The 144,179-nt window shown below is 32.8% G+C and overlaps 9 protein-coding genes, 6 long non-coding RNA genes and 6 pseudogenes across 24 annotated transcripts; 10 read left to right on the top strand and 11 right to left on the bottom strand.

Moving 5' to 3' along the window:
* Window positions 1-6,010: 6,010 nt before the first annotated feature.
* On the bottom strand, window positions 6,011-8,983 carry LOC146911935 (uncharacterized). Its single transcript, XR_015014921.1, has 4 exons — window positions 8,928-8,983; window positions 7,861-7,952; window positions 7,473-7,504; window positions 6,011-6,289 (listed from the first exon to the last, which is right to left on the bottom strand). It is a non-coding gene; the product is annotated as an uncharacterized LOC146911935 (long non-coding RNA).
* Window positions 8,984-35,850: 26,867 nt separating this feature from the next.
* On the bottom strand, window positions 35,851-37,306 carry LOC146911934 (uncharacterized). The gene is made up of 2 exons (XR_015014393.1): window positions 36,987-37,306; window positions 35,851-36,863 (listed from the first exon to the last, which is right to left on the bottom strand). It is a non-coding gene; the product is annotated as an uncharacterized LOC146911934 (long non-coding RNA).
* Window positions 37,307-39,904: 2,598 nt separating this feature from the next.
* LOC146911933 (uncharacterized) lies at window positions 39,905-41,656 on the bottom strand. Its single transcript, XM_085718325.1, has 3 exons — window positions 41,051-41,656; window positions 40,527-40,917; window positions 39,905-40,284 (listed from the first exon to the last, which is right to left on the bottom strand). The coding sequence occupies exons 1-3, from the start codon at window positions 41,105-41,107 to the stop codon at window positions 40,274-40,276; spliced, it is 459 nt and encodes a 152-aa protein (XP_085574451.1). The 5' UTR covers window positions 41,108-41,656; the 3' UTR covers window positions 39,905-40,273.
* Window positions 39,905-62,409, bottom strand: LOC146911929 (uncharacterized). Of its 3 annotated transcripts, none has more exons than XR_015014909.1 (5): window positions 61,751-62,408; window positions 61,409-61,657; window positions 60,932-61,285; window positions 60,617-60,679; window positions 39,905-40,261 (listed from the first exon to the last, which is right to left on the bottom strand). It is a non-coding gene; the product is annotated as an uncharacterized LOC146911929 (long non-coding RNA). The 3 variants fall into 3 exon arrangements; XR_015014910.1 differs by lacking the exon at window positions 39,905-40,261 and adding an exon at window positions 60,287-60,574 and having other exon boundaries at window positions 60,635-60,679; window positions 61,751-62,409; XR_015014908.1 differs by lacking the exon at window positions 39,905-40,261 and having other exon boundaries at window positions 60,287-60,679; window positions 61,751-62,407.
* On the top strand, window positions 43,081-46,639 carry LOC146911932 (PKS-NRPS hybrid synthetase cheA-like). The gene has a single exon (XM_085718324.1). The coding sequence runs from the start codon at window positions 43,190-43,192 to the stop codon at window positions 45,638-45,640; it is 2,451 nt and encodes an 816-aa protein (XP_085574450.1). The 5' UTR covers window positions 43,081-43,189; the 3' UTR covers window positions 45,641-46,639.
* On the top strand, window positions 48,602-49,678 carry LOC146911931 (noroxomaritidine synthase-like; annotated as a pseudogene).
* On the bottom strand, window positions 49,402-51,671 carry LOC146911930 (sirohydrochlorin ferrochelatase, chloroplastic-like; annotated as a pseudogene). Its single transcript, XR_015014911.1, has 5 exons — window positions 51,216-51,671; window positions 51,068-51,128; window positions 50,404-50,515; window positions 50,102-50,194; window positions 49,402-49,838 (listed from the first exon to the last, which is right to left on the bottom strand). The product of XR_015014911.1 is annotated as a sirohydrochlorin ferrochelatase, chloroplastic-like (transcript).
* A 1,073-nt stretch (window positions 62,410-63,482) lies between the features above and the next one.
* Window positions 63,483-65,456, top strand: LOC146911928 (protein FAR-RED ELONGATED HYPOCOTYL 3-like; annotated as a pseudogene).
* A 1,022-nt stretch (window positions 65,457-66,478) lies between these two features.
* Window positions 66,479-68,249, bottom strand: LOC146911927 (uncharacterized). The gene is made up of 4 exons (XR_015014907.1): window positions 67,587-68,249; window positions 67,256-67,493; window positions 66,779-67,132; window positions 66,479-66,528 (listed from the first exon to the last, which is right to left on the bottom strand). It is a non-coding gene; the product is annotated as an uncharacterized LOC146911927 (long non-coding RNA).
* Window positions 68,250-69,125: 876 nt separating this feature from the next.
* On the top strand, window positions 69,126-72,434 carry LOC146911926 (uncharacterized; annotated as a pseudogene).
* Window positions 72,435-74,820: 2,386 nt separating this feature from the next.
* LOC146911924 (sirohydrochlorin ferrochelatase, chloroplastic-like) lies at window positions 74,821-85,368 on the bottom strand (annotated as a pseudogene). The gene is made up of 5 exons (XR_015014903.1): window positions 85,055-85,368; window positions 84,905-84,966; window positions 83,947-84,057; window positions 77,720-77,812; window positions 74,821-75,506 (listed from the first exon to the last, which is right to left on the bottom strand). The product of XR_015014903.1 is annotated as a sirohydrochlorin ferrochelatase, chloroplastic-like (transcript).
* LOC146911925 (uncharacterized) lies at window positions 78,385-82,440 on the top strand. 2 transcript variants are annotated; one of them, XR_015014904.1, is made up of 3 exons: window positions 78,385-78,735; window positions 81,567-81,667; window positions 82,063-82,440. It is a non-coding gene; the product is annotated as an uncharacterized LOC146911925 (long non-coding RNA). The 2 variants fall into 2 exon arrangements; XR_015014905.1 differs by lacking the exon at window positions 78,385-78,735 and adding an exon at window positions 78,781-79,491.
* A 17-nt stretch (window positions 85,369-85,385) lies between the features above and the next one.
* LOC146911922 (uncharacterized) lies at window positions 85,386-94,725 on the top strand. The gene is made up of 2 exons (XR_015014906.1): window positions 85,386-85,562; window positions 93,885-94,725. It is a non-coding gene; the product is annotated as an uncharacterized LOC146911922 (long non-coding RNA).
* Window positions 87,774-91,309, bottom strand: LOC146911923 (sirohydrochlorin ferrochelatase, chloroplastic-like). The gene is made up of 4 exons (XM_085718323.1): window positions 90,880-91,309; window positions 90,731-90,792; window positions 90,010-90,120; window positions 87,774-89,914 (listed from the first exon to the last, which is right to left on the bottom strand). The coding sequence occupies exons 1-4, from the start codon at window positions 91,109-91,111 to the stop codon at window positions 89,888-89,890; spliced, it is 432 nt and encodes a 143-aa protein (XP_085574449.1). The 5' UTR covers window positions 91,112-91,309; the 3' UTR covers window positions 87,774-89,887.
* LOC146911921 (sirohydrochlorin ferrochelatase, chloroplastic-like) lies at window positions 93,966-97,694 on the bottom strand. Its single transcript, XM_085718321.1, has 6 exons — window positions 97,536-97,694; window positions 97,241-97,428; window positions 97,090-97,151; window positions 96,020-96,130; window positions 95,813-95,905; window positions 93,966-94,763 (listed from the first exon to the last, which is right to left on the bottom strand). Exons 1-6 carry the CDS (start codon window positions 97,577-97,579, stop codon window positions 94,659-94,661), a joined length of 603 nt encoding a protein of 200 aa, XP_085574447.1. The 5' UTR covers window positions 97,580-97,694; the 3' UTR covers window positions 93,966-94,658.
* A 7,921-nt stretch (window positions 97,695-105,615) lies between these two features.
* LOC146911920 (putative germin-like protein 2-1) lies at window positions 105,616-106,676 on the top strand. Its single transcript, XM_085718317.1, has 2 exons — window positions 105,616-105,782; window positions 105,955-106,676. Exons 1-2 carry the CDS (start codon window positions 105,665-105,667, stop codon window positions 106,497-106,499), a joined length of 663 nt encoding a protein of 220 aa, XP_085574443.1. The 5' UTR covers window positions 105,616-105,664; the 3' UTR covers window positions 106,500-106,676.
* Window positions 106,677-107,401: 725 nt separating this feature from the next.
* Window positions 107,402-108,631, bottom strand: LOC146911919 (germin-like protein subfamily 1 member 10 pseudogene; annotated as a pseudogene).
* Window positions 108,632-116,648: 8,017 nt separating this feature from the next.
* Window positions 116,649-117,740, bottom strand: LOC146911918 (putative germin-like protein 2-1). The gene is made up of 2 exons (XM_085718314.1): window positions 117,559-117,740; window positions 116,649-117,365 (listed from the first exon to the last, which is right to left on the bottom strand). Exons 1-2 carry the CDS (start codon window positions 117,674-117,676, stop codon window positions 116,821-116,823), a joined length of 663 nt encoding a protein of 220 aa, XP_085574440.1. The 5' UTR covers window positions 117,677-117,740; the 3' UTR covers window positions 116,649-116,820.
* Window positions 117,741-119,573: 1,833 nt separating this feature from the next.
* Window positions 119,574-120,661, top strand: LOC146911917 (putative germin-like protein 2-1). Its single transcript, XM_085718315.1, has 2 exons — window positions 119,574-119,769; window positions 119,946-120,661. The coding sequence occupies exons 1-2, from the start codon at window positions 119,652-119,654 to the stop codon at window positions 120,488-120,490; spliced, it is 663 nt and encodes a 220-aa protein (XP_085574441.1). The 5' UTR covers window positions 119,574-119,651; the 3' UTR covers window positions 120,491-120,661.
* Window positions 120,662-123,018: 2,357 nt separating this feature from the next.
* LOC146911916 (DEAD-box ATP-dependent RNA helicase 21-like) lies at window positions 123,019-128,389 on the top strand. 5 transcript variants are annotated; one of them, XR_015014895.1, is made up of 5 exons: window positions 123,019-123,111; window positions 124,056-126,137; window positions 127,656-127,740; window positions 127,883-127,984; window positions 128,085-128,389. XR_015014895.1 is itself a non-coding variant. In XM_085718312.1 (3 exons), exon 2 carries the CDS (start codon window positions 124,081-124,083, stop codon window positions 126,094-126,096), a length of 2,016 nt encoding a protein of 671 aa, XP_085574438.1. In that variant the 5' UTR covers window positions 123,019-123,111; window positions 124,056-124,080; the 3' UTR covers window positions 126,097-126,137; window positions 128,085-128,389. The 5 variants fall into 5 exon arrangements, 2 of the variants coding, with proteins under 2 accessions (XP_085574438.1, XP_085574437.1); XR_015014897.1 differs by having other exon boundaries at window positions 127,958-127,984; window positions 128,085-128,264; XR_015014896.1 differs by lacking the exon at window positions 127,883-127,984.
* A 1,006-nt stretch (window positions 128,390-129,395) lies between these two features.
* On the top strand, window positions 129,396-130,412 carry LOC146911915 (putative germin-like protein 2-1). The gene is made up of 2 exons (XM_085718313.1): window positions 129,396-129,583; window positions 129,753-130,412. The coding sequence occupies exons 1-2, from the start codon at window positions 129,466-129,468 to the stop codon at window positions 130,295-130,297; spliced, it is 663 nt and encodes a 220-aa protein (XP_085574439.1). The 5' UTR covers window positions 129,396-129,465; the 3' UTR covers window positions 130,298-130,412.
* The last annotated feature ends 13,767 nt before the right edge of the window (window positions 130,413-144,179 follow it).

Here is a 144,179-nt window from a genome sequence, read left to right as displayed (position 1 = left end):
ATAAATGCTGCTAGACTATAGACTAATTGCGTTTGAGGGAATTAATATTGTTTGAGAAAGATAATTTGATTGAACTGAAAGAGACACGAGTAGATGATGTTGGTAAAAGAGACATCGATTTACTGGGTTGGTTGAAGGTGAAAATGGTGTATCTCTCTGAGATTGAATATGAAGATTATTATTATTATTATTTTGATTTTGAGTTATTTTATTTTATTTTTTAATAAAAAAAAAATCAATGTTTGACAGTGTTGATGAAAAATGGTTGTAAACATTGTGCGACTTAAATAACCTATTTAAAAATTAAAAAAACTTAAAATTAACCCATTATTTTTTTGTCAAATTTAAAACCAAAAATGTATTTGGCATATTTATATCTTGAAAACCTATTTGTTACGTTTAACATATATAATTGATATATGGAAAAACCTGCATATCATTTTTGGTCTATTTATGATATATTTCCTTTCAATTGGTAGTTTTTTCTTATATATGCTCCTTAGTCTTAGGTACTTTTATTTTAATTTATTTAATGTATTTCAGATTCATCTTTGTTTTTGAAAGTAAAAAGAATAGTGTAATAAATAGGGTAGAGGATGTGGTACTTACTTCACTGAAAAGAAAGTGTAAAAAAATATATTAGATAATGAATACTTTAATAGAAATTGGTGGTGGTCCTGAGCACAGTCGGGATTAGTGGACGCTCAATTTTTTTAGCTATATATATGGTACGTAAAAATATTTAGAGGCAAACTATTTCTTTATAATGATATATGTTAATAGTTAAAGTAGTAACAATATTTAGTGCTTAGTTTTCTTTTTGGAGGATTCTATACTCATATATTTGCAAAAATGTTTTTTATTTTAAGCCAGTGTGCAAAAAGAAGAAAAAAAAGGAAAAGAAGAACTACAAAAGAGTTGATGAAGATAAGTAAGAGACCAAATAAATAATTAAACCTTAAATATCATTTTGCTCCCTTAGCTTATTTTAAAAGTTCAGTTTTATCCCTTAACTTTAAAACTGTTTAATATGGTTCCTTAACTTATGTTGAAATTTCAATTTTGTCTCTTAACTTATGCAAGTTAATGCAACTTCGTCTTTTAACTTATGAAAATCATCATATCCATCTATTGAGGGACCAAGTTGTATTAACTTACACAAGTTAAAGGACCAAATTGCAGTAACTTACATAAATTAAGGGACTAAATTGACCAATTTTATAGTTAAGGGGACCAAACTAAACCTTTAAAATATCATTTTTTATGCAATCTTTAAAATAAGTTAAGAGACCAAGTTGAAAGGTTTAAAGTTAAGGGACTAATATAAACTTTTAAAATAAGGTAAGGGACAAAAATGATATTTAAGCCAATAATTAACATTGTTGGTGGTCTTTGCTTAAATTCAAAGTGGTAGCTAATATAATTTATAATTTAACCGTAAAATAATATAACGTTGCAAAATTTTTGGCGTTTTTATTTAAAAATTTGATAGATAATAGATATGTAATATATAAATGTAATAGGATTTTAAACTTACAATCACTTTGTATTTTTAACGTATATATTATTCATTCTTACATGACATGCATGACTCAAAGAGCCATATTTAATAGATGAAGAACGACAAAGATAATATGTACTATTTGCAGTATATGTTGGTGGTTCATGCATATAGTCGGTTTTGTTGTTTGTGATTAAAATACATGCCTGCAACATTCATATTTAATTCATGAGAATGAGAAAAAAAATTAAATGTGTGTGATTTATCTAATATTTAAAATTGATTGTTTAATTTAAAATTAGTGATATATTAATTTTATCTTTATGATTTCTTCGAATAATAAAGCATGAATTCACCAAACTATACTAGGTTTCTAAAATATTTCTTTTTGTTGATTGACAATCAATGCACAGACTCAATTGCGAAACGAGACCCCCCCCCCCCCCCCCCCCCACACACACACACAGAGACTTGCTTCCTTTCCTGAGATCTTAGTTTTTTCTTGCTTCTGTTTTTCCTGCTTTTTTTCTGTTTTCTTTGCCTTTGTAACCAAAAAAAAATATTGTAAGAACTTGAATTTTGAGAATAAGTCAAAGCAACTTAAAATGGGAATAAGTCAAAGCAACTATGATCATAACTAAAACCTAACTACCTAATATGTAAGATAAATTGAGATGATTTGACAAGCTTTCTTGTAAAACAAGTTCATAAGTGCCTTGAAAATATGTTGGATTTTAGGTTAATTTGGCTTTAATTTAACCTAAGCTGACTTGATTTTCTTAGCCAAAACTTCCATATCATAGTTTCAATTAACGTTTAGTTTATGGAGACTAAATGAGATAAGAATTTAACATTGGCCTTACAAATATTAGAACTCTAATAAATTTACGAATATTTAAACATACGGAAGAACATTTTGATCACTCACGTAACTATAAATTTCATGTGTGATAACCAACCCAAATTATGTATTTCATCTTAAATCTTTGACAACATTGGATAAAATAAATTATTCCTTCTTGCATTGGCTCCAAAATTTCATTGAACGCAAGAATGGAACGCACCTCCAATTGATGGTTCTACAAATTCCTAAAAATTTATAAATATTATGAAGTATCAAGAATTTACTCTATAGTTATGCAAATTAAATTAAATGCAAAAACAAAGATAAGGCTAAGGCTAAATGCACGAAGAAATTCTTACAACTAAGTTGTCACATTTTGCACACTTCTTCCCTAGTCCACTTGTTAGCTAAGACTAATAATAATAAAGAAATCAAATTCTATCAACTCATGCATTTATCTACCATGATTAGACAAATTTCATATTAATTTTTTTTTTTACAACAAAATTTCATATTCTATCTTGATTTTACCATTACATGCATAACATGAAGAGAGAAAAAAAAAATCTACAAATTGAAGAAAATTACGATGTATATGAGCAGGCTCCACAATATTGTAGCCTTGTGTCTATACATCTCGACCAATTTATCTAAAATTCAAAAACAAGACAATTTAAATAAAATATTCATAGTGTATACATAGTGTACGTTATCTCTTGTTATGTGCATTCTACTTCTTATTTTTGGCTAGGAGCGAATGATCACATATGTTCCTGTACTAGTATTTCCACCCGTGCAACGCACGGGCGAACAAAGATTTTTTGTGGCGTTAACAAATTATTACCTTGAACGTATCACCAAAATAAAAACGTACAATGTATTTGTTAGACAAATCGGATTATGTTGTCATCATCATATTAAAGATGTCATCGTTTGACATATAGTTCAATTTAATCTAAAGCACTTACATATCCCTGATCAATGATAATTAATGACTACATATATTATAAGTGACACAAAAGTAGTTGACACTTTGAAGGGCAAATACAACATAGTTAGTGTTGTACATGGAATCTATATAGGACATATGAATCTGGCATTTAAAAATTACCTTTTTTCTTGTTACCAACTAAAATGAATGAACATAATTAGATGGAAAAAGTACATGTAAAAGATAAAAGTAGGTCAAAGGAAATAACATATATAAAATACATATAAGTCATTGACCACACAAAGATATTCAAACTACATATTACAGATATTCAAACTCATATTGCGGTGTTAACAAAAGTGTACTCTAAACATATCACCAAATTAAAAACATATAATGCAATTCTTAGACAAATCAAATGTTATTGTCATCATGAAACTAAAGACGTCATCCAACGACATATAGTTCAATTTAATTTAAAGCAATTACATAACCCTGACCAATAATGATTAAATGACTACATAAGTTATAAGTGACACAAAAAAGGAGTCGACACTTGGAAGAGCAATTAATCGAAAAAAAACCTTCATAAATATAGATGCATCATCCCTTATCTACAAAATTAAACAATGGTTTTAGGTGAAAGAGAGCAACTCTTATAATGTTGATTATGAATATAATAGAAAATTACAAAATATATGATGTAATTAATCGACTTCAAAAAATGTATATTCATAGAAATTAAAATGTAATATACCAAAATATAATTAACTCAAATTGGTTACATGAAACAACATTGGTTACTAAATATAAACTAAATACCTATAGCCCCCATGCTTAAAAAATATGAAATTTTGGACTTCAATCAAATACTTATAGCCCCCCATGTTTAGGGAATATAAAATTTTAAACTACCATCAAATACTTATAGCCCCCCATGCAGAAGAAATATTGATTGTTTTAGGTTAGCATTGAAATATATACATGATTTATGTCATATGCAGAGAGAGAAGAAGAAAGAGAGAGTGAGAGATTGAAAGTGTGGATATTTGAATTTTGAGTTTGAATTGTGGGTAAAGTTTGTCATATAATTTAATTGAATTATGAAGAAAAGACATGTTTACAACTACTATCTTGTTGGATTAATGGATTAATGGACTACAAAATAGGGAGTGTTTGCATATTATTGAGAGTGGAAGACTGAAAATAAACTATCTAGAGGAAGATTTAGTCTAAGTCTCCCGTGTAGTGTTTTACGTTCATAGAAGTTTGAAAGAGAGAAAAAAAACTGAAAAATGAAAAGAACTCGTTATAGGAAATACTTTTAAGTTTAAAATTCATTGAAGTTTTAATTACAATGAATAGCACCAAGTATATGCAAAACCATATAATATCTCTTTTAGAAGTTAGAAAACTGTTATGGAAAAACTAAATTGCAGTCAAAAACAATTTAGCTATGTTTATGAATCATAGATCAGAAATAAGGACTATAAGTGATAAAATAGATAGTAGTTCTTGAAAAGAAAAAAAAACCACAATGAAACAATAAAATTGAATCAGTGAAGAAAGATGATGTAAGCTAGAATCAAGGATGAAATTGTTAAATTCAATATAAACTATAGATCATTTTCGGCTAAACATGAGATTCATAAGCATATGACATGCTCACATATCATTTACAGTCTAATAAATATTTGGCTGATATTATTGGTATTAAACTTAACAATAAACTAATTTTTTTTGTTTGGATCAATGTGGATCTTATTCCTAATTGTCTATCGTATATTTAGTCAAGAACTTACATATAGACACATGCCTATATAGACACTTTCCACTCTAAATTTAATAAATGCGAATTAATTTGAATCAGTTCATAGAATGTTACTGTATATTTTGATAGAGCATTTGAAATGAAGCTAAAAATGGTCGTAATCCAATACTAATACAATTAGCATGCCTATTATTTTAATCCTCAAACATAATCTCTTAAACAAAAGAAAAATAAATTGGTCATACTCATAAGTCATAAGTGTGATTGTAGTCAAATTTCCCTTGTCCCACCAGTTTCAATAATAAAATCAGTCTAGTTAATGATTTGGTTTGAGCTTGTATCCTGTTTGAGAAACTTGGGTGGTATTGATAGACAAATTCATTTGATCTTATTTTCATTATCTGTCATTATAATAAGAGACTATAAGCAAAAACAATCCACTTATAAAAGTAGAAAATAGATGTTCAAACTCTAAAGCATATATGTTTTTCATACATTCACTTATGTCTAGCATAAATTTAGACATTGACATATAACTCTAAAGCATTTGTGTTCCAAATCAATGTTCTCTAGTTAGGACCATCCAAATTATCGATGGCAATGGGGAAAAAATCACGACACTATTTTAAAATTTGTGATAATAAACAACATTTTTTATAGAGTATAGAATGAATAGAAGAGAAACGTAATTACTAATTTCAACTAATGATCAAAATGTGTGTTAAATTAAAATGAGTGGTTCAATGTTGGTTTCTGCAGAATTAGTAACTAATAATAGAGACCCTGCCAATCCACTTTAGATATTTACACATATTACTTGATTACTCAATCAAAATATTATGTTCATTAAAAACCTTCTTTTGCAAAATTGGTATTCTCAATTCTGACCTATGAGTGTGGCGGCATGAATTCTGACCTATCAAGTTATCTATTCCCACACGAGATCCCATGCCATTATGAATATGAATCATAAAATTATTTACAAAGATGAGCAAAATACTCACAATCACTTTATCTAAAGTCTATAAATAACTAAATAATGTTAACTTGAATGTCTAATTCAACCCTCTTGTCAAAATAATAATAAATAAAATGAATATGATACGAATCAACTCTAAAAGTTTTTTTTTTATCTCCTACAATAGAATTAATCAAGAAAAGTCTTTGTTTGGCATTGCCCTTGAACTTTATCTCTTGGTCGCTCTGCTTGTTCTTTAGCTCCAACTTTATCTCAGATAAAGACTACAAAATAGGAATTCAATTGTGAACTTTTCTTAATATCTCCACAATCTACTAAGTGTATGTAACCTTTGTACTATGTTATTCTAAAACATACAACATATTTTTTTTAAACAAAAGGGAAAACTATGGATGGTTACAATACCTATCTTACTCTTTCAGATGGCCTTAAGCAAAACAAAAAACTTTAGTTCTCTTGTACTATATATTTGTCTTTCATAGCTTTTCTATATCCCATGGTAAATGGAAAATGAGTCGTTTCAATAAATAAATAAAAAGAAATTTGAGATAAAAAAATGCTTTGGAATTTAAAGTGGATTCAAAAACAATATGCTCATAGTTGAACCAAATTAAAAAAGAAACCAAGTTAGAGGCCAAACTTACTTGCACGTTTTCTACTTTATGCTCATAATGTCAATCTCTCTGTTGCATACATAAGACTAATGATAACCTCTCTTTGTCCAATGAAAACCTTGAAGAGAGTTATAAGACTATAACCTAATAATGCTATTATACCCAAAAGCCTTGAAATATTAATGGTAAACAGGTTAAAAATTTGATGCATAAGTCTTTAAGGAATATCAAAAGTCATATGAGATTGCCATTAAGAGCTAATAATATAACACATTATAAAAATGTAATAATAGAATTTTACAAAAGCTTAAGCTCATGACATTAGAAAGAAGAATCTTGTATGAGCAGTTTGAAATGTTTGGCATTATTAATGTTATACCATGTGAATCTTCGATCATAATTAAGTATTACTCCCTCCGTTCCTTTATAACTGTCACTTTTTCAGAATTTTTTTGTTTCTTATTAACTGTCACTTTCAAAGTTCAATGTAACATTAAATTGTGTTTTTCCTATAACGCCCTTAGTAATTTATTGTAGAGAGAGAAATATATGAAATATGATATTAAATAATTAAGGATATTATAGGCAAAACATAAGTTATTGTATCAAAAGTAGTGAAATACATTTAGTGTCTTGGTTTGTGTAAAAAGTCAAAATGTGACAATTATAAAGGAACAGAGGGAGTATAATCTAAGTTTTCAAAAAGAGAGACTTCAAATTTAACCTTCAAATTTACATACAATCAAGCAACAAATAAACAAAACCTAGTTCTGAATTCTCTTAGAACTATACATAGACGGACATTTTGTAGGCAACTGATCAAAAGACTTACCTCATTCCTAACCTTCATCAACAACTCTGAGCCTGCCAAGTAATATTAGAGAAAAACGTAATTTAGAATCTCAATTAATGAAATACAAATAGGAATATAATTGAAGCAAGACGAATCCTACTTAATACATATTGAGACATTTCCTCAAACATTTAGAGCGCTCACTATAACAATGAAAAAATTAAATGCAAAATGTAAATGAAATGCAAACCATTCATTTTTTACATCAAACACCATAATCGAAGAAGCACAATTCTGAAATAAAGAAATAATTAAAATAAAATCACATGATTGAGAACAAAACAAATTTCATTTTCATGAAAATAACATACCTTATGGAACAAAATTACCAGAGATCAAGATGTACGTACTAAAAATTTGCACGTACCTGAGTCATATCTAATAAACCCTTCATTTCCATTCCTTTGAATAAATCTACACATTCACGTAACTAACAAAATCAGTGTACTTCAGGATTTGCTGCAAAAAAAATGCATAAAATCAATACCAAAATACGAAAATCAATAACCTTATATTACTGGAGAAAATTTCAAATGATCATATAAAATTCACTTGAACATGTCTATGTTGTTCTCTTAAAAAACTACTCATAATCCTAGAAAATAATTCTGGATAATAAATAATTTTGCATTAGCAATGTTGATACCAAATTAATTTATTAGCTTATAAAAGATACACAGTAGTATATGATATGTAAACTCTACAAACAACCAAAAAATCAGAATCCCAAAAGAACAAAATATCAATGTATAGAACCAAAAATATCTCAAATTTTGAAGGATGCATCCATATAATTTTGAAAATTAGTATGCTTTATGAACAAACAAATATTGCACCTATAGTAGAGAAGCCTAAAAAACAGCAGAAAATGGCCACTCAATGACGTGCAAAGGTCACTCATTCAATCACTTATAGTTCTAAATCACTATAAACTAAAGCACCGATTTGCTCAAACTCAAGATGTACAACATTATATACAAATACCCATTTTAGATGGCATATGACTTGATTTTCTGTTGCACAATAGTTCAATTGAAGGGCTATGTCATTTCCTAACATTAAATTGATACTAAGACCAACCCCCACTTGCTTGGTATTGTAACTGTGATCTAGTAAAGTTGAACAGCTAAATTGCCATAATCACATAACTTATACAAAGGTTTCTATGCAACATTATTAGTATTACTTCAAAAGTGTTGAGAGTAACATAATTAAAGCTAAAAATCATAGTAACATTTCACATAGCATAAACTTAATCTCAATCAATTCACATTTCAAAGTACATGTTCATCAGAAAATAGATTTTCAAAAGTACACATTCATCAAAAGACTAATCTAAAAAAAAACCAAATCTCATATTCAACAAAAGACCAATCTAAAAAAATCATCAAATTACACATCCAACAGAAAATAGATAAAAGTAATTGTATATACCTTCAAGTAGTGATTATACCCACGCATATGTAGTTAAATCAAGACAATCCTTCTTGATATTTTGTAAAATTATTAATAGTTAATTCTTCAAAAAAAAAATTAAAAGTTAATTATTTTGTAAAATTATTTATAGTTTTAAATATATTCTGACGTGGCACTTGTTATTTAAAATAGAAAATGCCACATCATATATTAATGCACCACATCAGCACAAGTGGCAAGGGATGAGTTTAATTTCTGAATTTCACAAAATAGGGGGACTAAAATTGCTGATTTAAAAATAAGGGGACCAAAATTGAGAAATTTTAAAAATAGTAGGACCAAAACTGCAATTTAGCCTATAAAATATTAATAGAGTTTTAGGTGTAACATGATAAATTAAGGGTGTGACAGGAAAAAAGAATCTTAATAATTTGATAAATTAGTGATTAAATACTAAAGAGAAGGGTATTTTGGAAATTGTGATAATAAGAGGATTAATTAATAATAATAATTAAGGATTATTGAAGGGAAGGAAACTCTCTCTATGACCCGAGCCTCCCCCAATTCTACCATTTCCACTTATGGAAAGTTTGGCACGTGTAGGGTTTCAGAACTCAATCACCTTGTGACATCACACATATATAGTACTAGTGTATTTATAGCTTTAGGGCACAAATATGTACTTGATTTTCAAGCCATTGCTATTCACATTGCTTGAAAGATTATATATAGAATGGGTCATGTTAACTTGTGCCCTTAGGGCACATCTAAAAAAAGAATTAAAATATGTGTGTTGTATTGAAAAAATAAGTTTTTAACTTTTCAAGACATTGAATGCACAATCTTCAAAAATAAGTTTCTACATTTGGTTTCTAAACTTGTGCCTTAAGGGCACAAGTTAACATTTCCCATATAGAATTATTACAAATATAATAAATCAAGGAGAAATATTAATCTCAAACAAATGTAACTCATGGATAAAATAAAAAAGATAGTTAAAAAACTTATCGATTTGATTGAAGTGTACAAAGCACTAAGCTTAAAAGTAGTTTGTCACCACAAAACAACAATCATTTCTTGCTGGTATCACTTGTAAATTAACATAAACACAAAAACTTTTTTTTTGGAGTTGAAGAGAACTTAATTGCTAATTTACGCACATAAATATTCCTAAGTATAGAGCTTCGAGCCCAACACTCGTACCCACCCCTCCTTATAGTACCTTATTATTATTAGGATAACGTAGCAAAAGCTTTGGAATTACAATGGACAATTAAAGTGAAAAAAATAGATTCAAACTTTAAATTTGAAAACAGATCAATATCTTCCAGCAAATGCTTCAACTAATTCAACTTAAGATAGGTAAGTTTGAGTTAATATAAAAATGAAATAAATTAAGAGAATTTATACCTCAAGTCACTCGTGAAGTACAAGGGGTGCAGTGCTAGTGACAATGTATGACACATCAAGGTGTTGCTTTGCTGCCTCTGCACTCAAGGAAGGAATATCCTTCATGATGTGACCTTATTAGGATTATGTTTGAGCTTTCGAGATATTTTCAACGAGTTTGATTTTGATACGCAATTCATTTTAAAAGTTTTACACGATCAATCAATCATAATCAATCATATGCGTATAATCAATCATATGTGTTACTTTGTATGCGAATCTACATTGTTTTCCATGATTGAGAAAAGATGGATTGATAGTAATGCGGCGGGCACCTTGGTCAACGCAAAATTGAAAAGCAGTTTCAATTGTTGGTTCCACAAATTCTTGAAAATTTATAAATGTTAATTTCTCTGTCTCAAAATAATAGTCGTTTAAAGTTTGTGTACGATTTAAAAAAAATTAATTGTGTTGATTTTAATGATAAAATTAATATAATTTACTAAAATACATTTATTAATTGTAGTTAGTGGAGTAATTAAGTTGGATGAAATTTAATAAATAAAAGTATAATAATAGAAAAAAATAATAAATGCTGCATTTATATTTTAAAGTGACAATTATTTCGAGACAAAGAAAAAATATTAATGAGACAATTATTTTAAGACGGGGAGAGTATCATGTATCAAGAATTCGCTCTATAGTTATATACCGAAATAAAATGCAAAAGCAAAGATAAAGGCTAAAAACACCAAGAAACTTTGTTCTTTAGGTTTATAAGGTCAAGTCTCTTACGACTAAGTTGTCACGTTTTGGACACTTCGTCCTTAACCCACTTGTTAGCAAGATTAATAATTAAAAAATTCAAGTTCTATCTACCCAATTTTCTAAAGGCACTATAAATCAGATTTTAAATCAAGACAATGTTTGTATTGTTTGATCTATGTTATTGTGAAAAATCGTTGTCAAAACTCAAATTCAACTTCAAATGGAATCATATTTGCGGTTGTAGAGACTAAAGATATAAAAAGGTAGGGGTTCGAAACCATCACTTCTCCACATTTAATTATGTGAGCTGTAGTCATTAGACTACTTGACAAAAAAAAATCACAGTCGTAAATCAAGTTACTACAAACTCGATTGTGCTCATGTAGATAATACTTGGTGTTACCATTAAAATCATAGTCGCAAATTTAAGGATTCAAAAAAAGCTATGTACTACTAAAGTCTAAAACTTAGTCCTCGTGAGCTTAGCTCAGCTGGTTGGGACAATGCACAAAATATGCAAGGTCCGGGGTTTAAACCCCGGTCACTCCAAAAAAAAAAAATGTCTAAAACTTAAGCATTTATCTACCACCAGTAGACAAATTTCATGCTCTATCTATTGGTTTTACCCTTGTAAATATGGAGACAAAATTCTTTACAAATTGAAGAAAATTACATATGAGCAGGCTCCACAATCTTGTAGCCAGTTTTGCGTCTATACATCTCCACAAATTCATCTAAAATTCAAAAACAATTCACCTTTCCAAAATCAAAATTAAAATATTCCTTACAATTGAATAATTAATTTCATCAAACTATTATTTACTAAGATTGAGATTGAACTCATTGCGACGTGATGATCCACAACTATCACTGCATCATCAGGACCTAACAAATTCTTCATTTTTTTCCATAATTCAAATAAATTCTTCTCTCTTCACAATTGATCAAGTTTTCTCAAGATACTTTTATATTGATCAAATGAGTAGTAATCCCTTGCTCTTTTTTCTTAAGCTTCGAATTAGGTCTTCGTATATTATAGAGCTTACATATACATAATTTGTCATGCATAACAACCTAGTTGGAATTTTAGTTAAGGATTAAGATTCTTCTATAAATTGTAGAAAAAACTTTACTTTCTATTTTGGTGTTAAAAAATTTAGCTAAAGATTAGTGCAATTAAACCTAAAAACTTAGGTGTTTAAGACCTAGTACATTGAATCAAAACAAAGTCAATATATTAATATTGTATAAAGTTCACAAAAAATAAATATTAAGACCTGTTATGATTTTTTTAAGAAAGTTAGGCGGACCGTGGCTTGTGCAAGTCCCCTTTTAGATATGTCCTTGTTTAGACCCCTTAATTAAGTGGCCATATGTTTGATCTCTGACTCTTGAAAACTTTGTACAAGTTTTTTTTCTTGTGGTGGAACAATTTATCAATAACATTAGACTAATAATCATATTATAACGGTCACAAGTGTGATTTGAACTATATTTCTCGAGGTTACAAAATCAAACTCTAACCCTAAGCTGACACATCTTAAACTTTGCACTTATAATATGTTAACCCAAGAACAAATATACTTATAGAACAAAATATATTTGGTCAACGTAAAACTAAACATATGTAGTAAGAATTAAAACATTTTTTTGACAATTATTTAAAACATTAAATGTACAAAATATTATACTAATTTTGTTTTGTAGTGGGCTGAGTTTGAACTCATATTATGCATTGTCCCTGCCAACTGAATTATACTCACATGGACATTTTTGATAAGTGTTTAAAAGTGATATATTTCGCATAGGAGTTTAGGCGTTTTAGTGACTTGTTTTGCAAGATTCTCTATGGAAAACTCCAAATATTGTGTTAATATGTCATTTATGCTTTTGAGCCTTAGTCTACCCTTTTTGTGCAGGAAATTACAAGCAAGGAGCAAGAAATGTCAAAGTTCAAAGAAGCTACGCCATTAGCGTGTCCTACGCTATTGGCGTGATGAAGAAATGCCAAAGGTCAGAGGGATACGCCATTAGCGCACCTGGGGCGTGGATCTGGAGCACTCTTGAAGAGTACGCTAATAGCGTATTCTGAGCTATTAGCGTACAATGTCCAGAGAGCTACGCTATATGCGTACCTGGAGCGTGGAAGCAGAAGCTGGGTTTGAAGAGCTACGCTATTGGCGTATTTCACGCTATTAGCGTAAATGCTCCAGAGAGCCACGCTATTAGCGTGGCTGGAGCGTAGCAGCAGGGCAAGAACAACGTGGCAGGCTCCCATTGGCCAAATTATAGGCCGCCTTACCACGCTATTAGCGTGAGTTGCGCTATTAGCGCAGGTGCAAAAACACAGGCCATTTAAATAGCATTTTTACCTCTCTTTTAGGTATTCACTATTCCATTGAAACATTTTATACATTTCTAGAGAGAGGTTAGAGCTATTTCATAGAGAGAAACACAAAGCAAGTGATTAAGGAGTAGATTCAACCCTAGATTCATTGAGACATCAAGGATCTTGGCATGGAATCTTCATCTTTCCTTCATTCCTTGCATTAGTTTACATGTCTATATGTAACTAACCTTCTTTGTAGTATTGAGGTAACAATCAAGCTATTATGTAATCTTTTGATCTTTTAATATATAAGGTTCTAGCTTAATGATTCAATATTGTTGTTATTCTTGCTTTTAATGCTTTCAAAGAGATTCAAGATGATTTGGACACAAACCCTTGAATCTAGACCTAGAATAACAATCTATCTTATGTTATATCACTCTTGACAAGTTTGTAAACCTTTGATAATTACTTTTAATCAAGCTTTTAATGCTTTCGGATACTTAATCAGGCTGGACACGGTCGATTAAGTCATCCGATCGACTTTGTTATCGTTTAAGGAATTTGGACACGAATGTTTAAACGCTAACTTGGAAATAACGATATCGCTTTGGACACGAAGGATATTGTAGAAATGATTGTAATAATATTGGTTATAAAGCTAGAGTCTGTTAATCGATCGAGAGATTGCTGCTGTTATGCTTGCTCGTTATCTTATACCGCAAGCGAAATAGTTCGATCCCCTCTCGTTTTTACTTTAGTGTAATTTATGGATATAGTGTTACAAACAAACAAATTATATCCAAACCCTTAATATGAACGATTGTGTAAATGCTTATGATTAACGTAACTCCCTGTGGAAACGATCCTATATATACTCACGTGTACATAGTTATATGACATGTAGGAAAAATCTTACATCAAAATGGCGCCGTTGCCGGGGAGTAACGGAAAATTTTATCATAAGTATCGAAACAATTTTGTCATGTTAAGTCAATTTTGCACAAAATTCTTTCATGCATATACTTATACACATATATCATTCATTATTTTTTATGCTAACCACCTGGTATAGTCTTGGTGAACTTTGTTTATGCGAGGTACCGTTGATAAAGAAGACCTACAATTTGATCCTGAAATTGAGAAAACTGCTAGGTTACTTAGAAAGCAAGCAAAGGAAGCTAGGAGATTAGCCAGGCTGGCTCAGCCGGAATCTTTACTTTTTATTCCTTCTCCGTCAGGTTCGGTGCATACTATATCACTAGGTGATTCTTCATCACATTCTTCTGCACATTCATCTCCGAGGAGTGATCCAGAAGTAGTCATGGCTAATGAAGATGAGAATGCTCTACCTATGTGGGTTAGTCCGAGGAGGCTAGCTAATCTTGGCAACCGTAATGCCAAATCTTTTGAGCTGAAGTCGGGGTTGATTAACTTGATTACTCATAACCAGTTTACCGGTATGGATCATGAGGATCCATATAAGCATTTAACCAACTTCTATGTTACCGCCGGTACACTTGGTATGAAGGAAGATGAGGAAGAGGGTGTGTTTGTGCAATTGTTTCCTCATTCTTTGATCGGGAAGGCTAAGGAGTGGTATCTTGATCAACCAACTTCTTTGATGGAAAATTGGGGTGAGCTAGAGAAAGCATTTCAAGAAAGGTTCTTTCCGGAGGATAGGCATCTTGAGGCTAAAACTTCAATTACAACTTTTGCTCAAGGCCAAAGTGAGACTCTTTGTGAAGCTTGGGAGCGCTATAAATCATTGCTAAGGAATTGTCCAAAGCATGGTTTTGATAGCCAAATGCAACTATATCTTTTTCGTCAAGGGCTACAAGACATGTCCAAGACGATGCTAGATGCAAGTGCTGGAGGTTCTATTGCTTTGAAAAACCCAGCTGAAGCTGTCAAAATCATTAATCAAATGGCTCTCAACACAAGAAAATCCTCTCACAACCGGAATCCTAATCAAAGGAAAGTCGGTATTCTGGAACTAGAAGCAAATGATGCGGTCTTAGCTCAAAATAAGCTCCTCACTCAACAAATAGAAGCTATGCAAAAGGAGATGAGAGCTATGCCTAAACAAATTCTTGAATCTCTCAAGCAAGAAGGAGGAACCGCTCAAGTCTATACTTGTGGACTTTGTACGGGGGATCATCCCACCGGCTATTGTCCCGAGCCCGGTTCTTTTGAAGGGGAAGAGGTCAACTATGTGGGAAACCAACAAAGGCCTAACCAACCACAACAAGCCGGAACCTCACAACAAAATCCGGGTACTTCCAACTTCCAAGGAAGGTATCCGGCCAACCAACAGAGACCTTGGAGAACACCGTACAACAATAACTATCAATATCCACCATCAAACTACTACCAACAACCTTACCAACAACCATTCAATAATCAATACCAAAATCCACCACCAAATAACCCCCAACAACCGAATAATTCCCAAAGCACCGAGGAGGTCTTGAAACAATTCATGCAAGTGTCCATGGCTAACCAGAAAAACACCGACGCGTCCATCAAAGGCCTTGAAACGCAAGTTGGTCAGTTAGCTCAACAAATGGCTCAAGGTCCTCCGCAAGGTGGAGCTTTCACCGCTAACACTCAACCAAATCCTAAGGAGCACAACAAGGCATAGCAGTCAAAAGCTATAGCTACAAGGAGTGGGAGAGTAGTAGGTATAGGGGTAGGTGATGATATTGTTGTTGAAGAAAAGGATGATGAAGTTGTCAATGAGGAGGACAAAAAGTTGTTTGAGGAGGATAGTGTAGAGATAGAGGAGGAAGTGTATATAAAAAATAAAGAAGCATTAGTTGAAAAAGAAAAAAATCAAAAAAGAGATCTTGAGGTACAAGTGGAGATGGAGAGGAAGAATAAAGATGTGGGGGAAGATAAAGGGAAGAAACAAGTAGTTGAGAAGCAAGAGGTGGCTCAACGCTTACCATACCCACATGCTCCATCGAAGAAAGACAAAGAGCGGCAATACGCAAGGTTTCTTGAACTCTTCAAGAAGTTGCAAATTGATATACCATTCTCAGAAGCCTTGGAGCAAATGCCGGTCTATGCGAAGTTCATGAAAGATATCCTTTCCAAGAAAAGAAGAATCAACGATGAAGAGACGATCCAAATCGATGCCAATTGTAGTGCTATTATTCAAAGAACAATGCCAAAGAAAGAGCAAGATCCGGGAAGAGTCACTCTACCAGTAGCTATTGGCACAACACATGTAGGTAAAGCACTACTTGATCTTGGATCAAGCATCAATCTCATGCCTTTGTCCGTTGCCAAAAGAGTTGGTGACCTTTGTATAAAGCGGACTAGGATGATGTTGCAATTGGCCGACAAATCCTTTGCAAAACCATTAGGTATGGCCGAAGATGTTCTTGTAAAAGTGGACAAATTTATTTTTCCGGCTGATTTTGTGGTTATGGATGTCGAAGAAGATGAGGATGTGCCTATCTTAATGGGAAGGAATTTCATGCAAACGGCTCGGATGATGATTGATCTTGATGATAACATCATGAAGGTCAAGGTAAATGATGAAGAGGTTACCTTCAACATCCGAGAAGCTTTGAAGTACTCGAAAGACAAGGGTGCATGTTTCAAAATGGATGCAACCGAAGAAGTCATCTTGACTACTCGGAAGCAAATGCACAATAGAACACCCCTTGAGAGTGCTTTGGTGGACGCACTCAATGCTATTGATGAAGACGAAGCAAGTGCCATTGAAGAGTGTTTAAAGGAGCTAGATTCCTTGAAGGAGGTTCTTCCTAATCAAGCCATACTTGAAGATTTGAAAGAAGAATCCAAGGAAGAAGCCAAAGTTGATGACACCAAGGTAGAATTAAAAGTTTTACCATCTAATTTGAAATATGTTTTTCTTGAGAAAGATGGTACAAAACCGGTGATCATTAGTAGCTCCTTGTCCATCGATGAAGAAACAAAGTTGGTAGAGGTTCTCAAGGCCAACAAGGAAGCGATAGGGTGGAAGTTATCCGATTTGAAAGGGATAAGTCCATCTTATTGTATGCACAAGATCATGATGGAAGAAAACTTTAAACCGGTAGCACAACCGCAACGCCGCTTGAATCCAAACATGAAAGAGGTGGTGCGAAAGGAAGTAGTAAAGTTACTTGAAGCCGACATGATCTATCCTATCTCGGATAGTGCTTGGGTAAGCCCGGTTCAAGTAGTGCCCAAGAAAGGAGGAATGACGGTGATCACTAATGATAAAAATGAGTTGATCCCAACTAGAACCGTCACCGGATGGAGGATGTGTATAGATTATAGAAGACTCAATCAAGCAACAAGGAAGGATCACTTCCCCTTGCCCTTCATGGATCAAATGCTTGAAAGACTCTCCGGTCAATCCTTTTATTGCTTCCTAGATGGTTACTCCGGTTACAATCAAATCGCCATGAATCCAGATGATCACGAGAAGACGGCTTTCACTTGCCCCTTTGGTATTTTTGCTTATCGAAGAATGCCATTTGGCTTGTGTAATGCACCCGTAACTTTTCAACGGTGTGTTCAAGCAATCTTCTCCAAACTTATTGGTAAATGCATGGAGGTGTTCATGGATGATTTCTCGGTTTTCGGTTCGTCATTTGATACGTGTTTGAATAGCTTGGATACCGTGCTGAAGCGGTGTATTGAAACTAGCTTGGTGCTCAATTGGGAGAAATGTCACTTCATGGTTACCGAGGGTATTGTCCTTGGTCATAAGATTTCTTCAAGGGGTATCGAGGTAGACCAAGCAAAGGTCGATGTCATAGGAAAGCTTCCTCCACCGGTAAATGTCAAAGGTGTGCGGAGTTTTCTTGGTCATGCCGGTTTCTACCGGAGGTTCATCAAAGACTTCTCAAAGATTGCAAAGCCTATGAGCAACTTGCTCAACAAAGATAAGTCTTTTGTTTTTGATAATGAATGTCTTGATGCATTTGAATCTTTAAAAGAAAAGTTGACCACCGCACCAATAATCATTGCTCCTAATTGGGATTTAAATTTTGAATTAATGTGTGATGCAAGTGATTATGCTGTTGGTGCGGTCTTGGGTCAACGTAAGGACAAAATTTTTCATGCTATTCACTATGCAAGTAAGGTTTTAAATGAGGCACAAATTAATTATGCCACAACTGAAAAAGAGTTACTTGCAATAGTATATGCAATGGAGAAATTTCGTTCTTACTTTGTAGGTTCCAAAATTGTTGTTTATACTGACCATGCAGCTATCAAGTATCTCCTTACTAAGTCCGACTCAAAGCCTAGACTCATCCGGTGGATGTTGTTGCTTCAAGAGTTTGACTTAGAGATCAAGGATAAGAAAGGCACGGAGAATCTTGTAGCTGATCACCTTTCAAGGTTGACAAACAATGAGGTAACCAAGAATGAACCTGAGGTTCGTGAAGAATTTCCAGATGAACGGTTGCTAGCAATCAATGTGAGACCGTGGTTTGCCGACATGGTGAACTACAAAGCAACCGGGTTCATTCCGGAAGATTTTGAATGGCAACAACGCAAGAAGTTCCTTCATGATGCTAACCACTTTGTGTGGGATGAGCCTTATTTGTTCAAAATTGGAGCGGACAATCTCTTGCGTAGGTGTGTGGATGATGAAGAGGCAAAGAAGATCCTGTGGCAATGTCATAATTCGCCCTATGGAGGTCACTTCAACGGGGAGAGAACAGCCGCAAAGGTACTTCAATCCGGTTTCTATTGGCCAACTTTATTCAAAGATGCCAATTTACATTGCAAGTATTGTGATGAATGCCAAAGAACCGGATCAATGTCAAAGAGAAATGAGATGCCTCTACAACTCATCCTTGAAGTGGAAGTGTTTGATTGTTGGGGTATAGATTTTGTTGGCCCTTTTCCTTCATCATATTCAAATGAGTACATCTTGGTAGCTGTTGATTATGTTTCAAAGTGGGTGGAAGCCGTAGCATCGCCTAAAGCCGATAGCAAGACGGTAGTGAAGTTCCTAAAAAAGAATATTTTCACCCGGTTTGGTACACCAAGAGTTCTCATTAGTGATGGAGGGTCACACTTTTGCAACACACAACTTGCCAAGGCCCTAGATCATTATAGAGTCAAGCACAAAGTAGCATCACCGTATCATCCGCAAACGAATGGACAAGCCGAAGTTTCTAACCGGGAGGTCAAACGCATACTTGAGAAGACGGTCTCTACATCTCGGAAGGATTGGTCGGCTAAACTTGATGAAGCTTTGTGGGCATATAGGACTGCATACAAGTCTCCTATAGGCCTCACTCCTTTTCAAATGGTTTATGGCAAATCTTGTCATTTACCGGTCGAGCTCGAACATAAAGCCTTTTGGGCATTGAAGTTCCTAAACTTTGATCAAGAGAAGGCCGGTGAAAGAAGGAAAGTTCAAATGCATGAGCTTGAAGAATTGCGAAATCAAGCTTATGAATCTTCAAAGCTCTACAAAGAAAGGACCAAGAAGTATCATGACAAGAAGATCATTCTGAGACAATTCATGCCGGGACAAATGGTATTACTTTTCAATTCAAGACTGAGGTTGTTTCCGGGCAAATTGAAGTCTAAGTGGTCCGGACCTTTCATGGTTAAAGAGGTCAAACCGTACGGAGCTGTGGAACTTGAGGACCCAGTCACCAAAGCCAACTGGACTGTTAATGGGCAAAGGCTTAAGCCCTACTTCGGTGGTGAAATTGATCGGTGTTTGACGACGATTTCACTAATCGAGCCATGATTTCTTCAAAATGCGTCAAGCTAAGGACGTTAAACAAGCTCTTGCTGGGAGGCACACCCAGTTTTGTAAGTATTTTTATGTTTATTGCATATAGTGGTAGTACATATACATTTACAAGCAGAATGAAAAACTTTGAAAAACTGATCCTGAAGCCTCACGCTATTAGCGTATTTTTCGCTATTAGCGTGGGAGCTCCAGAGAGCTACGCTAATAGCGTGGTTTTGGCGTGAGGGAAAAATTTTTGTGGGCCCAAGGGGAGTAACTCCCCTTAACTTCCCACAACCCACTCCTCTTATTCCTTTTACGGTTTCATTCTTCCCTTTCTCACTCTCACACACAAAAACTTCTCTCACTCACACACTAACCCTAAAAATCAAAACCCTTTTCTTTTGGGTCAATTGGTTCCAAGCATTCATCTTTGCATCATTCATTCTATTGATTGCATCCAATCACTGCACTAACAGGTTTGATTCTCTTCCTATCTTTGTTCTTAAATTTGAAAAAAAAAAACCATGCTTTTGACATGATTAGAGATGGTTAGGTTAGGGTTAGAGTTTTGATTTGTGAATAGAGATTGTTCTTTAATGATAATAGTTGGAAAAGGAACAATAATCATAACCCACATGCAACAAACATTCATCTTTTGATTTTGACCCATTTTGTAAATTTGAAAAACAAGGGTTTTGAATGATTTGTGTGTCAATGTTGTGATTCTGATTCCTTTTCATGATTTTATTGTGTTTTAGAGACATAGGATGAAACCTAGGGTTGAAATATGCTGGGTTGTGCTGAGAAATTGCAGGAACAAAGATTTTGAAAATTTGAAAATTGCAGGAACGAAGAAGTACGCTATTAGCGAAATATACGCTAATAGCGCAACTTTTCCAGAAAAATTTCGCTAATAGCGTATCCTACGCTAATAGCGAAAGTTTCCCAGAAAAATTTCGCTATTAGCGTGACTGGCGCTATTAGCGTAGTTCTTCGTACTTGTCCAGATTTTCAAAATTTTTGATATTTTTAAATGACCAATTGTAGTTTGTGCTAATATTTTCTATGCAATATGTTGGTGTTTCCTGGTTTTGTTGCAGATGGCACCGAAAAATGTTGAAAAAACTACCGGGACTAAGCGTCCTAGAGGCAAAGGTGCCTCTTCCTCTGCTGCACCTGCAATCCCAAACCGTTTCCCCACCCCTGCCCACTCTGCCAGGTTTAAGAAGATGGCACAGTACAAAACCTGGCACGAGAAAACTTTTGACATTCATCCTAGTGGTGAGCATTCTGATATGCTCCACATTTTCACTGGTCGCAAATGGACCAAACTCCTCGTGCCCGCAACCGAGATTAACACCGACCTAATCAGGGAGTTCTATTGTAATGTTGTCCCTGATGCCTCACCCGCTACCTTTGCTGAGACTTTCTCTTGGACTTCTTACGTCCGAGGAAAGCAAATCCCTTTTGATAGGGATGCAATCAATGATTTCCTTGAAAATGCTTTAAACCTTGAGCCATCTGAGGACCCCACAATGCCCACCTTGTGTACCTATGCTAAGAGAAACGCTCAAGGAAATTGGAAATATCAGCAAATTGAGCGTGATATAATGAACAAGGGTAGGCTATTTGTCAAAAATGACAAGGGAGAGATTAGGCATGCACTTACCAAGGAGATGACAGCTACTGCCCGCTTAATTTTCCAATTCCTTGTCCACAATGCCCTTCCAAGAGCCCATACTTCCGATGCCCCAAAAGCCGTTCTACCACTCATCTGGTGCATTATGAAAGAAGTGCCTGTTGATATTGCTCGCATCATTGCTAATGAGATGAAGGCTGTGGCTTTGAAAGTAGCCACTGGTGCTAAGAAGGTGGCTTTGTTCTACCCGGGTTTGATTATGGGATTGCTGAAGGCCAATGGAGTGGCCATTACTGGACCCTATGATGAGGATATTGAGGGGGCCATTACTGACACTCATATTCGCACTTGGGAGAAAACAGAGCAGAGGGCAGCCCAATACCATTTCTCTGATGATGAAGGTGGCCCATCTGAGGCTGCTGGTTCTTTTGACTTTTCAGGTTTGCAGACCTTTATGCTGGAGCAGCAGATGCATAACCAGTACGTGAGGGACCAGAACAGCTTCTTAATGGACCAGAATGAGGCAATTTGGAGGAGCAACATGGGCATACACCAGGACCTCTACAATGCTCACATGCATCCGGGAAATGCTGAGTACCCGGTTATGACTCCTGAGCAGTACCAGGCTTATGTTCATTGGCCTGAGGGCAGGCCAAATCCTTATGTGGGGGTGGCTGATGCTGTTGATGATGAGGCGACACCTGATGATGCTGGAGTCGTGGGTGATGATGATGATGTGTACCAGGATCTTGATATGGATGATGCTGGAGAGGATGATCAGTGAACTTGAGTTTTTAGTGATGTTTTTTCTTTTTGCTTTATAACTCTTCGTTTTTATTTCATGTTGGAACATCTGTTTATTTTGGTTGTATTTTGTACTCTTCAAGCACTGTGGTTTTTAGTGCTTGATTTGTTACTTTGTTACTTTGTTACTTTATATTTGGTTTAATAACTTAGCTTTTTGGTTTAATAACTTATGCTTTGGATGAAATTTTTGTTTACATCTTGCTTGTGTCTCTCAAAAGAAAATTGCTCATGAACAATAAATTTTAAAGTGCTCCATGGAGCCATGTTTGAGCAAAAGCAGGTGAGTGATAATGATATTACTTGTGATAAAGCGTAAGGCCAAGGTATTGGTTTCCTGTTATTCTAGGTTTTTAATAAGAATTTGAAACTTGTACTTTGCACAAAATATATATCATTTAAGTCTTTTCATAAACATAAATATCTTTGAACCACTTAGTACTTAACATAAATGTGAGGTAGCTTCAATCTGTTGTATATATGCTGGAGACCAATAATCACCGTCTAACTTGTTTTAGTTATGTTAAATCTGATAATTATTTTGAATTGTTTGAAAGCATGGAAAGGATCAAGGCACTTTTTGAATTGAGAGTAACCTACTTGACCACATAAAGCCTACCTGTGAGAAGAGCGAGTATCTGATACCCCAATCTGAGCCAAATGAATCAAGTCCTCAAACATGAACTGTCAATATTCATAAGCACAATGCTTGTTGAATTTGCCTGAAATTTTTTAAAAAAATCCAGTTCATGGTTGAATCTTATAGGACTTTGATGATTTTACTTTGTTGAACCCTTAACCTTTTTGTACTTTGTCCCTTGCCTTAGGATAGGGGAACATTCAATTAGAGTTTTGTTGTATTCAAGTTGGGGAGGAAAAGGAGGCATTATATGTTGAGTTATGGTGAAGTTGTAAAATAACCTGACAACATTGAATCAAAGAAAAAATTGTACATTTGAAAAAGAAAAGAAAAGAGAAGAAAAAGAAAGAGAAAAATCAAAAAGAGAATAAGTTGTCAAGGTTATAAGTTTGATTGTTAAGCACCAAAGGTTTTAATTCTTGGTAGGGAAGTATATGGATTTCAAGTTGTGATACAAAAAAATGTTCCTCTTTGATAGGCTTTCTGATCAATTGCCCCACATATGACATTTCTTTTGTAGCCCGGCCAAGTTATAACCCTTGCAAGACCTTTTGATCCATGCTTTTATGCTTTTTGAGACGATATTTGGATGGACACCTAACTTAAATAGGATGTTAGCATGATTGTTGGATGTGTGTTCATTACCTCATTCATTGTTATCATTATATTGCATTTACTTTCAAAGAAGTGTGTTAGGTGTGGTTCATAGATAGATATGTTTATGTTTTGAAGTTTATGATGTATAGTTTGTGCTTAGGACATTTTTCAAATTCTTAGTTTGAACCTAGAGTAGCGGAGGACTTCATGATTGTCCACGCAATCATTTTTGAATCACCATTTGTTTATTTTTGTTTTGAATTGTTTGACATCATGTTGAAAACCTTGTCCAAAGCCTTGTTAGTTTCCTTTTCAATTGATTTGTTTGAGGACAAACAAAAAGGCAAGTTGGGGAGAGTTTGATAAGTGTTTAAAAGTGATATATTTCGCATAGGAGTTTAGGCGTTTTAGTGACTTGTTTTGCAAGATTCTCTATGGAAAACTCCAAATATTGTGTTAATATGTCATTTATGCTTTTGAGCCTTAGTCTACCCTTTTTGTGCAGGAAATTACAAGCAAGGAGCAAGAAATGTCAAAGTTCAAAGAAGCTACGCCATTAGCGTGTCCTACGCTATTGGCGTGATGAAGAAATGCCAAAGGTCAGAGGGATACGCCATTAGCGCACCTGGGGCGTGGATCTGGAGCACTCTTGAAGAGTACGCTAATAGCGTATTCTGAGCTATTAGCGTACAATGTCCAGAGAGCTACGCTATATGCGTACCTGGAGCGTGGAAGCAGAAGCTGGGTTTGAAGAGCTACGCTATTGGCGTATTTCACGCTATTAGCGTAAATGCTCCAGAGAGCCACGCTATTAGCGTGGCTGGAGCGTAGCAGCAGGGCAAGAACAACGTGGCAGGCTCCCATTGGCCAAATTATAGGCCGCCTTACCACGCTATTAGCGTGAGTTGCGCTATTAGCGCAGGTGCAAAAACACAGGCCATTTAAATAGCATTTTTACCTCTCTTTTAGGTATTCACTATTCCATTGAAACATTTTATACATTTCTAGAGAGAGGTTAGAGCTATTTCATAGAGAGAAACACAAAGCAAGTGATTAAGGAGTAGATTCAACCCTAGATTCATTGAGACATCAAGGATCTTGGCATGGAATCTTCATCTTTCCTTCATTCCTTGCATTAGTTTACATGTCTATATGTAACTAACCTTCTTTGTAGTATTGAGGTAACAATCAAGCTATTATGTAATCTTTTGATCTTTTAATATATAAGGTTCTAGCTTAATGATTCAATATTGTTGTTATTCTTGCTTTTAATGCTTTCAAAGAGATTCAAGATGATTTGGACACAAACCCTTGAATCTAGACCTAGAATAACAATCTATCTTATGTTATATCACTCTTGACAAGTTTGTAAACCTTTGATAATTACTTTTAATCAAGCTTTTAATGCTTTCGGATACTTAATCAGGCTGGACACGTTCGATTAAGTCATCCGATCGACTTTGTTATCGTTTAAGGAATTTGGACACGAATGTTTAAACGCTAACTTGGAAATAACGATATCGCTTTGGACACGAAGGATATTGTAGAAATGATTGTAATAATATTGGTTATAAAGCTAGAGTCTGTTAATCGATCGAGAGATTGCTGCTGTTATGCTTGCTCGTTATCTTATACCGCAAGCGAAATAGTTCGATCCCCTCTCGTTTTTACTTTAGTGTAATTTATGGATATAGTGTTACAAACAAACAAATTATATCCAAACCCTTAATATGAACGATTGTGTAAATGCTTATGATTAACGTAACTCCCTGTGGAAACGATCCTATATATACTCACGTGTACATAGTTATATGACATGTAGGAAAAATCTTACATCAATTTTCAAAATCAAATAGTTTGACCAACTGAATTAAACAGTCTGACCAAAAAAATTATACTAATAAATCAATAAATAGTTTGACCAAAAAATATAAATGAAAAATAGTAGTAATTGCCAATAAATTTTGTAATAAGAGTGTTATTCGTTAAAAGCATTTATATTATATTTATTAATATTTATAATTTTTCAAATAAAAAAACGTCTCTTGCACAAAGTTCAACAATATATATATATAACAACCACTACATCATATGTTTCAATATCAGTGTAACAGTTAATTTGTGCAAGAATGACGATTTCAGTCTCCAAAATTGTGTTGTCAATTTCTATGTTGCTAACAATTTTTGTTTCTTTGCAATTTCAGAATGGTGAAAGTAATGTACTCCTAAACGATTCTACTAAAATACTTATTTACATTACCAACAACATAACCGATCTCCAACTCGGTGTCCGCTGTAGAAGCCGAAACCGTGATCTTGGGTTCCAAACACTAAATTTTGGAGAAACTTATTCCTTTTCTATTTATACAGCTTTCGAAGAAACACAATACTTCTGTAGATTTTCATGGACTAATGAATTTCATTACTTTGACATTTACGATCAAGCACGCGATTATCCAAGTTGCAAAACAGAATGTCATTGGAAAATAAATAAATTAGGGCCATGTAAGATAAATGCAACGTCCAGTAAATGTTATCCTTGGGCTGGTGGAGAGAATAATACTCTTAATGTGTAGCTTTGTCAAACATATTATTCTTTGAAATTTTCGTAGATTTTGAAGAATAAAAATAATGGAATATCTTATAAGTTTTATTATGTGCCATTGACCATTACAAGTTGTGAATTTCATCTTCCTTTCTTCCTAAAATTTTCTTCTCATTTCTTTTGATGTAAAAAATTCCTCATGCACTCTAATTTTCTTATACAAAATCTAACTCTTTTATTTCATAGTAACATCTGTGAGTTTATTGATGCAAAAATAACATCATTGACTTCACCTAATTCCCCTTGCTTTGATTTTTGTTTTGCTTTGGACCCCAGTCAGATTTTACCTTCATTGCTCTAATTAATTTTTAATCATTTCTATGTGATTTTACATGTATCAACTCAGTGGCTCTGTGTATAGACAAATGTAATTTGTAAATTAATTAATTTATAACGGAAGTTGAACTCTGGATCTCATGCACAAAACTCCTTCGTTGTTTCAACCAAACCGCTCAACTACTCTATTTTAGACAAGATTAACCATTTTATTAGTTCTCGTGAGTTTAGCTCAGTTGGTAGGCCACACAAAGAATACATATCTAAATATAATGATTCATTAGCCAAAATTTAGTCAAAATTAATCCATTTTATTAATGGATACATATCAAAATCACTAAATATATTGATTCGTCGGGTGGTTTGGACGCAGTGACCGGAGTTCGAACCCCGACTTATTAACTTGTGCTATAAATGTCTTTAATTAAGCTAACTTGTTTTTAGCAGAAACTTCTGTGTAAGTTGTAACAGTTTGAATCAACATTTGGTTTATAAAGATTAAATGAGACAGGTATTTAACATTTACTATAGAAATAAAAGAACTCTAATAAATTTACATATGTTTAAACACTCACACAAAAGAACACTTAACAAATTTAATTCCTGAACTTACCCTTTCTTTAATTTTTCCTATTTCATCCCTCAAAAAAATGAAAATAATTAATAATCTCTTAAGTTTTCCATCTTTTTAGTCCCTAATGAAAATAATAAGTAAAAGTTAAGTCAATTCTTTTCTTTTTTTTAGATAGACAGAATGACAAAATCATCATAAACTCACACACAAAAGCGAAGGTCTCGAGGTTCAAACCCCGATTGTGACGTCCGTAACAATTTCGACATTTTTATCAATTAAGCTAGGATTCATGAAACAACTTTAAGTCAATTATATTAAACCCAACTCGTTAAACTCCATTCTAATAGTACATTTAACATACATTTTTTCAAAAGCATCTCCAATGATGTGTTTTTACATTTTATAACATAAATTGAGTTATTTGCATTAATTGAAAACAAAATATGGGAGTGTTTTTTAATTCGCCTATTCAATGATGAATTAGTTATTGGATAATAAGAAAAATGATGTATTGGAAGCAAAGTATTTATGATCAAAAACTGAGTTAGTGTTGCGCCTCTCTCATGTCACATTGGAAACTGCCACTGTGGGATCTATTAGCATAATATATGTGGGAGAGGGCAGGTGTATTTGGGAAAGGGAGTCTAGCTGAACATAGTTAAAAAATAGGGCATTGGTTTGTGTAGCCATTGGGGGGTGTAGGTAGAAAGTTTCTACTTTTTTGGGCTTTATTGCTTGGTTACAATTTAAAACAGCTCTTAACAGCCCAAATTGAAATATTCATCTATCATGAGAGTTACTTTTACATTTCTTAATTCTTTCTCAATTTTTTTCCGTAAAAATCAAACCCCTTCGAATTAACCAATTTGGACAAAAAACACCATCGTTCATTACATTTGGATATCTAAACAAAAAAAAATGGTGTTTTTGCAGTTTTTAAGAATCATAGGTTGAGAAAATAAACTCTCAATTACTATGCTTCATTCATTGATATTTATAATTGGTCTTTCTCAACTCTATAATTTATTTGTTTAAAAGAAACCCACTAATTGACATGTACTAAAGATGCACTAACTATTTTCTATTTTTTATCATATGTTTTAAGAGGTTATAATAATATGTTTTGAGATGTATGTATAATTAGGAAAATGCTGATAAGTGCTTTTAAAACACTTAAGAAGAAGTTTAAAATAGAAATTTTATTTGGGATTTGTTTATTCAACACATTGAAACATGAAAAAGCAAATTTTTTTACATGAAAGTCATCAATTGTTTTTAGTTTACGATGTTTTGCTATAATTTGTGTATTCGTGTTAGGGGTAGGGGAAGTAATCTCATTTTTGGGGTCTAAAATCTTTAACACTAGAGTTTTCAAGGAAATAAATTATGCTTTTATTACTAAAATTTCACCACACTATAAAAAACAAAACCCTAGAATAAACAAAATATATATCAAAAATCCCTAAAATACCCTAGATACTGATATGAGAACCATATTTAAAATCCCTAAAACACACCAATTATGGAAACTAACAACACAACAATGAGAACCAATCACCTACCCCATCGCCTCCCCTCCGTTGAACCCGAAATGCGACCAACGTTAACCGAAAACATGACTATCGCGAATGAAAGAATCAAAATAATTTTCAATTAGCTGCGTTTTCTCTTTTTACTTTTGGGGTGAGTTTTTTGATACTAACCGTAAAACCTCGTTCGGAATATGAATCCAGAATCTCCGAAGTTGGCCATATTTTGTGCGAGATCCTGTTTGTTTCTTTAAATCTCGGTTGCGTGGAAATGTTCATGACTATGTGTGGAAAGAATTTGATGAGGTATCATGATTCAATATTAGGGTTCTTCTTCGATATGCTTATCAATGGTGTAGTTGCTTCTTTTATCTCTTGAATTACTTGTATTTTGGTATGTGCTATGTGGGTACTTGGTTATTCATTGTTGTTATTGTTGTTTGTTAGTCGACATATTACCAATGAAGAAGAAGACGGGGTTAATAAATCAAGAGTTAAGATGATATATTACTTATGAGGGTTTAGGTATGTCGGATTTAGTGCAATATCATCAATACTAACCACCAAGTTGCGTGAACAACATGAAATCATATTGAAAGAAAACCCTAGCTTCAGTTTGACTATATTTGTTATGTTTAATTGCTTTATCTTTTTGGTACTGTTCATCATGTCAACGTCACATGAAAAAAAACCCTTTTCTAATTATGGTTATTGATAGGCCAAACCGCAAGTGCACGGTTTATCGAAGTAATAGTAGTAAAAAGAGTATCGTTCCGCTAGGGAGTTGGTCAATCTAATTAACTTTTAGAAAATGATTAGAGGAGAAAAGAGATTTAAAAGAGGAGGTTCAGTTGTTGAAAGTAAATAACAATTAATAAAAATAGCCTTGGCATCATTGGTTCGTCATAATAACAAACCCTTCACTAGACAAGACTTTACCTTCTAATTTCATGGTTTACACCTTAATTTCTAAAGACCGGTTTCCCTTTAGCCCATCACCTTTCCGATGAAAGTCCGGTGAGAGTTTACCCCTAGTAACCAAGCCTATTTCGCCGACTTGATTACTAGAAGATGCTTATAAGGATTGAAACTACTTGTGTCTCAAGAACTGCAAAGACTATTTCACTGCCTTTGCAATTCTTGTCTAAATTCACTTGTTCCAACATCAAAGCTCCGCTTTCGCATTATGAATTGATGTTTGAGATGATGGATTAACAATTATCAAACCCTCCACTTTTGCTTCTACAGTTTGATAATGGTTAATTCATGTTAAAGTGGTGAATTTAGATTAGAAATTAAAGTTACATGAAATTAGGGTTAAAGCATTGGTTCGATTAGGATTACGTCATTAGACTTATCCAATAATCCCAAGACAAAGAAGTCTACTCACTCATGTTCATCGTAGACATGGGGGAAGAAGAGAGAAAACAATAAAATAAATTGCGAGGAAGAAAGTAAAGAAATAAAAGAACTTTATTAAAATAATTGTTACTAAAATATTCTAAGAAAAGGTATATGTTTATGATGGAGTGCTACTTTATTTATAGCTTTACAATTGACTTAAAATCTAAGCAACTATAAGGGTTAATCAGTAAAACTACAACAGAGTAACTTGGGCTTGAAGAAAAGCAGCAAAAGAGCATCTGGAGGGTGACACGGGCCGTGCCAAGCTTCTGACTTTGTGGAGACATATTTTTGTCTCCGTATCTTCGTATTTCTGCACTGTATTTGGTCCAGTCCTCTTTCTTTTGCTCCAAGACACCTTCCACCATATATTCATTCCTGAAATAAAATAAAATGCAATTTAAAGTAAAAGATTCAAAAAGGAAATAAATTTGCAATAAAATAAAATCAAATCTAAATAAAACTAAACTAAATAATGCATTAAAATAAACTAAATTATGACTCATCAGTTATACTGCTTTTGAACGCAATCGTACATGGGTCGATCGGTTATGTGATATTCGAAGATGCATTTGTCGCTGCATTTCTGATCTAGTTAGCCATTCCTATGATCCTGTCATTCCACATGCGATTTGGCTCTTTAGATTCTTTGTTGGAACTCGTATGAGTTCTTCTGCTAGTTAATCATTGCTAATTAGTCGTTTTTAACGTATGTTGCGTTTATGCAAGAAAGATACTTCATAAATCAAGGGTGTTCATCGACAACTATAAGGTTTTGTAGTGTGGATCATTTGGAGAAAAGAAGCTCAAACGAGCAGTCTATGATAAAATTTGATGGTATGTAACGATATGTATAATTTGTTTAGTTTAAGTTTTCAAAATAGCCTATCATCGTATTGTATTGTTTGTAAAAAATGACGAAGATTATTTATAAAAGCAATATCTCATGATAAAAGGAAATTCAAGTTTCATGCTGCCAATTAATAATTTTTGGTTTCCACAACATTTAATGAAAGATTAACAACATAGACTTAATAGGGCGTACAAATATTGAACACCAAATATGTGATAATATATTGGAGTGAGGTAACATTTATGGTGGGAGAGCTCTTTAGTTTTTCCACGAAGAGAAAAGCTAATATTATCTTTGCTATATTGTTAAAATATTTGATGGTTAACAACAAGTATATATGTATACTCGACAATTTTGTTTTGTGCTAAATATACTTATATACTTATGATGAAATACCATGTATATCGATCTTACAACTATACCAATTATCTAATATTTTTATAGATCTAATTATTTTTTTAAAGAGATATCTCAAAAAAAATGTATCTTACAAATATGATTGTGTTTTTCCATATCCGAACACATGTTTTACAAGTTTGATTTATGTAATCTTAAACACTACTAATAAGCTGCAAATGATATCTTCCTCTACCCTTTTAAGCTGCAAATCTTTGCAAATCTTGGCAACTTCACTTAAAAGAGCCATATCATCCACCCATTGGCCCATCATGGAAGGATCAACAGCTGGAACGTGTGGAACGTGTGGAAAGTGTGAAAATGAAGTAAAATTGGTGCTGCTAGTAGCCATGCTGGTACTTGGAAGAGCAGAAACTAATTTCGGGATGGTAAATTTTGTGTCAAACAACTTTTTTGCTGCTTCCAGAGATGCCCAATCAGCAGGTATATAAAACTGATAGAATAAAACAAAACAAACCAAATAAGCTTAAGATTAAATTTGTAGAAAAGAAAGAAAGAAAAAAGAAAAGAAGTCATTACATTTTTTTTTCATTATTGTTCGGATCGCAACAAGTCTCTTGCGCACCTTCGGTCCCGTTTTCTTTGCGCCGTATTATTTCTTAGCTATGTATACATTCAACATCTTTGCCACTCTTTTCCATGTGTCGTGTTGAGATAAATCAAAATCCAGAAAGTAGGGCTATACAACGGGCGGTTCGGGGCGGTTCTCGGTCTCAAAATCCAGAATCGGTCAAACCGACGGTGTGAATATTACAGTCTGTTTCCGTCCGTTTGAGCCTACGGTTTCGACAGTTGGCAGTTCGACGATTTCAGCGGGTGGTCGGCCGGAATCCGCCGGTTTTGGATTTACAGTGAGGAAGAAAGGTTTTGGATTTGTAGGTATTCACAACTTATTACATGTGAAAAATGAAAAGGATTGTGTAGTCTGTGTTGATAATAAAGGAAGAAGTAGAAGAAGAAAGAGTTGAGATTTGTGGAGCCGATTGAGGAAAAGCTCTAGATTTGAAGGAATTGTAGTTGTAGTAGTGGCGGACTACTAGTTCCAGCATGAGATGTGATGCGAGTATGCTGATGTGCAATGACTATGGTCATAAAGTAGTGATTTGAAAATATAAAATATTAAATATAGACATAAATTAATGCCTTGAAAGTGAATAGTTTTTGAGAGTTCTAAGACAATTGAGAGAGACAACACGTCTTCCCTGTGCAAGCCAGCTTTCACATTGTAAAAGTGTTAATTTTTATCATTCCTGGCATACAATCGGCCGGTTGCTGGGTACCGATGGATTGATTTTTGCAATCCGAATCCGACCATCCATAACTGTATAAAACCGAAAAAGCATGAATCACCAACCCGCGGTCCATATACACCCGACCAGAATGGTCACGGTTTCACTGGTTTGGCCGATTTTTGGGCGGGTATGGATATTCTGTCCTAGGGATGGACAGAAAATTCCAATTCGACCCAAACCGGCCGACCCAATAAGCCCGAAGCGTGTCGGGTCGGGCTATGCGGTTAAATCGGATACAGAGGCACATTTTAAATGGTTTACTCTGGATTGTGGTGGTCGGTTCCGGGTGGGGTGGAATGACCCAGCGGAAGCTGAACCCGACCGCATCATAAATATAATTATATTTTTATGCAGCTGGCTTAAGATGTACGCAGCTGATGTAAAGTCCAATCAAAGAAAAAAAGTTGTCAGCCAGCATTGAATATTTGCCTAAAAAAGTGGAGATATCATTCATTACTCAATATTTTCATTACTCCAACATTGAATTACAATTACCATTCTTCTCTTGATTTCTTCAAAAAAAATAACGAGAAAAATCATCTCTTTCTCTCTCACTTCACCGTCATCTCATTGAGTATCATGCTTCTCACCATCTTTCCTCCCATCGTCATGGCGCTCAAATTTACTTCTAAACCGACACTCAATCTCAATATAATATCTGTTCTTGATCTCATTTATTTCTTTCTTCAATTTGAATTGGGGTTTTAGATCCGGTAGTTTCATGGGTTTTTGAATTTGTGGGTTTAATGTTTTACTGTGTATTGTGAGCATTTTGCAATGAATTTTCGTGGGTTTTCTGTTATAGTATTTTCTTTTTCGTCAATCCTTCTTCTTCTTCCCTGTTATTCTTGATTTTTTTACTGGAAAATGAACAACCGATCGAACTCGTCCGCCAAATCCGACAAACTGCGTAAACCGAAACCGAACAAACTGCTGACACAAACGGACGGGATTGGGTGGCATTTTCTCACCCACGGTTAACCGATTTTTGCGATTTTTCGGACCGCCGCCGACCGAATCCGACCGTTGTCCAGCGCTATTCTGTCCAGCCCTACCAGAAAGTCCTTATGATTTCAATCTATTTTATAAATTTTTCTCAACATGAAATTATCATGTTTAGAGGTCCAGCCAGGAACCTTATCCAAAATGGCGTAGAACTGAAAAATAAAAAATAGAGAAAACCTCTTATATATCAAAAACTCTTCCAGATCTAAGAAAATACATCAAAAAATAGAGAAAATAAAACTTACATCTCTTTCAGTCATGTTTGTGTTTGTGGTTGTCATCTTCAATTTGTTTTTTTTGCGTGGTCTTTTGAATGAACAAGATGCAACACTGCTGCAAGTAGGTTGTTTTGTGAGATTTCTTTGCTTTCGTTTTTGAATGTTTCTTGTCATGTAAATTGTAAAATCAACACACAAATCTGATTATATATACACAAGAAATGTATTAACTACACTAGGTTAGGTTGTTGAACTGAATTAAAAAGAATGAAGTAAATGGATTAAATTTGATGGGTTTTGATGGGATCAATATCTAAAAAAAGAGAATGAAGTAAATGAATTAAATATGATGGGATGGATAGTTAAGAGTGGAAAGAGAAGGAATAGATGAGATGGGGATGTACTTTATATTTTTTATTTGAAGATGAAAGAATAAAGAGGAGAGATGAGCAATGGCCACCGATGGCAGAATTGAGCTCTCCTCATTTTCTTGTATCTTAGCGTTAGGATAAAGAAAATTGCTTTTTTGACAAAGAATACTTCCAATTGACACAAGTAAATGACCTAAATGCCCTATTAAGTTATATTAACCCAAAACATATATACCACGAGTTTGGCATATTTCAAGTTATATTAACCCAAAACATATATAGAATGTAAACATTTATTCATATTTATATGTAGAACCAATAAAAACAAGAAATGAAAGATAGCTTCCTATCAACTTTTAAGGAGAAAAAATGACCATTTATAATTACATTTTGTTGAGATAATTAGATTAAATCTATTAAACCCATACCACGAGTGTCAATTATTATATGCATATACAGTCGTTTGTTGTTTTGAGGGAGAGGCTGTATGATTATAATTATAAATTATGATTATTTTTGTATATTTACAACACAACTAACATATGTTTCTTCTCTAAAAAAAACTAACATATGTTTCATAAGTTATAATTGATTTTAATGGTCTACCTGAACTTTTTAGTCACAATTTTGAATAAGAAATCAATTGTTTGAATCTTACCAACTTTTAAACAAACTTTATATTAAATCAATAATAATTTTGAAATCTGGAGGCATAAATCCAAATAAAACTCAACATTGGTCGATTTTTAAGCAAATATTTAGAATAAAATTGTTTGTATTAGAATTAGTAACATAATTAAATTATGATGAGATTGATTATACCATTGTAATATTTAACGTTCAAAATATGAAGTGTTGTGTTATTTCGACACACAAATTTGACATGAAATTTCAACCACAAATTAGATGATTAACATAGTTTAAATATGTGGCTAATGATATCAAGTAGATGATTAATGAATTTAATAAATTTTCACAACTCATTTGTCAAAAGGGTTAATAGTGTTTTTCGTCCCCTGTAATACAGGTCATTTCCGATTTTCACTCCTATAAAATTTTCGGTTTGGACTCCGTCCTCGCAAAATAGTGTCTAAATTTTATCCTCTCTCCACTTTTTAAAAGAATTGAATAACTAACTTTGAAGGTACACATCTCTTCTCTTTGCATACTTTGGATCCACACATTTTTGAGTTGATATTCCAACATTGTGATATTATAAAAACCATACTTTGCTGACATGCTCACCTAAAAGTCTAAAACACCAAAGAAAGAAAAAAAATATGAACTAAAGAGAGAGAATAATTAACCATGTGCATTCTTGCATCTACCAAAGATTTTGGCCCGCCAAAATGATATAGTTCATGCATAGACAAGAATATTGAGTACTACTATACAATTGTATTGCAAATGATAAGAGTACAACTACACAACAATTGTATTGCAAACGATAAGAGTACAAACTACAAATCACACAAGCAGATAGATATTGAGTACTACTACACAATTGTATTGCAAACGATAAGAGTACAACTACACAATTGTATTGCAAGCGATAAGAGTACAAACTACAAAACACACAAGCAGATAGCTTTGTTCACACATTCAAAGAAATCAACAACTGCAGACAGATACAAATAAAGGAGACAATGAACAAGCGCAAGAAAGCTCGAAAAGTTCGAGATCATGCTCAAGTTCCTACACTAAACAACCACATACACTAAACAACCGCATAAACTAATCTACACTAAAAAAACACAGTTAATCTATATCTAATGTCGAAATACTAGTCATCAACAAGGTTCCTTGGAGTTCCATCTGCATTGCTGCCGCCCAATCTCTTCCTCTCTTCCTCTTATTAGCAACACCGGCACCAATCTCTTCCTGTCTTCCTCTTAGCAAGACCAACACTAAGATATTCCTGAAAACAACAACCAAAAGCAAGTATCATAACAAATTAGAAAGAAAAAAAAATATACCCTTCAAAATCAAATTAATCAACACACTTATAAAAAAAAATCAACATAGTTTTTGGTTTCTTAAATCATAAAGGTATATAAATATTTTTCTAATACGATCAATAAAAGAAAAAATATATAAACACAGTTTTGTTCTTAAATCATAAGAGTGTATTTTAATAGAAATTATTACAAAAAAAAAAAATACCTTTCTGTTTCAAGTTAAGCAACAATCTAGCAACAGCCACACCCTTGTCTGCCACACCCTTGCCTTGTGTAGTTACTACCAAATGCATTAATTCCCGTTTTCCAGCTCGGTTGCAAATGATATCTTCCTCTACCCTTTTAAGCTGCAAATATTTGCAAATCTTGGCAACTTCACTTAAAAGAGCCATATCATCCACCCATTGGCCCATCATGGAAGGATCAACAGCTGGAACGTGTGGAACGTGTGGAAAGTGTGAAAATGAAGTAAAATTGGTGCTGCTAGTAGCCATGCTGGTACTTGGAAGAGCAGAAACTAATTTCGGGATGGTAAATTTTGTGTCAAACAACTTTTTTGCTGCTTCCAGAGATGCCCAATCAGAAGGTATATAAAATTGATAGAATAAAACAAAACAAACCAAATAAGCTTAAGGTTAAATTTGTAGAAAAGAAAGAAAGAAAAAAGAAAAGAAGTCATTACATTTTTTTTTCATTATTGTTCGGATCGCAACAAGTCTCTTGCGCACCTCCGGTCCCGTTTTCTTTGCGCCGTATTATTTCTTAGCTATGTATACATTCAACATCTTTGCCACTCTTTTCCATGTGTCGTGTTGAGATAAATCAAAATCTAGAAAGTAGGGCTGGACAACGGGCGGTTCTCGGTCTCAAAATCCAGAATCGGTCAAACCGACGGTGTGAATATTACAGTCTGTTTCCGTCCGTTTGAGCCTACGGTTTCGACAGTTGGCAGTTCGACAATTTCAGCGGGTGGTCGGCCGGAATCCGCCGGTTTTGGATTATGGTACAAAAATTACAGAAAAAACGAAATAACAATGAGGAAGAAAGGTTTTGGATTTGTAGGTATTCACAACTTATTACATGTGAAAAATGAAAAGGATTGTGTTGTATGTGTTGATAATAAAGGAAGAAGTAGAAGAAGAAAGAGTTGAGATTTGTGGAGCTGATTGAGGAAAAGCTCTAGATTTGAAGGAATTGTAGTTGTAGTAGTGGCGGACTACTAGTCCCAGCAGGAGATGTGATGCGAGTATGCTGATGTGCAATGACTATGGTCATAAAGTAGTGATTTTAAAATATAAAATATTAAAAATAGACATAAATTAATGCCTTGAAAGTGAATAGTTTTTGAGAGTTCCAAGACAATTGAGAGAGACAACACGTCTTCCCTGTGCAAGCCAGCTTACACATTGTAAAAGTGTTAATTTTTATCATTCCTGGCATACAATCGGTCGGTTGCTGGGTACCGATGGATTGATTTTTGCAATCCGAATCCGACCATCCATAACTGTATAAAACCGAAAAAGCATGAATCACCAACCCGCGGTCCATATACACCCGACCAGAATGGTCACGGTTTCACTGGTTTGGCCGATTTTCGGGCGGGTATGGATATTCTGTCCAGCCCTACCAGAAAGTCCTTATGATTTGAATCTATTTTATAAATTTTTCTCAACATGAAATTATCATGTTTAGAGGTCCAGCCAGGAACCTTATCCAAAATGGCGTAGAACTGAAAAATAAAAAATAGAGAAAACCTCTTATATATCAAAAACTCTTCCAGATCTAAGAAAATACATCAAAAAATAGAGAAAATAAAACTTACATCTCTTTCAGTCATGTTTGTGTTTGTGGTTGTCATCTTCAATTTGTTTTTTTTGCGTGGTCTTTTGAATGAACAAGATGCAACACTGCTGCAAGTAGGTTGTTTTGTGAGATTTTTTTGCTTTCGTTTTTGAATGTTTCTTGCCATGTAAATTGTAAAATCAACACACAAATCTGATTATATATACACAAAAAATGTATTAACTACACTAGGTTAGGTTGTTGAACTGAATTAAAAAGAATGAAGTAAATGGATTAAATTTGATGGGTTTTGATGGGATCGATATCTAAAAAAAGAGAATGAAGTAAATGAATTAAATTTGATGGGATGGATAGTTAAGAGTGGAAAGAGAAGGAATAGATGGGATGGGGATGTACTTTATATTTTTTATTTGAAGATGAAAGAATAAAGAGGAGAGATGAGCAATGGCCACCGATGACAGAATTGAGCTCTCCTCATTTTCTTGTATCTTAGGGTTAGGATAAAGAAAATTGTTTTTTTGACAAAGAATACTTCCAATTGACACAAGTAAATGACCTAAATGCCCTATTAAGTTATATTAACCCAAAACATATATACCACGAGTTTGGCATATTTCAAGTTATATTAACCCAAAACATATATAGAATGTAAACATTTATTCATATTTATATGTGGAACCAATAAAAACAAGAAATGAAAGATAGCTTCCGATCAACTTTTAAGGAGAAAAAATGACCATTTATAATTACATTTTGTTGAGATAATTAGATTAAATCTATTAAACCCATACCACGAGTGTCAATTATTATATGCATATACAGTCGTTTGTTGTTTTGAGGGAGAGGCTGTATGATTATAATTATAAATTATGATTATTTTTGTATATATACAACACAACTAACATATGTTTCTTCTCTAAAAAAAACTAACATATGTTTCATAAGTTATAATTGATTTTAATGGTCTACCTGAACTTTTTAGTCACAATTTTGAATAAGAAATCAATTGTTTGAATCTTACCAACTTTTAAACAAACTTTATATTAAATCAATAATAATTTTGAAATCTAGAGGCATAAATCCAAATAAAACTCAACATTGGTCGATTTTTAAGCAAATATTTAGAATAAAATTGTTTGTATTAGAATTAGTAACATAATTAAATTATGATGTGATTGATTATACCATTGTAATATTTAACGTTCAAAATATGAAGTGTTGTGTTATTTCGACACACAAATTTGACATGAAATTTCAACCACAAATTAGATGATTAACATAGTTTAAATATGTGGCTAATGATATCAAGTAGATGATTAATGAATTTAATAAATTTTCGCAACTCATTTGTCAAAAGGGTTAATAGTGTTTTTCGTCCCCTGTAATTTAGGTCATTTCTGGTTTTCACCCCTATAAAATTTTCGGTTTGGACTCCGTCCTCGCAAAATAGTGTCTAAACTTTATCCTCTCTCCACTTTTTAAAAGAATTGAATAACTAACTTTGAAGGTACACATCTCTTCTCTTTGCATACTTTGGATCCACACATTTTTGAGTTGATATTCCAACATTGTGATATTATAAAAACCATACTTTGCTGACATGCTCACCTAAAAGTCTAAAACACCAAAGAAAGAAAAAAAAATATGAACTAAAGAGAGAGAATAATTAACCATGTGCATTCTTGCATCTACCAAAGATTTTGGCCCGCCAAAATGATATAGTTCATGCATAGACAAGAATATTGAGTACTACTATACAATTGTATTGCAAATGATAAGAGTACAACTACACAACAATTGTATTGCAAACGATAAGAGTACAAACTACAAAACACACAAGCAGATAGCTTTGTTCACACATTCAAAGAAATCAACAACTGCAGACAGATACAAATAAAGGAGACAATGAACAAGCGCAAGAAAGCTCGAAAAGTTTGAGATCATGCTCATGTTCCTACACTAAACAACCACATACACTAAACAACCGCATAAACTAATCTACACTACACAAACACAATTAATCTATATCTAATGTCGAAATACTAGTCATCAACAAGGTTCCTTGGAGTTCCATCTGCATTGCTGCCGCCCAATCTCTTCCTCTCTTCCTCTTATTAGCAACACCGGCACCAATCTCTTCCTCTCTTCCTCTTAGCAAGACCAGCACTAAGATATTCCTGAAAACAACAATCAAAAGCAAGTATCATAACAAATTAGAAAAAAAAAATATACCCTTCAAAATCAAAATTAATCAACACACTTATAAAAAAAATCAACATAGTTTTTGGTTTCTTAAATCATAAAGGTATATAAATATTTTTCTAATACGATCAATAAAAGAGAAAATATATAAACACAGTTTTGTTCTTAAATCATAAGAGTGTATTTTAATAGAAATTATTACAAAAAAAAAAAATACCTCTCTGTTTCAAGTTAAGCAACAATCTAGCAACAGCCACACCCTTGTCTGCCACACCCTTGCCTTGTGTAGTTACTATCAAATGCATTAATTCCCGTTTTCCAGCTCGGTTGTAAATGATATCTTCCTCTACCCTTTTAAGCTGCAAATCTTTGCAAATCTTAGCAACTTCACTTAAAAGAGCCATATCATCCACCCATTGGCCCATCTTGGAAGTATCAACAGCTGGAACGTGTGGAACGTGTGGAAAGTGTGAAAATGAAGTAAAATTGGTGCTGCTAGTAGCCATGCTGGTACTTGGAAGAGCAGAAACTAATTTCGGGATGGTAAATTTTGTGTCAAACAACTTTTTTGCTGCTTCCAGAGATGCCCAATCAGCAGGTATATAAAACTGATAGAATAAAACAAAACAAACCAAATAAGCTTAAGGTTAAATTTGTAGAAAAGAAAGAAAGAAAAAAGAAAAGAAGTCATTACATTTTTTTTTTCATTATTGTTCGGATCGCAACAAGTCTCTTGCGCACCTCCGGTCCCGTTTTCTTTGCACCGTATTGTTCCTTAGCTATGTATACATTCAACATCTTTGCCACTCTTTTCCATGTGTCGTGTTGAGATAAATCAAAATCCAGAAAGTAGGGCTGGACAACGGGCGGTTCAGGGCGGTTCTCGGTCTCAAAATCCGAAACCGGTCAAACCGACGGTGTGAATATTACAGTCCATTTCCGTCCGTTTGAGCCTACGGTTTCGACAGTTGGCGGTTCGACGATTTCAGCGGGTGGTCGGCTGGACTCCACCGGTTTTGGATTCTGGTACAAAAATTACAGAAAGAACGAAATAACAGCGAGGAAGAAAGGTTTTGGATTTGTAGGTATTCACAACTTATTACATGTGAAAAATGAAAAGGATTGTGTTGTCTGTGTTGATAATAAAGGAAGAAGTAGAAGAAGAAAGAGGTGAGATTTGTGGAGCTGATTGAGGAAAAGCTCTAGATCTGAAGGAATTGTAGTTGTAGTAGTGGCGGACTACTAGTTCCAGCAGGAGATGTGATGCGAGTATGCTGATGTGCAATGACTATGGTCATAAAGTAGTGATTTGAAAATATAAAATATTAAAAATATACATAAATTAATGCCTTGAAAGTGAATAGTTTTTGAGAGTTCCAAGACAATTGAGAGAGACAACACGTCTTCCCTGTGCAAGCCAGCTTTCACATTGTAAAAGTGTTAATTTTTATCATTCCTGGCATACAATCGGTAGGTTGCTGGGTACCGATGGATTGATTTTTGCAATCCGAATCCGACCGTCCATAACTGTATAAAATCGAAAAAGCATGAATCACCAACTCGCGGTCCATATACACCCGACCAGAATGGTCACGGTTTCACTGGTTTGGCCGGTTTTCGGGCGGGTATGGATATTCTGTCCAGCCCTACCAGAAAGTCCTTATGATTTGAAGCTATTTTATAAATTTTTCTCAACATGAAATTATCATGTTTAGAGGTCCAGCCAGGAACCTTATCCAAAATGGCGTAGAACTGAAAAATAAAAAATAGAGAAAACCTCTTATATATCAAAAACTCTTCCAGATCTAAGAAAATACATCAAAAAATAGAGAAAATAAAACTTACATCTCTTTCAGTCATGTTTGTGTTTGTGGTTGTCATCTTCAATTTGTTTATTTTGCGTGGTCTTTTGAATGAACAAGATGCAACACTGCTGCAAGTAGGTTGTTTTGTGAGATTTCTTTGCTTTCGTTTTTGAATGTTTCTTGCCATGTAAATTGTAAAATCAACACACAAATTTGATTATATATACACAAAAAATGTATTAACCACACTAGGTTAGGCTGTTGAACTGAATTAAAAAAGAATGAAGTAAATGGATTAAATTTGATGGGTTTTGATGGGATCGATATCTAAAAAAAGAGAATGAAGTAAATGGATTAAATTTGATGGGATGGATAGTTAAGAGTGGAAAGAGAAGGAATAGATGGGATGGGGATGTACTTTATATTTTTTATTTGAAGATGAAAGAATAAAGAGGAGAGATGAGCAATGGCCACCGATGGCAGAATTGAGCTCTCCTCATTTTCTTGTATCTTAGGGTTAGGATAAAGAAAATTGCTTTTTTGACAAAGAATACTTCCAATTGACACAAGTAAATGACCTAAATGCCCCTGGCGGTAGTTAACTACCGCTGCTGTCTTTCCCCCCAAAACCAGCAAACCCCTACCTCACCTATTCATTCATCACCTTTCTCATTCCAAAACCATACCAAAAAAAAAACCTCATTTCAAAATTTTTGTGTCAAAATCTTGCCTCAAAATCATTGCTGATCGAATGCTAAGACGTTTCTACACACAAAATGCATCAAAGAACAGGTATTACAACGTTAAAATCCATTACATTTGATTGATTTTTCTGGTTTTTTTTGCACTGTAACGCGTTGTAGCGGCAGTTAACTACCGCTGTTAGTGAGCGACTGTTAACTGCCGCTGGACACTTAGAAAATTTTCAAAATTTTCTAAGTGGCAGTAGCGACTGCCAAATTTTTTTTCCCAATTTTTCTTCTTTTGTTTTTTTTTGTTTGTTTATGTTATTATATGATATTAGATACATGTTTATTAATTAGTTTAGTAATTGTATGTTGTTTATTTATAGATAATGTTGAGAATGCGGGTGATGATCCGGGTGATCGTAAACCTAGAGTTGTCGATTCCAATAAGGTTGAAGCTCCCGCTAAGGTCGAAGTCTCCGTTAAAGTGGAGACTTCAAGCGTCAATTCCGATGTGTGGAAACTTCGTGACAACGAAGTGGACACGTCTCATTTCTTTTCAACCCAAGACACATGGAAAGATAAAAAACGAATTGCTCGGTTGGGTCCGTCGACAAGCAAATAGGGCTGGATTTACGGTTATCATTAGAAGATCTTGTGAAGGAAGAAATGCTATGTTGGAGTTGGTTTGTGAACGGAGCGGCGAACACAAAGTACCGAAGACAAAAGTGAAGCATGAAGGAATGGGATCAAGAAAATGTGGGTGTTTGTTCAAGGTGCGTGGATATGTCGTTAGGGAAGATAATGCTTGGAAATTGGCTATTCTTAATGGCGTTCACAACCATGAGATGGTGTCGTATGTAGCAGGGCACCTTCTTGCCGGAAGATTAACGGAGGACGACAAGAAGATTGTACATGACTTGACCGATTCTTCGGTGAAACCAAAAAATATTTTGACAAATTTGAGGAATAAAAGGAAAGAGTCCATGACAAATATCAAGCAAGTCTACAATGAACGTCATAAATTCAAAAAGGAAAAAAGGGGTGACTTGACGGAGATGCAATATCTAATCACAAAGTTGGAAGAGAATGGATATGTTTATTACGTAAGAGAAAAAAAGGAAAGTCAAATCGTTCAAGACATATTTTGGACTCATCCAACATCGGTAAAGTTGTTTAACAATTTTCCTACTGTTTTGATAATGGATTCCACATACAAAACCAACTTGTATATGATGCCATTGTTTGAAATAGTTGGAGTCACCTCAACCTATTTGACATATTCAGTTGGTTTTGCATTTATGACGTCAGAGAAGGAGCATAACTTTACTTGGGCTTTGCAAATGTTGCTTAAACTTCTTGGACCAAATAGTGATATGCCTAAGGTGGTAGTGACCGACAGGGTCACTAGTATGATGAATGCCGTAAAAAATGTTCTCCCCGGTAGTAGTGCAATACTTTGTTATTTCCATGTTGGCAAAAATGTTAGATCAAGAATCATCACCGATTGCAAAGTTGAACAAAATGTTGTTATGGTGGATGGGCAAAAGAAGATTGTCGACGAGGAGAAGCATAGTAAGTTGGTTGATACCATATTTGATGCATGGGAAAAATTGGTTGAATCTCCTACTCAAGAGTTATATGCGGGTAATCTAGTGGAATTCCAAGATGCTTGTAAGGATCATCCAAAGTTTCTTCACTATGTTCAAGAAACCATATTGAATCCTTTTAAGGACAAACTAGTGAGGGCATGGACGGACCTTGTGTTACATCTTGGGTGTAGGACCACGAATAGAGTTGAAGGAGCTCATGGTGTGGTGAAGGAATATTTGTCCACCTCCAAGGGTGATTTGGGTACTTGTTGGCAAAAAATAGATGAGATGTTGGCAAACCAATTTGGGGAGATACAATCATCGTTTGGTAGGAGTGTTACGGTCTTGGAACATAGGTACAAAGATGTCACTTTGTACTCCGGGTTGGGGGGTCACGTGTCTAGACAAGCCATGAACTTTATTTTTGTGGAAGAAGAGTGTGCTAGGAAAACCTTGTGCATTGAGAAGAAAACTTGCGGTTGTGTTCAAAGGACGTCGTATGGCCTACCTTGTGCATGCTTCATTGCTATGAAAATCCATCACAACATACCCATTCGATTGGATGAGATACACCCGCATTGGCATAAGTTGTACATGGGTGAAGAACAAAGTAATGAAGATTTGTTTTCGGTCGCGGAGGAGTGGCATGGTATCCAAGAACGTCTCCAAAGAGTTTCGTTCCAAATGAAACTAGAAATCAAAGAGGCTTTGCAGTTGTTAGCGTTTCTGGAGGCCACATTGTTGTCACTACCTCCAAGAAAGGTGGCAACCAAAGGAGCTCCCAAAAAAATCAAAACCACACGTGGTAGGATCCCATCTTCGTGGGAGACTATTCATTCTCAACATCTGGAAAGTCAATCTTCACCACGGAAAAAATCTTCACAAACTAAAAGAAAAGGTGCTCGCATTGGCATTTCTCCGGTTCCGGTTCCTAAGCCTAGCTTGGTTTCAACAAGTTATGATCCATCCAATCCTATGTATTGCATGCCAAAATTCATGAGACCATACATTGAGAGAGTTGTGGATGTTATTGGTGACGGCTATTATGGGTTTAGGGCTATAGCGGAAGCCTTGGGTTTGACGCAAGAAAGTCATGTTATGGTGCGGAGAGCACTTATTCAAGAGTTAAAGAGCATAGGAGCAAATACATCGAGATATATGCGAGCGAGGATCGTTACAACTACATCTTGGATGGATTGTATCCTCCCAAAAATCCTAGTAGCTTTGCACCTCCTGACAAATGGTTGACATTGCCGGATATGGGAAACATCGTTGCATCATGTTACAATAGGCCGGTGTTAGAGATGACTACATGGAAAGACTACATCTCTGAGACTTTTTTCCCACTTAGAGGACGACCTCCGGTTAACCTGAAAAGCAACATGATTTGCCTTGGTCTAATCCCAAATCATTTTGTCCTTCTTTCATTAAAAGATGGTTGCCCACTACCTCCAACATCCCCGTAGTGGAGAAATCACAGGAGCGAAGAGGCAGCAACATGGGAGGATGAATTCTTGGATCAACACGATCGTTTCCGAACACTCATGGACATTGAGCTCAAAGAGAGACCGGTTCCACCAAAAAAGCCAACAAATGAAGACAATCCAATTATGTTTGATGAAACTCCGATTAAAGAAAACACCTAATTTGAAGATGTTCTGGAACATTTAGATGATTTGATTTAATTAGATGAAATGTGACACTTTTTGGTCGGTGTTAATCCGATTTTTGGTTGATACGCGCCGACGTATTTTTTTTGGATATATAATGTAATGACCAATTTTTTGGGTGATATGTAACTAACCTTTAACTATTTATATGTATATCAATATATTTGAGTTTCGCATTTATTAGTAATTAATGTACATTACGTGTAATGTTTTGCATAATGTGGAAAATTTGATGAATTTCAAACAATTGTTAAACGTTAACGCATTATCGGTTTGGTGTAATGTAACAGAATAATTGATAAACTATTACATGTTGATGTTTATGATTGCTGGATGTTGTTGTTTCGGTTTGATTTCCTCCGGAATTGCCGTTTGAAATTACAGGTAAAACAGGACACATTTCCTGGGAAAATACAGTGCAGACTGCACTGGTTCTGTAACTGGTGTGAGCGGCAGTTAACTGCCGCTGGAAGCCAGCGGTTGTTAACAGCCGGCGCATACTTCAGCGGCAGTTAACAGCCGCTGGGGGTAAAATGGTCATTTACTTGTGTCAATAGGAAGTATTCTAGGTCAGAAAAGCAATTTTCTAGGATAAATGGGTTTGGGCCCAAAGTATACAAAGTCTAATAAAACCTTAAAATATGAATTTCTAAAAGACGAAACAACCAACCATATCTTTATAAACAACTTATTGCTTGTATTTCTTTTTAAATCTTATTAAAAACTGATACTAAAAGTTATTTTTTAATATTATATAGTTATAAAAACGAGTAATATTACTTCTTTTGCAAGTGGGGTCAAGTAATATTATATTATTACTTCTTTTAAATGTGAGACCAATTAGTTGAATTAAAGATAAATGTTCTTTTAGGAAAAATGTTGTAATTATTACTTAATTAAAACTCAAAACTTATATTTTTAAGATAAATTTTCTATATTATAAATGTGATTAAGAGAGTACTTTTTCAACACCATGTCTGACTAAAAGTGTGTATATTGAATTAAAGTGATTTACTATTTTTTTAAACTAAAGTGATTTACTATTTTTTTAACAGTCGCTGGGGTAAAATGGTCATTTACTTGTGTCAATAGGAAGTATTCTAGCTCAGAAAAGCAATTTTCTAGGATAAATGGGTTTGGGCCCAAAGTATACAAAGTCTAATAAAACCTTAAAAGTATGAATTTCTAAAAGACGAAGCAGCCAACCGTATCTTTATAAACAACTTATTGCTTGTATTTCTTTTTAAATCTTATTAAAAACTGATACTAAAAGTTATTTTTTAATGATATATAGTTATAAAAACGAGTAATATTACTTCTTTTGCAAGTGGGGCCAAGTAATATTATATTATCACTTCTTTTAAATGTGAGACCCGTTAGTTGAATTAAAGATAAATGTTCTTTTAGGAAAAATGTTATAATTATTATTTAATTAAAACTCAAAACTTATATTTTTAAGATAAATTTTCTATATTATAAATTTTTAAGATAAATTTTCTATATTATAAATGTGATTAAGAGAGTAATTTTTCAACACTATGTCTGACTAAAAGTGTGTATATTGAATTAAAGTGATTTACTATTTTTTTAAACTAATGTGATATATATTTAAAACAAAATTAATATTTTTAGTCTCTTAACTTAACTTTGAGTAATAGTTTGGTCATTTTCTTTTTCATTTCAATTGTCCTTCTGTATATTTAGATATGAATTTTCAAGTTTCAAATTCATATTTTTATTTTTTTATGGCCTCTCAATTTTTCAAAGCTATGATCTTTCATCCATGTTTGCATATGAATATTAGATTTGATGTTTGAAAATTCATATGTAAATTGACTTAAAAGACAAAATTAAAATGAATAAAAGCTAAAGGAATAAATTGTTACCCCAAATTAAATCAAGCGATTAGTCTCACGGACCTCTGATGTTCTCATTTTTCTCTCTTATCATTGTAGTAACATTTTTTTATTCTATTTTTTGCACTCCTTGTGGTCAATTCGAATGGTTTAATTGATATAATTTTGGATTTAAAAAAAACATATTAACATTTATTCATAAAAGATATCATCTTCGGGCAATTATTTTTTCTTGATACATTAAAAATATGGATATGTATCACATAAATTATATTCTCTTCGTTCCAAAATAACCAAGTGATTTAATCATTTTGCATATATTAAAAAGAGAAATGATATTTGTACAACCATTTTGTGACAACTTTTAGACAACTTTCTCTCTCATACTCACATTATATTCTTACTCTCTCTTTCTTTTTCTCTCTCCATTGTTTTTGACCAATAAAAAGAGAGAAAAGGAAGGTTGTCAAATAGGTTGTACCAAATGGTTGTTCAAATATCATTGCTCTATTAAGAAAAATTTATAGGTGAAAGATAGAGAAAAATGGTTTTGGTGTCATTGTCATGTAGTAATACATTCACCGTTATCATAAATACAAAATGAAATATATTGAATTGAGAATTATGAAATTAACATTAATTATATATTTTTGAAAAATATCTATTAATTTTTTGGTAGATTATAAAATAACTAATTTAATTGGCGCAATGCTTAAAATATATATCACCTGTCGGTCAAAAGGAGGAAAGACAAATGTAAATAAAAAAAATAAAAAATAACATCAATAATTTGCAATGGCCATGCTTAGTTACACATCAATAATTTGTGCATTAATTCTTCCTATGCATCGTCTTCCAAATTCATCGTTGGAAACGTTGCAAATACCCAATTCTTACATTCATCGTTGGAAACGTTGCAAATAACATCAATTATTGTGGAACTTGTCTCGAGTTCATGATTTCATAACTCAGCTGTTGAAACAACAACATAGGAACACATGTGAGTTCATGGGACCTTGGTTTACCAGCATGAACTATTTGGTCTCTAGTGATCCCATCAACTTCCATCACATGTTAAGCAAGTGTTTTGACAATTATGTTAAGGGTCGTGAATATCATGAGATATTTGAAGCCTTTGAAGATGGAATATTCAACACTGATTTGGAGACATGGAAATACAATAGGTCTCTTTCACTCTATTTTGAAAATAAGAGATTTTGAATTGTTTCAAAAGAAAATCATTCAAAACAAGTTGGAGAAAAGTTTGATTCCTTTGGTGGATCATGTACAACAACAAGGGTCACCGGTGGATTTACATGATGTATTCAATCGTTTCACATTCGACAACATTTGTTCTGTAGTTCTTGGATGTGATCCTAATTGTCTTTCTATTGATTTTCCCGATGTCGCGTGTGAGAAGGCTTTTAACCAAATTGAAGAGGGCATATTCTATAGACATAAAGTGCCTAAAAGTGTTTGGAAGTTGCAAAAATGGCTTCAAATTGGTGAAGAGAAAAATATGACCAAGGCATGCAAAACCTATGATCAATTTGTATATGCAAATATTAAGTCAAAGAGGGAAGAACTAAGCAAATGTAGAAAAAAATAATGAAATGGTTAATTTGCTAACAACTTTGATGAAAGAAGAGAAGGGGTCACAAGTAGTAATCCATGATGATAAGTTTTTGAGGGATGTTGCATTCAATCTCTTTGTAGTAATCCACAAGGATCAGCTTGCTTCTCAACAATCTGCTTCTTGAAGTTATGGATTCAGAACTTTTGTGGCTGAATTTAAACATTCCTTTGGCTTCAAGCTTCTTGATTGAGAATGCATTTTCCAGTCCCATCACAAACTGAACACTCTTCGGCACCTCCAGGTCCATGCTTTAAGCAACCATTAATCCTATCATTCACAATATCCTGCAACACAACAAGATTGTTTCAAGTTCAAAATGACATATACGATGGAAAATATATCCACCATTCGGTACTTTAGAGTGTGTTTGGCCGACATGTTATAAAGGGACATATCGGCTTACGAGGTCATAATTATGTCTGGTGAGTGTAGTTTTTACAAAATCACAGTGGTTCACCCTAATTTTGACAAACTCACTATGTTACCAAACAAGCACTAATTCGTCTCCGAATAGGTGAGTTAATGTAAAAATAAAATAAATTATTACCACAAGTAGCTCATGGAGTCCAAGGGGTGCAGTGATAATGTATGACACACCAGGGTGTTGCTTTGCTGCCTCTGCACTCAAGGCAGGAATATCCTGCACATGATCTTGCCGAATTAGATTTAAGTTTGAGCATTTGAGATATTTTCTACGAGATTGATTTTGATACACCGTAACAAATCACAACCAATCATTCGTGTGACATTAGAAGTAGTTATGATTAAAGTCAGACGTTTTTAATGATCTAACGATTATGATTAATTGACAATGTAAAAAATCTAAACTGCAGTTATATGGAAATCTACCTCATTAAAATGCTTCCCGGTAGCGAGGAAAAAGGGACTGATAATAACGCGAAGTGCACCTTGCTGAGCACAAGATTGAAAAGCATCTGCAATTGATGGTTTTGCTAGTTCCGGAAAATTTATAAAGATTATGAAGCATCAAGATTGTGCTCTATGACTCTACAACTATGTCATGAAATGTAAATCTAGCTTCAAGATCAAAAATGAAAGAAAGGGTAAGAAACTTAAATGTATTTCCTCATGAAGGGAAAAATGTTTAGTTGTCCACACCAAACAACCCAAAGGATAATGCTAATAATCTTAAGATAATGCCAGAAAGCTTAATTAAGCTTTCTATAAGTGCTTAATTAAGCTTTTATAACATAAAGTTATTATATAAGTGCTTATATATAAACTGTGTACATCATAGAAGTTAACATAAAGCCTGATTGTTTAAATATGTTATAAAACTCAACAAATTGAAGAAAATGCAACACAACACATAGGTTTAACAAATAGGTTTAACAAATAGGCTTAATTAAGCTTTCTATAAGTGCTTAATCATAAGATTGCATTCAATTAATTCATTTTCATGAATTAAATTGATGCCGGTGTTGTGCCAGTGTCAATGCCTCGAATAGGTTTAACATGAAGAAAAAAACTCAACAAATTGAAGAAAATTACCATATGAGCAGGCTCCACAATCTTGTATCCGGTTTTGTTTCTAAACATCTCCACAAATTTATCTGAAATTCAAAACAAGATAACATGTTAAATATCAGAATCAAAACATTCTCAATTTCATATAACTAATTTCATCAAATTCTTCTTACCAAGCATAAGATTGGCTTCATTCCGATTTGAACCATGATCCACAATTATCACTGCATCATCAGGACCAACCCCAGAAGAGTGCTTAATAGAGACTTTGAAGAAAAACTGAGAGAATTTGATCTCAAAAACTAATACATAAAAATAACAGCAAAACTAACTGAAAATTAAAATATTTTGTGTGACACAACAAATTCTTCATCTTTTCCTCAATTCTTGTTTCTTAACAATTGACAAAATTTTGTGAAGATGTAATTTTAATAAATTGTAAAATCTCAAAGAAAATTGATACTTTAATGCCAACTATTTTTTTGTGCAGTTGGACATGGACCACAAATATTAGCCACATGCAGAGTATATTTTGTTTTTACATAGAGAGTAATTAAACTATATCTCAATATCCCAATATTTCCTTGTCATCCTCCTTCTTAACAAGAATAAATCTGCTTATAGATAGGAGAAAAAAAAAATACAAGAATCAAATCACTCTTTTTTTTTTGGTTCAGAAATAAATCTATTGATTTATTAATGCAACACATTAAATTTTTGAACGATCACTTTTTAACCCTTAGCTCAAATCAATTGAGCTACTCAACCCCATGTTGAAAATGAGTAGTACAATCGAAGTAAAAATGAATTACAGTCTCTGATGAAAACAATAGAAGCATATGAACCAAATTAGTAGCATAGCTCTTAGAAGTCTTCGACCAACTTTGGACCCGCTTTAACTTCTTCCGGTGTCTCCACAACATTCACTCAGAAAGAAGCAAGAAATTCTACTCTTGAGAGTAACCAATCAAATGCCGAATGAGGCAACAAAAGTTTAACCATCAACCAAAAACCACAACGCAAGATTTAACTGCTAAGAGTAAGCAGCGATCCAACGCTTAACCATCCAGCAAAAGCCACAACTCAATGCTTTTGAGTCATAATTTAATGTTATTATTATCAAATATAAATAAATGTTTTTTGGTGTGACTACCAAAAAAATAACACTAATATGTTTAACACTCACACAGAAGAACATTTTGAGCACTCTCACTAATTGACAATCAGTTTCATGTGTCATAGGCTCATAGCCAAATCAGATTATTTATTTAATCTTGAATCTTCTGTAAAGGATCCTTGACAACATTGGATACACTAATCTTCTTGAAAAAACTCCAAAAACCAGAGAAATTAGTAAACCACTAATTTCGTTCATGACCTTACATTCTCTCCTACTATCTCGAACATTTCCGTCTCGTTAGTCAAATATACAACGAAGGACTAACGGGACCAGTGTGACAAAACGTTAGAAACGACTTATTATTTCCGTTTACATGAAAACGAAGTAGGAAATAGGGTGCAAGTTAAGGGATGAAATTGGAAGTTCACTCCAAGTCCAAGAAGTTTATCTACAAGAAGCAATCTTCTTTGAAGCCAAGGTTTCCAAATAGTTGCAGCTCAATAAATATACACATTCCTTTGGTTTTCAGCTTCATCTCTTCCTCATCAACCTCCAAGCACAATAAGGAAGTGCATTCAAAACTGTGAAGTTTCATAAATTATTGACGGAGTATGCATTTTCCAGTCCCAGCACAAACTGAACACTCATCTGCAACTCCAGCTAGCTACATGCTTTAAGCAATAATTGTTCCTATCATTCACAACATCCTGCAACACAACAAGGTGGTTTCAAGTTCAAATAGGAAAATATGATACAAAATAGATCTGTTATGCAGTATTCTAGAGTGTGTTTGTTCAACGTGTTAGAAAAGGACAGAACTGCATACGAGGTCATATTTTATGTTTGAGATATTTGAAACAAAATGAAACTGAACACAATTTTGATTTTACTAAAAGGGGTGGAAGAAACTTTTTTGATTCATTTCATTTTGAATCAAACACTACCATAGATTTGTATCCTTTCCACATTCACATGCAGTTCATTTTGAATCCCATTGTAGAATCATTGTCAAATTTGAGGTGCAAAAGTGAGCATTGACATATTCCACTCTAGCCAATGTCAACTGTTAAGATTTTTACATTGGATGAAATATGTCATCTCTCACCTTACAGGATGGTTTTGTAGGAGTAAATTAAGCCCACCCAAATTCTAAGATTAGCCCCAAAATGGAGAATGGACAATAGAGTGAAAGCAGCATGTGAAATGCTTCCAATGAAGAAAGTATGTGACCATTTGCTAGATTATCCCCATTTCATTAGTAAATTCAGTCATGTCCTTGACACAATCGAACTCTACGATATGGTTCATACTTGTGGCCTATCCCTTGAGAAATAATACCAATCTTGATTCCTAAAAAGAACTTGACATAGCTTAAATTCATTCCAAAGAGTAACCTAATACCAGAGGGGTTAATATTCATGTCTCATCGTGATAAAATCAAGACTAATTAACACAAAAACGAATTGTATTAATAGGGAATCGAAGGTAACACAAATAACATAGGTAAAAAAACTAGATATGTTAAATAGTTAACACAAAAACTAATTAACAATAACGAAAAGAAAAAGAAAATTAAATACACTCCTCCATCTAGGAGGCAATTGATCCATTCTTCCTTAGATTATTGGGATTATTGGGTGGACCAAAGCTGTCAAAACAACCGCACATAATGCATTCAAAAAATGCATCAAGCCACGATTCCCTTGTAGCATCACTCTTACTTCTTGATACTTCCTTGCTATAAACTTCCCAAACTTGAGTGATGTTACCCCATAAGCTTGATAGGCGTACAATATTGAAAGAATGAATTTTTCAACATCTTCTAATAAATCCATTACACCTTATATATGTTTCCTTCTGTTTATAATGATACTCAACACTAAGTAGGCATCATTTGCAATGTCAACATTTTTGGATGCTTGATTTCAAGATGTGTTAAGGTTTAAAATGTACAAAGTCTGGAACTACACTAAGTAGGCATCATTTAATTTGCTAACGTTAGTTGGATCTTCAGATTTTTTATTTTAATTAACTGAATGATATAAAAAGTCATAGGGAAGAAAAAAAAGAAAAGAAGAAACTACAAAAGATTTGATGAAGATAATTAAGAGACCAAAAAAAAAAAAGACCAAATAAATAATTAAACCTTAAATATCATTTTGCTCCCTCAGCTTATTTTAAAAATTCAATTTAATCCCTTAACTTTAAAACTGTTCAATATGGTTCCTTAACTTATTTTGAAATTTCAATTTTATTTCTTAACTAATGCAAGTTAATGCAACTTGGTCTTTTAACTTATAAAAATTATCGTATCCATCTATTGAGGAACCAAGTTGTATTAATTTACACAAGTTAAGGGACCAAATTACATTAACTTACAGAAGTTAAGGGATCAAATTGGCCAGTTTTATAGTTAAGGGGACCAAATTAAACCCTTAAAATATCTTTTTTACGCAATCTCTAAAATAAGTTAAGAGACCAAGTTGAAAGGTTTAGAGTTAAGGGACTAATATGAACTTTTAAAATAATGTAAGAGACCAAAGTGATATTTAAGCCAATAATTAACTTAGTTGATGTTCCTTGTTTAATTTCAAAGTGGTAGCTAATATAATTTATAATTTAACAGTAAAATAATATAACGTTGCAAAATTTTCTGCTTTTTTTAAAAAATAAAAATAAAAATTGATAGATAATAGATATGTAACACATTAATGTAACACATTAACGTATATATTATCCATTCTTACATGACATACATGACTCAAGAGTCATATTTAATACATGAAGAATGACGGGGATGTATACTCTTTGCATTATATTTTGGTGGTTCATACATGTATGTAGTTGGTTTGTTGTTTGTGATTAAAATGCATGACTCCAATGTTCATATTTAATTCATGAAAACGAGAGAAAGTTATCTGTGTGATTTATTTAATATTTAAAATTGATTTTTTAATTTAAAATTAGTGATATATTAATTGTATCTTTATGATTTTTTAAATTAATAAAGTATGAATTCACCAAAGTATAATAGGTTTCTAAAATTATTTCTTTTTGTTAATTGATTTAAGCATGAGTGAATCAATTTACTACAACATTAACTATTGTAAGAACTTGAATTCTGGGTGCCTTGGCCCGTTTTTCCTTCCAAGCCATTGGCAGGCTAGCTTAGCGAATTGCTCAATCCTCATTACTCTTAGGCTTTGTTTGGGAGTTTGGAAGGGAAGGGAGGGGAGGACTTTGGGGGGTTGGAAATATATAGAAAAATGGACAAAAAATTCACATTTTTTGAAAGAATAGTTTTTTAGAGAATGATAAACTAATATTTATGATTAATATACTTTTAATTTTAAGAATATAATAACAACATAGATTGGATTTGAAAAATTCATATAAACCCTCCATAACCCCCCAAAACCCTCCCCCAATACAATTTTTGAGTTCCCCCAAATGAGGTCACTATTATTATGCTGAAATTGTTAGGTCGGACGCAGTGACCAGAGTTCGAACCTCGACTTATTAACTTGTGCTATAAATGTCTTTAATTAAGCTAACTTATCTTTATTAGCAGAATGTGTAACAGTTTGAATCAACATTTGGTTTATAAAGATTAAATGAGGCAGGTATTTAACATTTACTATAGAAATAAAAGAACTCTAATAAATTTACATATGTTTAAACACTCACACAAAAGAACACTTAACAAATTTCATTCCTGAACTTACCCTTTCTTTAATTTTTCCTATTTCATCCCTCAAAAAAATGAAAATAATTAATAATCTCTTAAGTTTTCCATCTTTTTAGTCCCTAATGAAAATAATAAGTAAAAGTTAAGTCAATTCTTTTCTTTTTTTAGATAGACAGAATGACAAAATCATCATAAACTCACACACAAAAGCGAAGGTCTCGAGGTTCAAACCCCGATCGTGACGTCCGATGTAACAATTTCGACATTTTTATCAATTAAGCTAGGATTCATGAAACAACTTTAAGTCAATTATATTAAACCCAACTCGTTAAACTCCATTCTAATAGTACATTTAACATACATTTTTTCAAAAGCATCTCCAATGATGTGTTTTTACATTTTATAACATAAATTGAGTTATTTGCATTAATTGAAAACAAAATATGGGAGTGTTTTTTAATTCGCCTATTCAAAGATGAATTAGTTATTGGATAATAAGAAAAATGATGTATTGGAAGCAAAGTATTTATGATCAAAAACTGAGTTAGTGTTGCGCCTCTCTCATGTCACATTGGAAACTGTCACTGTGGGATCTATTAGCATATTATATGTGGGAGAGGGCAGGTGTATTTGGGAAAGGGAGTCTAGCTGAACATAGTTAAAAAATAGGGCATGGTTTGTGTAGCCATTGGGGGGTGTAGGTAGAAAGTTTCTACTTTTTGGGCTTTATTGCTTGGTTACAATTTAAAACAGCTCTTTACAGCCCAAATTAAAATATTCATCTATCATGAGAGTTACTTTTACATTTTCTTAATTCTTTCTCAATTTTTTCCCGTAAAAATCAAACCTCTTCGAATTAACCAATTTGGACAAAAAATACCATCGTTCATTACATTTGGATATCTAAACAACAACAAAAAAAAATGGTGTTTTTGCAGTTTTTAAGAATCATAGGTTGAGAAAATAAACTCTCAATTACTATGCTTCATTCATTGATATTTATATTTGGTCTTTCTCAACTCTATAATTTATTTGTTTAAAAGAAACCCACCAATTGACATGTACTAAAGATGCACTAACTATTTTCTATTTTTTATCATATGTTTTAAGAGGTTATAATAATATGTTTTGAGATGTATGTATAATTAGGAAAAATGCTGATAAGTGCTTTTAAAACACTTAAGAAGAAGTTTAAAATAGGAATTTTATTTGGGATTTGTTTATTCAACACATTGAAACATGAAAAAGCAAATTTTTTTTACATGAAAGTCATCAATTGTTTTTAGTTTACGATGTTTTGCTATAATTTGTGTATTCGTGTTAGGGGTAGGAGAAGTAATCTCGTTTTTAGGGTCTAAAATCTTTAACACTAGAGTTTTCAAGGAAATAAATTATGCTTTTATTACTAAAATTTCACCACACTATAAAAAACAAAACCCTAGAATAAACAAAATATATATCAAAAATCCCTAAAATACCCTAGATACTGATATGAGAACTAGATATTTAAAATCCCTAAAACACACCAACTATGGAAACTAACAACACAACAATGAGAACCAATCACCTACCCCATCGCCTCCCCTCCGTTGAACCCGAAATGCGACCAACGTTAACCGAAAACATGACTGTCGCGAATGAAAGAATCAAAATAATTTTCAATTAGCTGCGTTTTCTCTTTTTACTTTTGGGGTGAGTTTTTCGATACTAACCGTAAAACCTCGTTCGGAATATGAATCCAGAATCTCCGAAGTTGGCCGTATTTTGTGTGAGATCCTGTTTGTTTCTTTAAATCTCGGTTACGTGGAAATGTTCATGACTGTGTGTGGAAAGAATTTGATGAGGTATCATGATTCAATATTAGAGTTCTTCTTCGATATGCTTATCAATTGTGTAGTTGCTTCTTTTATCTCTTGAATTACTTGTATTTTGGTATGTGCTATGTGGGTACTTGGTTATTCATTGTTGTTATTGTTGTTTGTTAGTCGACATATTACCAATGAAGAAGAAGACGGGGTTAATAAATCAAGAGTTAAGATGATATATTACTTATGAGGGTTTAGCTATGTCGGATTTAGTGCAATATCATCAATACTAACCACCAAGTTGCGTGAACAACATGAAATCATATTTAAAGAAAACCCTATCTTCAGTTTGTCAATATTTGTTATGTTTAATTGCTTTATCTTTTTGGTACTGTTCATCATGTCAACCTCACATGAAAAAAAACCCTGTTTCTAATTATGGTTATACTGCTTTTGAACGCAATCGTACATGGGTCGATCGGTTATGCGATATTCGAAGATGCATTTGTTGCTGCATTTCTGATCTGGTTAGCCATTCCTATGATCCTGTCATTCCACATGCGATTTGGCTCTTTAGATTCTTTGTTGGAACTCGTATGAGTTCTTCTGCTAGTTAATCATTGCTAATTAGTCGTTTTTAAAGTATGTTGCGTTTATGCAAGAAAGATCCTTCATAAATCAAGGGTGTTCATCGACAACTATAAGGTTTTGTAGTGTGGATCATTTGGAGAAAAGAAGCTCAAACGAGCAGTCTATGATAAAATTTGATGGTATGTAACGATATGTACAATTTGTTTAGTTTAAGTTTTCGAAATAGCCTATCATCGTATTGTATTGTTTGTAAAAAATGACGAAGATTATTTATAAAAGCAATATCACGTGATAAAAGGAAATTCAAGTTTCATACCGCCAATTAATAATTTGTGGTTTCCACAACATTTAATGAAAGATTAACAACATAGACTTAATAGGGCGTAAAAATATTGAACGCCAAATATGCGATAATATATTGGAGTGAGGTAACATTTATAGTGGGAGAGCTCTTTAGTTTTTCCACGAAAAGAAAAGCTAATATTATCTTTGCTATATTGTTAAAATATTTGATGGTTAACAACAAGTATATATGTATACTCGACAATTTTGTTTTGTGATAAATATACTTATATACTTATGATGAAATACTATGTATATCGATCTTACAACTATACCAATTATCTAATATTTTTTACAGATCTAATTTTTTTTTTAAAGAGATATCTCAAAAAAATGTATCTTACAAATATGATTGTGTTTTTCCATATCCGAACACATGTTTTACAAGTTTGATTTATGTAATCTTAAATACTACTAATAAAATAAATTCAAGTGGTTAAAAATTTGTCTCAAAGGAAGTTTGGCATATTTCAAGTTATATTAACCCAAAACATATATAGAATGTAAACATTTATTCATATTTATATGTAGAACCAATAAAAACAAGAAATGAAAGATAGCTTCCGATCAACTTTTAAGGAGAAAAAATGACCATTTATAATTACATTTTGTTGAGATAATTAGATTAAATCTATTAAACCCATACCACGAGTGTCAATTATTATATGCATATACAGTCGTTTGTTGTTTTGAGGGAGAGGTTGTATGATTATAATTATAAATTATGATTATTTTTGTATATATACAACACAACTAACATATGTTTCTTCTCTAAAAAAAAACTAACATATGTTTCATAAGTTATAATTGATTTTAATGGTCTACCTGAACTTTTTAGTCACAATTTTGAATAAGAAATCAATTGTTTGAATCTTACCAACTTTTAAACAAACTTTATATTAAATCAATAATAATTTTGAAATCTGGAGGCATAAATCCAAATAAAACTCAACATTGGTCGATTTTTAAGCAAATATTTAGAATAAAATTGTTTGTATTAGAATTAGTAACATAATTAAATTATGATGAGATTGATTATACCATTGTAATATTTAACGTTCAAAATATGAAGTGTTGTGTTATTTCGACACACAAATTTGACATGAAATTTCAACCACAAATTAGATGATTAACATAGTTTAAATATGTGGCTAATGATATCAAGTAGATGATTAATGAATTTAATAAATTTTCGCAACTCATTTGTCAAAAGGGTTAATAGTGTTTTTCACTCCTGTAATATAGGTCATTTCCGGTTTTCACCCCTATAAAATTTTCGGTTTGGACTTCGTCCTCGCAAAATAGTGTCTAAACTTTATCCTCTCTCCACTTTTTAAAAGAATTGAATAACTAACTTTGAAGGTACACATCTCTTCTCTTTGCATACTTTGGATCCACACATTTTTGAGTTGATATTCCAACATTGTGATATTATAAAAACCATACTTTGCTAACATGCTCACCTAAAAGTCTAAAACACCAAAGAAAGAAAAAAAATATGAACTAAAGAGAGAGAATAATTAACCATGTGCATTCTTGCATCTACCAAAGATTTTGGCCCACCAAAATGATATAGTTCATGCATAGACAAGAATATTGAGTACTACTACACAATTATATTGCAAACGATAAGAGTACAACTACACAACAATTGTATTGCAAACGATAAGAGTACAAACTACAAAACACACAAGCAGATAGATATTGAGTACTACACAATTGTATTGCAAACGATAAGAGTACAAACTACAAAACACACAAGCAGATAGCTTTGTTCACACATTCAAAGAAATCAACAACTGCAGACAGATACAAATAAAGGAGACAATGAACAAGCGCAAGAAAGCTCGAAAAGTTCGAGATCATGCTCATGTTCCTACACTAAACAACCACATACACTAAACAACCGCATAAACTAATCTACACTAAACAAACACAGTTAATCTATATCTAATGTCAAAATACTAGTCATCAACAAGGTTCCTTGGAGTTATATCTGCATTGTTGCCACCCAATCTCTTCCTCTTATTAGCAACACCGGCACCAATCTCTTCCTCTCTTCCTCTTAGCAAGACCAGCACTAAGATATTCCTGAAAACAACAACCAAAAGCAAGTATCATAACAAATTAGAAAGAAAAAAAAAATATACCCTTCAAAATCAAAACTAATCAACACACTTATAAAAAAAATCAACATAGTTTTTGGTTTCTTAAATCATAAAGGTATATAAATATTTTTCTAATACGATCAATAAAAGAGAAAATATATAAACACAGTTTTGTTCTTAAATCATAAGAGTATATTTTAATAGAAATTATTACAAAAAAAAATAAATAAAATACCTCTCTGTTTCAAGTTAAGCAACAATCTAGCAACAGCCACACCCTTGTCTGCCACACCCTTGCCTTGTGTAGTTACTACCAAATGCATTAATTCCCGTTTTCCAGCTCGGTTGCAAATGATATCTTCCTCTACCCTTTTAAGCTGCAAATCTTTGCAAATCTTGGCAACTTCACTTAAAAGAGCCATATCATCCACCCATTGGCCCATCATGGACGGATCAACAACTGGAACGTGTGGAACGTGTGGAAAGTGTGAAAATGAAGTAAAATTGGTGCTGCTAGTAGCCATGCTGGTACTTGGAAGAGCAGAAACTAATTTCGGGATGGTAAATTTTGTGTCAAACAACTTTTTTGCTGCTTCCAGAGATGCCCAATCAGAAGGTATATAAAATTGATAGAATAAAACAAAACAAACCAAATAAGCTTAAGGTTAAATTTGTAGAAAAGAAGGAAAGAAAAAAGAAAAGAAGTCATTACATTTTTTTTCATTATTGTTCGGATCGCAACAAGTCTCTTGCGCACCTCCGGTCCCATTTTCTTGGCACCGTATTGTTTCTTAGCTATGTATACATTCAACATCTTTGCCACTCTTTTCCATGTGTCGTGTTGAGATAAATCAAAATCCAGAAAGTCCTTATGATTTGAAGCTATTTTATAAATTTTTCTCAACATGAAATTATCATGTTTAGAGGTCCAGCCAGGAACCTTATCCAAAATGGCGTAGAACTGAAAAATAAAAAATAGAGAAAACCTCTTATATGTCAAAAACTCTTCCAGATCTAAGAAAATACATCAAAAAATAGAGAAAATAAAACTTACATCTCTTTCAGTCATGTTTGTGTTTGTGGTTGTCATCTTCAATTTGTTTTTTTTTTGCGTGGTCTTTTGAATGAACAAGATGCAACACTGCTGCAAGTACGTTGTTTTGTGAGATTTCTTTGCTTTCGTTTTTGAATGTTTCTTGCCATGTAAATTGTAAAATCAACACACAAATCTGATTATATATACACAAAAAATGTATTAACTACACTGGGTTAGGTTGTTGAACTCTCTGTTGTCAAACGCGGCCGCTCCCGGCGCGATCGCGGCGCGGAGCGGCCAAAATGAAGGGGGCGCGTCAAAACGCGACCGATCCACGCGTTTGTGGATAGCGGGTATCGCGACCGAGTTCATGCGACGCGGAGCGAGTCAATTGCGGGTCAAATCGCCCGCTTTTTCGGTTCGGAGCTCAAAACGACCGTGTTTTAGTTTTTGATGGTTGTTTCCGGTTAGATCCGGTTAGAACTGTGCGGGAGGTAGAGGAAGGAGAAGGAAGAGGGTTGTTTCGGGTTAGATCCGGAGAGATATGTGGGGAAGAAGAGGAAGGAGAAGGAAGAGGACGGTCAGATCCGGTGAGATCTGTGCGGGAGGAAGAGGAAGGAGAAGGAAGAGGGTTGTTTCCGGTGAGATCTGTGGGGAAGAAGAGGAAGGAAGAGGAAAGAGAAAGAGAAAAAAAATAAAGTTTTGGTCACGTGAATGGTTGATTTGTTGTTTCTGCTGCACAACTGTAAGCCTCTAACACACCCACTTCACTACAAATTTGTCCTTTTCCTTTCTTATCACTTATCAATTTTTTTAAAAAAATGAATCTTCTCTGTTTCAATAATTTACATTGGTTTTTTTTATTTTCAATAACGATTAATAATTAATAGTTAATGTGATTTAAAAAAGTCACACTCATAATAATCATAATAATAATTTGTTTTACTAAATTAATAGTTATAATACATGTTTTAAAGGAATACTAAATAATACATAGTGTGGTATATTGTTTTTAAATTATGGTATGATATATTATTTTTGTATTTATCAAAAAAAATATAGTATGATATATAGTTTATATATAAATAATAGTTCTTTTTGAACAATATGATATTTTAACATTAAAAGTATTTAAGTATAATAGTATTTAATACCAAAAACAATTAATAATCTTTAATTTTTCATTTATACTAATACCAAATATAATTTTTTCCATAATTTCTTGGTCCTTTATTAATAATATAATTTTTAGTTTTAGGGTCCGCGTCATGTCATAGCCCCCGCGTCGCGCCCGCATACCGCGCCGCGTCAATTTTGGGGTGGCCGCACCGCGCCGCGTTTCCGCTTTGACAACTATGGTTGAACTGAATTAAAAAGAATGAAGTAAATGGATTAGATTTGATGGGTTTTGATGGGATCGATATCTAAAAAAAAAAGAATGAAGTAAATGGATTAAATTTGATGGGATGGATAATTAAGAGTGGAAAAAGAAGGAATAGATGCGATGAGGATGTACTTTATATTTTTTATTTGAAGATGAAAGAATAAAGAGGAGAGATGAGCAATGGCCACCGATGGCAGAATTGAGCTCTCCTCATTTTCTTGTATCTTAGGGTTAAGATAAAGAAAATTGTTTTTTTGACAAAAAATACTTCCAATTGACACAAGTAAATGACCTAAATGCCCCTGGCGGTAGTTAACTACCGCTGGGACCCAACAGTTGTTAACTACCGCTGCTGTCTTTCCCCCCAAAACCAGCAAACCCCTACCTCACCTATTCATTCATCACCTTTCTCATTCCAAAACCATACCCAAAAAAAAAACCTCATTTCAAAATTTTTGTGTCAAAATCTTGCCTCAAAATTATTGTTGATCGAATGCTAAGACGTTTCTACACATAAAATGCATCAAAGAACAGGTATTACAACGTTAAAATCCATTACATTTGATTGATTTTTCTGGTTTTTTTTTTGCACTGTAACGCGTTGTAGCGGCAGTTAACTACCGCTGGCAGTGAGCGGCTGTTAACTGCCGCTGGACACTTAGAAAATTTTCAAAATTTTCTAAGTGGCAGTAGCTACCGCCAAATTTTTTTTTTCCCAATTTTTTTCTTTTGTTTTTTTTGTTTGTTTATGTTATTATATGATATTAGATACATGTTTATTAATTATTTTAGTAATTGTATGTTGTTTATTTATAGATAATGTTGAGAATGCGGGTGATGATCCGCGTGATCGAAAACCTAGAGTTGTCGATTCCAATAAGGTTGAAGCTCCTGCTAAGGTCGAAGTCTACGTTAAAGTTGAGACTTCAAGCGTCAATTCCGATGTGTGGAAACTTCGTGACAACGAAGTGGACACGACTCATTTCTTTTCAACCCAAGACACATGGAAAGATAAAAACGAATTGCTCGGTTGGGTCCGTCGACAAGCAAATACGGCTGGATTTACGGTTATCATTAGAAGATCTTGTGAAGGAAGAAATGCTATGTTGGAGTTGGATTGTGAACGGAGCGGCGAGCACAAAGTACCGAAGACAAAAGTGAAGCATGAGGGAATGGGATCAAGAAAATGTGGATGTTTGTTCAAGGTGCGTGGATATGTCGTTAGGGAAGACAATGCTTGGAAATTGGCTATTCTTAATGGCGTTCACAACCATTAGATGGTGTCGTATGTAGCAGGGCACCTTCTTGCCGAAAGATTAACGGAGAACGACAAGAAGATTGTACATGACTTGACCGATTCTTCGGTGAAACCAAAAAATATTTTGACAAATTTGAGGAATAAAAGGAAAGAATCCATGACAAATATCAAGCAAGTCTACAATGAATGTCATAAATTCAAAAAGGCAAAAAGGGGTGACTTGACGGAGATGCAATATCTAATCACAAAGTTGGAAGAGAATGGATATGTTTATTACGTAAGAGAAAAAAAAGGAAAGTCAAACCGTTCAAGACATATTTTGGACTCATCCAACATCGGTAAAGTTGTTTAACAATTTTCCTACTGTTTTGATAATGGATTCCACGTACAAAACCAACTTGTATAGGATGCCATTGTTTGAAATAGTTGGAGTCACCTCAACCTATTTGACATATTCAGTTGGTTTTACATTTATGACGTCAGAGAAGGAGCATAACTTTACTTGGGCTTTGCAAATGTTGCTTAAACTTCTTGGACCAAATAGTGATATGCCTAAGGTGGTAGTGACCGACAGGGACACTAGTATGATGAATGCCGTAAAAAATGTTCTCCTCGGTAGTAGTGCAATACTTTGTTATTTCCATGTTGGCAAAAATGTTAGATCAAGAATCATCACTGATTGCAAAGTTAAACAAAATGTTGTTGTGGTGGATGGGCAAAAGAAGATTGTCGACGAGGAGAAGCATAGTAAGTTGGTTGATACCATATTTGATGCATGGGAAAAATTGGTTGAATCTCCTACTCAAGAGTTATATGCGGGTAATCTAGTGGAATTCCAAGATGTTTGTAAGGATCATCCCAAGTTTCTTCACTATGTTCAAGAAACCATATTGAATCCTTTTAAGGACAAACAAGTGAGGGCATGGACGGACCTTGTGTTACATCTTGGTTGTAGGACCACGAATAGAGTTGAAGGAGCTCATGGTGTGGTGAAGGAATATTTGTCCACCTCCAAGGGTGATTTGGGTACCTGTTGGCAAAAAATAGATGAGATGTTGGCAAACCAATTTGGGGAGATATAATCATCGTTTGGTAGGAGTGTTACGGTCTTGGAACATAGGTACAAAGATGTCACTTTGTACTCCGGGTTGGGGGGTCACGTGTCTAGACAAGCCATGGACTTTATTTTTGTGGAAGAAGAGCGTGCTAGGAAAACCTTGTGCATTGAGAAGAAAACTTGTGGTTGTGTTCAAAGGACGTCGTATGGCCTATCTTGTGCATGCTTTATTGCTATGAAAATCCGTCACAACATGCCCATTCGATTGGATGAGATACACCCGCATTGGCATAAGTTGTACATGGGTGAAGAACAAAGGAATGAAGATTTGTTTTCGGTCGCGGAGGAGTGGCATGGTATCCAAGAACATCTCCAAAGAGTTCCGTTCCAAATGAAACTAGAAATCAAAGAGGCTTTGCGGTTGTTAGCGTTTTCGGAGACCACATTGTTGTCACCACCTCCAAGAAAGGTGGCAACCAAAGGAGCTCCCAAAGAAATGTGCTTTCTTGCATCTACCAAAGATTTTGGCCCACCAAATGATATAGTTCATGCATAGACAAGAATATTGAGTACTACTACACAATTATATTGCAAACGATAAGAGTACAACTACACAACAATTGTATTGCAAACGATAAGAGTACAAACTACAAAACACACAAGCAGATAGATATTGAGTACTACTACACAATTGTATTGCAAACGATAAGAGTACAACTACACAATTGTATTGCAAACGATAAGAGTACAAACTACAAAACACACAAGCAGATAGCTTTGTTCACACATTCAAAGAAATCAACAACTGCAGACAGATACAAATAAAGGAGACAATGAACAAGCGCAAGAAAGCTCGAAAAGTTCGAGATCATGCTCATGTTCCTACACTAAACAACCACATACACTAAACAACCGCATAAACTAATCTACACTAAACAAACACAGTTAATCTATATCTAATGTCAAAATACTAGTCATCAACAAGGTTCCTTGGAGTTATATCTGCATTGTTGCCATCCAATCTCTTCCTCTTATTAGCAACACCGGCACCAATCTCTTCCTCTCTTCCTCTTAGCAAGACCAGCGCTAAGATATTCCTGAAAACAACAACCAAAAGCAAGTATCATAACAAATTAGAAAGAAAAAAAAAATACCCTTCAAAATCAAAATTAATCAACACACTTATAAAAAAAATCAACATAGTTTTTGGTTTCTTAAATCATAAAGGTATATAAATATTTTTCTAATACGATCAATAAAAGAGAAAATATATAAATACAGTTTTGTTCTTAAATCATAAGAGTATATTTTAATAGAAATTATTACAAAAAAAAATAAATAAAATACCTCTCTGTTTCAAGTTAAGCAACAATCTAGCAACAGCCACACCCTTGTCTGCCACACCCTTGCCTTGTGTAGTTACTACCAAATGCATTAATTCCCGTTTTCCAACTCGGTTGCAAATGATATCTTCCTCTACCCTTTTAAGCTGCAAATCTTTGCAAATCTTGGCAACTTCACTTAAAAGAGCCATATCATCCACCCATTGGCCCATCATGGACGGATCAACAACTGGAACGTGTGGAACGTGTGGAAAGTGTGAAAATGAAGTAAAATTGGTGCTGCTAGTAGCCATGCTGGTACTTGGAAGAGCAGAAACTAATTTCGGGATGGTAAATTTTGTGTCAAACAACTTTTTTGCTGCTTCCAGAGATGCCCAATCAGAAGGTATATAAAATTGATAGAATAAAACAAAACAAACCAAATAAGCTTAAGGTTAAATTTGTAGAAAAGAAGGAAAGAAAAAAGAAAAGAAGTCATTACATTTTTTTCATTATTGTTCGGATCGCAACAAGTCACTTGCGCACCTCCGGTCCCGTTTTCTTGGCACCGTATTGTTTCTTAGCTATGTATACATTCAACATCTTTGCCACTCTTTTCCATGTGTCGTGTTGAGATAAATCAAAATCCAGAAAGTCCTTATGATTTGAAGCTTTTTTCTCAACATGAAATTATCATGTTTAGAGGTCCAGCCAGGAACCTTATCCAAAATGGCGTAGAACTGAAAAATAAAAAATAGAGAAAACCTCTTATATGTCAAAAACTCTTCCAGATCTAAGAAAATACATCAAAAAATAGAGAAAATAAAACTTACATCTCTTTCAGTCATGTTTGTGTTTGTGGTTGTCATCTTCAATTTGTTTTTTTTTTGCGTGGTCTTTTGAATGAACAAGATGCAACACTGCTGCAAGTACGTTGTTTTGTGAGATTTCTTTGCTTTCGTTTTTGAATGTTTCTTGCCATGTAAATTGTAAAATCAACACACAAATCTGATTATATATACACAAAAAATGCATTAACTACACTGGGTTAGGTTGTTGAACTCTCTGTTGTCAAACGCGGCCGCTCCCGGCGCGGAGCGGCCAAAATGAAGGGGGCGCGTCAAAACGCGACCGATCCACGCGTTTGTGGATAGCGGGTATCGCGGCCGAGTTCATGCGACGCGGAGCGAGTCAATTGCGGGTCAAATCGCCCGCTTTTTCAGTTCGGAGCTCAAAACGACCGTGTTTTAGTTTTTGGTGGTTGTTTCCGGTTAGATCCGGTTAGAACTGTGCTGGAGGAAGAGGAAGGAGAAGGAAGAGGGTTGTTTCCGGTTAGATCCGGAGAGATATGTGGGGAAGAAGAGGAAGGAGAAGGAAGAGGACGGTCAGATCCGGTGAGATCTGTGCAGGAGGAGGAGGAAGGAGAAGGAAGAGGGTTGTTTCCGGTGAGATCTGTGGGGAAGAAGAGGAAGGAGAAGGAAGAGGAAAGAGAAAGAGAAAAAAAATAAAGTTTTGGTCACGTGAATGGTTGATATGTTGTTTCTGTTGCACAGCTGTAAGCCTCTAACATACCCACTTCACTACAAATTTGTCATTTTCCTTTCTTATCACTTATCAATTTTTTTTTAAAAATGAATCTTCTCTGTTTCAATAATTTACATTTTTTTTTATTTTCAATAACGATCAATAATTAATAGTTAATGTGATTTAAAAAAGTCACACTCATAATAATCATAATAATAATTTGTTTTACTAAATTAATAGTTATAATACATGTTTTAAAGGAATAATAAATAATACATAGTGTGGTATATTGTTTTTAAATTATGGTATGATATATTATTTTTGTATTTATCAAAAAAAAATATAGTATGATATATAGTTTATATATAAATAATAGTTCTTTTTGAACAATATGATATTTTAACATTAAAAGTATTTAAGTATAATAGTATTTAATACCAAAAACAATTAATAATCTTTAATTTTTCATTTATACTAATACCAAATATAATTTTTTCCATAATTTCTTGGTCCTTTATTAATAATATAATTTTTAGTTTTAGGGTCCGCATCATGTAATAGCCCCCGCGTCGCGCCCGCATACCGCGCCGCGTCAATTTTTGGGGTGGCCGCGCCGCGCCGCGTTTCCGCTTTGACAACTATGGTTGAACTGAACTAAAAAGAATGAAGTAAATGGATTAAATTTGATGGGTTTTGATGGGATCGATATCTAAAAAAAAAGAATGAAGTAAATGGATTAAATTTGATGGGATGGATAATTAAGAGTGGAAAAAGAAGGAATAGATGCGATGAGGATGTACTTTATATTTTTTATTTGAAGATGAAAGAATAAAGAGGAGAGATGAGCAATGGCCACCGATGGCAGAATTGAGCTCTCCTCATTTTCTTGTATCTTAGGGTTAAGATAAAGAAAATTGTTTTTTTGACAAAAAATACTTCCAATTGACACAAGTAAATGACCTAAATGCCCCTGGCGGTAGTTAACTACCGCTGGGACCCAACAGTTGTTAACTACCGCTGCTGTCTTTCCCCCCAAAACCAGCAAACCCCTACCTCACCTATTCATTCATCACCTTTCTCATTCCAAAACCATACCCAAAAAAAAAACCTCATTTCAAAATTTTTGTGTCAAAATCTTGCCTCAAAATTATTGTTGATCGAATGCTAAGACGTTTCTACACATAAAATGCATCAAAGAACAGGTATTACAACGTTAAAATCCATTACATTTGATTGATTTTTCTGGTTTTTTTTTTGCACTGTAACGCGTTGTAGCGGCAGTTAACTACCGCTGGCAGTGAGCGGCTGTTAACTGCCGCTGGACACTTAGAAAATTTTCAAAATTTTCTAAGTGGCAGTAGCTACCGCCAAATTTTTTTTTTCCCAATTTTTTTCTTTTGTTTTTTTTGTTTGTTTATGTTATTATATGATATTAGATACATGTTTATTAATTATTTTAGTAATTGTATGTTGTTTATTTATAGATAATGTTGAGAATGCGGGTGATGATCCGCGTGATCGAAAACCTAGAGTTGTCGATTCCAATAAGGTTGAAGCTCCTGCTAAGGTCGAAGTCTACGTTAAAGTTGAGACTTCAAGCGTCAATTCCGATGTGTGGAAACTTCGTGACAACGAAGTGGACACGACTCATTTCTTTTCAACCCAAGACACATGGAAAGATAAAAACGAATTGCTCGGTTGGGTCCGTCGACAAGCAAATACGGCTGGATTTACGGTTATCATTAGAAGATCTTGTGAAGGAAGAAATGCTATGTTGGAGTTGGATTGTGAACGGAGCGGCGAGCACAAAGTACCGAAGACAAAAGTGAAGCATGAGGGAATGGGATCAAGAAAATGTGGATGTTTGTTCAAGGTGCGTGGATATGTCGTTAGGGAAGACAATGCTTGGAAATTGGCTATTCTTAATGGCGTTCACAACCATTAGATGGTGTCGTATGTAGCAGGGCACCTTCTTGCCGGAAGATTAACGGAGAACGACAAGAAGATTGTACATGACTTGACCGATTCTTCGGTGAAACCAAAAAATATTTTGACAAATTTGAGGAATAAAAGGAAAGAATCCATGACAAATATCAAGCAAGTCTACAATGAATGTCATAAATTCAAAAAGGCAAAAAGGGGTGACTTGACGGAGATGCAATATCTAATCACAAAGTTGGAAGAGAATGGATATGTTTATTACGTAAGAGAAAAAAAAGGAAAGTCAAACCGTTCAAGACATATTTTGGACTCATCCAACATCGGTAAAGTTGTTTAACAATTTTCCTACTGTTTTGATAATGGATTCCACGTACAAAACCAACTTGTATAGGATGCCATTGTTTGAAATAGTTGGAGTCACCTCAACCTATTTGACATATTCAGTTGGTTTTGCATTTATGACGTCAGAGAAGGAGCATAACTTTACTTGGGCTTTGCAAATGTTGCTTAAACTTCTTGGACCAAATAGTGATATGCCTAAGGTGGTAGTGACCGACAGGGACACTAGTATGATGAATGCCGTAAAAAATGTTCTCCCCGGTAGTAGTGCAATACTTTGTTATTTCCATGTTGGCAAAAATGTTAGATCAAGAATCATCACTGATTGCAAAGTTAAACAAAATGTTGTTGTGGTGGATGGGCAAAAGATGATTGTCGACGAGGAAAAGCATAGTAAGTTGGTTGATACCATATTTGATGCATGGGAAAAATTGGTTGAATCTCCTACTCAAGAGTTATATGCGGGTAATCTAGTGGAATTCCAAGATGTTTGTAAGGATCATCCAAAGTTTCTTCACTGTGTTCAAGAAACCATATTGAATCCTTTTAAGGACAAACTAGTGAGGGCATGGACGGACCTTGTGTTACATCTTGGGTGTAGGACCACGAATAGAGTTGAAGGAGCTCATGGTGTGGTGAAGGAATATTTGTCCACCTCCAAGGGTGATTTGGGTACCTGTTGGCAAAAAATAGATGAGATGTTGGCAAACCAATTTGGGGAGATATAATCATCGTTTGGTAGGAGTGTTACGGTCTTGGAACATAGGTACAAAGATGTCACTTTGTACTCCGGGTTGGGGGGTCACGTGTCTAGACAAGCCATGAACTTTATTTTTGTGGAAGAAGAGCGTGCTAGGAAAACCTTGTGCATTGAGAAGAAAACTTATGGTTGTGTTCAAAGGACGTCGTATGGCCTATCTTGTGCATGCTTTATTGCTATGAAAATCCGTCACAACATGCCCATTCGATTGGATGAGATACACCCGCATTGGCATAAGTTGTACATGGGTGAAGAACAAAGGAATGAAGATTTGTTTTCGGTCGCGGAGGAGTGGCATGGTATCCAAGAACATCTCCAAAGAGTTCCGTTCCAAATGAAACTAGAAATCAAAGAGGCTTTGCGGTTGTTAGCGTTTTCGGAGACCACATTGTTGTCACCACCTCCAAGAAAGGTGGCAACCAAAGGAGATCCCAAAAAAATCAAAACCACACGTGGTAGGATCCCATCTTCGTGGGAGACTATTGATTCTCAACATCCAAAAAGTCAATCTTCACCACGGAAAAAATCTTCACAAACTAAAAGAAAAGGTGCTCGCATTGACATTTCTCCGGTTCCGGTTCCTAAGCCTAGCTTGGTTTCAACAAGTTATGATCCATCCAATCCTATGTATTACATGCCAAAATTCATGAGACCATACATTGAGAGAGTTGTGGATGTTATTGGTGACGGGCATTGTGGGTTTAGGGCTATAACAGAAGCCTTGGGTTTGACGCAAGAAAGTCATGTTATGGTGCGGAGAGCACTTATTCAAGAGTTGAAAGAGGATAGGAGCAAATACATCGAGATATATGCGAGCGAGGACCGTTACAACTACATCTTGGATGGATTGTATCCTCCCAAAAATCCTAGTAGCTTTGCACCTCCCGACAAATGGTTGACATTGCCGGATATGGGACACATCGTTGCATCATGTTACAATAGGCTGGTGTTAGAGATGACTACATGGAAAGACTACATCTCCGAGACTTTTCTCCCACTTAGAGGACGACCTCCGATTAACCCGAAAAGCAACATGATTTGCCTTGGTCTAATCCCAAATCATTTTGTCCTTCTTTCATTAAAAGATGGTTGCCCACTACCTCCAACATCCTCATAGTGGAGAAATCACAGGAGCGAAGAGGCGGCAACATGGGAGGATGAATTCTTGGATTAACACGATCGTTTCCAAACACTCATGGATATTGAGCTCAAAGAGAGACTGGTTCCACCAAAAAAGCCAACAAATGAAGACAATCCAATTATGTTTGATGACACTCCGGTTAAAGAAAACACCGAATTTGAAGATGTTCTGGTACATTTAGATGATTTTCTTTTATTAGATGAAATGTTACACTTTTTGGTCGATGTTAATCTGTTTTTTGGTTGATACGCGCCGACGTATTTTTTTTGGATATATAATGTAATGACCAATTTTTTGGGTGATATGTAACTAACCTTTAACTATTTATATGTATATCAATATATTTGAGTTTCGCATTTATTAGTAATTAATGTACATTACGTGTAATGTTTTGCATAATGTGGAAAATTTGATGAATTTCAAACAAATGTTAAACGTTAACGCATTATCGGTTTGGTGTAATGTAACCGAATAATTGATAAACTATTAAATGTTGATGTTTATGATTGATGGATGTTGTTGTTTCGGTTTGATTTCCTCCGGAATTGCCGTTTGAAATTACAGGTAAAACAGGACACATTTCCTGGGAAAATACAGTGCAGACTGTACTGGTTCTGTAACAGGTGTGAGCGGCAGTTAACTGCCGCTGGAAGCCAGTGGTTGTTAACAGCCGGCGCATACTTCAGCGGTAGTTAACAGCCGCTGGGGGTAAAATGGTCATTTACTTGTGTCAATAGGAAGTATTCTAGGTCAGAAAAGCAATTTTCTAGGATAAATGGGTTTGGGCCCAAAGTATACAAAGTCTAATAAAACCTTAAAAGTATGAATTTCTAAAAGACGAAACAGCCAACCGTATCTTTAAAAACAACTTATTGCTTGTATTTCTTTTTAAATCTTATTAAAAACTGATACTAAAAGTTATTTTTTAATGATATATAGTTATAAAAACGAGTAATATTACTTCTTTTGCAAGTGGGGCCAAGTAATATTATATTATTACTTCTTTTAAATGTGAGACCCGTTAGTTGCTCAGGAGAGAGAGAGAGAGAGAGAGAATCCTTATATAATGACCAGTTGCTCTCATTTTTTCTTTCTCTAATGGGGGTCCTTAATAGGGAGTGGTCCTTGTTAAGTAAGAACTCCCCATTGAAGATGCTCTAATAAAACGATTGCGTCTTTAGCATCGGTTAACCAATCAAAACAAATATTCTTTTAGGAAAAATGTTATAATTATTATTTAATTAAAAGTCAAAAGTTATATTTTTAGTTAACCAATTAAAACAAATATTCTTTTAGGAAAGATGTTATAATTATTATTTAATTAAAACTCAAAACTTATATTTTTAAGATAAATTTTCTATATTATAAATGTGATTAAGAGAGTACTTTTTCAACACCATGTCTGACTAAAAGTGTGTATATTGAATTAAAGTGATTTACTATTTTTTTTTAAACTAATGTGATATATATTTAAAACAAAATTAATATTTTTAGTCTCTTAACTTAACTTCGAGTAATAGTTTGGTCATTTTCTTTTTCATTTCAATTGTCCTTCTGTATATTTAGATATGAATTTTCAAGTTTCAAATTCATAATTGTCCTTCTGTATATTTAGATATGAATTTTCAAGTTTCAAATTCATATTTTTATTTTTTTATGGCCTCTCAATTTTTCAAATCTATGATCTTTCATCCATGTTTGCATATGAATATTAGATTTGATGTTTGAAAATTCATATGTAAATTGACTTAAAAGACAAAATTAAAATAAATAAAAGCTAAAGGAATAAATTGTTACCCCAAATTAAGTCAAGCGATTAGTCTCACGGACCTCTGATGTTCTCATTTTTCTCTCTTATCATTGTAAAAAAAATTTATTCTATTTTTTGCTCTCCTTGTGGTCAATTCGAATGGTTTAATTGATATAATTTTGGATTTAAAAAAAAACATATTAACATTTATTCATAAAAGATATCATCTTCGGGCAATTACTTTTTCTTGATACATTAAAAAAATGGATATGTATCACATAAATTATATTCTCTTCGTTCCAAAATAACCAAGTGATTTAATCATTTTGCATATATTAAGAAAGAAAAATTTATAGGTGAAAGATAGAGAAAAATGGTTTTGGTGTCATTGTCAAGTAGTAATACATCCACCGTTATCATAAATACAAAATGAAATATATTGAATTGAGAATTATGAAATTAACATTAATTATATATTGTTGAAAAATATCTATTAATTTTTTGGTAGATTATAAAATAACTAATTTAATTGGCGCAATGCTTAAAATATATATCACCTGTCGGTCAAAAGGAGGAAAGACAAATGTAAATAAAAAAAAATAAAAAATTCTCTTTTTCACTCTATTTTGAAAATAAGAGATTTTGAATTGTTTCAAAAGAAAATCATTCAAAACAAGTTGGAGAAAAGTTTGATTCCTTTGGTGGATCATGTACAACAACAAGGGTTACTGGTGGATTTACAAGATGTATTCAATCGTTTCACATTCGACAACATTTGTTCTGTAGTTCTTGGATGTGATCCTAATTGTCTTTCTATTGATTTTCCCGATGTCGCGTGTGAGAAGGCTTTTAACCAAATTGAAGAGGGCATATTCTATAGACATAAAGTGCCTGAAAGTGTTTGGAAGTTGCAAAAATGGCTTCAAATTGGTGAAGAGAAAAATATGATGAAAGAAGGAAGAACTAAGCAAATGTAGAAAAAAATAATGAAATGGTTAATTTGCTAACAACTTTGATGAAAGAAGAGAAGGGGTCACAAGTAGTAATCCATGATGATAAGTTTTCGAGGGATGTTGCATTCAATCTCTTTGTAGTAATCCACAAGGATCAGCTTGCTTCTCAACAATCTGCTTCTTGAAGTTATGGATTCAGAACTTTTGTGGCTGAATTTAAACATTCCTTTGGCTTCAAGCTTCTTGATTGAGAATGCATTTTCCAGTCCCATCACAAACTGAACACTCTTCGGCACCTCCAGGTCCATGCTTTAAGCAACCATTAATCCTATCATTCACAATATCCTGCAACACAACAAGATTGTTTCAAGTTCAAAATGACATATACAATGGAAAATATATCCACCATTCGGTACTTTAGAGTGTGTTTGGCCGACATGTTATAAAGGGACATATCGGCTTACGAGGTCATAATTATGTCTGGTGAGTGTAGTTTTTACAAAATCACAGTGGTTCACCCTAATTTTGACAAACTCACTATGTTACCAAACAAGCACTAATTCGTCTCCGAATAGGTGAGTTAATGTAAAAATGAAATAAATTAGGGTTAATATGTCTTTACCCCCCTGTAATATAGGCGAGTTCCGGTTTTCCCCCCTGTAAAAAAGATTCTTTTGATTCCAACCCTGTAATATAAAGATTCCGTCGAAAACCCCCCTGAGCACATTTGAGACCCCCCAGCTGATGACGTGGCGTGACGTGGCGCGCTGAGTCACCCTTTTCTGCTGACGTGGCGTGCTGACTGTATAATTATTTTTATTTTTTATTTTTTTATAGGGTACACGTGGCATTTGTCATTTTTTTATGTCTTTACCCCCCTGTAATTTAGGTGAGTTCTAGTTTTCCCCCCCGTAAAAATTTTTAAAATAAAAAATAAAATCTGGAAAATTTAAAAAAATAATTATTTTTTAAAAAAATGCTGGAAAATTATTAAAAATTGAAAATACTGCAAAAAATACAAAAAAATTTAAAATTTGGAAAAAAAAATTCGCATGACATGTGTGTATATACATACCACATCATTAAATCATTTTAATAATAAAACTTAGAAACTGAAAATCTTTTAAAAATAACAAAAAATCAGATTATTTTTTTCAAAAAATAAAATAAAAAAGCAGAAAAGACATTTAGATTTTTATCAAAATTTAAAAAATTGGAAAAAATTTTGGATTTTTTTTTAAATTTAGAAGATATTTAAAAATATTGAAATTTAGTTTTCAAAATAAAAAGTTTAGATTTTTTTGCGAAATAAAAAAACTGGAAAATATTTAAAATTTTAAAAATCTGGATATATATTTTTTAAAAATCCAATTACAATATGAAAATTAAATTTTAAAAATCATATAATCTGAAGAAAAAAAATTGATTTTAGTTTAATTAAAAATTTAGGAAAAAAATCTAAGAAGCTTGAATTACATAGGAATATTTTTGTAAAAAGAATTATTAATGCGTGTAAAATTTTAAAAATTACACTCAGGTTCATCGAGCTCGAAAGAGCTTTATGCTTGCTGCTTGAGCAGGGAGTTGTTGACACTTGGGTTTGTTATTGTGTTGGCAGTCAATCCATTCGCTAAAATTAAATCCTAAATGTTTTTGACAAATGTTCACTGTTCATATTTTTTTTTTGTAATCTGGTTTCGTCCCCGTACGTGCGTTCGCTGGGTTATGCTCATGATTAGTGAATTTTTGTTTGGATATTTTAGGACTGTTTTGCTTGGTCTGATTTATAACGATGTATGCCCGTTTTGGGTTTTACTTGGGTTAGGTTTTATGTCCCCCGAGTCTCTGTATCTCTCTCTTTTTTTAATGTATTTTTCTTTTTGCTTAAAAATAAATTTTAAAAAGCGTCTAATTTAAGAGACATTAAAATTTAAAAAGTGAGTACCTCAAGTTGCTCTTCCAATGTCTTTTGAACTTCGCAAAAAAATCTAAACTTTTTTATTTTGAAAATTAAATTCCAGTATTTTTAAATATCTTCTAAATTTAAAAAAAAATCCGAACTTTTTGATAATTTTGAAAATTTCGAAAAAAATCTATTTTTTCATTTTTATTAATTTTTTAAATTTTTTTGGAATTTTTTCATTATTTTCAATTTTTATTAATTTTCCAGAATTTTTTTAAAAAAATAATTATTTTTTTAAATTTTCCAGATTTTATTTTTTATTTTTTAAATTTTTACAGGGGGGAAAACTGGAACTCGCCTAAATTACAGGGGGGTAAAGACATAAAAAAATGACAAATGCCACGTGTACCCTATAAAAAAATAAAAAATAAAATTAATTATACAGTCAGCACGCCACGTCAGCAGAAAAGGGTGACTCAGTGCGCCACGTCGCGCCACGTCATCAGCTGGGGGGTCTCAAATGTGCTCAGGGGTGTTTTCGACGGAATCTTTATATTATAGGGTTGAAATCGAAAGAATCTTTTTTACAGGGGGAAAACCGGAACTCGCCTATATTACAGGGTGGTAAAGACATATTAACCCAATAAATTATTACCACAAGTAGCTCATGGAGTCCAAGGGGTGCAGTAATAATGTATGACACACCAGGGTGTTGCTTTGCTGCCTCTGCACTCAAGGCAGGAATATCCTGCACATGATCTTGCCGAATCAATCTATATATAAAAGTTGCCCCAAGCTAGAATTTTTGCCCTAATTAAACCTAAGCCCTAATCTATAAAATTCCTGTTTTACCCTAAACAAAACAAATCCCTCCTATATTTTTTGAACAAAACAACTGGCTTTCAAATAATCTTTTTCCTTAAATTGTTCACGACATTCTGCTTCCTTTCCAATCAAAATCGTTCTGTGTATCACCACCATCAGCCATGGCGGCACCAACTTTGGTCGTTTTGTCTCCTCCGCAACTGTCTTTGATTCCGACCCATGGTACTCAATCTATTAACTTTTTTCTGCTTCCTTTCCAATCAAATTCGTTCTGTGTATCACCACCATCAGCCATGGCGGCACCAACTTTGGTCGTTTTGTCTCCTCCGCAACCGTCTTTGATTCCGACCCATGGTACTCAATCTATTAACTTTTTTTGGTTAATTAGGTGTAATTTCTTTGTTTTATTTGAAATTGTATGATTTTTTTTTTAATTTTACAATAAAAAATACGGGCTTGGTTCAGTTTCATGAGTAAAAGATGATGTTGAAGCCCTAATCTATAAAATTCCTGTTTTACCCTAAACAAAACAAATCCCTCCTATATTTTTTGAACAAAACAACTGGCTTTCAAATAATCTTTTTCCTTAAATTGTTCACGACATTCTGCTTCCTTTCCAATCAAAATCGTTCTGTGTATCACCACCATCAGCCATGGCGGCACCAACTTTGGTCGTTTTGTCTCCTCCGCAACTGTCTTTGATTCCGACCCATGGTACTCAATCTATTAACTTTTTTCTGCTTCCTTTCCAATCAAAATCGTTCTGTGTATCACCACCATCAGCCATGGCGGCACCAACTTTGGTCGTTTTGTCTCCTCCGCAACCGTCTTTGATTCCGACCCATGGTACTCAATCTATTAACTTTTTTTGGTTAATTAGGTGTAATTTCTTTGTTTTATTTGAAATTGTATGATTTTTTTTTTTAATTTTACAATAAAAAATACGGGCTTGGTTCAGTTTCATGGGTAAAAGATGATGTTGAAGAAATTGGGGTTTGTTTCAGATATTAACAAGTCTGGGTTTGGTTCTGTTTCATTTATATTAATGGTAATTATTATAATTTTTTATGGGTAATAGATGATGATGTTGAAATGTATGGGTTTTGTTTCCGTAATATAACCTAATCGATCTTTGGATTAAAAAAAATCTGCAAATGATGAAGCAGAGGCATATGAGTAATGACCTGCATAAGATATGAATTTGTTTTCTTCTTAATTACATCAGCAACAACGACGACAAGTTTCTAAAGTCGTCGGCGGCCGCCGGTAAGTGAAGGTCGTTGTTCCTTTTTCTTATCACACAGATACATACGACACTATTTTTATTTTCAACTCAGTTGAAATCACAGCGAGTCACCGTAATTTAGAAAGAAAGAAAAACTATAAGGTGTAGCTTTTAGAATAACTATATATTTGAACCATTGTATGCATTTCAACAATTAACTTATGTCTATTTTAATGTTGTATCTGTCGTTTTTTTCTTTTTTTTTGGTGTGAATGTGGATTGCAGGATAGTGAGAGGACGGATGAGGTGATTTGGAAAGAACAAAACTTGAAACAAAGTTGCCTTCTTCCCTCTTAGTTGATTAGAAAAATAAAAGGGTGGGTATTAGAAAGTTTGATTAATATTATTTTTAGTGGCTATAATTTGCTATTTCAAAACAATAAACAAGTTTTAATTGTTAAAACTAAACATTAATGTTGTCATTGCTGCTGTTTTAATTTTTTTTTTCTCTTCAAAATATACTTCTATGTTTCCGCTTTATACTTCTGTATAGATACGGAAAGCAAGTAAGTTTGCATTTGACAACATTATCAACTATCCCTAAAGTGATTTATATTGATGCAAGTGAGCTAGGATTCTTATTACATGCATTTGAATTTATCACTTACATGCAAGTGAGCTAGGATTCTTACATGCATCTTTGAACCACCATAATCTTTTTTGCTGGAAGTATGGTTATCATTGGTAGACCATATAACTGTCACTAATAGAGTGATAGTACCTTTGCCAAAGACTTGGTTTGTTTCTATGCAGATCTAAAGAAGCGTATATAGGGAAAAATCTGTCACTAAGTGGATTTTCAACCATCATCAATAATCTTTTTAGTTTTATTTGACTTGACACCTCCACTTAAGATATTTATATCTCTTTTTATGTTTCATATGTAGTTTTGTGTGTATGTAAGGTACTAACTCCATTACTTCACTATTGTCTTTTTAATAAGTATTAGAGTTTTATGTCTATATTGATTATGATATATAAAATTCATATCATTTTACCACATGTTTCTGTTAATCTTACAATAGTTTTTCTTATAGATTTAACTATATATATATATATATATATCTTATAGGTATATAGATACAATTAATTCATATACATTTGAACCGATACTATTAATTATATAAGATATAATGAGGATGTAAAGGTATGACATTGTTTTGATTTATAAGAGAATAGTCTTATTTCCTTATAATGATCATTTATTCTTTTCAAAGAAGTATAAGTGATATTTTGCAATGTTCAATTGTTAATGTGGAATCTGAAATACTGTATTTTATATTATTTTTTGCATTTGTACTTATCAATGACCTCTTAGTATAGCTTGCATAGGATCATTGGACTCTTTGATTAACTTGATCGAAGCTTGCACAAATAAATTGATAATAATGTGCTATCTGACCTGCAAGCAAAGTAATGGGACTTCCAAACATTGTCCAGCTATCTTGAATTAAGTTTAGCTCAAGCATTGTTCCAAACATTGTCCTGCTATCTTGAATTAAATATAGTTGAAACATTATGAATTTTATGAGTTATTCATATATGTTAATAAGATTGGACATCAACAGGTTGCTTAAAGCCATCGAGAAATTTATCAGGATTAGGGTTAAGACTACTGTTTTTTTTTTAAAAGAGAGAGAAACAAATTGTAGCATCTGGTATCTTGGAAAATGATTTGCTGGTTGTATCGTTTTAAGGCTATATTCACTTCTTCTTTTACATGTTTGATTGAATGCCTCATATGTATTTTTAACTTATACTTTGGGTGTTGGTTTTTACTTAAATGTTGCTTAAGGTACACATGTAGTCTGTAGCTTTATTAGAATCCAACAACTTTAAGATAAAGCTTTCATCACATTTCAAGTTACATGTGATTATCTGCTTGCAGCCTACCACATACAACTCTTTAGAAAATAATTTATTGTTATTAGAGATTAAGAGTTAAGGTAAAAATAAGATGGTTCCTCTTAATAATTAATTTGATTCCCACTGATCAGAAAGGATGGTTTTATAATATCAATAAATTTGATATCCAGTGACATGTAAGTACCTAAAATCACAGTACTATTATAATTGCTTTGATTTTTTTTAAAGAAATTTTGCCTCCTATTATAATATAACCTTGGGAGTGAATTTTTCTATATGGAACCAGTGAGTGGCTAAATAACAAGAATTGTGCAATTATGATATAACCTTGCTCATCCATTATTTTTTTATGATGTTTGTTTAATTATATTATTTTGCTAATATTCGACAACTTTCTAAAAAGTTTTGATTAAGAATTTGTTTTTCTTTATTACAGCTTCTCTTATTCTTTTAGTGCTTCTTCATTTTTGCCTTTTCTATTTTAGAGGAAATAGAAAACTAATAGTCTCATTTTGCTTTATTTCAGGCTGCATAAGTCAATGACAACATGTTTCAGCCCCATCTGTTAAAGAGGTCTCTGTTCAGCCCCAATTTGAATATATCCTTGCATTAACGAGTGTACCTCAGGTAATATACGCGTTGGTGATATTCACTGTGATTTCAACGTGAAAATGGTGTATGTGCACAAGTACGTTAAATGAATATTCCTCATTATTTTAAGACAGAAAACACAAATGTTTGGGTTTAACTCTAAAATCTAATATTCAAGGGTGTGGCTGTTATTAGTATTACTGAGTATGACATTTTTTATGGTTGAGAAATGTGTATTTAACCACTCAATGTACTATTCTTGAATTATGGATGAGATTGTTCATTGAATTTGTCTAATTTTTCCATTCTTTTCATCCTTAAGTACTAATCTCTACTGCACGTATTATTCTTATATCAAATACATTGAGGTAGCTACTGGGTTTTTGTTTTTGAATGCTGATGAATTTCACACTTTTCTGTTTCGGCTGCAGGTATCTTTGAGTTTTTTGGGTGTTGGCTGCCTTTCATGTTGTTTTATGCAGCTTTGTGTTGTGCACTACAGGTTTTCCGGCAGTCTGTGCAGCTACCATTTTGTTTTGCATGGTTGCAGTTCATGTTCTCTTCATCAATTGTTGATGAGGCTGCTTTATGGTCCTGCTGCAGATTTGTTTGGCATTGGTTTTTTAGTTGACAATATGGTGTTATTTTTAAGTGTTAGCATGTTTTGGTTTTTGAATTCAAATGATGATGGATGTGATTTTGTAGTTTTTTGGTGGTTATCATGTGGGTCTGTATTTTTTGTACCTATCAACTATATATGGGTTTGTAACTTTTGCCAATTCTAGGCTCACTGATTTGACAGTGTACAACATTTTTGCAGTCTATTCTTTTTTGTTCTAAAATAAACTTATTCAAGTTGCTTCAAGTTGAGCCCTAAAGCTTATAGTCAATAAAGGTCCGCTTGGGCTAGATTACTCACTCAAAATATAAAAGAAAATCTTCATCGGTTAGGATTTGAGATTTCAAACTTGATCTTGAATTATTTGCCCACTTAGACAAGCAGGTGATTTGAAATGCATTTAGTATCACATTGCTTCTCTCATATCTACTCTAAGTTAGTTCTGTCATTCCGTGACAAAAAAAAAATTCTGCTGAAAACATGTACACCTTAGACCAATTTATATGTATATTAGTATTTGGTCAATTAATTGGTAGCTTTATCATCTTACCAGTTTGACAGATACGTTGGTGTTATCCTTTATATTCCAAGTATGTATTAATTAGCAGCTTTCTAATCTAAAGCATGTTAAGACCTACACTCATGTAATCCCTTATATTCCAAGTATGTACTAACTTTCGGACTCATATACGCTCATTTCAAACAAAACATACTAACAGGGAAAAGCTTATCTATACTAAACAAATTAACTATATATGGGTTTGTAACTTTTGCCAATTCTAGGCTCACTGATTTGACAGTGCACAACATTTTTGCAGTCTATTCTTTTTTGTTCTAAAATAAACTTATTCAAGTTGCTTCAAGTTGAGCCCTAAAGCTTATAGTCAATAAAGGTCCGCTTGGGCTAGATTACTCACTCAAAATATAAAAGAAAATCTTCATCGGTTAGGATTTGAGATTTCAAACTTGATCTTGAATTATTTGCCCACTTCGACAAGCAGGTGATTTGAAATGCATTTAGTATCACATTGCTTCTCTCATATCTACTCTAAGTTAGTTCTGCCATTCCGTGACAAAAAAAAAAAAATTCTGCTGAAAACATGTACACCTTCGACCAATTTATATGTATATTAGTATTTGGTCAATTAATTTGGTAGCTTTATCATCTTACCAGTTTGACAGATACGTTGGTGTTATCCTTTATATTCCAAGTATGTATTAATTAGCAGCTTTCTAATCTAAAGCATGTTAAGACCTACACTCATGTAATCCCTTATATTCCAAGTATGTACTAACTTTCGGACTCATATACGCTCATTTCAAACAAAACATACTAACAGGGAAAAGCTTATCTATATTAAACAAATTAACTTACATATGTACAACATGAGTTCTTTTAACATACCTTATACGTTATGATATATCGCACCTATATTTTTTAATAAAAAGTGCAGTTAATGTTTTCAACTATATATGGCCCGTGCGGCAGCACGGGTGAAAAATCTAGTTAGATTTAAGTTTGAGCATTTGAGATATTTTCTACGAGATTGATTTTGATACACTGTAACAAATCACAACCAATCATTCATGTGACATTAGAAGTAGTTATGATTAAAGTCAGACGTTTTTAATGATCTAACGATTATGATTAATTGACAATGTAAAAAATCTAAACTGCAGTTATATGGAAATCTACCTCATTAAAATGCTTCCCGGTAGCGAGGAAAAAGGGACTGATAATAACGCGAAGTGCACCTTGCTGAGCACAAGATTGAAAAGCATCTGCAATTGATGGTTTTGCTAGTTCCTGAAAATTTATAAAGATTATGAAGCATCAAGATTGTGCTCTATGACTCTACAACTATGTCATGAAATGTAAATCTCGCTTCAAGATCAAAAATGAAAGAAAGGGTAAGAAACTTAAATGTATTTCCTCATGAAGGCAAAAATGTTTAGTTGTCCACACCAAACAACCCAAGGATAATGCTAATAATCTTAAGATAATGCCAGAAAGCTTAATTAAGCTTTTATAACATAAAGTTATTATATAAGTGCTTATATATAAACTATGTCCATCATATAAAAGTTAACATAAAGTCAAATTGTTTTAATATAAGCTATCCTAGAAAACTTATCGAAATATGCTGAAAACAACTTATGGACATGTATTTCCATAAGCTCTATCGAAGAGTTCTATAAGTGCTTATGGTGGTAGATAAGCTCAAATAAACCAATTTCCTAAAAGTTATATAGATAAGGTTTTAAACCATGACAAAGGTTATACAATTATTGATATATTGAGAAAAAGTACAGTCAAATATGGCTCATCCGACCTCAATTATGGTCAGATTGCAGAAGACATAAGGACCTTGATTGATACAGACTCAATCGCGGCCGCGTTGTCGAGACATAAAAACCTTGATGTTACAGTCCAAATCACAGTTGCAGATGTTTTATGAATTATAGGCATTACTAAAACTCAAACATCTTTTTATCATCATTCAAATTTCATATCAAACACTCTTTAGCACCGACACTTCTAATCAGAAACGTATCTAGTATTCAGACATTGACACGACACTAACAAATATGATTACATTCGATCATTCATAGGCCTAACGTTGAAAAAACTCGAGGGATTGAAGAAAAATTACCATATGAGCAGGCTCCACAATCTTGTATCCAGTTTTGTTTCTAAACATCTCCACAAATTCATCTAAAATTCAAAACAATACAACATTTTCAACATCAAAATTAAAACATATTCTCAATTGCGTAAACTAATTTCAACAAACTATTCTTACTAAGCATAAGATTGGCTTCATTCCGATTTGAACCATGATCCACAATTATCACTGCATCATCAGGACCAAACCGAGAAGAGTGCTTAATAGAGACTTTGAAGAAAAACTGAGAGAATTTGATCTTTGGTTTGTTCCTATTTCACATGCAGAAAAACTCATACATAAAGATAACTGCAAAAGTAACAGAAAATTAACATATTTTCTCTGACCAAACAAATTGTTCATCTTTTCCTCAATTCAATTATTGTTTCTTCACAATTGACAAAATTTTGTGAATATGTAATTTTAATTGTAAAATCTCAAAGAAAATGGCTGCTTAAATACTACTTACTGCTTAAATACCAGCTATGCCAATTGTGCATTTATTTGGATATGGAGCAGCTACATAGTGAGTAATTGGAATACTGAGTGTTCTGGAATGCTTATCTCTGGAATTAACGTTCAAAGGATTTGAAATCAAAATTAGCGGAACGGCTAACAGATCACCGGCCTTTGCAGCAACATGAAGGTCGTCGCTGGTCCTTAAGGAGGGGATATCCGTTGATAACTCATTATAAACAATGAGTTTTACTAATCCAGCAATTGAATCAATGAAGTTTGTTGTATATAATGAGTTAAAAAGCGGAGTAACTCATCTCATAGTTACTCATAAAATCAACGGATCCCCACTCTTAAATAAATAATGAAACTTCATAAAAAAGGTAAATAATGAAACAAAAATGTATATTCCATAAAGTATACATAGCAATACATTAAAAAAAATTATTTGGAAAAAAAATAGAAATTGGATAATCCTTGAATGGTTTTCAGAATTTTATTATCCTTATATTCTTCGCAGGAATTAATCTATTTGATGATCTGAATCGCATAAAATTTATCTTCCAAATGATAAATTTTTATTAGCAGAAGCATCTATGTTGCAGTTGAAATTAACATTTAGTTTATAGAAGATTACATGAGATAAGTATTCAACAATTACCTTACAAATAAAAGAACTCTAATACATTTACATATGTTTAAGCAGTCAAACAGAACATTTTGAGCACTCACTTAACAATAAATTTCATGTGCATAGCCAAATCAGATTATTCATCTTGAATCTTCTGAAAAGGGCCATTGGCAACATTTTATACACTAAATTATTCCTTCTAATAAAAACTCCAAACACAAGAGAAATGACTAAGCCACAAATTTTGTTCAAGAACCAACACTTTCTCTCCTACTTCACCCCTCAAATAAATAAAAATAATTAGTAGTCTCTAACATTTGTCGATCTTATTAGTCCATAATCTTTTATTAAATGTTTCCGGTTAGTCATATATAACCAAGGACTACCGGACTAGTGTGACAAAACGTTAGAAACTACTTATTATTTTCGTTTACATAGTGTAGGAAATAGGGTGCAAGTTACGAGATGAAACTGGTAGTTCACTCCGAGAAAAGTTTATCTACAAGAATCGATCTGCCTCTTGAAGTCGTGGCTTCAGAACAGTTGCAGCTCAATAAATTTACACATTCCTTTGGTTTTTAGCTTCATCTCATCCTCGTCTACCTCCAAGGAAGAGCATTCAAAACTATGCAGTTTCATAAATTATTGACAAAGTATGCATTTTCCAGTCCCAGCACAAACTGAACACTCATATGCAACTCCAGCTACATGCTTTAAGCAATAATTGATCCTATCATTCACAACATCATGCAACACAACAAGGTTGTTTCAAATTCAAATAGGCAGATATGATACAAAATAGATCCGTTATTCAATATTCTAGAGTGTGTTTGATCGACATGTTAAAAAGGGACAGAACTGCGTACGAGGTCATATTTTATGCCTGAGAAATTTGAAACAAAATGAAACTGAACAGAATTTTGATTTTACTAAAAGGAGTGGAAGAAAAAAATTCTGATTCATTTCATTACGTTTTGCCTTTGCATCAAACACTACCATAGATTTGTATCATTTCCACATTCACATACAGTTCATTTTGAATCCCATTGTAGAATCATTGTCAAATTTGAGGTGCAAAAGTGAATATTGACATATTCCACAGTAGCCAGTGCCAACTGTTACGAGTTTCACATTGGATGAAATATGTCATCTCTCACCTTACATCCCGGTTTTGTAGGGGTAAATTAAGCCGCGCCCAAATTCTATGGTTAGTCCCAAAATGGAGAATGGACAGTAAAGTGCAAGCACCATGTGAAATGCTTCCAATGAAGAAACTATGTGACCCTTTGCTAGATTATCCCCATTTCATTAGTAAATTCAGTCATGTCCTTGACACAATCGAACTCTACGATAAGGCTCATACTTGTGGCCTATCCCTTGATAAATATTACCAATCTTGATTCCTAAAGAGAACTTGGCATAGCTTAAATTCATTCCAAAGGAGTAACCTTAATACCAGAGGGATTAATATTCATGTCTCATCGCGATAAAATCAAGACTACTAAAAACAGAATATGCTAGACCATAAATACACTCTAATTTTGATACATAAAATGGAAAGAAAGAAAAAACGAATTGTATTAATGGAATTGAAGATAACACAAATCAAATAAGTAAAAAAAACTAGATATGCTAGATAGGTAACACAAAAACTAATTATTATTTTTCTAAAACCGCATATATTTATTAACACCAAAATATACAAGCCATGATTCCCTTGTAGCATCACTCTTAATTCTTGATAATCGACTTTAACAATTGATCGCAAAATGCACCAAGCCATGATTCCCTTGTAGCATCACTCTTAATTCTTGATACTTCTTTGCCATAAACTCCTAAACTTGAGTGATAATACCCATGAAACTTGACAGGCATCCAATATTGAAAGAATGAATTTTTTTAACATCTTCGAATAAATCCATTACACTTTGTATTCGTTCCTTCTGTTTATAATGATACTCAACACAAGGCAGTTTTTTGGATGGTTGATTTCAAGACGTGTTAAGCTTTAAAATGTACAAACATGTTTTTGTTAAAGTTTTTTAACAAATTTTTTTAGGGAAAGCTTCAAATAAAAAATCGGTTTGAGTAGTTTATCTTAAAATGTGATTCTAGATATTTCATCATTTTGTTATAATTTTTTTGGATACTAAAATTTTGAAAAAATCTCTAAAAAAAAGTTATTTCAAATAGTTTTTCATAAAAATCATTTTTGAAATATATCATTTTGAAAAAATATGCGATTTTTACTATGTAAAATCTCGAACAATAAATATTTAGGTTAGTGAATGTCAGAATATCTTTTTTAACTTATAACAAATGAATTTGAAATAACTTATACTATTTTTGAATGAATTTGAAATAACTTATACTATTTTTGAATAAATTTCCAAAAAATCTATTTTTAAAAATACAAAGGAAAATCTATTTTTTTAGAATCTATAACAAACAGGCCTTAAGTAGGCCTCGTTTGCAGCCAAAGCAATTTGCTAACGTTAGTTGGATCTATGTAGTCGGATACCATTTGGCTTCTATTTTTTTATTTTGATTTACTGAATGATATGAAAAGTCATAGCGAAGAAAAAAAAGAAAAGAAGAAACTACAAAAGAGTTAATGAAGATAAGTAAGAGACCAAATAAATAATTAAACCTTAAATACCATTTTGCTCCCTCAACTTATTTTAAAAATTCAATTTAATCCGTTAACTTTAAACTCTTCAATATGGTTCCTTAACTTATTTTGAAATTTCAATTTTGTCTCTTAACTTATGCAAATTAATGCAACTTGGTCTTTTAACTTATGAAAATTATCGTATCCATCTATTGAGTGACCAAGTTGTATTAATTTACACAAGTTAAGGGACCAAATTGCATTAACTTACATAAATTAAGGGATCAAATTGACCAGTTTTATAGTTAAGGGGACCAAATTAAACCCTTAAAATATCTTTTTTACGCAATCTTTAAAATAAGTTAAGAGACCAAGTTGAAAGGTTTAGAGTTAAGGGACTAATATGAACTTTTAAAATAAGGTAAGGGACCAAAGTGATATTTAAGCCAATAATTAACATAGTTGATGTTTTTGTTAATTTCAAAGTGGTAGCTAATATAATTTATAATCTAACCGTAATATAATAGAACATCGCAAAATTTTCTGCTTTCTTTTTTATATAAAAATTGATAGATAATAGATATGTAACACATGAAAGTAATAGAATTTTAAACTTACAATCACTTTGTATTTTTAAAGTATATATTATCCATTCTTACATGACATATATGACTCAAGAGTCATATTTAATACATGAAGAATGAAGGGGATGTCTACTCTTTGCATTATATTTTGGTGGTTCATGCATGTAATTGGTTTGTTGTTTGCGATTAAAATGCATGACTCCAGCGTTCATATTTAATTCATGAAAACGGGAGAAAATTAACTATGTGTGATTTATTTAATATTTAAAATTAGTGGTATATTAATTGTATCTTTATGATTTCTTTAATTAATAAAGCATGAATTTACCAAAGGATTGGTTTTTAAAATATTTCTTTTTGTTAATTGACTTAAGCAAGTTGTGTAAATCAATTTACTAGAACTGTCTAGAAGTCCTAGCTCAACTGGCAAATGCCGAAATTGCAAGGCCGGACGTCGTGACCTGGGTTTGAACTCGGGACCTCACAGTTGTGTGAGTTTAATTTCAGTGGATTACCACTTCATCTAAGACCAAAAAAAAAAAATATATCGTAAGAACTTGAATTTTGGGATTTTGGGTGACTGGCATAGCGAATTGCCTTGGCCCATTTTTTCTTCCAAATCACTAAGCCATCGGTAGGTTCGCTTGGCGAATTGCTCAATCCTCATAATTCTCAGTCTTTCATCCTATTCAATTTGCATTCTTTGACCTTATTTGCTGCAAATAGGGGTGGGACGTTTTTAATGATCTAACGATTATTATGATTAATTGACATTGTAAAAAATCTAAACTGCAGTTATATGGGCATCCACCTCATTAAAATGCTTCCCAGTCGCGAGGGAAAAGGGGTTGATAATAACATGGCGTGCACCTTGCTGAACACAAGATTGAAAAGCATCTGCAATCGATGGTTTTGCTAGTTCCTGAAAATTTATAAATATTATGAAGCATCAAGTTTGTGCTCTATGACCAAATTGTTTTAATATAAGCTATCCTAGAAAGCTTATCGAGACATAAGTTATTTCCATAAGCTCTCTCAAAGAGTTCTGTAAGTGCTTATGGTAGTAGATAAGCTTAAATAAACCAATTTCCTAACAGTTATGCAGATAAGATTTTAAATCACGACAAAGGCTATATTACAATCCTTGATATATTGTGGAAAAGTACAGTCAAATATGGCTCATCCGACCTCAATTATGGTCGGATTGCAGAAGACATAAGGACCTTGATTAGTACATACTCAATCGCGGCCGCGTTGTCGAGACATAAAAACATTGATGTTATAGTCCAAATCGCAGTTGCAATTGTTTTATGAATGATAGGTATTACTAAAACTCAAACATCTTTCTATCATCATTCAAATTTCATATTCTATCTTGATTTTGTCATTCTATGCTTAACACTATGTAGCATCGACACTTCTAATCGAAAGCGTATATAGTGTTCGGACACCGACACGACACTAACAAATATTACATTCAATCATTCATAGGCCTAACATTGAAAAAACTCGAGGGATTGAAGAAAAATTACCATATGAGCAGGCTCCACAATCTTGTATCCAGTTTTGTTTCTAAACATCTCCACAAATTTATCTGAAATTCAAAACAAGACAACATTTTAAACATCAAAATTAAAACATTCTCAATTTCATGTAACTAATTTCATCAAATTCTTCTTACTAAGCATAAGATTGGCTTCATTCCGATTTGAACCATGATCCACAATTATCACTGCATCATCAGAACCAACCCCAGAAGAGTTTTGAGTGCTTAATAGAGGCTTTGAAGAAAAACTGAGAGAATTTGATCTTTGATTTGTTCCTATTTCACATGCACAAAAACTAATACATAAAAATAACAGCAAAACTAACTGAAAATTAACATAGTTTGTGTGACACAACAAATTCTTCATCTTTTCCTCAATTCAATTCTTGTTTCTTCACAGTTGACAAAATTTCAAAGAAAATTAATACTTTTTATTTTGACAAAAGAAAATTGATACTTTAATGGCAACTATTTTTTGTGCAGTTGGACATGGACCACAAATTTCAGCTACATACAAAGTAAATTTTGTTTTTACATAGAGAGTAATTAAACTATATCTCAATATCCCAATATTTCCTTGTCATCCTCCTTCTTAACAAGAATCAAATCTCATTTTTTTTTTTGTTCAGAAATAAATCTATTCATTTATTATTGCACACATTAAATTTTTGAACGATGACTTTTTAACCCTTAGCTCAAATCAGTTGAGCTACTTAATCCCATGTTTGAAATGAGTAGTACAATCGAAGTAAAAATGAATTACAGTCTCTGATGAAAACAATGGAAGCATATGAACCAAATTAGTAGCATAGCTCTTAGAAGTCTTCGACCAACTTTGGACCCCCTTTAACTTCTTTCGGTGTCTCCACAACATTCACTCAAAAAGAAGTAAGAAACTCTACTCTTGAGAGTAACCAATCAAATGCAGAATGAGGCAACGAAAGTTTAACCATCAGACTTTGATGAAAGAAGAGAAGGGGTCACAAGTAGTAATGCATGATGATAAGTTTTTGAGGGATGTTGCATTCAATCTCGATTCTTGTGTTAAAATATACACTTCCCTCCCTTCTTATTCAAAATATATTAGAAAATATTTCACTCATCTCCCCTAAGAGAAGCTTGAATTACATTCTCCTCCCCTCTTATGTTAAAATATACACTTTAATCCCTCAATAATTTTTTTCTCCTAATAATCTAGAAACAAATAATAATCTAACACACTTCGAAAAAAATAGTATTGTGGGTCTATTTTAATATAATCAAAATTTGAATACATTTTTTTCACTATTTTTTATTCACAATTTCATGAGTATATAGTTTTAAACTCCAATATAAAATATGAAACAAGCCAAAATAAAATTAAAATATGAGAAAAATTACTAAATACAATAAAGTATGGTTATTTAAAAGTTAATTTTGTACTCTAAAGTATAAAATTAATAGCAAAATATTTAAATTTAATTATCATTGATATTTAAATTCTAAAGAAATGAATTTATTTTTATTAAATGGTGGTTCAAAATTAGTATATATCATAAAAATATTTATTTAAGTTAAAATAGATTAAAGCGTAATGCATATTTAATTATTAAGGGAGGAAGTTGTAATTCAAGCATCTTCTAGGAGAGAGAAGTATAAATTTTTCTTTTTAAGGGGTATATTTTAACATAAGAGGGGAGGAGAGTGTAATTCAAGCATCTTTGAGAGGAGGAGAGTGTAATTTACTCTAGTTAACGGGGTGCTAGAATTTACGAATCTAAATATCTCTATTTAACGGGGTGCTAGAATTTTTTTTAAAATAAACAGTATAACAAAATAAAGTCAAAATAATTATTTTGACAAGAACATAAGTGACTTTAAGTTTTTCACATTTGATAAATTTAGAACTTTATATTTTCCATAATTTGAAAACTTCGAAACAAAAGTTTTTTTCCATTTAAAAAGGCGCGTGAGTTTTAACCATTATACTACTGGGAAAAAAAAAAAAAGGAAATGTTATCGTCGTAGAAAATTGAGATTTAGATGGTTTACAAGGGAGGAGTATGCATATTAAATAGAGGTGTATATTTCTTAAAAAAAATTAAATAGAGGTGTATAGTATAGAGTAAATTCTTCATTCCACAAAGAATAGGCAAACTTCCATAATCTCATTAAACACGTTACCCCCTTAACTCCAAATATCTCACATAATAGCAATGAACGTTTAAAAGTTGTTAACCATAAAAGTTTTTTTTTTCTTTCGCATCGATTTCCGACCCGCCAAAGGTGAGCGACTAATCCGGCTCGTGTATAGAGACCGATTTCCGAGCCACCAAAGGTGAGCGACTAATCCGGCTCGTGTATAGTGGCATACGCACTGGTCAAGCGTTGTTCCGCCTGAGAATGCGACTAATCCGGCTCGTGTATAGAGGCATACGCATTGGTCAAGCGTTGTTCCGCCTGAGAATCGAACCCGGTATTCCCTGAATACATCCTTGGAAGGAGCTCCTTGCCACTGGAGCCCAAACAACTTTAACCATAAAAGTTTTGTTGCAACTACTAATTGCAATTTGTTAATAAATATCATTAGATTTAGACTGGTAAGTTACAATTATGATATCTTTCTACGGTTACAGGACAACCTATATAACTCTTACCCAGGGCCGTCTTAACAAATTTGTTGGCCCTGGTTTAGATTTGAAGGGATGAAAAAAAAATTAAATTTTGGGCCCCAAAAAACTAAATAAAGCACTATAAAAAAAAAATTTAATAAAAAACTCTCTGGTGGGAGTTGAACCCACATCAACAAACTCCATCACAAATGCACACGCCACTGGAGCACTTCAATCTGCTTGAAATGTTTTCGCATTATATTTATATAAATATTAATTAAGTGCCTTACAATTTAAAAAAAAAAATGTTTTTGGGCCCCCAAAAAAATGAGGGTAACTCATCTGATCATATCGTTACTCATGAAATCAATGGATTCCCACTCTTCAATAAATACTGAAACTTCATAAAAAAGGTAAATAATGAAACAAAAATGTATATTCCATAAAGTATACATAGCAATACATTAAAAAAATGATTTGGAAAAAAAATAGAATTTGGATAATCCTTGAATGGTTTTCAGAATTTTATTATCATTATATTCTAAGCAGGAATTAATCTATTTGATGATCTGAAGCACATATAAAGGTTATCTTCCAAATGATAATTTTTTATGAGCAGAAGCATCTATGTTGCAGTTTAAATTAACATTTAGTTTATAGAAGATTAAATGAGATAAGTGTTTAACAATTACTTTACAGTTACAGATTAAAGAACTCTAATAAATTTACACATGTTTAAGCACTCAAACAGAACATTTTGAGCACTCACTTAACAATCAGTTTCATGTGTCATAGGCTCATAGGGAAATCAGATTATTTATTTCTTCTTGAATCTTCAGAAAAGGACCCTTGGCAAAATTGGATACACTAAATTATTCCTTCTTGCAAAAACTCAAAAACAATAGAAATGAGTAAACCACTAATTTTGTTCTTGAACTTACACTTTTTCTCCTACTTCACCCCTCATATAATTAAAAATAATTAGTAGTCTCTAACGTTCGTCGATCTTATTAGTCCATAATCTTTTATTAAATGTGCCCGGTTAGTCATATATAACCAAGGACTACCGGACTAGTGTGACAAAACGTTAGAAACTACTTATTAATTTCGTTTACACAGTGTAGGAAATAGGGTGCAAGTTAAGGGATGAAACTGGTAGTTCACTCCAAGAAAAGTTTATCTACAAGAACCGATCTGCTTCTCGAAGTCGTGGCTTCAGAACAGTTGCAGTCGAATAAATTTACACATTCCTTTGGTTTTCAGCTTCATCTCATCCTCATCAACCTCCAAGGAAGGGCATTCAAAACTATGCAGTTTCATAAATTATTGACGAAGTATGCATTTTCCAGTCCCAGCACAAACTGAACACTCATCTGCATCTCCAGCTACATGCTTTAAGCAATAATTGATCCTATCGTTCACAACATCCTGCAACACAACAAGGTTGTTTCAAGTTCAAATAGGCAGACATGATGCAAAATAGATCTGTTATTTGATATTTTAGAGTGTGTTTGATCAACGTGTTAAAAAGGGACAGAACCACATACGATGTCATATTTTATGTTTGATATATTTTAAAAAAATTAAACAAAACAGAATTTTGATTTAACTAAAAGGGGTGGAAGAAAAATTCTGATTCATTTTATTTCGTTTTGCCTTTGCATCAAACACTACCATGGACTTGTATCCTTTCCACTTGCACATACAGTTCATTTCAAATCCCATTGTAAGAATCATTGTCAAATTTGAGGTGTGTAAGTGAACATTGACATATTCCACACTCGTCAGTGCCAATTGTTAAGAGTTTCACATTGGATGAAATATGTCCTAAAAATGGATTTATAAGTGGGAGGCGTCTCTCACCTTACAAGCTGGTTTTGTAGGGGTAAGTTAAGCCCAACCCAAATTCTAAGACTAGCCCCAAAAAGGAGAATGGACAGTAGACAATAAGAAGCATGTGAAATTCTTCCAATGAAGAAACTATGTGACCTTTTCCTAGATTATCCCCATACCATTAGTATATTCAATCATGTCCTTGAGACATTCAAACTCTACGATAAGGCTCATACTCGAGGCTTATCCCTTGAGAAAGATTACCAATCTTGATTCCATAAGTAAACTAACCGCATTCCCAAAAAGAACTTGGCATAGCTTAAATTCCTCTTAAAGGAGTAACCTAATACCGCAGAGATTTTTATTTATGTCTCACTGCAGTAATATCAGGACTACTAAAGAGAGAATCTACAAGACCTTAAATACACTCCAATTGGTTCAAAAAAGTACTAATTTGAAATAAAAAAAACCTTTTTGACACGTGACATTTTTAGGAATGAGAATGGCAATCAAAATGCCAAAAACGCAAAACGCACTCAAACTTTGGAAACAGAACAACTTTCAACAAATACTTCAACTAATTCAATTCAGGGTAGGTGAGTTATTATTAATATAGAATTGAAATAAATCAAGAAAATTCATACCACAAGTAGTTCATGGAGTCCAAGGGGTGCAGTAACAATGTATGACACACCAGGGTGTTGCTTTGCTGCTTCTGCACTCAAGGAAGGTATATCCTGCACATGAGATATTTTCAATGAGTTTGATTTTGATACATTTTTCAGTGTAAAACGTTTGACACTGTCAATAAATCACACAAATAGGTAGAGCAAGGTTATATGCAAATCTACCTGACTCCAATGTCTTCCGGGACCGAGGAAAAAGGGACTGATAATAATACGGTGTGCACCTTGCTGAATGCAAGATTGAAAAGCATCTCCAATTGATGGTTCCGCTAGTTCCTGAAAATTTGCAGATATTATAAAGTATAAAAAAATGTTCTCTGTGGCTCTACAACTATGTGATAAAATACAAAAGTAAAGATTAGGCTAAATGCACGAAAGGAACTCGGTTACTGTTACTGTTATTTCTAAAACCAAATTGAAGATCCAAAAATGAAGAAAGGGTAAGACTAAGAAGCTTAACTCTATTTCTTCATTAAGCCAAATATATACTATTGTTCACACCAAACAACCCAACAATAATGTCAATGATCATAAGATAATCCCAGACTAGGTAACTTGCTAGCAAAATTAATTATAAAAAGTTCTATCTAGCTAATTTCCTAAACGCTATAAGATACAGTTTTAAATCACGACAGCGGTTGAATTGCGATCCTTGATATCGTGGAAATTCGCAGTCAATTGCACTTGATGCGACCTCAACTATGGTCAAGATGCAGAAGACATAAAAAACACAACTGATGTCAGGGACCAAATCTGATAAGCAAATGTGGTTAATGCAAACTAAACCGCGGTTGCATTGTGGAGACATAAAAACATTGATGTTACAGTCCAAATAGCAGTCATAGACATTTTATAGACAGTACTCAAACTCAAGCATCTATCTACCATCTTTCAAATTTCATATTTTATCTTCATTTTGTCTCTCTACTAGGAATTGAGGAAAATTACCATATTAACAACTTTATTAAACATTTAGGGCATACATGCTTATCATATAAGTGCTCACGTGCAAAATATTTCTATACAGAAGAAAAAAATGAAGTCAAACTATTTTTATCCTGAAGAGCTTATGGAAATAAGCTGAAAATAGTCTATGGACATATCATACATTGTTTCCATAAGTTCTCTCAAACAGTCTCATAAGTGCTTAAGCCAATAGATAAGCTCAAATAAGGCAATCCAAACAGGTATATCATCTAACACAAATAAAAACTGAACAAATTAAAGAAAATTACCATATGAGCAGGCTCCACAATCTGGTATCCAGTTTTACGTCTATACATCTCCACAAACTCATCTGAAATTCAAAAACAAGACAACATTTTAAACATCAAAATTAAAACATTCCCAATTTGCATATAACTAATTTCAACAAACTATTCTTACTAAGCATGAGATTGGACTCTTTTCGACGTGACCCATGATCCACAATTATCACTGCATCATCAGGACCAACCCCAGAAGAATTTTGAATGCTTTTACATAAAAATTTTGACTTTGAAGAAAAATTGAGAGAACTTGATGATTTCAAGGGTGCCCGTCTTTGATTTGTTCCAATTTCACTTGCAGAGAAACTAATATAGAAAAATAACAGCAAAATCAGAGAAGAAAAAATAAAAACAACAATGAAAATATTGAAATTATAGAAATGAAATTGAATTGAGATAACAAAAGATTGAACCTTGGGAAGAGATTGGAAGGAAGTGAGAGAGAGTTCACAAACATAGTTGATCAGAGAAAGTCAAAATCACTTCTTGTTGTGCTGCTTGCAACAAACAAAAGAATGTTTGGTCAATGCAAATATGGTCCGTTTGGATTGACTTATTTAAACTTATTCAAGGACATAAGTTTTATGAGTCTTTTATGAGAATTTATGAAAACAACTTACAACATTGTTTATAAGCTAAGACTCTATTTGATTAAAAAAATAGCGGATAACTGATAAGTTAGCTTATAGTGGATGAGCTTAAAGCAATTAGCAGATGACTTATAAGTTAGCTTATACTCCCTCCGTTTCAAAATGAGTGTCGCTTTAGGCTTTGGCACACAGATTAAGAAATTGAATGAAATAATCATTGGATATAATGCTTTTACTAAATTGCCCTTACTTTATATTGAAAAAAACAAAATTAAAGTTGCATTGAAAACTGTGTGAGAGAAAAGCTAGAGTATTTATTGAGGGTAAAGTTGGAAGAATAAAATTAAAGTTGTATTGGAAATGTAAAGTGACATTCATTTTGAAACAAATTTTTTTAGCTAAAACGACACTCATTTTGAAACGGAGGGAGTAGTTGATTGCGGATAAGCTAGTTGATTGAATTTGTAGTGTTTAACAAAATTAGTGATTGAAGTATGTTTAATTAAAAAAAAATTCAACTAAGATTGCAAGAGTGAAATTAAGTTAAAAGCTAATTGAATTAACTTATCAAAAAACGCTATAAGCTCCTAAAAAGAAGTTATAAGCTTGTGAGAAAATGACGAGTCTTTTTTAGTCATATGAGCTTATAAACTATAAGCTATAAGCTCAAATATGTATCTTACCAAACAGATCCTAAGTTCTCCAAATAGCTTATGAAAACAGCTTGTAACTTATAACAAAACTATTTAACTTTATTTTATATTTTCCTACAGAAATAGCTTATAGATAAGCACTTATCAAGATAAGCGCTTATGCTATAAGCTGCAAATAAAGGGCTTAACGGTACTATATTTCTTGGAGTCATTTTCACAAACACCACATATGCAAAAGATAACTAACAACATGAACAAATACTCTGAAGTCTAAACTATCAAAACACGCAAAATTTCAAATACAACATGTACAAAGTCAACATTATTCAACCAAACCAATCACAATCAATTTTGAATTATTCCTCATAAATATGCAAGAGTAAATGCTCACCTTGATCAAAAGAAATCCACTGGATGAAAAGTGAAAGTGGGTGTGTTTCATTTTAGTATTATTATTAAAATAATAAAGTAAGTGTCAAATATTCCATAATTTTTTTTTGTTAACCCTCCGATTCCCATGGAAAAGGGGCTTGATAATCGAGAATTCGACCGAACTAAGTATAGTCCGACTAAGAATTGTTTCAGTTAAGAATTAAATATTGAATTTTCCACAACGATTTATCCTTAGTGAAGTTCATTAACCATTTAAGCTAATTGTATACTCATATAACATAATCCATTTGTTTCATAATAAGCGACTCAATTATAAAAATAAAATAAAAAATATTGTCTTGAAATAATTGATTTATTTCACATTTCAATGCAATATTAATTATACTTTTTCCAATTATACCCTTTAGTTACTACCCATTTTATCATGGTTTTTTTTTTGTTAAATTATCATGGATTTTTCTATCATTTCCAAATCAATATATTTGCATTTTATCATGTTAAAAAGTTTAAAGTAGTGCGTTGGTATTACAACTTGTGCATTTTTTACTAAATATATAACTTTTCAATAAGTAATTGTTGTTTTCAATAAATAATTGTTATTTTTAGTTACTTTAATATGTTAGACAAACTCTTTTCTCAAAAAAAAATTATCTTTGTTTCACTTATTCTCTCCCTCCGTCTCAAATTATAAGCAAAAAAACTCATTTTCTTTGTCTCAAATATAAGTAAAAAATATCAACTTTTATTATCATATTTAATTATGTTATTTCAAAAAATCGTCTTTTTCAAAGAGAAATTAAATGCAAATTGCTTTTATTTTGCTCTCCCTTTTCATTTTCTCTATTATATCTTCCTTTTTTTTTAGGGATTTTTTCTTTATATCTAATAACCAATGCAAATTGATTTTACATCTTTCTACGAAACTTATTCCAATGATAACACAAGAAACTATACTACAAACTACTATATTTTAGTTTTTTTAATAAGTGTGAAATGAATTTTTTTTTTTTCCCTTATAAATTGGAACAGAAAGAGTGCATTTTTGGGATGGAGGATTTACTAATTAAACTCATATTTATATTGATTTGTCGTCTCCGGCAAAGGAATTTGGTTTAACTATTTCTCACCGTAATATATCTTATCGACCGATCTTAATTTTAAGGTGATTTTCACTACGATCCAAGCGAATATAGTAGCTCATTAACTGCAAGAGAGACGCCAAGAGTGTTTAATCCTAATATCTCATTAACTGTAACTAATGTCACTTGAGAACCAGCTGGACTCGATATAGCTCCTTCTTTTACTGAGAAAAAGAAATCATCTGATGTAACAAGTTTTGGATCTTTGCAGTATTGTCCGTTCACCAACACTGAAAATTAAAATCATCAAAGAAAAGTCATTATATTACAATGGATGTGTTACATGTGTTTAAATACATATATAGGATAGTTAGTTCTTGAAATTGTAAGTGTCAATAATGTAGTTCCTCATATTCACTAAACGGAAAAATTAGCCCCTTAAATTAAAGAATATCAAACAATTTAGTCTCTCTGAAAAAAAATTCTTTAGTAAACATCCATAAAAAAATGCGTTGTTGATTTAAATAGTCATTCATTCTATCAAAACAAGTAAAGAACCTTTAAAATTGCGATGTAAAATTTGAAAGAAAAGTGGTTGATATTTTTTAATTTAAGGGACAAAATTGTTAATCCTTTGTATCTTAAATCTAAATAAAAAGTCAAATGTATCTGATCTAAATTTGAACTAAATACATTTAACCTTTTGGTTATATGCAAGATCAGAGGGAGTATTTTGCAAATTTAAAGGACTAAATTGATTAACCGTTAATAAAAATAAAATAAATTGTTATATATATATATATATATATAGATACCACCCGTCTTGATGTCGTTGGTAGCCACACAAAAGTCTTGTAGAGGAATGGGATCAGATGTAAAGGCAAAAGATGCCATTGCTAAGAAAGTTGTGAAAAACAAGTAAGTACTCTTCATATTGTTTATCTATCTAACTATATATTTTCACAACTCTCTTTGGGGGTATATTTGTTTGTGTATGTTTTAGGAGAGATGAAGTTTTGTAGTCACAAACACAATATATTTTATAAGTAGAAAACATTGAAATAGCCTTTACTTTTAGGGAAATGTTAACTTGTGTCCTTAAGGCACAAGATGAGGATCTTAAAATAGAGTGAAATAATAAATATTGTATTGAAAATATAAACTTTTAAGCTTTTAAGGTTATGAATACACAATTTTCAAGGTTAAATTTCTTTATTTAGTTTCTTATATTGTGCCCTTAAGGCACAAGTTAACAAGACCCTTACTTTTAATAAGAAATTACATTTTAATGTCACTAAATCTTATATGTGTATTAATGTCATCGTGTTTCGCGTGAGCGTTAATGACTTAAAACTTTGTGTATACTTTACTTTTTTCATGATTGTCAATCTTGAATTTTGCGAATCAATTCAATGATTTTATTTCATTGTACCTCAACAAAAAATTCTAGGGAAACACCACTCTTTTACATTTATGTACAATAAATTAGTTTTGACAATAATGATTCCTAAAAAAAAGGGATAAATCAGTTTTTTGTCCATGTAAACATCACAAATTTCAATTTTAGTCCGTCTAAATATTTTCAACAAGTTTTGACCCTTAAATGTTTTTCAGCATGATTTTTTTTCCATACTTCTAAGTCAACCCTCATGTACACATCACATTTTTTAAAGAATTTTATAGAGATGTTTAAAATATTATAATAATCTCTCCAACAAAAATTTAGAATTTTTTTTATCAAAATTAAAATTAAATATGAAATTTTAAGCGCTAAAAACTTAAAAATTCATGTTTAATTCTTCCTTAGTTAAGAAAAATTTAAGAAAGATTTATATAATGTATTAAAAATAACTACAAAAAGTAATTTAAAATTTCAAACGATAGTTTACTTAAAGCAGTAACTAAAAATCGGGATGAAAAATATTTAATGGATCAAAATTTGTTGGAAATATTTAGAGGGAATAAAAAAATATTAAAATATTTAAAGTGAGTAAAAACTTATTTAAACGTGATGAAAAATATTTAATGGATCAAAATTTGTTGGAAATATTTAGAGGGAATAAAAAAATATTAAAATATTTAAAGTGAGTAGAAACTTATTTAAACATTTTCTATTTAGTTTTACACTTGTGGGAAATTGATCCGGAAGAAACCGATTTCTCACCTATTTTTTTGGTGGTGTTCAGGGGTCGAACCCCGGACCTTGCATATTTTATGCATTGTCTATACCAACTGAGTTATGCTCACGAGGACAATACTAAATTAAAATGGTTTAAATATCAATTAAGTTAAAAATATAATTAATACTAAATTAAATTATTAATTAATTTATTAATTAAATTAGATGTTATAATTAATTATTTTCAAAAGTTATTAATTATAAATAATTGCAAATTATTTATTATTTTAACTTATTATAATTAAAATTACTTAATTAAAATAACATATCATATCAGCTACCGTCGCCAAACAACCGCCTACACCACTTCCACACCTTTCCGTTCACACCCCACCCGAAAACAAACATATAAGCTACCCTTGCCAGCTTGTTATGAGCTAACTCAAACAACCTACCAAACCTAGCCTTCAAAGGGACTCTATCTACCAACCCAAGTCCCCTCTTTAATGTTGTTCACTGTCTTCCAACAAACAGATTCACCACCTCTCCATACACCCAAATGCCCCCCCTTCCCCATACTTAGCACACAACACCTCATACCATAAACGCTTTGTTTCCTCCAACACCATTAATCTAGTAATGCTAAATTAAACTCATGCATCCTCTTAACCCCCAGGCCATCATTTTCTTTTTTAAAACAAATAATATCTCGTTTAATCCAGGATATCTTCCTCAAATCCTCCCCCCTCTCCAAAAAAAAAATTAAAATATATTCAAGAGAAAAAATGATACATGAGGGAGCCTTGAAGAAGAAAAGAAAGTAGACCGAAATGGAGGACAAAACAGACTTAAGAAGAATCGAACAACCTCCCATAGATAAATTATGACCCTTCCATCCCGACAACCTTCTTTTAATCCTATCAATTAACAGTACCAAAATATTTTAAGGGTCATGCTAACAAGTGTCTTAAGGGCACTTATTAAGAAGACGAAAAAGGAAATAATTGATGAATTTGATGAAACAAATGTCAATTTTCAAAGTTTTAATGAAATAAGTGCACAATTTTCAAGACAAAGTTTTCTCATTAAACTACTTACAAGTGTCATTAGGGCAAGGGCATTTGTTAGCATTTCACATATTTTAATTATGGGAAATGTTAACTTGTGCCCTTATGACACAAGTTAATGATTTAAATATAGAAATACTTTATTGGAAAGTGTGCATTGCATTTAATATTGAACTTTTTAATGAATTGAATGCACAAAAAATTTAGAAAATATTTCTTCTTTTAGATTTCTTAACATGTGCCCTAAGGGCACAAGTTAACACTACCCTTTAATTATAGTATTTCCAGATATTTGTGGTATTTCTCATCATTTAGTTGTTCTGTCGCTTTAAGTTAGTGATTGTAGTATTTGATATTCATAAACTAAAGACACGCTAAATGTAGTGAAACTTTACAAACTAAAAAGATATGTTGAAATTAGATTTCATTAGCTACACCTGTCAAGTATCCTCATCCTCTTGATCGATTATATATGAATTACGTAACTATAAATTTAGTTTAAGTCTAACGACTAGAATCCACAAATGAAATTATTTTAGATACTTTAGACAAAGTTTATGTATAATCAGTTGGATCAAGAGTTTACAATAGAATCATACTTAAGTCACATAATCCCAACAAAAAAGGAAATTAGCTTCTTATAATCATGGTTCCTTCTTAGATATCATTTTACCATCAGGTCCTTTCTTTCCCTTTGGTTCTCTCTCAACATTTTGACAATTTCCTTCACCATTTATCAATAGCCTTTGTAGTCAAACCATTTAGTTTCATATCATGGGAAGGCCTCAGTCTATGCTCAAATTTTGTACTTTCATATGACATATGATCCTCTCACACCACCTTCCTTTTGAACATTAACCTCAACTTCTTCATCATCAACTATCACACCTTCTTCAGAAAAAGATAAACTTCTTAATACTTTTCCTTTGTTTTCTTCTACTAATGGCTTATTCTTTCAGAAAAAGATAAACTTCTTAATACTTTTCCTTTGTTTTCTTCTACTAATGGCTTATTCTTTTACGAATAGTCATATGTAATTCTCTTACTGAAAATAAAATGCAAGGAGGTTTTGTCCATGATGGTATAACAAGTTATAGTTGTATCGCAGAGATAAATAGTTGAAGTTGATTGATAAAAATCATCAGCGGCGAAGCTAGCACAATTTGTACGAGGGGGCCAAATATAAAGAAGAAATAAAATATATTTTAAAAATTAATATATTAAACTTAATTAATAAGTAAAACAAATTTACAATAAATTTTACTTATATTTAATTAATCAACAACAAAGAAAATAAAATCTAACAATAATTATTTATAAAAGTTGTACTCTATGAAGTTTTAACAAGTCAAAATTATTTATAATTGACACTAAACTAAATAGATTGTAAGTATTTTTTTAAAATAATCCCTCTTTAAACCAACAAAATTGTTTGGAGTAGCCAAATAATATATTAATGGGGTAGCTATATTCAAAAGTATACAAATTATGCAAGGTTTATTTTTCTTTTGGGGTAGCCAATGCTACCCCACTGTTATGAAAGGATTCGCCCCTGAAAATAATTATGATATGAAACACTAATTCGATGATATTATTCGTCTATAACGTCTCATCTCAGAGTTAAGAGTTTGATTATGTAACCTTACAAAACTAAGTTCAAATTATAATTATGATACGCTAATTCGATGATACTATTCGTCTATGACGTCCCATCTCAGAGTTAAGAGTTTGATTATGTAACCTTAAAACACGAAGTTCAAATTTTATCCGGAACAATTTTAAAATGATTATTAATATCACTTTAATGAATAATAATTTTTCTCCTCCTCATTTTATATTAAATGATTAAAAATAAGATGATACTATTTGATAATTAAATAATTTTCTATTTAAACTTTGACAAGGATATCAATTCGATCTAAAATGCACTTTATATTTCCTTTTTATTATATGATACTTTCAAATAGTTCTCAATTAATCTGCAAATAAAGTGTATCTTGTCCTCAATTAGATTAGAACTTGTCTTTGAATCTATCTAACTTAACATCATATTCAATTTCAATAGAGGTCAAACATAGACCTTGTTGATAATAGAAGCATACACACACAATTGACTATATCATCAGTGTATATTTTTCTTAGCTTTTGAGAAGTGTCACATTCATGAGAAGGAATCAAAAGAAGTAAGCATAATAAATCGATCACTGGAATAAAATAATAGTTATTGTGCTCAACTGCTCAAGACTAATTCAAGTAATATTTTATTAGTAATATTTTTTTGGCACTTAATTAAAGACAGATTTTATGAAATGACTTACACACACTACCTCAAACAAACAAAAAAATACTTACTTTTACTAACATATATACAAGACCAATGTCCATGAATATTCAATTTGTTCTTGTAAAGATTTAATAATATATGTAGTTGTTAAAGAATAATGTCTAACTACTAATAAAAAATGTGTGCGTTGATTAATTAAAATTTACTAGGTCTTTACACGCTTGTGCAAGTAAATTAACTATAGACTTGTTCAATGTCACTTGCTTATAAATAGACATTATGTTTGCATTGTGAAATATCTCACCCTTGCATAAACATATACAAGCAAATTACACAAATAGAATTTCTAAAATAAACATGAAGACTACTTACTTATTTGTGACAGCCTTCTTGGCCTTAGCATCATGTGCCTTAGCCTTTGATCCCAGCCCTCTACAAGACTTTTGTGTGGCTATCAATGACACCAAGAATGGTGGTATGTATGCTCTTTTAAATTAACAATATTTGGTTAGAGATTTCTTTATTTATTTTTAGTTTTCTGGTTCAACTTGTTGAGTCAATTGAAACTATGATCTAGAAATCTCATTAATATATATATATACATATATAAGAGTAGTATATGATTTCTTTAATGATTTGTTTTGCAGTCTTTGTGAATGGAAAATTTTGCAAGGATCCAAAGCTTGCTACACCAAATGATTTCTTTTTCTCGGTTAAGGAAGGAAACACATCAAATCCACTTGGTTCAAAAGTGACACCAGTAGCGGTTAATGAGATATTAGGATTAAACACACTTGGTATCTCTCTTGCTCGCATTGACTTTGCAGCTAGAGGACTAAATCCTCCACATACTCACCCTAGAGCCACAGAGATACTTATAGTGTTGGAGGGTACACTATATGTCGGGTTTGTTACTTCTAATCCAGAAAACCGTCTCATCACAAAAGTACTCAACAAAGGAGATGTGTTTGTGTTTCCAATTGGTCTCATTCACTTTCAATTGAATGTTGGGTATGGAAATGCTCTCGCCATTGCTGGACTTAGCAGCCAAAATCCAGGTGTTATCACAATTGCTAATGCTGTATTTGGATCTAATCCAAAAATTTCTTCAGAAGTTCTCACCAAAGCTTTCCAAGTGGACAATAACATAGTGGACAATCTTCAAAAACAATTTTGGGTGGACAACAACTAGAACATGATACTACCTTGGTTTTTATGTTTGTGTTTATGCTTTTATTGATCATTATAATTAAATAAAATGCAAGGCTTGATTTGTACCTTGCTTCTTTCATTTTTTAAGGGAATGTACCTTGCTCTTATATTTGAGTTTCTAATATTTGAATAAAAAATGATTTAATTTTACTTTTTATATTTGAATAAAATATGATTTCATTTGGTTAAATAAACTTTCATTCGTTCATTTAAGATAAATGAATTTTGGATGTAGTTCTCGCTGGATATTATCTTTCGTTTTAATCTCTTCAAAATTTCGAAATATTGTTTTTACTTTTTATTCTCTTCTGTCATGTGATATTCGGTATGACTTGCTCCTTCTAGTTCAAATTATAAGCACAAATAGGTGATAGAAATTTGATGTATTTTAAATTATCAAATTTTTTTGACCCATTAACTATAAGGATAGAAACAATATATGTTTAACAAAAAGTTATGTCACAACATTTATGGATGTTACTTATGAAAATTATCTTTGGAAAGCTTCCTATGATATACTTGGTTTTACTTTTTTGTTGGTACGAAGGACAACTAACACCCAAAAAAAAAGTCGTATGTCCTATCTCTATAAAGTATATAAGTATTTGATCTTGTTAAGGCAATGTAATTTAGAGAAATTAAAATAGACTTTATTGACCAAACCAGCTCAACTAACATTTTTTTTTACTAACCCTTTAATTCTTAAAAAATTGAATATAGTAATCTCAAGTTAGGTTAGATGATAAAAAAAAATTGACCAAAAGGATTGTTTGAGATTTGAACTCGAGTTTTTTTAAACGATTTTTTTTTATTTGAAATGTATTAAGAGTTTAAATTCAACAAGTTGGTTAGGCCCAACCAAGTTTGATAAAATGTATTTCAGCTCTCAAAACTTCATCATCTCTTTGGCACACCCCACTATGTGTTTATTTTAAATTCATTTAACAAAAAACCAACAATAATTGAGATAAATTTAGTGCTTAAAGCACATATAACAATTTACAATTCTAATTGTTGTCCAACCAGAATTGCTTCTGAAGATTGTCAACTATGGTATTGTCCACTTGAAGAGCCTTGGTGAGAACTTCTGAAGAAATTTTATTAGACCCAAATACCTCCTTAACAATAGTGATAACTCTTGAATTATGGCTGTTAAGCCCGGAAATGGCAGCTGCATTTCCATCCCCCACATTATGTTGGAAGTGAATAAGACCAATTGGAAACACAAAGACATCTCCTTTGTTGAGAACTTTTGTAATGAGACGGTTTTTTGGGTTAGAAGTAACAAAACCAACATTGAGAGTACCCTTCAACACTATAAGTATCTCAGCGGCTCTAGGATGAGCATGTGGAGGATTTAGACCCTTAGGTGCAAAGTCAATACGAGCAAAAGAGATACCAAGAGTATTTAATCCTAATATCTCACTAACTGTAGCTAGTGTCACATGCGAACCAAGTGGACGTGATATGTTTTCTTCTTTTACTGAGAAAAAGAAATCATCTGGTGTAACAAGTTTTGGATCTTTGTAGCATTTTCCGTTCACCAACACTGAAAAATAAATTGATTAGAGAAAAGTTATTTACTGTTATAAGAGAATGGATGTGACACATGTGTTTAAATGCATATATAGGAGAAAATATGGATCTTAGTTCTTGAAATTGTAAGGGTCGTTAATTTAGTTCCTCAACTATATGAAACACGAAATTAGTCCCTCAAATTCAAAAATGTCAATCGATTTAGTTCATCCATCAAAATATTTCTAAAGTAAATATTCATCAAAACAAATAAAATAATATTTCATTGCATCAAAATTTGAAAAAGTGACTAATTTGATTGGAACTTATCTTAGACAAAGTAATTAATCTCTTTTGTCTTATATATAAGCAAAAATTCAAATGTATTCGATCTAAATTTGGATAAAATACATTTGACTTTTGGTTATATCTAAGATCAGATGGAGTTTTTCGCAAATTTGAAGGACTAAATCGATCAATTGTTAATAAAAATAAAATAAAGTATTATATACAAATACCCCAAGTCTTAATGTCGTTGATAATCACACAAAAGTTTTCCAGAGGATTGGGATCAAATGTAAAGGCAAAAGATGTCATTGCTAAGAAAGTTGTGAAAAACAAGTAAGCACTCTTCATGTTGTTCTCTATCTAACTAACTATATATTTTTGCAACTCTCTTATAGTGTTGCTTGTGTATGTTTTATGAGAGATGATATTTGGTAGATACAAAGAGAGTGTATTTATAAGCAGAAAGCATTCAAATAGTACATACTTTCACTGAAAATTGTACGGAGTCTTATGTGTGCATTAATGATAAAGAGGCGCGTGCATGCGTTAATGACATAAAATTTTGTGTCTCCATTAACTTTTACGTGATTGTTAATCTTGAATTGTGCTCATCAATTTAATGATTTTTTCATTGCACTACCAAAAAAAAATATCTACAAAAACATCACTCTTTTACATATGTAAAAGAGTGGTGTTTCTGTAGATATTTTTTCGCGTGGAGGGATTGACCCTAATCAACCCTAATCCCTCTTTTACATACTCATAATCATATCTAGGGAGGGATTGAGAGAGGGACACCCAGGGTTGGGCCCCTCCATCTCATGCAATAACATTCAATTATATATCCCTAAAAAAGCATTCAATTATACAAGATTATTATATATGTAACCAAAAAAAATATGATTATAATTTATATATTTTTTGGTAGAAGAGTGTTGTATATTACGTATATTATTTATATTTAGTAGAAATATGATTATAATTTATATATTTTTTAGTAGAAGAGTGTTGTATATTACGTATATTATTTATATTTAGTCTCTACTACTAAATATAAATAATATATATTATATATTTAGTAGAAGAGTGTTGTATTTAGTTATGAGAATTGTTTTTTTATTATATATGTAACCAAAAAAAATATGATTATAATTTATATATTTTTTGGTAGAAGAGTGTTGTATATTACGTATATTATTTATATTTAGTAGAAATATGATTATAATTTATATATTTTTTAGTAGAAGAGTGTTGTATATTACGTATATTATTTATATTTAGTCTCTACTACTAAATATAAATACCATCAACCAACCACAATCATTAAATTATTAAAAATATTTTATTTTAGCTTTAACTACTTCTAAACTCAACATATGAATGGTAGTGATTTGTTAGTAGTGTATGAAAATTAATCCCAATCATATATATTGTATAATTTTTTTGTAAAATATTATAATTGTAGTTTTATTTTTGCGAAATAAAAAACAATCCCCACATTTGATAGATTTTTGGATTCGTCATTGATCATATCATCTATCATCTATCATTTACATTATTTTGCATGCCATTTATCAACAAAAAATAAATTGACCTGCCAGAGATCAACAAGTTTTTGAAGTTAAGTATATACAAGAAGTTATGATCCAGAGAGCCACCAGAAGAGTCTTTCGTTATCATACAACAAATATCTGAAACCCTGACTCAGCGATTGGTTTTTCGATATGCACATATATTATCAAGCGTTTTCTTTTAAAAATATAGATGTTAATGTTAGTAGTTGATTTTTTTTTTATAAACGAAACAACAAGAATTATTAAAAACTCATACGATCAGAATTCTAACCTCTAATCACGACGTTCTGCCTAACAATTTTGAGATTTCACAAGTTAAGAGAGAATATGTGGATAGTTGATTATTATTTTTATTAGAGGAAAAGTTGAACACAAAACTTTCTTATCGCACAAACAACACTTCCATATTATCGAACATATTAAAATCGAACTACCCCTGAATGTAGTAAACTTTGAGATATGGAATTGAATCATGTTGTTTTTGGATTTCCAAACTGTTAAATTTGAATTTCCAAATTTCTATCATCTACCGAAGTTGTTACTAGGTTGAGTCACGACCAGGTCGCTCTCTTTAAGACGTTTCGTGGCACTACCCAAAGTTGTGCAAGGTAGACTATCAACCACGCCGCCTCCAGGATAAAACAAGCCCAGCTACAACTGTTCGATTAACTACTGCACTGTAGAAAAATCGTTCGAGAATTACACCCTCAAAATATGGCTCAATCGTTTGATCGAAGCCACTCGATACGGTACGTAACCGCTCTATTCGAAACCGTTCAAATTAATATGGTATTATTACCATTCTATTATGGTGCTGAGACCACTCAAATATGGTGTTACCACCATTCTAACTTCTCCAAAACATGAATATGGCACTACGACCACTCAAATATGGTGATACCACCATTTCTCTTTAAAATAATATATATATATATATATATACTGTTAAGATTATTCTTTAATATGATCTTAATAGTACTCTATATTCCGAAGAATCATATATTATCGAAGGGACTATGAACTTAAGACCAAGGGACTATGGTCTTAAGAACACTCTTAATACCGAAGGGACAGAAAGGAGTAGAAGCAGAAGAAACTTGTTAAAAACAAGTCGGAGGGAGAAGAGAGGAAAAAACACAGGAAGCATCAACTGTGAATTTTCGGTGTGAAGAATCAAATGGGGCGAGCTCTCCTTTTATAGGGAGAGTTTGTAACAAAAAACGAGTGACTTGGGGATTAAGTCTGCTTAATCCTTAAGCAAACGCGTTTTGTTTCTTAATTGGATATATCCGGAAGTTTCTGGATACGCGTTTTGGATCGGGTCGGATCGTAACAAATTTATTTGTTACGCATAGCGCTTACGGATAATGATTAAATTAATTAATTAATTAATTTAACATTTTCAAGTGACAAAATATATATATATCATTTTTTATTCTTTAACCCACGATATATATATTTTGTAAGCGTTCACCCGTTCACAAAATTGGGTACCCCAAGGGCACACCCTTGGAGGTCACTTTTCCCGTATATAAACACTTACTAGTTGGGGTGACCCTTCAATGTGGGACATTTTTAAGTCACACCCACACACTAGTTTTTTCATAGTGTTTCTCTTTCCAATTTTCTTCACTAGAATTAACTAGTGTTCCAACAATCCCCCACTTGACTTCAAAATGGTTTCGAGAAATAACGTAAAACGTTTCCATAAGATTTGCTAATATACAAAGGTGTCGCCAACAACTTGAACCTTTGCATAGTGGAAGGTATTCTGATTTAACAAGAGTTGCTTCCAGCATTGAACTCTATCTCAGACATAGAATCCACACACAAACCTTTTCGTAGGTGTATTCTAAAAGCCCGTGCGTTTTAAGGCCCTGCACGTGTATCCCGGTTTTAACGAATGCTCTAGGAATTCTGCCTTGAAATTCCATAGGACTGGCCTAAGTTCCACATTCGTATAGGTGAGTCTATCAAGGGTACTCCTGTAGCTGTGTACCCCACTCAACATAGAGTATAGATCTCATTAAGAGTTACTATTACCTCATCCTTCTTTCGCTGCAGGATCATGCTTTCTATATTCTTTCTCTCATAGCATGTTCTACCACTTCATGACTTGTTTTTACCCATTGAACCTATTTCTTGGGATCTCCAGTCATGTAGGTCGGGTTACCATCACTTGTGGGCTATAGGCATTAGTCCCATCCTACTGGATGTTTCTTGGACTTTCTCTCTATTAAGTCCTTTCGTCAAAGGATCAGCTAAGTTTTCATTCGTACGTACAAAATCAACTCTAACCGCTCCATTTAGAGATACACTCTCTAATCGTGCTATGTTTTCGCCTTATCTGTCGTCTCTTACCATTGTAATAACGATTCTTAATCTTTGCAATAGCCGCGGTACTATCACAATGAATTAACACAGCTGATAACGGTTTCTCCCATAAAGGGATTTCAGCTAGCAAGGATCTTAGCCAACTTGCTTCTTCACTAGTTTTCTCTAGTGTTCTCATCTCAGATTCATTCCATAGTGGACTGAGTCAATATCATTTGTTTTAACAAACAACTCCTCTAGTGATGCTCAATGTGCAAACACTAGTCGCTAAATATTCATCTGAAAGATGTTCTATTTTATATCTTGTACCATTTAAGTACAATATGTTACTCCTAGTGAAGTAATCTTAGAGTCATATTCTTCTTAAGGCACCTCATGACTCTTTCTATAGCATGGCAATGCTTCTCATCCGTCTACTAGTAAACTTGCACAAGAGTTTCACGACATCGACAATGTCGGATCTAATACATTCAGTGGCATACCTAAGTGCTGCCAATGATGCTCGTATATTCTGTTTTTCTAATTCCATCTCAAGTGTTCTTATACTTGGATCATAATATGTGATTGCAAGTTTATGGTGAAATAATTACATTTCTTTAAGATCTTCTCAACTTTGTGAGATTTATCAAATAAGTTATCTTTTATGATCTAGTAATCTTGAAACCAAGAATTACTTCAATTTTTTTTGTTTAGGTATTTCTTATCAATGTTGTTGATAAACAATGATTTCACATAATTCATAACATGAATCTTTAAATCAAATATGAGCAAGTCGTTTTCATAGAGACATATGATCGTGCAAATATTATTTGTCACTTTCATTCACTTTATACTCATTCGATAACATTAGAATGTCAATTTTTCATGTCATTCCTCAGGAGTTTATTTTAGACCATTCAAATAATTATCTAACTTACAGACCTTGTTTTCTTGTCCATGAATTGCAAAAATTTTCAGGTTGTTCCATATAGACTTGTTCTTCTAGTTCACCATAAAAAGACAACTTTCACATCCATTTGGAGTACTATCGAGTTATAAATGGCGGCTAAAGGGACTAGTACTCTTATGGATATGATTTTCGTGACTGGTGAATGAATGTCGAAGAAGTCTATATTTTTCTCTTTGTCTAAAACCTTTGACTACAAGGAAAGCCTTGTATTCATCAACCGTACCATCAGGTTTTAGTTCCTTTTTTTTTTCTTTTCAAAAATCCAAATACAACCGATTGGTTTTGCAACTATGAGACAAGTCAACTAAGTTTCATGTTTTGTTAGACTCTAGAAAATCCATTTCATCGTTTATTGTTTCTTGCCATAATTCAGCATCCATTAAGGATATAGCTTTTTAAGGCTTAATGGATCTTCTTCCATTGCATAAATCAAGTTCATACTCTTTAGCAATTTTAGCTTTCTTACCTCCTTGAGGTTCTATAACATCTCGTACGATGTTTTCATAACTGTTTCATAACTATTTCTGATAACATGAATGTGATCAGATTTATTGCCCCCACTAGTTCTTAATTTTTAAAAGGGAAATTTAATTTGCCCCCACTAATGTCGTGCTCCCATTAGAGCCCCCACTAGTGCCCCCACTATTCTTTAGTTAAAGGGGTATATATTTACATAGAATTCGACATCTTTTAAATTCTATGATCACTTTAACATTTAGGTCATAAAACCTATATGTTTCGTTATTTATCGCATACCTGATGAATACATATTCATAGGCTCTACTAGTGAGTTCAACTCTCTTGGGGTCCAGGATCTAAATATAGTCCAGACAATCCCAAGTTCAAGAAATAAGACAAGTTGGATTGTCTTTTCTTCAAAAAATTCTTAATTAGAATTTTTGTCTTTAGACTTGGGTACTCTATAAATTTCAATTTTTGTTATAAAAAAATTGAACATTCAAGCATATCAATTTTATTTTTCCAAAGTTCACAGTCATCAATAAATATGATAAAAATATTATTTTATCATTTCTATTTTATGTGTCATCAAATTAACACATATCATTATGTTTAGAGATTCATATCCTCTAAATTCTAATTTATATGAACTTTTGATTCATACATCTTGACTGCAATAAATAAAATTGTTTAATTATATAACTTTGGAATTAAGTCCAAGTTACTCAAGTTTTAAAATTTAAACACTTGTTCGTGATCAATTTTGATATGTCAAATATTAAAATCACACAACTAATAACATAGAAGGAGAATTTAATTTTTTAACATACCATCAAAGTGCAATCTTTTTCACAAGAGTGTATGGTACACAAGTCTCTCTTTAAGTCTGAGTCAACTCAGTCTTATTCAATAGAAATCTGAAATTCAGATTCTTTCTTAAACATAAATAGAATATCACAATTCCATTTATTTTCCTTATTGCATATTTACAAGTTTGGATTATGTAAAACGATCGATGCATATGTTTATCAATTCTTGTTAAAGATTTGAAAACCAGTACGTGATATCAATGTTTTTTTTTTTAAAAAAAAAAAAAACACTTTTAGAATTCAGCATAACAAAATAACAGTTATTTTCCGCTCCAAACAATTTTTTATGTTTTGTAACAAACTATACTTGTTTGGTTCTGTAACAAATAATTTGTTTTGTAACAAATTATTGTTTTCATCAAATAAATTCTTAGTAACTAATAATTTGTTTTGTAACAAATTATTGTTTTCATCAAATAAATTTTTAGTGTTGTTGATTGAAACAACAATCACTTCATCGTTTCATTCGAAAGATGTAAATCTATAGCTTGATTTATCCTTGATGTATTTAGGGACAACTTAACCTCAATATGTAACTTCTTCGGTAGACATAGCATATAGAAACGTCTTAAAATTGTTGTTTTTGGATTTCCAAACTGTTAAATTTGAATTTCCAAATTTCTATCATCTACCGAAGTTGTTACTAGGTTGAGTCACGACCAGGTCGCTCTCTTTAAGACGTTTCGTGGCACTACCCAAAGTTGTGCAAGGTAGACTATTAACCACGCCGCCTCCAGGATAAAACAAGCCCAGCTACAACTGTTCGATTAACTACTGCACTGTAGAAAAATCGTTCGAGAATTACACCCTCAAAATATGGCTCAATCGTTTGATCGAAGCCACTCGATACGGTACGTAACCGCTCTATTCGAAACCGTTCAAATTAATATGGTATTATTACCATTCTATTATGGTGCTGAGACCACTCAAATATGGTGTTACCACCATTCTAACTTCTCCAAAACATGAATATGGCACTACGACCACTCAAATATGGTGATACCACCATTTCTCTTTAAAATAATATATATATATATATATATATATATATATATATATATATATATACTGTTAAGATCATTCTTTAATATGATCTTAATAGTACTCTATATTCCGAAGAATCATATATTATCGAAGGGACTATGAACTTAAGACCAAGGGACTATGGTCTTAAGAACACTCTTAATACCGAAGGGACAGAAAGGAGTAGAAGCAGAAGAAACTTGTTAAAAACAAGTCGGAGGGAGAAGAGAGGAAAAAACACAGGAAGCATCAACTGTGAATTTTCGGTGTGAAGAATCAAATGGGGCGAGCTCTCCTTTTATAGGGAGAGTTTGTAACAAAAAACGAGTGACTTGGGGATTAAGTCTGCTTAATCCTTAAGCAAACGCGTTTTGTTTCTTAATTGGATATATCCGGAAGTTTCTGGATACGCGTTTTGGATCGGGTCGGATCGTAACAAATTTATTTGTTACGCATAGCGCTTACGGATAATGATTAAATTAATTAATTAATTAATTTAACATTTTCAAGTGACAAAATATATATATATCATTTTTTATTCTTTAACCCACGATATATATATTTTGTAAGCGTTCACCCGTTCACAAAATTGGGTACCCCAAGGGCACACCCTTGGAGGTCACTTTTCCCGTATATAAACACTTACTAGTTGGGGTGACCCTTCAATGTGGGACATTTTTAAGTCACACCCACACACTAGTTTTTTCATAGTGTTTCTCTTTCCAATTTTCTTCACTAGAATTAACTAGTGTTCCAACAAATCATAACAAAATTTTCATTTTTTATTTATAATGTTAGCAATTTCACACCAGCCCTACAAGTATAAAAACGCAATAAGTTTAAGTAAACTACACTATTTAATTGATAAAATATCCAAAGTACCTCTAATGTTATAATTAATTTTCAAAACAGTCATATATGAATTCAAATTTCCTACGACCATCAATTGCACACATTCACTCCTTATCAACTAAGTTGTATTTTCAAGGAGCTATAGTGAGAAATTCTTCCCTATCAAAAGTAAGTTACAAATGCTATTATACAATATATATTATATTAAATATAAATACTTAATCAAAAACTTAAACAATAAATAATAGGTTGCTACAAGTAGCCTATAGAAAATAAACGTTTTTTATTCAAATGAGTCAAATAAGAATACAAGAATCCAACCTTACATTTTATTTTATTCTAGTCTTCTAGTAAATATAACAATATCGCAAGGTAAAAGAAAAAACAAATTTAGCAATAAATTTAGTGATTCAAGCACATATCACAACCTGCAATTCTCTAGTTGTTGTCCACCCAGAATTGTTTTTGAAGATTGTCCACTATATTTTTATCCACTTGAAAAGCTTTGGTGAGAACTTCTGAAGAGATTTTAGGATTAGACCCAAATACAGCATTAGCAATAGTAATAACACCTGGATTTTGGCTGCTAAGTCCAGCAATGACAACTGCATTTCCATACCCAACATTCAATTGAAAGTGAATGAGGCCAATTGGAAACACAAAGACATCTCCTTTGTTGAGTACTTTTGTGATGAGACGGTTTTCTGGATTAGAAGTAACAAACCCAACATAAAGAGTACCCTCCAACACGATAAGAATCTCAGTGGCTCTAGGGTGAGTATGTGGAGGATTTAGTCCCCTAGCAGCGAAGTCAATGCGAGCAAGAGAAATACCTAAAGTGTTTAGTCCTAGTATCTCATTAACGGTAACCGGTGTCACTTTTGAACCAAGTGGATTTGATGCGTTTCCTTCTTTCACCGAGTAGAAGAAATCATTTGCTGTAGCAAGCTTTGGATCCTTGCAGAATTTGCCATTCACAAAAACTGCAAAACAAATTCATCATCTAATTAAATAATATGCTCTACTTATGTATGTATATATATCAATGTTGTTGGACGTGAGGTTGAACCCGTGAGACTTTTGTATCATAGTTCAATCAGTTTAACGGGTGGAACCAAACGAGTAAAGATGAATAAATAAATAAATAAATAAATAAGCATGAAAAAGTATACATACCACCATTCTTGGTGTCATTGATAGCCACACAAAAGTCTTGTAGAGGACTGGGATCAAAGGCAAAGGCACATGATGCTAAAGCCAAGAAGGCTGTCACAAACAAGATTGAAGTCTTCATGTTTTTTTTTTAGAAATTTTATTTGTGTAATTTGCTTGTATATGTTTATGCAAGGGTGATATATTTCACAATGCAAACATAATGTCTATTTATAAGCAAGTGACATTGATCAAGTCTATAGTTAATTTACTTGCACAAAGCCTATAAAGACCAAGTAAATCTTAATTGATCAAAGCAGCGTATAATTATTTTATTATTAGTTGTATATTAGATGAATTATTCTTTAGCAACTACATATATACTAATTCTTTTTTCCAAGATCAAATTGACTCACTCAAAAACACACATATTTGTTAAATTTTTATGTTCCCATTCTTTGGCATGGTCGTATATTTGTTAGTAAAGACAATTGCTAGCAATAAAATCTTTAATGAACTCTTTTTCATTATTTAAATTCAATCGAGTCTTATTAATTTATGTGTGCACCACATGAATTTAGTGTATTATTAACATTTAAAAAGAAATTACATAATGGAAATTAAGAACAACAAGTGCAATATATATATTTACCAATTACCATACATGCTGCAGATTTAGATGGCAAACACTTGGACTGTGGGATCATTAGTTTGATGTAGAATATGTCATTTCATAACATCTATGTTTGATTAAGTTCCATTTTTTTTACTAATTAATAATTATGCTTGAACTAGTCTTGAGCACAATTAATGTTATTTTATTTCCAGTGGCCGATCTATTTTACTTACTTCTTTTGATTCTTTCTCATGAATGTGAAACTTCTCAAAAGCTAAAAATATATACTGATGATGATATAGTCAATTGTGTGTGTATGCTTCTATAATTATCAACAAGGTCTATGTTTGACCTCTGTTGAAGTTGAATAATATGATGTTAAGTTAGCAGTTAGATACAAAGACAAGTTTTAATATGATTGAGTAGAGGATAAAATTTATTTGAAGATTAATTCAGAAAAATTTAAAAATATCATAAGTATAAGTTGAAAGGAGAAAACTATAATTAATTAAAAGGACATTAATAATCATTTTAGAATTGTTTCGGATCAAATTTGAATTTTGTTTCTTAAAGTTACATAATCAAATTCTTACCACATCTGCATAGACGAATAATGTCATTTAACAACTGTTCCGCTAAAAAAATAATGTCATCTATTTACCACTTTGTCTAGTTTGTGTATTCCTCCGGTGGGGCGCGAGCACGCCGCTCCTTTTTGCAACTTGTTTGGCTATCATGTGCTTGAGTTATGTGGAATGAGAGAAATAACAGACTATTCAAAAACAAGGAAAGTAACATTCAGTTGTTAGTTAAGCTTCACTCTTTTTGATGGATGAAGGCTACTCATATTAATTTTAGTTTAAGCTTTCATATTTGGTTGTCGAACCCTTTTGCTTGTTTGTGTATCGGCTAATTCTTTTTTAGAGTGTTTTGTCATCTATTTGTGTTGTAAACTCTTGAGGTCTTTTTTGTTAAAAATGATTCTTCTTTGGTGTTAATATATTCCATTTTTGCTTGTTAAAAAAAAACCTCCAATACAACTTTAACTTGCTACACCATCATGGACAAAAAACCCCTTATGTTTTATTTTTAGTAAGAGCATAAAATAGACAGATTCAGCCTCAAATATTAACAATCTTAATCTTCAATTAGTCCTCTCTTTAATTGACAACATAAATCAATTGATTGAATCATACAAATTCAACAGATAACGTGTGTGACAAGTTAATCATGAAAAATGAAGAAGAACAAGTAGCCTGCAGTTGTTAAAAGATTAATTGAACACAAGTGTCTCACTAATCAACAACTTAATTAACTACGACTTTTTTTACCAGGTCTTTAAATGTATTTTATAAGTAAAAATATGGACTACTTCAATGTCTATAATACCTATAAATAGCCTCTCTCTATATATCTCCAAAATCTCATCCCTCATAAACATATACAAAGTAAATATATACAAGAGTTGCTAAATAATACATCTACCTAACTAGAGAACAATATGAAGAGTATTTACTTGTTTTTCACAGCCTTCTTAGCATTGGCATCTTGTGCCTTTGCATTTGATCCTAGCCCTCTACAAGACTTTTGTGTGGCAATCAATGACACCAAGACCGGTGGTATGTATACTTTTTAATACTTCTTCATTTATTTATTTTGACTCGTTTGGTCAACATGTTGAACCAATTGAACTATGATACAAAAGTTTCACGGGTGATTTCATGTCTAACAACACTGATATATACATATATAAGTAGAGCATGTTATTTAATTACATGATGAATTTGTTTTGCAGTTTTTGTGAATGGCAAATTCTGCAAGGATCCAAAGCTTGCTACAGCAAACGATTTCTTCTACTCAGTGAAAGAAGGAAATACATCAAATCCACTTGGTTCAAAAGTGACACCGGTTACTGTTAATGAGATACTAGGACTAAACACTCTAGGTATATCTCTTGCTCGTATTGACTTCGCTGCTAGGGGACTAAATCCTCCACATACTCACCCTAGAGCTACTGAGATTCTTATAGTGTTGGAGGGTACTCTCTATGTCGGGTTTGTTACTTCTAATCCAGAAAACCGTCTCATCACAAAAGTACTCAACAAAGGAGATGTTTTTGTGTTTCCAATTGGTCTCATTCACTTCCAATTGAATGTTGGGTATGGAAATGCGGTTGCCATTGCTGGACTTAGCAGCCAAAATCCAGGTGTTATTACTATTGCTAATGCTGTATTTGGGTCTAATCCAAAGATCTCTTCAGAAGTTCTCACCAAAGCTTTTCAAGTGGATAATAAAATAGTGAACAATCTTCAAAAACAATTTTGGGTGGACAACAACTAGAATTGCAGGTTGTGATATGTGCTTGAACCACTAAATTTATTGTTAAATTTGTTTTTTCATTTACCTTGTGATATTGTTATATTTACTAGAAGACTAGAATAAAATTAAATGTAAGGTTGGATGTATCTTATATTTCTTATTTGAATCATTTGAATAAAAATGTTTATTTTCTATAGGCTACTTGCAGCGACCTATTATTTATTATTTAAGTTTTTGATCATGTATTTATTATTTAATATAATATAAGTTTTTTTTTTTGACAAGATTTAATATAATATAATTTGAATAGTAGCATTTGCAACATACTTGATAAAGGAAGAATTTCTCACTATTGAAAATTCAACTTATTTCATAAGGAGTAGTGAATGTGTACAATTGGTGATTGTAGGAAATTTGAATTCATATATGGCAAATTTGAATTCATACAACTTATCGCGGTTTTAAATTTTTGGTACTGGTGTGAAATTTCTTTAAATTAAGTTAATGTCAATTGTCATTTTTCAAATATCCATCATTTAATTATTTCAAAAAATATATTATTTCAATCTTTTCTCTTCAATACTTTTGTATGTGTGTCTAAGTAACTCATATTTATGTTTGTGATCAAGTAAGTTTATCTTTGAAGATGAGCTCTTATGGTGAACAACCATATCTAGCGATACCACCCTTCTAGAACCTTAGGTGGCATAATTTAAATTAAAAAATTCCCTGTAATACCGAATAGAAAAGGTTTGGTCCTTTAAGTTTGACAAAAATACCGAATTGATCCTCTATGTTTTTAAGTTTTAAATAAGTCATTTAAGTTGTTAATTTAATGCATCATTACCATTTTAAAGTCCTATTTGAAACTTAAAAAATTTAAATAAACACATTAAGAGCCCGTTTGTGATAATTTTTTTAAGGAAAAAATCAATTTTTTTAATAAAATAATCACTTTTAAGAGCGTTGCATCCGTTTGTTACAGTTTTTTTTTTAAAATTTAAAATTTAAAAACAGCTTCAAATAGCTTCTAAAAAAATATATTTTTTTAGAGGAGAGAGAAATATGGTTTAAAATTAAAAGATTGAGGGCCCGTTTGTTACGGATTAAAATAAAAATGATTTTGACATAAAATAATTTAGAGATTATTTTTTAGAGATTTTTTGAAAAATCAGAATCTATTTTGCGTTTGTTTAGCGGTGTAAAAATCACTTTTTAATAATTTAGTTTGTTTGGATACAGCTATATAAAAGCAATTTTTTTGTTACAAAATTAGTTCAATTTTTAGATCCATATTTTCTCTCTCCTCTAAAAAAAATCTATTTTTTTAGAAGCTGCTCTCAACGGCTTCTCATTTGAAGCTGTTTTTAGATTTTTTTAGATTCTGATTTTTTTAAAAATCTGTAACAAACGAATGCAATATTCTTAAAAGTGATTATTTTATTAAAAAAAAGTGATTTTTTCCTAAAAAAAGCTATAATAAACGGGCTCTGAATTAATTTTGTAACAAAAAAAATCGCTTTTATATATTTGTATCCAAACAAACTAAATTATTTGTTTAAAAAAGAGTTTTTTTTAAACTATATCTATTTAATTTCTATTTTTATTGTCGCGATAATGGTCTACTTCTTCATATCCACCGTGCAATGCATGCAATTATTGATAGACAGAAAAATCATGGTATGCACTTTCGTGTATTAGCTAAAGTGTTACGTATGTCAGGTGGAGATCATATTCACGCTGATACTGTAGTAGGTAAACTGGAAGGAGAAAGGGATATTACTTTAGGTTTTGTTGATTTGCTACGTGATGATTTTGTTGAAAAAGATAGAAGTCGCAGTATTTTTTTCACTCAGGATTGGGTTTCTTTACCTGGTGTTCTGCCTGTTGTTTCAGGTGGTATTCATGTTTGGCATATGCCTGCTCTGACCGAGATATTTGGAGATGATTCTGTACTTCAATTCGGTGGAGGAACTTTAGGACACCCTTGGGGAAATGCACCTAGTGCCGTAGCGAATCGAGTAGCTCTGGAAGCATGTGTACAAGCTCGTAATGAAGGACGTGATCTTGCTCGTGAGGGTAATGAAATTATCCTTGAAGCTACCAAATGGAGTCCTGAATTAGCTGCTGCTTGTGAAGTCTGGAAGGAGATCAAATTTGAATTCCCAGCAATGGATACTATTTAATCCAGTAATTATCATTCGTCCTATTAATTTCAATTAAACTGGGCCCAATCTTTTACTAAAAGGATTGTGCCGAATAAAATACATAATACAAAAATACTTCTTGTATCTATAATGAATCCTATGGATCTTTTCGATTGGTGTATTTTTTCTATTTAATTTTTATTTTTTGATTTGGAATAGATATAGTCTAATTAATAATTATAACACAAAATAGATTTTTTTATCAAAATAAACAAACACAAAATAGATTCTAATTTTTAATTAAATTTCTAAAATATTTCATGTTAAAATCACTTTTATTTTAATCGATAATAAACGGCCTTAAACTAATCCTATATTTTTCTCAACACCAAAAATCTACTTGGCCAAAAATAAACAATAACCAGTTGCACTTCCTCTCTTGCCAAAATCGCAATTCAGAGTAGCAACCCTTTGCCGCGACCACCACAATCACAGGTATGCTCATTCCTCTGTGGTTTTGTTCTTTTTTGTATTAGAATTTTCGATTTCTATTTCTTATGCTTATGCTTATAAGTTCTGCTTATAAGTTCTGCTTAAAGCTCACGTGTTTAAAAATCGATTATGGGAAGCAGCTTATAACATGTCCATAAGTTGTTTTTTATCTTGTTTTGATAACCTCTCCAAAGTAGTTTTTAACCATGAAAAAATCTTATTTGCTACTTATGTATAAGCTATTGTTATAGCATAGGATAAAATTAAGTTAAATTGTTTTTGTATAAGCTATAAGCTCTTTTCATAACAACTTATCAAAATAAGCTGAAAACAAGTTTAGAAATTTAGAAATTTGGCCTAGTAGGAATTTTAGAAATTTGGTAGAAATGTCCCAAACCTGTATCGCCTATTGTTCATTCTGATTTTCTCAATTGCAATGAATGAGATGATTTCCAGTCAAAAATAAAGAGGTAGTACAAACATGTTTGGATTCTTTGTTCTAACAATGTGTCTTCAAGTGGGATTAAAACAACCAAATTATGACATAATCTATAACAGAACTGGAATAATGTAGAAACTACTTTAGATTATAACACTTCCTTGTAGATTAATGTAGAATAATATGATTTTGTTTTACTATAGGCGAGTTCTTTGTTTTTTTTTTCCTCTTCCATTGGTGAGAAGAGATTGCAAAAGAGATTGAGTTTTATTTACATGGTTATTGTAGTGGAGATTGGGTTAGTGTTAAGAAGAATTTTTTAGTTTTATGCACATGCTTTGTTGATAAAGAAGGTTATTTTTAGTGTATTCATACTTTTCCTAATTAGTTTGTTAGACTCAATTGGGTTTGTTGATTATGGTGGTTATTTTTTTAACGAAGACAATGTTTTGATTTGTTTATTGAAATTATTTGTGGTTGTATTGATTCGTATTTCTTGATATTGCAGTGTGTGCTGTTAGTTGGTGGCCACCATGAAACCCGCCATCCCCAAACCAGTTTTCCTCACTAAAGCCCAGCGTGAACAAGCAGCACTGGAACGCCGCCACAATCAAGTCGCCACCGGTCACAAACAAGAACTTCTCCTCCGCCCCTCCGATCCCAAACCCTCTGATTCTGACCGCCGCAGTTACAGAGAACGTGATAGGGAAAGAGACAGAGATAACAGAGATTGGGAACGAAGAAACCGCGATAGAGAGCGTGAAGAAGAGAGTAAAGATCGTAAACGTGCTCGATTGGAGAAGCTAGCGGAACAAGAACGTGAAAAGGATCTTGAATCGATTAAGGAACAATACCTTGGTTCAAAAAAACCTAAAAAAAGGGTTATTAAACCTAGTGAGAAATTTCGATATTCGTTCGATTGGGAAAATACTGAAGATACTTCACGTGATAGGAATGTTCTTTATGAAAACCGTCATGAGGCTCAGCTTCTTTTTGGACGAGGGTTTTGGGCTGGAATGGATCGTCGTGAGCAGAAGAAGCATGCGGTGAAGCAGGAGAAAGAGATGAGGGATCAGATTAGGAAGAAGGATGGTGTGGAGGAGAAGCCTGAGGAGGCTGATGCTCAGAGGCGGAAAGAGGAGGCTGCTGATGCGTATGATGCTTTTGATATGAGGGTTGATCGTCATTGGAGTGAGAAGAAGCTCGAGGAAATGACAGAGAGGGATTGGCGTATTTTTAGGGAAGATTATAATATTTCGTATAAGGGTTCAAAGATTCCAAGGCCTATGAGGAGTTGGGTTGAGAGTAAGTTGAGTCAAGAGATTTTGAAGGCTGTGGAGAAGGCTGGTTATAAAACCCCTTCTCCCATTCAGATGGCTGCTATTCCGCTTGGACTTCAGCAGCGCGATGTTATCGGTGTTGCTGAGACGGGTTCTGGGAAGACTGCTGCGTTTGTGCTGCCTATGTTGAGTTATATCTCTAGGCTGCCGCCTATTAGTGAGGAGAATGAAGCTGAGGGTCCTTATGCTGTTGTTATGGCGCCGACTCGTGAGCTTGCTCAGCAGATTGAGGATGAGACAGTTAAATTTGCTCAGTATATGGGGATTAAAGTTGTTTCCATTGTCGGTGGTCAGTCTATTGAGGAGCAAGGGTTTAAGATAAGACAGGGTTGTGAAATTGTGATTGCGACTCCTGGTCGTTTGATTGATTGCTTGGAGCGTCGCTATGCGGTTCTTAATCAGTGTAATTATGTTGTTCTTGATGAGGCTGATCGAATGATTGATATGGGGTTTGAGCCGCAGGTTATGGGTGTGCTGGATGCTATGCCTTCGAGCAATCTCAAACCGGAGAATGAAGATGAGGAGCTTGATGCGAAGAGGATTTATAGGACTACTTATATGTTTAGTGCAACCATGCCTCCTGCTGTGGAGAGGCTTGCTAGAAAGTATTTGAGGAACCCTGTTGTAGTGACTATAGGTACTGCTGGAAAAGCAACTGACTTGATCAGTCAGCATGTGATCATGATGAAGGAATCTGAGAAAAATTATAAGCTTCAGAAATTGTTGAATGAGCTTAATGACAAGACTGCGATTGTGTTTGTCAACACCAAGAAGAGCGCTGATTTTCTTGCTAAGAATTTGGACAAGTATCGCGTGACCACTTTGCACGGTGGGAAATCACAGGATCAAAGGGAGATTAGTCTTGAAGGATTTAGGACCAAGAGATATAATGTGCTTGTTGCAACTGATGTTGCTGGACGTGGTATTGACATTCCTGATGTGGCTCATGTTATCAACTATGATATGCCTGGGAATATTGAAATGTACACCCATCGTATTGGGCGTACTGGCCGTGCAGGAAAGACGGGTGTGGCTACAACATTCCTGACTCTTCAGGACACTGATGTCTTTTATGAACTTAAGCAGATGCTCATTCAGAGTAACAGTCCTGTTCCACATGAATTGGCAAGGCATGAAGCTTCCAAATTCAAGCCAGGATCTATTCCCGACAGACCACCTAGGCGAAACGACACTATTTTTACCCATTAGAGAACTTTCTTGAGGTTTAAAGGCATATATGCATATTGCAGGTAATAATATCAATGAACATTTTGCAAGTGATGCTTAGGAGCCTAATATGTGCGATTATATATAGGATCTTGTATGAAATTCAATTAAGGCATTCCTTTTGTCCTGATATCATTGCCATTGCTATTGTTATTGCCATTGCTACCTGTTTATTATATTTCTAACAAGAATTGATGGTTTTAGATGACAATCTTTTGATTGGTATTGTTGTTTGGTGTTAATCTTTGTTTTATGCTTATATTGATATAACGCTTATTAGGTTAATGTTTGTCTTTTATGTTTATAGCTGCTGCTTATAGATTTTGTTTTTTGCTTATATGCGTGTGTGTGTGTGTGTGGTGTTTTGAGATCTATATGTAAGTGAGTATGTGTCTACCTTGAGAATGTGAAGGATCAATATTGGTAACAACTGATAAACCATTGAATTGACATGCATCTTTACGTTGATCCAATGTTTGATAATACATATTAAGTGCGTATGAAGCATTACACTCTGTGTCTAAACCACGACAAGAAGAATAAGGAGCCAGTAAGGTCACTATAAGTTTTTAAATTATGTTTGAATGTCTGAAAAGACAAGTCACAATACTGTACTGGGTTGAGACATCTGCATAAGAAAAATATCAGTTTTTGTGCAGATGTCAGAATAGTTAATTTATAATTGTTCTCTTTAAGAAGATTATGTAGCTACAGAAATAAAAAGTGGGCTACTGAGGAGATAAAACAATGAAGAGAAGGTGACATTACATGAAATTTCTTTTGCTTTCATTTATAACACTGGTGCAAGCCTTTGAATGGTGCAGGGGACATTTAAATGCTCCTTCATGAAACTAAAAATTGAATATTCAAGTTCTACTATATACCATGGGAAGCACATATATCTGTAACATGATAAGGCCAATAAGATATTTTCCAGGTCAAACTTATTTCTATTAGCGGTGTCTGCAATAGATAGTGTTGTGCAGATAAATCTTCAGAAACCGAAGATTTTACCTGAGCTCCGCAGAGATCCTAAAACGTTAGACGTGTCAACTGTCAAAAGGCATATTTTCCTATAAGCTTCAACTGTGAAACTGAATAAGAGTAATGCTATATGATTAATTAATCAAATCTTAAGGCAAGGAAACATGAACTTCAACATGTTGAGTTTCAGTGCCTACCTTGAACTGCATAGAGATTCTAATTCTGAAGGGATAGACATTTGTGCAACAACTGCTTCAAACCCTGGTTTGTTAACTTGCCACACCTATGCGTCAAATTCTGAGATATATGTATGTTATAAGAACGCGGAAATATGTATGTTATTGAAAGAATTAATGCGAATGGAAATAGCAGAGAATATTTTCCTCCAGGGTTCTTTCTTCTGTGCAATGCTCTATTCACTCTTTACTTATGTCTTATTTATTATGTAAGCTAATTATCTGTAACTAATCAACTAACATGTACTTATCTTCTATATTGTAAGTCCTAAAAATGTACTAGAAAAGAGGTATAATAATTCACCCTAATGTTCCTTTCAGTGTTATCAATTGAGGATGGAGGACCATGGCAGAGAGCCAGGAATCCACCACCATTCTGAGTCGCCGTATCATGTGATCTTATCATGTGAGTTATTTCTTGCAGGCTGAAGTAGTTTTTAGCTCTTATTTGACATATCTTGCTAGTAAGCAATTAGGTGATCAATGTCCAGCACTTGCATTAGCATTTACCTATCTAATATAAATTTCCAAAATTTGTTCAATTTCAGTGTTGGTAGAACTCAGTAAGAGTCTTCGATATAGAGGCTTAGGAAACTAATCAACTAGCATTCTTAATTTTATAGGCAATACAAATTGTGTGTTCGGACTAGGTGAGAATACTTTTCTGGTTTTGATGATTTTGTTACTGTTAGTCTTTGAATTGTATCATATTTAATTCTGTTGATTAATTTACTTTGGAGTTTCGCGCAGGATATGAAACAACGAAGAGGTAACACTACTCTACAGTTTTGATGGCCATAAACATGGTGTAAGGAGTCTGAAATCTGAATGCAGCAATGTGGTTGATTAGTATACGGTTCTTTGAATATGATTTGGAATAGGGGATGTCTTCCCTACCAATGTTCTAAAATAGAACCTGATTCTTCCCTCACGCTTTGATGTTCTAAAATAGTACCTTGAAAAGGGAATGATTTTGTTAATTTATTTCTTCATAAATATGTACAAAGATTGTTCCACTCAATATCTATGAAGAGAAAAAGCACACAATTTCACAACCATGTTGTATAGTTTGCAGAAGCAGAAATTCCTTACGCAAGTGTTTAAATCAGTCAATCACCGTATAATTTTGCAATTCAATTATCCATGCATGGACCTTAATTTTGAAAGGCACTTATATAGTTTTGTTTCCTGTAAAACTAAACATAAGGCATTTAATTAATTTTCTCCTTCCAACTTATATTTCCTTTTTTGATATGATATTTTTAAATATTTCTCAATTAATCTGCAAGTAAATTTTCTTCTCTACTTATACCAAAGAAAAAAAATTATCCTCTACTTAATCATGTTAGAACTTGTCTTTGTATCTATCTAACCTAAGATCACAGTCAACATCAACAGAGGTCAAACATACACCTTCTTTTTAATATAAAGACCTTGTTGATAATTATAGAAGCATACACACACAATTGACTATATCATCATCAGTATATATTTTTAGCTGTTGAGAAGTTTCGCATTCATGAGAAAGAATCAAAAGAAGTAAGTAAAATAGATCGGCCACTAGAAATAAAATAACATTAATTGTGCTCAAGACTAGTTCAAGTAATTATTGATTAGTAAAAAAAAATTGGAACTTAATCAAACATAGATGTTATGAAATGATATATTCTACATCAAACGAACAAAAAAAAAAAAAACTGCAGCATGTATGTTTTGCCGTAGGAAACTAATATTGAATTTAAATAATGAAAAAGAGTTCATTAATGATTTTATTGCTAGCACTTATTTTTACTAACAAATATACAAGACCAAGCCAAAGAATGTGAACATACAAATTTAACAAATATGTGTGTGTTTTTGAGTGAGTCAATTTGATCTTGGAAAGAAGAATTAGTATATATGTAGTTGCTAAAGAATAATTCATCTAATATACAACTAATAATAAAATAATTATACGCTGCTTTGATTAATTAAGATTTACTTGGTCTTTATAGGCTTGTGCAAGTAAAACTATAGAGTTGATCCAATGTCACTTGCTTATAAATAGACACCAAATTTGCATTGTGAAATATCTCATTCCTGCATAACCATATACAAGCAAAATACACAAATTGAATTGTTCCAAAAAAACATGAAGACTTCAATCTTGTTTGTGACAGCCTTCTTGGCTTTAGCATCTTGTGCCTTTGCCTTTGATCCCAGCCCTTTACAGGACTTTTGTGTGGCTATCAATGACACCAAGAATGGTGGTATGTATACTTCTTAATACTTCTTTATTTATTTTGACTAGTTTGGTTCAATATGTTGAACCAGTTGAACTATGATACAAAAGTCTTATATGTTCAACCTAGACAACATTGATACATACATATATAAGTAGAGCATATTATTTAATTAGATGATGAATTTGTTTTGCAGTTTTTGTGAATGGCAAATTCTGCAAGGATCCAAAGCTTGCTACAGCAAATGATTTCTTCTACTCGGTGAAAGAAGGAAACACATCAAATCCACTTGGTTCAAAAGTGACACCGGTTACAGTTAATGAGATACTAGGACTAAACACTTTAGGTATCTCTCTTGCTCGCATTGACTTCGCATCTAGGGGACTAAATCCTCCACATACTCATCCTAGAGCCACTGAGATTCTTATAGTGTTGGAGGGTACTCTTTATGTTGGGTTTGTTACTTCTAATCCAGAAAACCGTCTCATCACAAAAGTACTCAACAAAGGAGATGTCTTTGTGTTTCCAATTGGCCTCATTCACTTTCAATTGAATGTTGGGTATGGAAATGCAGTTGTCATTGCTGGACTTAGCAGCCAAAATCCAGGTGTAATCACTATTGCTAATGCTGTATTTGGGTCTAATCCAAAAATTTCTTCAGAAGTTCTCACCAAAGCTTTCCAAGTGGACAATAACATAGTGGACAATCTTCAAAAACAATTCTGGGTGGACAACAACTAGAGCATGATACTACCATGTTGATAGTTATAATTAAAAGTATACAATTGATATGTACCTTACTCTTATATCATTGTTTGTATTATTTGAATAAAATATGATTTGTTTTTTGGTTCAATATACTTTTATTCGATCATTTAAGATAACTGGATTATTTTTGTCAAGGAAAAAAAAAAAAGATAACTGAATTTTGTATGTGCTTCTCGTGAAATATTTTCTTTCGTTTTAATCTCTACAAAATTTAAAAACATTGTTTTTAGTTTTTATTTTGTTAATGATTTACTATGTTTCAAAAGTAAGTCATTAGTTCAGCTAAGATTAAACTTATAAAAAAGTGTTCTAACCGAAATTTAAACTTGAGTTCTTTCCAACCATTTCTCTTTAATTGAAGTTTATTGACCACATAAATTCAACAATTTGGTTAATCTCAACTATAAGTTTGATAAAACGTATATGACATAATATGAAACAAAGCATAGAGGATACAGCGGGGAAAGCTTGAAGATGATATTTATCAATGTATGTGATTGATATATGTCATACCCATCTAGTACTTTTTCTCCTCCATTCTCCTCAAAATTTAAATATCATTTTTATTTCCACCACTCAATATTATTTCCAGTTTTACATGAGAGATAAAAACAACATGATTATATGGTATAAAATATATTCCATAAAACTCAATCAAAAAGTTATGTTATTCTACAAGACACAAGGAATATTCTTTTTTTTAATACTAGATACACATTTTTCAACTTACTCTCTTTTGGTTAAGATGGACATGAAACCCATCAAATCATGTGGGTCCTTTACATATTCATCGGAGAAAGTGTGTTTGACATTTTAATCAATTAAAAATAATGTGTAAAACGGATGTGTTAAAATATTTGTTGCTAGTTGCTAGCATTATTTGTATTATTTTTACAAAAAATATTTGACATTTATAAATTTATTGTGTAATATTTATGTCCAGGCCCGAGGGCATGAGAGTCATTGTGGAAGTATAGAAAATATTTAATTTAAATTCCCTTTAATTTTAGGTTTTTCGTAGTTAGGCAATTGGCTACATAGTGACGTTGGATCGAGATCGGATGATATAGTTTTTCAACTGATTTAGAAACCAAGTTTGAAATATGCAGTGTATAATCTCGATCTAACTCTCACCTATGCGACAGATTCAATAATTGTAGAAAATCAGAAATGTCATTCATAAAATTTTGTAGATGAGTTGAGTATTACTTTTCCCACCCTATGGCTTTCCTCGCGCGCCCTATTTTTTTCCAATTTTACCCCTTGTCCGGATTCCGTAATCCGGAATTTATTGTTAGTAATTTTCAGATGTCTCCGGATTATAAAATCCGGATATGTATTTTAGCAGAACTTTTGCAATTTTAAGCTCTACAATTCGTAAAATAAAATGCGAATAAAATAAAAAACATTAATAAAAAGACACAAACATAAAAACAACTCATTTTATTAATATATGAACAATACATTACAATAATTTTCAAGCTTTTTAAGCTTATTACATAACATCCTAAATCTATTTCTAATCTCCTAAGAGCCTAATTCTAATCTCCTAAGAGCCTAATTCTAATCTCCTAAGAGCCTAACCACTGCTATGTGATCGGACATAGCAGTAACTTGGCTATTGGAGGAAAACCGGAGGAGGAGGGAAGAGGGTGCTCACACTTACGCCCAGGCAGGCGAAGCTAATAACCACACTGACCCACATGACCCTCAGATGAACCGCGCTTTGTTGCAGCGCGGTTCCTTCCTCATTGACCGTTCATACAAACCCTGAAAGTTTTCAACGAGGCCCTTATCTATGAAAGGCCAACGATGGAAAACCATGGTTGTAGAAGGAAGAAGAGGAGGAGAGGGATGGTGTGAGAAATGGTGGGGTTTGGAAGGGTATTTATAGGGATGGGTGGGTGAAAAACGGTTGGGAAGGAATAAATGCAGTCAAAAAACGTGGTAAAACATGTTTTTGACTTGACCACAGTAAAAAACGCGTGTGGCAGACCACCGGCCATGGCACTGAGGCGTTCCGGAATATACAATCCGGAATGATCCATCAAATTCCGGAATATATTTTCCGGATTAGTGCGATTATGGTGCTCTTATGGTGAATGAGGGGAACGTTTGCACTTCTTTGTAGGGCGAAGGACATTCCGGATTGTATAATCCGGAATGCTTCAGCATTGGCTTCTTTTGAAAGATTGCTTGGCTTCTTTTGAAAGAGTGCCATCAATTAGTGGTTGGACGGTTACAACCACTAACACGTTTTCATTGACTGTATTAATGACCTAGGACTTGTTTAAGGCTATAAATAGGCTTCCATCTTCAACAAACACCATCATTCTTCACTTCACCTATTTTCTTCCATTCTCTTCAAATTTTTTAAGTTTTGTAGGAGTGTTTGTGGTGTCATGGTCATTGTTGACCGTTCCTATGAACCCTGCAAATGCATTGCAGCTTGTGTGGGGTTCATATAACGGTCAACATAGACCTTTGACATCAAAGAAAGACACAAAAAAGCGTATAGCATCTGGTCCGGATTCTGTTTTCCGGAACACACTTCACCACTTTTCTTCAATTTTCGTCGTATGTATTTAGTTTTTTACGAGATTTGTGGTGTCATGGTCATTGTTGACCGCTCATACGACCCCTGCAATTGCTTTTCAGCTTATGCGGGGGTCGAATAACGGTCAACAGAGACACTTGACATCAAAGAAAGACACAAAATATGCCTATCGAATTGGTCCGGATTGTATAATCCGGAAACTCTAACAATCTTGTCCGGAAAATGTAATCCGGACCAGGGGTATTTTTGGAATTTTTACAGGGCGCGCGAGGAGGCCATAGGGTGGGAAAAGTAATACTCATATGAGTTTATTTGTGTGAGCTCGGGGGGCTTGATTTCATGGTTTGGGCCTATGGGTTTTACTTGTGCCTAATGAAAACTGCTATTCTCCTATACAAAATTGCTCACCCCCACATGAACTGACAAAAATAACCCCAATGTGACTTAAATCATGTTCGGTATAATCAACGTGAGTTAAGTCACGTTGAGTGAACATGAGTTAAGTCACGTAGGTACAAAGCCAACATGAGTTAACTCATGTTGGTTTTAGGTAAGTTAAGATTCCATCAATTCTTTACAAAGATGCTATTTTTTTAAGACCCCAAACATGCAATATGTTATGTTCATTTTTTAAAAGCATGTAATGTCTTCAAAACATCAATTCACTCATGATCCAAAATAAATCATAACTAAAAATACACAAGTATGCTAAATCAATTCCAAAAATACACAATTTTATAGTTCTAATTTCATCTACATTACATTACATTCTCCCTAAATATATGGTATCATCATGAAGTTGGATATAAATTAAATTCTTGAAAGTTTTCCGAAAATGTCGACATTGAAGATATTTATACTTAGTGTAAAAAATTGATAGTCTCTTTGTAAATTCAAGAATGAAGAGAACACTTCATATGTATTCTATCGAATCAACTATGTAAGTTGTCACATATAATCCCTTCATATAAGATGAGTAGCAACAAACAGGAATACATTTCAATCTATACTTTTGAACTTAATTATGCTGCCCTACCAACTGACAAGTTTCAATTAACAGAGGAACATGATCAAGCAAAAAACAACATCTTAGAAATGCATTCTCGTTCGTCACACTCGTCTTATACGAAGGAATTCGATGTGAAAACCTATATAGTTGATTCAATAGAATGCAAAATGTGTTCTCTTCATTCTTTTGAGTTTTCAAAGAGACTACCAAACCTTTACACTACGTATAGGACACTTCAATGCCAACATCTTCAGCAAACTAACAAGAATCAAACTAAAATCCAACAAAAAAATTACACAACATAACAATACCACTTAAACATCTTTATATGGTCGAATCAAACTCTTAAGAAATCTTCAGGTATCTCAGCAACGAAGCATCCATCTCGATCATTGAAAACATGTTGTGCTGACCAAATATCGAGAACATGCTCCTCATGTCGTCATCATTCGTGAGCATCATCTTGCTGAACGTCAATCTCCCATCTAAGTCGAACCATGGGCGTTCATGCCAAACGTCTTCCACCCTCATGCTGCTGATGATGTTGTGTGGAGTTCACTACCTAGGACGCACCCGTCTGGAACGACGTCCCCTCCCCATCCCCACTCCTACTGCTCCTACTGCTACGTCTCTGTCTCATTCGAACAGGAGGGCACGTAGCCTGCCTATCGGCCTGTGCACTCCCCGTCATGGTCTCCCTGTCTACTTTCAATCTGTCCGGTCTCTCAGACATATCTACAGAATATAAAACAGTGCAAAAAATCAATGATTTGTATAGGGACACTGTGTCATTTCTAACTAATCAGCAACAACAATTCACATTGCACTCAAACTACCACATTGTGTTATTTCAATCTCTAAACCACCACATTGCACTCAAACTCACTATAATCAACATTAACAATCCAATTTCTAACTGATTTCATCATTAACAATGCAAAAATTAAAATAAACAATTCACCGAGACATTTTATCAAACACCTAGAGTTCAACATTAACAATATGAGTTCATTATGACATTTTAATCTATAAACTACCAGATTTGAGTCAAACTTACTCTAAACAACATCTAATATACAATTCCTAAAATATTTGATCATTAACAATCATAAAAACTAACATGCAAATCAAACCCCTAAAAACCTAAATATGTGAAATTTCTTTAAAAACAAAAAACAAAACTTAAACCATAAAAAGTCAATGCAATAGGATAATAAACACTTACTTGATTTTGGTGTAGAAATTGACGTTGATTGACTAAAGAATGAAGAAAATCGCATAATAAGATAGCAAAATCGTATTTGATTGCTGAGAAACATAATGGTTTCTGTTTCTGTCTTTCCAGTTCTATATCAAATCGCAATGTGACTTGAGCAACGTTGGTATGTATCGAACGTGAGTTAACTCACATTGACTTCACTTGACTTAACTCATATTGATATATATCAAATGTGACTTAAGTCGCGTTTGGGATTATTTTAGACAATTTACATAGAAATGAACAATTTTATTTGTGAGAGGGGCAATTTTCGTGCCTCATTGTCGGTTTGTCACAAGCATGTTCAATATGTTAGTAAGTCATGTACTACAAATATTTGCATTGATGTGAGGGACAAGGCACGTCATCATAATGATGAGTTGAAGTGTAGGAAAGACCTGCAGCAGATAGGGCATAGGGCTACCAGATACTATGATTGCCATCTGCTGCTTCTGCCTCATATCATCATCATTATGCTAAATTTAATGCAAATGTTTCTCATAATACTTTTACCACATTATGCTAAATTTAATATAAGAGGTACTATTTGAGTTTTGGTTAACCCAATTGAAAAAGTGAGACGATTTAGTTTAGTTTGAACGCGATGCATGTGTGATATAACAATTACAAATTCAGATTATTTATAACAAACATGTGTATGGGAGGTTTAAATGCATCTTTTATTCCTATATTTTTCAAATCCACAACGTTAGTCCCCAATTCCTTCAAAGAAAATGTTAACTAGTGTTCTCGGAGCACTAGTTAAGGAAGACTAATATAAAAAACTTGTATTGAAAAGTGGTGAAAAGTATAATCTTCAACTTTATAAAAGTCAAAAAATTATTGTTTTTAATATATATATATATATATATATATATATATATATATATATATATATATGAGGCAGGATCCGTTGACACCAGGTGTCAACGGATTCGTTGACACCAAATCCTATCCCTCTATTTTGTTAATCCAAAGGCTAATATTAGTTTTTTAAATCAACCCACATGAGTCTCTATTTCGTTGGTGTATTCAATCATCAAACTTAATTTGAAACTGTTGCCATATCCACCGATCAATATCGATGTGCAATCAAGCAGACTTCATTCACCAAATTACAACCTAATTAGATAGTATTCATGTACATATTTATCAAATCAATTTCACGTTGAGGAAGTAATTTTGAATGAGTTTCTCAATGGATGGAATTTAAGGTTTGGGAATGAGGTGCACAGTTGTCGCCGATTTCATAATTGATATAATCCCAACAATTTCATATCTGCAGACTTATACATAAAATACTCATACCAAACCCATCCAAATACCCCTCAATTCATCATTTTTTTCCTTCAATTGCAATATTTTTCATGATATTGGCACAGAGTGTCGAGCTGTTATTGATACAAGAAATTAACAAATAGAGAATAGAGATGTAGATAAGTAATAACAAATTTTTCAGAAAAAAATAAGTAGGAGTATCACGATGCACCCTGTTTTCAATTCCAGATTTTCAATGATTAAAATTAACCTGAGAGGGCTGAGACACAAACACAAAATTAGGGATTTGAGGAAAAAAAGATATCGTGTACTGTCGGCAAAATTTGCTCATGTGAGGTTTTAAGTGAATAAATATTAGCCTTTAGATTAACAAAATAGAGGGATAGGATTTGGTGTCAACGAATCCGTTGACACCTGGTGTCAACGGATCCTGACTCTATATATATATATATATATATATATATATATATATATATTACTTCTTTAACTAGTGTTCGGAAGCACTAGGTAATATGGCCCTTATATAATTCCGCAAACTTTCAACCTCAATCTTTTTAAATTACACAATTTTGGTGCCATATCGGATGGTCTAACTTATTCTTTTAAAAAATGGTGGATAATAAATAAGTTAGCTCATTTAAAAAACTAATAAGTTAGTTGATAGCAAATGAACTTATAGAAAATAACATATAAACTAGCGGGTAAATTTTTTGTCTTTGATAAAATTTATTGTTGAATTAACTAATAAATATGAAATAGCCTAAAACATATTTAATTAATATTTTTTTCAATTAAGATAGAAGGATGAACCCTTCAAATAGATAGGCTATATGTAACATATGGCTACTCTTCTCTCGAGTAATTTCACACGTGATTATACAAATAGAAAAACTTCAACAACTCAATTTCCAATCTCTACTTCAATTTTCAATTACGAGTATGTATTTTAAATCTAATATTGATGTTGTTGATGGTCACGACAAGACCACTTGATCTATTGATAACCTTCCTAATTCTGATATTATGGAAGCTATGAGTTTGAAATTAGTTCACGAGTTTGCTTTTGACATCGATTTTGAGCGTGTGTTATCTTTAAAGTAACATCTCTTAACATTTTCGAATGCATGCAAAATCGAATGATTTCTCATGTTTTGGTTTGGTGATAGTTGATTTGTCTAACGATTAATAATGAGTCTTGTTAACAAGTGTCCTAATGCATTGTTTATAAAAAACTCAACAAAATTTTTTTTGTCTTGATAATACAAGTTAAGCACGTGTAAAATTCATAATTACATAATCTTCAACTTTTACAAGAATGCATGCAAAATTTAATGATTTCTCTTGTTTTGGTTTGGTGATTGTGGACTGTCTAAAGATTTATAATCTTTTGAGTCTTGTTAACAAGTATTCTAAAATATTGTTTAAAGAATCCACAAAAAGAAATTGTGTTTTGAAAACACAGGTCAAATATGTGTAAAAGACATAATTACATAATTTTCAACGTAAAAGTTATCAATTTTGGATGCTTAAACAATGTACTAAGGACATTTGTTAGCATTTTGCTTTTCATTATTTTTCTCTAAATTGTGTTAGTATATGTTTGGTTACGCGGTCAAAACACTCAAACGCGCATCCTGCCTTTCAAAAGCAATTTTAACGTGTTTGGTTCTCCACATGCACTCTACCGCCATCGTAATTACAGTTTCAGAATCGATTTTTATAGAAGCTGCTCTCCCTAGCTTCTTGGAATCGAGTCTCTGCCGTGACGGTGGACAGCCTCCATTTGTCTCTTTTACCCTTGAACCTCATCACTTTCTTTCATATTATTTTTTTATATTTGAGAAATCTGTTACTTCTGGCTGTTGTATGTGTGTTATTTTTGTTGCTGGGAAGTTTTTATTTTTGCAGAAATCTGAAGCAAAGTTGAAGAAGACACTATTGAGGGAAGAAGAAGAAGAAGAAACGGTGGTTTTTGTCGTGACTCCCATTTGTTTTCTTGTTACGTGAAAGCCTATCAAAAAGCCTTTTTTAATGGCCTTACCATTTTTAAATTTTATAAAACAAAAAAATAACTAATAGTTTTTTAATAATCTTTTTTCGTAGAACCTTTTTTTAATAATCTTTACACAGCTGTATTAAACTTGAACATAAAATTAATAACTAACTAAAAATGGAAATGCTCTAAAAAAACGTAAAAATGGAATTGAAATTTGTAAAAAAAAAAATTTTAAAAAAACTGTTTCAAATGCACATATAGAAAAACCCATTTTGGTCATTTTCATAACAAAAAGCAATTTTGACACAAACTATCCAAACAATATCTTTCATATGAATCACTTCTAGAGTAAAAGTATCCAAACATAAATCACTTTTCATTCAACTCACTTTTAATCAAAATCAATTCTACAAAATCAATTCAATCAAAATCAATTTTCGCCACCGCATAACCAAACACACGCTTAAACATTATTCTAGTGTATCCCTGAGCCCAAGGCCAAAAATTAATCCTTGAAAGTATAAATATCCACTTAAGGGACATAAGTTTTTCAACAAATATTCTTTCTTACGTACCACCCAAAAATCGAACATATAACCACATGATTAAGAAGCTCAATTATTTGTCAATTATGTAACATTGTGTTGTGTTTTTTCTTTTAAAAAATTAAATTAACTCACTAAAATTGACACAAAATATAATATTAACAGAAATATATTCTTAATCTCAAACCAACATCCCCATACTATTTGAATGAGTTGTAACATTGTTTTGTTTAGCTAATTTTCATCTAGGGTTAATTAAGTTTTTAGTCTCTATAAATATCTACAGTTTTGTTTTTAGTCCCTACAAAATAAAATCATACTTTTTAGTCCCTGTGACATTTTCCTTAAGCATTTTAGGGACTAAAAATGTTGATGGAAAAATTTTATAGGGACTAAAAATGTTGATGGAAAATTTTATAGGGACTAAAAATGTTGATGGAAAATTTTATATGGACTAAAAAATGTGATTTTATTTTATAAGGACTAAAAACAAAATTCTGAATATTTATAGGGACCATTTACTTAATTAACCCTTTCATCTATTAGTAAAACTCAATTTAAACAAGCCCTAAGAGCATCCACAATGGAGACCCTCAATTTTGAGGTTTTAAATGGGTCACACATGGACACATCACTTTTTAATAATTTTTTAATAATAATACTTAATAGGTACTCAACCACTCCGATGGTGATCCTCTAACAAAGGGTCTAATAGGGTCCCACAAATATTATTTAATAGCCTTGAAAATTATTATTTTAATAAAAAGTGATGTGAGCCCATTTAAGAATGGGGGTCTTAAGTTAGACCTTGGATCTTTTAAGACCTCCAATTTTTTTTTCCACAATGGAAGTATTTATTAGGTGCCAGATCTTAAATGGTGAAGACCTCACCATTGTAGTTGCTCTAAACCAACAAAATTCAATAAAACTAAAAGTGCTTTATGACTGATGACGGTGGAAGAAACTTTTGGGTCATAATGATGACGGCAAAGATTTGAAGAAAGTGGGACCCAAAAACAGAGTACAAAGGGCAATATAGTCAATTAACATACGACGCCATTTTTTAAGGTGAAAAAAGACAAGCCGCCACAGCCCGTATTCCGCGGGCTACAAAACATAGTTTTGGCGCCAACCGACTTTAGGTTTCAAATTCACGGGCAGTTCGGGCAGAACGGGTAACAGGATGTGACCAAAAGAATCCAAAACCGCGTTACACCCAAATTAGCTACTAGAAACTATAGGAAATACTAATAAATTAATGTTGTGTTTGTTGTAGCGGTGGAATTGAAGAAAACGCCGTTTGCATAGAAGCTGCAATATGTAGAGTTTAACTTTTGCGTTAAAATTTGCATTGAAAGATGTGCTGAATCGTGATTCTTGAGTGCAAACGGTGTACCAAACACATACTAACACTAACTTGGGTTTGGGACTGTTTTCAGGTTTTGTTGAATCGCTTCTGAAGTTATCCAAACAGCAAAAAGTATGGTGAAACCACATTTGAAAAAGCAAACGCGCGTTTGAGGCTCCTAAACGTGGAGCCAAACAAGCACTTAATTATTAAAACTAGAGAGAGATAAGTGTATTATGTTTCTAAACCTTAACTCAAATAATCATATTTTGGGTTCGAATAGAGTTATGAAAATGTAACAATGTTAAAAAATTTAATTATTTTTTGTCATTTGTTGAAATTTTATCTAATTTAAACGATTAATCTTTGCAGTAATATGTAGACAAAGAAAAAAATTAGTTCAATTGATAATGACAATGTTACTCCCTCCGTTTCAAAATGAGTGTCGCTTTAGCTAAAAAAATTTGTTTCAAAATGAATGTCGCTTTACATTTCCAATGCAACTTTAATTTTTTTCTTCCAACTTTACCCTCTCAAACTTTTCTCTCACACAATTTTCAATGCAACTTTAAGTTTGTCTTTTTCTAATAAAGTAAGGACAGTTTAGTAAAAGCATTATATCCAATGATTATTTCATTCCATTTCTTAATCTGTGTGCCAAAGCCTAAAGCGACACTCATTTTGAAACGGAGGGAGTATTAAGTTTGACATTTTATTCAGATTCATATAGTAAATATTTTTTTTTGTGAAAAACATAAATTAGTCAATACAAATTGATATCGAAAAATTTAAAAAAAAAATTATAAATATGATCGGATGGAGTATTATAATTGTGTGTATGAGTTCATACTACTTTTGTCATTTCATTTGAAGATTATTATGAGTAAATAGTAGCATCAATGTTATTGTTAAGTCATAGACACTGTTTGGTAGTAACAAAAAAAAAAGACACTGTTTGGTTCCAAATTTAGAATCTTTTTATATGCTTAGGATTCCTCAGAGACCCATGTGTACGTGTCTCCACTTCTTCCTTTATTTCATAAACATTGGATTCCTCTTTTCTTTACCCATTTTTTCTCTTTCCAATCTCTTCTTCCTTCATCCAATTAATACTGCATTACTGCTTCCCAGCCTCCAAATTCTATCAACCTGTCACCCCTTAATTTATTTCCTTATTCTTTTGTGTATGCATAAAAATCCTACTATACCCACCAATTAAATGTTGTCTATAGTAGTGGTGGTAGTAGTATTTTTTTGGTACATAGTAATAGTATGTTTTTCTTAGTAGAGTACCATACAACTTTTTTTCTTTTTATTTGTTTTGGTTCAAGTTTCAAAATCCATATTAATAACCAATAAGATGAAGAAAAAAAATTGAAGCAAAGAGAGATTATATCTTATGTACTATATTAGAAGATTAAACTTGAGATGTTTGATAAAATAGATGCTGAATAAATTCATTAATGAACATAATTATTATGATTACCAAATTAAAAAATACCACTTCCTTAGACAAGCTAGCTCTTGAGTTAAGATCATCTTTATTTATTAGCTTCTCATTTCTTCTATTTGAAGAGATAAAGACACAAAAAATTGAAAGTAGTTAATAGTAGTATGACTCACTTAGTGGTAGGACCCATTGCATATTTTTTTTATCTATCTCTGATCAAATGGCATTATCCATATACATTTAGCAAATAAAAAGGATCTAAACTCCGTATAAAGTTGTTCAATATTTTATGTGTCTTAAGGTTCAAAGGAATTATGTGTAGGTGTGTGGAATGTTTGCAAGTTACATTATTGGTAGAGTGTATATAAATTTCATTACATTATTAAGCAATTTTCTCAAGCCAATTAAGGATAATTAACATATAGAACAAAGTAGTACAGTACTATAGTTGATTAATTGTTATAGATGGTAGAGTTTTGGACCAGCCTACAATCCGTAGTGATAAGTCACGTCATTGGTTATATATACTACTCCTTAGTCCTACATAGATTGGGGCTCAGAATCCTGCAAAATGTTAATCAGTGACACCACTATGTGTCAAAATTCTACTCACTTCTTTATGTACTTCAACATTAATTTGACCCCTCTTATTATTATTATTATTAGACTATATGTGTTATTTGAATTTTTTGTCTTCATTAAAATTGTATTGAAATTTTTTACATTGTCAAAGTTTTGGATGTTGAAAATCTTAATTAAAATAAGTTAATATATTGTGTCTTACTTTTTATTTTAAAAAGAAAAAAAATATTTAACATCAAAATTTTGATATTTAAAAATCATTCAACTATTAATCAAGCATCACCATTGACATCATATTCCTGATATGTAAGTAGTAAGCACTGCTGCAGTGCTGCTAGCCAGGCAAGTCATGTGTACGAAAATGGTTACTCTGCAAATGAAGAAATGACCTAAATGAAATTATTTCTCCATCCTCCGAATCAGTTCTTAAAATCAATAAATAAAAATGTTAACGAATATATCAACATTTTGTTGAAAATAAAACAAATACCTTACTACCTCCGTCCCGGTATAATTGACTTACTTTGGTTTTTCACACAGATTAAGAAAAATGTATAAATAAAGGGAAAAGTGGAATATATTGTATTGGGAATGATAAAAGTAGTATTATTTAGTGTTATATTGTATTGGGAATGATGAAAGTTGTATTGAAAATTGAAATGGGTCAGTTATTTTGGGACACTTTTTTTTAGAAAATGGGTCAGTTATTCCGGGACGGAGGGAGTAGTATTTTAGAATGTGTATCATAACTTAATACTCCCTCCGGTCTCAAATGTAAGAAACTTTTCACTTTTTAGATTCATTCAATAAATGATGTATGTGGTCTATATTATAGACAATGTACATTATTTATTGAAAGAATCTAAAAAGTAAAAAGTTTCTTACATTTAAGACCGGATGGAGTATTTAGTATAATAAATATGCTACACATTAACCTACATGGGTTGAATCTAGCTAAGGGGAGATACTAGACTTTCACAATGTAATGAAGCTAAGTTTACATTTCCAACGAGAGATATACACATATTCAACGTGTGACACATCTTGAATATGATTACCTCCTATAGAGAAAACATATGGGAAATAAAAAAATTAATATACTATACATTATATTTTTAAAATTCAACACAATTTCATAATTTTACAAACACAATATAGAGAATCTTATATTGAATGTTATATGGTCTAAAAAGTGTTTATAATATAAGTGGAAGAGTTGAAGTTTGAACCCCAATTACGATGTTTGGTCTAGAAATTTCGGTATTTTTATCAGTTGAGTAGACTCTTGTCTACAAAACCATGCCCCTACTTTACAAATCATTCTTGTGAAATTGAGTTGGGGAAACAAATTCTAAGAGGCAATATAAAAATTTAAATAATGTGGCTACGAATTACTTTGTTCTTCTCATAGTATGTTACAAATATCATATGCGACAAATATTATGGGACGAAGGGAGTATATTTATCCTTAAAAAAGATAAAATGGTTTTGTTTTTGGTAATATAATAAGACTGTACAATGAAATATTACTAACGCCTTTGATAGACCACATTGCATCAAAACTCGTTTATTTCTTACATATTTCTATCGTCTCACACTCATTCTCTCTTTCTAGTATTTTCCTCTCACAACCAAACATATATTCTTAGCTAATATTCAAATTATCATCGGGAGTTCATAGTGTTCTCCCTAATAATGTGGGGTTGCATGTAGGGGTGGGAATAGGCCAGGCCGTCCGACAGGGGCCTACGGCCTAGCCTATTTAAAGTCTAGATCGGCCCAGCTCGTTTATTAACAAGGTCAGGCTCAAGCTTTTTATAAGGCCTATTTAA

The sequence above is a fragment of the Medicago sativa genome, chromosome 6 (genome assembly GCF_051527215.1).
Source record: "Medicago sativa cultivar Bolivia chromosome 6, Bolivia_mono, whole genome shotgun sequence".
NCBI lineage: Eukaryota > Viridiplantae > Streptophyta > Magnoliopsida > Fabales > Fabaceae > Medicago > Medicago sativa.
The sequence above is the reverse complement of the archived record's forward strand: the minus strand, read 5'-3'. Positions and strand labels throughout refer to the sequence as shown.

Coding starts and splice junctions, on each gene's coding strand:
- LOC146911933 (XM_085718325.1), bottom strand. CDS start 41,107: ATGTTGAATGTATACATAGCTAAGGAACAATACGGTGCAAAGAAAACG. Junction 40,918..41,050: donor CAAAGAAAACGGGACCGGAG/GTGCGCAAGAGA, acceptor TTATTCTATCAG/TTTTATATACCTGCTGATTG.
- LOC146911932 (XM_085718324.1), top strand. CDS start 43,190: ATGTTGAGAATGCGGGTGATGATCCGGGTGATCGTAAACCTAGAGTTG.
- LOC146911923 (XM_085718323.1), bottom strand. CDS start 91,111: ATGAAGAATTTGTTGTGTCACACAAACTATGTTAATTTTCAGTTAGTT. Junction 90,793..90,879: donor TGAAGCCAATCTTATGCTTA/GTAAGAAGAATT, acceptor TTTGAATTTCAG/ATAAATTTGTGGAGATGTTT. Junction 89,915..90,009: donor CTGGGAAGCATTTTAATGAG/GTGGATGCCCAT, acceptor CCCTATTTGCAG/CAAATAAGGTCAAAGAATGC.
- LOC146911921 (XM_085718321.1), bottom strand. CDS start 97,579: ATGTTTGTGAACTCTCTCTCACTTCCTTCCAATCTCTTCCCAAG. Junction 95,906..96,019: donor CCGGAAGACATTGGAGTCAG/GTAGATTTGCAT, acceptor TCTCATGTGCAG/GATATACCTTCCTTGAGTGC. Junction 94,764..95,812: donor GACTCCATGAACTACTTGTG/GTATGAATTTTC, acceptor GTTGTGTTGCAG/GATGTTGTGAACGATAGGAT.
- LOC146911920 (XM_085718317.1), top strand. CDS start 105,665: ATGAAGACTACTTACTTATTTGTGACAGCCTTCTTGGCCTTAGCATCA. Junction 105,783..105,954: donor CAATGACACCAAGAATGGTG/GTATGTATGCTC, acceptor TTTGTTTTGCAG/TCTTTGTGAATGGAAAATTT.
- LOC146911918 (XM_085718314.1), bottom strand. CDS start 117,676: ATGAAGACTTCAATCTTGTTTGTGACAGCCTTCTTGGCTTTAGCATCA. Junction 117,366..117,558: donor CAATGACACCAAGAATGGTG/GTATGTATACTT, acceptor TTTGTTTTGCAG/TTTTTGTGAATGGCAAATTC.
- LOC146911917 (XM_085718315.1), top strand. CDS start 119,652: ATGAAGAGTATTTACTTGTTTTTCACAGCCTTCTTAGCATTGGCATCT. Junction 119,770..119,945: donor CAATGACACCAAGACCGGTG/GTATGTATACTT, acceptor TTTGTTTTGCAG/TTTTTGTGAATGGCAAATTC.
- LOC146911916 (XM_085718312.1), top strand. CDS start 124,081: ATGAAACCCGCCATCCCCAAACCAGTTTTCCTCACTAAAGCCCAGCGT.
- LOC146911915 (XM_085718313.1), top strand. CDS start 129,466: ATGAAGACTTCAATCTTGTTTGTGACAGCCTTCTTGGCTTTAGCATCT. Junction 129,584..129,752: donor CAATGACACCAAGAATGGTG/GTATGTATACTT, acceptor TTTGTTTTGCAG/TTTTTGTGAATGGCAAATTC.